The sequence below is a fragment of the Telmatherina bonti genome (assembly GCF_933228915.1).
Source record: "Telmatherina bonti genome assembly, chromosome: 14".
Lineage (NCBI taxonomy): Eukaryota > Metazoa > Chordata > Actinopteri > Atheriniformes > Telmatherinidae > Telmatherina > Telmatherina bonti.
In genome coordinates this window covers 31,411,671-31,525,223 of record NC_136612.1, presented here as the reverse complement: position 1 = coordinate 31,525,223, position 113,553 = coordinate 31,411,671, and the positions used below count along the sequence as shown (strand labels likewise).

The following is a 113,553-nucleotide window of genomic DNA, read 5'->3' as shown; positions in this document are numbered from 1 at the left end:
CCAAAGAACGTGCGTTTTTCCACGAGGTCTTACCAACCAACACTAAAAGCATTTTCCCAACTCTTAAATAAATCTATACCTGTGCAGACCGGACACATGGTAAAAAACAATATCTTCAGTTTAGATTAGATTAACCCGTCGTTTGCAGTCTAAAAGTAAAAAACAAACAAACAAACAAAAAAACCACATCAACACCCCCCCCCCCCCCCCCCCTAAAACGCACATACACTCCAGTGTTGGTACACTCCGTTCTTTTTCAGTATTAGCATGCTAGCTCAGCTTTTTTTTTTTTTTTTTTTTTTTTTTACAAAATCAATATATTTCAGGCGACACAGAGGTGAGCAGGATATTTAATTTTTAGGCAAGCTTGTTATTAAATAAAATGCATCTAACTGAACAGCATACAATTTGCTCTTTTTTTTTTAGCTGCAATGATTGGAAGCCAGATTAGCTGAGTAGCTAGCTGGTTGTTTTCATGCTACATTAACCCCCGTTTTAAAATAACAAGCTAAAGTCACTCACCTCTACTTTGGCTGCCAGATTCTCTTTAAAACACAGGTATCTTCACCCATGTTAGTTGAAAATTAGTCTGCTGTGATTCAGCGTTTTCGGGCGTTTCAACAGCCCGTCAAAGTGTTAGTGAAGTCGAGCTTAGCTTCCAACCAAGGCTGTTAGAGCAGAGCCAGTCACGAAACGCTCCACAGACAGCACACGTAGATTTGATAAACACATGCGCTCTGTGATTGGTGGGAAGAGGCTTGTCCGAATGGTTTGGAGATCAGCGCTATGATTTGATTGGCTCCAGCGCTGGCGCCGCCTAGTGGACATGAAGCCGCATTGCGCTGTGGTCCATGTAAACAAGTTTGTCCTACAGTCAAACGCAGCCCGTAAAATGAAGCATGCAAACGCTCGATTGTCACTTAATAAAGCGTTGTTTGATCATTAAATATGTCAATTTATAGATGAGATCAAGAGGGGCTAAAAGACTGTTTTTTCGTTTGAAACCACTTCTGCATTCGGTCTCTCTTACTTCGGGGGCGTGTTCAAGCAGAGGCAGGTTTATTACTCAGCGAAGTTGAGGTGAGACTCTTGTGAATCACCTTGCAGCTCACAACAGCCCTTTCGTCTTTCACAAAGGTAAGATCCATTGAACTAAATCTTTTTTAAATTAAAAAAAAAAAAAAAAAGTCCGTCGAACTGTTTCGCGTCACTAGATTGTAAAGGTTTTTGATACAATACATATTAAAAACAGCTTTTAATAAGTTTTTTCAGACTAGGAATTGAATCTTAAAGCAGTTTGATCAATGATCTTTTTGCGTTTAATAGTCACAGTTTATTGTGAAGTGATTAAATTGGAATTTAAACGAAACTGAAATAGGTTTTTTTTTCTTCATTTATGTCTTTTCACGCCTTCTTGACATGTAGATGCGTGGTCATTAAAAGAAGGAAGTTACTCTGTCAGAAATTAATAAAAGTTGTTGATTCTCACGCAATAATTGTTTTGATTTTTTCCCACTAAGAATGATAAAGGAATATGTTTATCTAGGGTTTTACTTACAGGCACGGGTCAAGAGAAATGCATGTGTAAACAAAGCACAATCACTTTCCTTAAGAAAACACATTTTTTGTGGCTTCTTTTTATATTGGAACATTAAAAAAATGACATTATGAGAGGTGGAAACGGGTTCACTCCTTCACAAGTTTCACTTTCCTTTTTTAACACTCTTTGTCTGTGTGTGATTCCCCCATGTCTATAGATGCAGAAGTGGGTCGTGATCTGTTGGGCTCTCCTGGCCCTGGTTGGTGCTGATGAGTGTCCAGATGGAGGGAGATGTGAAGATGGTCAAACCTGCTGCAAAAGCCCAGCTAATGGCTATGGATGTTGCCCATTAGATCAGGTAGATGTAGCAGTCCAAATCCTAATTTTCGGAAGCATTTTCTACAAACTGTACATAATTACCTACTTTAATGTTCCACTCTCAGCACTTTTAACGTGGAGCTCTTGTGTTATCATTTAAATAACAAGTCTGACTCTAAATGTCACATAATTATCAACACATTTGAAAAGTAAAAATCCATACTCTGTAAAAACAGCGTAAAGAGTTGAGGTTGAGGGTTCGCATGTTCAGCAGTATTCTGACTCTTCTTCGGCTCAGTAATAATTACAATATTATAAGCAAATGGGAAAATCTTTTTTTCTTACACTAAATTGCTGCTATTATAAAAAAGATTAGTTGATTTTATTTTCCAAACATAGACTTCCTCAAGATAACGCTTCACTTTAAGGTTTAGTTTCAATGGATTAATTGTTCCTTTGCTATTTCACAGTGAAATGGGCATTCAAGATAATATTTCTCTTTTACTCAAAGTTAAACACTGTTATACAGTCGTGCTATTCATCTGTGATGTTTTACTACTTCACAACTCAGATAAAAGTGCCAGTGTCTGTATGCCTGTGTGATAGCCGTTCGGTAACTTTGGTAGTCAAAGTGTCTCTACTACTGCTGTCTCTACAGGCTGAGTGCTGTGGCGATCACATCCACTGCTGTCCTGCTGGGACACTCTGCGATGCAGCCACATCCAGCTGTGTGAACGCCACTGTGTCCGTCCCATGGGTGAAAAGAGTTTCTGCTGATCAACCCACAATCTTCAAAGTAGGAGTAAAACATATTGCTTGTTTTTCTGTCATGAATCCAGAGAACATAGTCCAACATTCCTTGTCCTTGCAGTCATTCCGGATGATAAAATCGTATGTGGGTGAGGACGATGATAACATCTGTCCTGATCTGTCGCGGTGTCCGGCTGAGTTTTCCTGCCTGAAGGCTTTGACCAGGTTCGGTTGTTGCCCGCTAGCTCAGGTAATTTGTAACTCTGATAAAACATAAACATATTCAATAAGACCATGCAAGAGCTGAATAAAGACCAAATCTTCCTCCTGAGATAATGATCACACAAACATGTTCTAATCATACCTTCTGACCACCATTTTTATTCTGTTCTGATTTTTTCATTCTTTTTTTTTCTAACTCTATAGATCTTTTAATGTCTTTTATTCTGATTCCTGTAACAATTCATTCAAAAAGTTATATTTTCTGTCATATTTAAAAAGTTTCCTTCAACACATCTGCAGTTATTTGAAATAGCAGCTGCAGCTGCTTTGCAACCCTGCAGAGGAAGAAGCTGGTTTAGACAAATGGCGGCTATTTCAAATTAGACTTTGAACGCTGATTGCCTCAAAAATGAATTTATAATCTTGAAGTTTGAAAGTCTTGTTGAATTACAACTGTATACCAAAGGTTGAAGCTGTGCAGCTCAAGAGTTTTCTTGAAGCTTGGCAGGTCCTGACTTGCATTTTCTTTGTGGAGTGAAAGGATTATATCTTTAAGTTTCAGCTTTTTTTGAAAGATATCAAAGATATTCCCACTGTCTGCGGGTATGAGCAACACCAGTGAAACAAATAAGCAACAATTGGAAGTTCATGCTTAGCAGCAACATCTAAGGCTGAAACATGAAGCCAACATTGTGCTCCGGTTCTTTAAATTGCTGTATTATTTTTTTTAGTATTTATCTTTTTAGATGAATACAAATATTTAAAAACTAAACTTAGCAGAACTGAATAAGTTTACAGTCTGGCCAGAGACGTATCAAGCTGGTTTCTAAGGGTTGATTTATTTGGCTTATTCACTATTGTACTAAAGTTTTCCACAAACCCATATTTCTTTATATATGACTTTCAAGAAGCCAGGCATCCTGATATCAGGTGGTTTTTCATTTACCTAAAGTCCAGTCCTTCTAGCCAACCATTTTCATAGGAATGTGTTTTTAGACTTGTGAATCATTCAATCTAAAAATAAAAACAAATTAAAGACAACTTCGTAAAAACCAGTTTAAATCTTTTTTTTTTTTTTTTTTTTTTACCACCAAGACATGAGGGCGAGTGCATTTGAAGATAGAAGCAGCTGGCCTTAAACATCTTTGTAAATTGAGGTATTTAACCATTAAAAAATATGAACAGAAGATCCCAGTGTTGTTCACTGAAACCTCGAGAAAGGGGTCTCCGTATAGAAGCCCCTCTAAAATTCTGAAACAGCTACAAAAGGCTAATGTGTGACAAGCAACACAAACACACAGCTGGAAACCAGTGGCCGCAGGAATAAATTTAGACTTTAAAGTCTATTGTCTTTGTACTGGATTTGCAGTTATGCTTGCATATTCATAAGTATTAACTGCATATATTTCCCAATTTTTGGCAAAATGTCAATAGTAAACTTCCACCTGGAACTTCTGCAGGTGTAAAGTAACATAATTATGGGTGTGACAGGTATGTTATTAGGTGAAAACAACCTCTCGATGCAAAACCCAGAAAAATTCACATCCCAATTAAATTTTATTGAACTTTGCTAGTTTTTGTTGTTGTTTTTGTGCTTATGAAGATGAATACAACCATAAGTTTGCAGTTAGAACTCCTACTGTGGGAAAGATAAAGAACTCAGCTCTGTTTGCACTTACAGGTGTGGTGATAGTTGCTGTAAACTGATACACGGGTTGTTTTACAGCCAAACAATGACTTCTGATTGCTTCTTCGTGGAAGTTTTAACAGATTTTTCTTGTCTTCACCGCCACCAGGGAGTCCCCTGCTCTGACGGCAAACACTGCTGTCCTGAGGGCCACCAGTGCAGCAACGACTGCCGCTCCTGCATCAAAAAAGGTTCAAACACCTATATGTATTGCCATTTTAAACTCCAATACAATTATTCTTTCTCCCGTTTTAAAATGTTGGCGTTCCTGTTGTCTTGCGACAGAGACCATGAGCACAGTTTTGTGCAACGACGGAGTGTCAGAGTGTCCAGATGAAACAACTTGCTGTGAAACTCCTGAAGGCAAGTGGGCATGCTGTCCAATGCCAAAGGTAAACAATGGTTCATCTTTTTTAAGCAAATTTTTTTATCACAGACAGTCGTTGCAGGCTCATACGCCTTCACACCATAAATAAGCCACAAGTGAGATTAAGAATGAGGTAAAAGTCAAATGATAAATTTGCATGTTCCGTCTCTACTGTGTCTTTATTGTTTCTTATCCTGCTTGGCTCTGAAATGATACTTCATGTGACTTTATTGTCTAAACAGGCTGTGTGCTGTGATGATAAGACACACTGCTGCCCAGAGGGGACTACATGTGACACTGCACAAATGAAATGCATTTCCCCAACTAGTAAAAAAGTGATGCCGATGTGGGCCAAGTTTCCTGCTAGGATCAGAGCCGACTGGGAGAACCAGAAAGGTCAGCCTGTACTCAAAATACTTCCTCGTTTTTTGAATAACCGTTGTCTAAAACTGGCTGTTTGTTATTCCAGATGGTGAGAAAGTGACTTCTAAGGAAGCTGATGATACTGAGAAAGAAAAAATCCCCGAAGCGACCACAGCCAATGAGGTTCCTCCAAAAGTGGAGGAAGTGACTGAGTCATCTGTTACTACGGCAGCTGCAGGTGAGAACGCAGTCATGCGAGTATTAACAAGAACATACAAAATAAAGTAGACAGTGTAGTTTAAAATGACACAGTGACACTAGATGTACATGTTTTTGTCTACCCACGTGATGTCTCGCTGCATGACAGTGAGCATGTTTAACACTACAGATTTAACCACAAACATTTATGAAGAGGAACAGATGGTTTTCTCTACAAAAGTACTTGATGGTGTAAAATTATGGAACCAGACTCCATTTTTCTCTAAACTGGTTGCACAGCGAGTGCGTGGACCTCTGCCAAGCCAGTGTCATTTTTTTGGCAATGATTGAAGACATTATTTTAAATTAAAACTCAACTAAACTTTATTTATAAAGCCCTTTAAAACAACCACAGCTGAAAGACAGTGCTGAACATAATCAGCCAAAACAACACAAGCAAATAAGATAATTAAAATTAAAATAAATAATACAATAAAATATTTGCTCATTGCTTCCCAAACAGTTTACAAGCAGTAAACATTTCTAAAGAATAAGAGATTATAAACAATAAAAACAAAATAAATAAACCAATAAATAAGACCAAACTATAACCAGAAACAGTTTCTCACTGGGCTGAAAGTCGAGGATTAAAAATGGGCTTCAAGATGAGTTTTAAAAATGGACAGTGAGGAAGTTTGTCTGATGTGGAGGGCGAGCTCATTCCACAGTGTTGGACAAACAAGTGAAAAAGCTCTCACCCTCCTGAGCTTCTGGTTGGGCCTCGGTACTTCCAGAAAGGTCGGCTGACCCGAAGCACCGTGCAGGAGTGCAGGGCAGGAGAATCTCAGAGAAGCTCTAATGGCAAAATGATCCCTGTCTCCTCTTGGTGAAGAATCCTTTAAAAAATCCCTGGAACCAAAATCTAATCACTTTTTCCTTTTTCCATTACTGAGATTTCCTGAACATTTAATCAGAATCTCCCCTTCAGACAGACAAACCGAGGCCACTGAATACATAATAATAACTAGAAAAGCCCTCAGAAAGTGCAGACGTTTGCCAAGCAGCCCATTTCCAGCCACATTGTGATTTCCAGCCGATGTTTTAGTCCTGCATTTGTTTTATATAGATACACTATTAGATTTCAGATACACTGATAATGAATCTACAGTGTCTTGGCTATAATATGTTGTTTGTTGCATGTTTAATTCGTTCTCTTGCTGTGATGAAAAGTTGTTCCTCTTCTGGATGGTAGGATCCAGAATGTTACTGGAATCCAGATTTATCTTTGAAATTTTGTAAAACCTGTTGGGAACTTCTCCTGGATTTTCTGATAATTTAGTGTGGTGTTATATACATATAAACTGGCAATGAGAAAAAATCCTTCAAAATAAAATCCTAGATCCAGGTGGTGATCTGGATCACTCCTAAAATTTAATGGAATCTAAGTTAGACCATGACCCGTTCTCAGAAAATAATCATGAAATCTGTCCAGCAATGCTTGCATGAAGTTGCTAACAGACAAACAAAACATAACCTCCGCCAGCTTCTTGGTGGAGATAATAATCAACAAGAAAAACAGGAAGTGGTTTGTCCAGTTCTGCTGAGACTTCAGGAATAGTTCTGACTTTCCAAAGCTCGTCTTCTTCTGCCGTTTGCGCCGTAATGTGGATGTCCAGGATTCATCGCTTCTTATTATTTAGCATACATCAGCCCTTTCCTCTTGTTTTTCTTCATTAAAAACTGTTTCCTGACAGTCATCCTTCAACTGGCAACCAGTAAACCGATCAGCTGAAGTGTCAGATGCAGATGTTTTGTTCAGAACATCACTTTCAGATACCTTCAACATGCAATAGATGTTTTTTTAATCCTGACACTTTGACTTTTGTCCTCTACTTGTCTAGTTTCCTCAACTGTTTCAGGGACAACCTCAACACCATGCAGTGCAAAAAATTACAATTAAAAACAGGCTTTTTACTAAGGTCTGTATTATGTGAAGGAGCATTTTTCACAATTGAATGATTCATAGGTCAGTGTTAAGTTGCTTGAAAAGAAAAACAACTGAAGCAGGTGCAAATACTGGAACTGAATAATTACTGAAAAAACACTCAATATTGATAAAACACCTCTGATATACCTTCTAAAACCTCTGGATAACTATCAGCTGAGATCACTGTGGGATTACAAAGATGATCTAGCCCACTGAAAGTGAAATATAAAGAAAAGAGATGTGGGTCAAGACCTTTGAGTAGTACTGACTGCATATGCAAAAAAACATAAATTAAAATTTCCAACTCAGCACAATGCAGTCCTATCATTTTGTCCTTCCTCTCACTCATGCATAGTTGAAGTCAGAAAGAACATGGTTACGTCTGGATGTGAGAAAGCCAAAGTCTCGAGCTTAAATATTCTGCTGGATCATCTTTGTCACGTGGACGCTGCTTTTTTTCGTTCTGCCTCACATGATTGAGCAACTCTCCTCAATGTGAAATATGTCCTGCCATAACAAGATAAAAAAAAAAAAAAAAGGACAAACAAACAAAAAATACTGTGATGAGGTATGTTGAAGCCAAATTAACAACAGCAGCGTACAAATGTAATAGTTAACCAACGAACAATGACTATGAGCATTGCAGCTACTTGGGGAAAAACAGCTGTGTACAAGTGTGGTCCTCGGAAACCTCCATTTTGACACGACGTAACTCAGACTTTTGATCATACTGGGTGTATTAAAACTACACGGACGCGTTCAGACATGTGAAGTGCTGGTAATCTGTTGTGAGACAGATTTCATACCAGATGTGTCAGAATCCTGTGGCCTCTTAACTAAAGCTACTTTGATGCAAAGCTGCCCAGTTAATGGGTAGAAATACACATCTTGAAAATCCTTATAGGAGTCAAACTGAATCATTTTGCTATTTAGCGAGAAGGAGAATTAGTGGGCTTCGCCACCACTTCACAGCCCCTCTGACACGCTGAATAGGGTGGACCGTCAATATGTAGTTTTCCTAAAATGACTGCATATTTCAAACAAAGAGGAAATGTGTTGAATTATTTCCCATCATAAATCTGATTTGTGTTTTTTCAATAGTCAACAATGTCCCTTGCAATGACACGGCGGCCTGTGAGGATGGCACCACCTGCTGTGAAACCAAGACGGGTGACTGGGCATGCTGTCCTCTACCTGAGGTGCTTATTTCTTTCTTTCTATATAAAAGGTTCTTGTTTTAGTGTGTAAAGCTTTATAGGTCTCCCACCTAATCTTCTGCATCATTCCCAGGCTGTCTGTTGTAAAGACATGATCCACTGCTGTCCAAAAGGTAAGACGTGTAACCTGGCTGAGGGGACCTGTGATGACAGAACATACAGTGTTCCCTGGCTGGAGAAAAAACCAACAAAACCAAGGAAGAACGTCCAGGTAGAAGTAAAGAACGTTCCATGTGACGATTACTCATTTTGTCCTGACAACTCCACCTGCTGTAAGACCAAAGAGGGCAGCTGGGCCTGCTGTCCTCTGCCAGAGGTAATATAACGAATGCTGTTTTCTTAATAAAAACATATTAAAAGTTTGGCCTTCAGATGTTTTTTATGTACTAATGGTTGCCCATCTGTCCAATGTCATTGTCTCCAGGCTGTTTGTTGTGAAGACTTTATACACTGCTGTCCAAAAGCTAAGAAATGCAACATGGCTGCACAGAAATGTGAAGACAGCTTGACGTCCATACCCTGGCTGGAGAAGATAGCCTCAAAGCCCACGCTTGGAGTACGGATGCAGAATGTAACATGTGACCAGACCTATGCTTGTCCTGATGGTACCACCTGCTGCAAGACCAAAGAGGGCACCTGGGCCTGCTGTCCGATGCCAGACGTGAGATATTGAACACTGTTTTCTTTAAAAAATGATTTAAAACTTAAAACTTTACTGTTAAAGAACCGTCAGGCGCCAGATTTTTGTAGCTTTCACAACCCGTGTTAAATATGTTCTCAACCCACAGGTTTCATTTCATGTTTAGAGATAACTCCTGCTGTTATGTTTTCATAAAAGGCGGTCTGCTGCGACGACCACGAACACTGCTGCCCCTCTGGCACCACCTGTGACCTGGCAACGTTGACCTGTCAGGGCGGTTCAAGCTCATCGCCCATGAAACAGAAGATTCCTGCCTTGTCGTCTGCTGAAACCAGTACAGTGGAGACGGCGACTGACAGCCAGGTAACAAGCACCATGGAGACCAGTGAGGATGGAGAGATGATGCTACAGGAGGATGAGGAGAGTGTAAAAGTAGAGGGCATGATTCAGTGTGATGACCACCAGACCCGCTGCCCTCAGCACACCACCTGCTGCTTCATGGGCTCTTCCAAAAAATGGGGCTGTTGTCCGCTGCCGGAGGTGAGCTCTTCTTCCTCACAAGCTTACAAAGAAAGATCAAATGTACAAAACAGAGAGGACAAAAACAGAGAGATAACTTAGAAAAACTATCAGCCAAGGCTTATTTCTGGTTTCTAAAGTGTGTTTTGGTGCTGTTTAAAGGTTAAGGGGACTGCCCATCTACCATACAGTCACACACTCATGTGTTTTGTTTTCCAAGCCTCAGAGAATACATTCATGATGAGTTTTACCTAATTTGCATAATATATATATATATTTTTTAATATTTTGACTCTTATTTCTCCAGTAAACATAACTGTTTATCAATAGCAGGCCATAGTATTGGAAAACGTCATTTCTTGTCATCACTTGGGAGATTTTCGATCGATAAATGAAGTTTAAACTTTAAGTCTGGCACTTCAGTTTTTCCTTGTTTCAAACTGCAGCATCTCTTTTCAAATGAAAGCAGAACTGAAACAGGATGCGCGATGTGAAAATCATGCTTTGTTTCTCACTTCTCCTCAGGCGGTGTGCTGCAAAGATGGAGCCCATTGCTGTCCCCAAAACTACACATGCGAAGAGAAAAGGACGTCGTGCGTCAAAGGAGAAGTAGTGATCCCGTGGTACACGAAGATTGCAGCCACCACGAGTGCTGAGCTTGATACCCGCTCGGTGGAATGTGACGGTGTGAATCACTGTCCTGAAGACACAACCTGCTGTCGACTGTTTACTGGCGAATTTGGCTGCTGCCCGCTGAAGAATGTGAGCACTGTGTGTGTGTGTGTGTGTGTGTGTGTGTGTGTGTGTGTATTAGTGAAAGAAGTTTGACATGAAACTTTGACATGCTCTGTCTGTACACATTAGCTTGGTTAGTGTGTAAAACAGGAGGTGTTTTATTGTGCGCAGGCCGTGTGCTGCTCTGATAAGGAGCACTGCTGCCCGCAGGGTTACACCTGCGACATCGCCTCCATGTCCTGTCACAAGCTCATCATGCTGCAGCTGGAGACGGTTCCACTGACACCAGTCTATCTACCAGAGCCCGAGTCCATTGCTCCAGTAAATCAGAGAGACGTCAAGTGTGATGACCAGCACAGTTGCAAAGATGACGAGACCTGCTGCAGGACATCTGCCACCAGCTGGGGCTGCTGCCCATCTCCTAATGTATGACATACGACTCTTTATATAGTGATCACACAACTTAATCTCCTTCCTGATTCATTTAGCAGATCAGGCAGCGCTGGAGATAGAAGAACACCTGAAGAAAAATGTTTTTTATTAGCTCAAGAGAACAGGCTCAATTAAAACCTGATTTATTTTTAATTAATCTTTCAACAGATTAAATTAGTTTATTGTGGTGATTGATTAAATGACAGCTACAAACTAATCTATAATCTTTATTTTTATGCACAGTTCATGCAGAAAGTTTAACACACTTCCTGCTGAGGCAGCGCATCCTTCCTCAAAGCCAGTTTTAGTTTTAATAATATCAGAATCTTGGGATATTTTTTACACTCCATGCATCTATTTGCATAACTTTCCATAGGAATAAATAACACTGAAAACTTACATCCGTTTAGGCTCCACTTTACCTCAGATGGAAAAACAGTAGAACGAAACAGATCAGGACTAATAGAGTAACTGTGGTTTGGCTAAAATAATAAAAATAGTTACAACAGCAAAAGAAATAACATTTATTTTGTATTAACCCTTTGATGCATCGTGTCCACTACAGTGGACACCTACTTAAAATCCGTTTTCTCGTATTTTCATAAGTGAGGATGGTATATTTGCCATTTTGTCACTTCAGTGGAAATTAGGAGTCACTCAACACACTGCTGCTCCCTGAAGAATAAACAAAAATAAAATTTATTACATACACGTACATGTCTCACTAACTATATCTCAGTGATAAACAGACAAGAAAATGACACTATTCAATGTTTTTGAATGTTTATATTATATAAATATGACAGTATATTATTTTGTAAATATTTCTATAGAATAAATTAAATAAACTAAACAAAAAGTCAAATAATATTAAAGACAAGAAAAGTGTCTGTAAATGTCTGTAGAAGTTAAATATCACATGTAAAAAAATGGGGCATTGTTTTTCAATAATTCATCCAATAATACGTTAAGATATATTATATTTTCCATAAATTAAGTTATTCCTGTTGTAGATTGCTATATTATCCTAAATATTTTAAGAGGAGTAAAATAGTTGTAGAGATGTTTTCTCAAATGCACACTTATAGCATCACCAGCCAGAGACGTCGACCTCAGCTTGAAGGTTGGACTGGTTTCTTTTCTTAGATGTGTTACAGATGAAACTCTTCCAGTTTAAATCTTTAAATAGGGGGTCTCATTGCGTCACTGCAGCTGAAAGATGAACTACTGAACTTTAGCAGATGTTTTGGACTTTGGCGCCCCCTAATGAAGGCTTTGCGTCTTGTCTCTTCTCTGAGCTCTCTCCAGCCAGTTGATGTCAGTTTGGTACTTTGTCACTTTTTCTTTTCCTCATCGTCTCCGATAATGACTTTTTCATTAACTTAATCATCCTTGGTGCATTTTTGAACCATCTAGTTGATATCTAGTTGCTGGCATGTGACATGGCATCATAAAGCAAAACGCACCTGTCATGCCCTGGAGTGGAAAAAGGTTGTCATCTGCTTCAGGTAATAATGGCTCCAGGAATGTCCATAATAAAATATGCTAAAATAAAATATGTTAGAAGCACAGTTTTATGACTAGAGGCTTATTTCATATTGCTGTTAAGATAAGTTATTAATGCTTAACTAATGCTTAGTCAGCTTGTTTCTCTCTAAATGCATAGTCCTGAAGTCTCAGAGGACCTGCTGATTCGGATGTTCTGGGTAAAAATGAGGAGAAAGTGGATGTCACATTGTGCTGTGGATGGCAGCAGGTGAAAGTAATTTTACCTACTAGAGGTGGTAGGATTTCTATGTCATTCAGCTATATACAGCAGCACATATATGTGTGTAAACACTCCAGAAAAGGAAAATAAAGCGCCTCTATATATGAAGTAATATACTATCGCTGTAAGTTTCTGATAACATTTTACTCCAGTTGCATCTCAAAGGCTTTCAAATGATGGATCAGAGAGCGCTGATGAATTGCAGGAGGTTAACTAAAGCTTTCTTTGTCCTTTCTGCAGGCGGTGTGCTGCAGCGACATGAAACACTGCTGTCCTACTGGCTACACCTGCACCGAAGCTGGGTCCTGCACCCAGAACACTGGTCTTCACTGGTACAACTGGCATGTTTTCCTTGCCAACAAGAAGCGAGCTCTAATTGTGTGAAAACATCTCTCTGCACTGTAATATATATATGCATGCAATGCACTAATGGATGTTGACATAAAGGGATTTTTAATGATTTTAAAATGCTTGTTCTTTGATAAGTGAAGTAAAAGGTACAGGAGACACTGTAAAACTGACCTGCACTAAAGGAATAATGATGTTTTGTGTGCTTGGAGCTACTGGTTTCTATCTGCATGAATGCAATTTACATCAGATACTTATGAAAATGAAGTTGAACCATTTAAAAAAAGAAGAAAAAAGGTAGATCCTTGATAGTCGAAGCACACACTGCTTGTTACTTTAAAGCCGTAATCCATCAAGAAAACAACTTAAACACTCCACAGCAATATGATTTTACCCTGTTTGTCATGGTTGCTTCTGTATGTCCTGCTGCAGCAGCTTACACTTTACAAAGTCCTTTTCTCTTATTAGTAATCACTCAGAGATTGAGGCTTAATTTATATACAAATCCGACTGCTGTCCATTTCCAACGAGTGTTGAATGAGGAGTGCTGTTGATCACTGTTACATTTTTACTAATAAAATTATAGAACTTGTTTTGAGCGTGTAAATCAGTTGGAGGTATAATAGATAATGGCTTCATTGATCATCTACTTGTACTCTGTGTTTACTTTTTGCTGTTTCCTGCTTTTCTGAAGCAAAGTAAATAGTTTTACACTCTGTACCTTTTGAGGACTTGAGAGGTCTCTACATTGTCCGGTTAACCAATAAAGAAGTAATGTCAACATTAAAATTACACGGAGACGTCACTCATTGTGGTGTGAGGGTTTCTGTCTCTGAAAAAAGTCTGAATAAAGGTTAAAGAAAACTCATACAAGTGTTACCACTATGTGACGTTGCAGATGTTAGAAACTGAAATGTCTTAATTCAAATTACCTTGAATCTTTAATTAAGTGGAAAACCAGGGGAGCATGAAAGCAGTATTTTCCACTTTTTAAATTTTTATTTATTTATTTATTACCAACTAAGCTTTAAAATCAACATTGTTAAAACAACCATTATTTTATCATTCAAATATAACTGTTTTCTATTCTCTGGTCATACAATGTGATGGACTGTATTAGATAAATGTTTTCTGTGCCTTAGTTCGATAAGAAACTGGACCTCCGTTTATTTATTTTTTTTAATCAGACATACTATACTAAAAATACTCCCTCTATCCTAAACCTTTTAAAGAAGTTAAAGAATAAACATATCTCTTTCTTTTCTAGTTACAGAACAATTATAGAATAAAAACCTATTGGTGTTACAGTTTTATTCTTAATATAAGCATCAAGATAAGAGAAGAAAGGGTTTTAAAACCAAGACCTCATATAAAAAAATTGACCACGTATGCAAATTATCTGTGAGATTTGCAAGCTCAAGTGATGAAACTATCTAAATAAAGATTTGCAGGTTTCTTTGCATGTGTTAAATTTAATTCTGCATCAACCGAAATGGTTGATGCAGAATTAAATACCCATGCATGCAAAAGCTGAAATTCCCATAAGGTTTAAACTTTGCATACAAGTTTAATGATCGCAAACCTTAAAAAATATGAAATCTTTTTAATTTTGTTGGCAAACTGACAAAATATATAGCAATAGTTGTTAACAATTACCGAAATAAGTGATGGTTCATAATTTCAGTTTAAGTGCGTTCAGTTTTAATTTTTTTTTTTCTTTTTTTTTTTTTTTTAAGACCGAAGTAACTACAACTTCTACACAGTGTCTTTTAGTTCGACCCGGTTAGACCGGGTTAGACCAAGGTTAGACCCACAGACTGTACATAAAAGTTAGACTCGTTACGCTTTTATTTGGAAGGTAAACGTGACACACTTCCGGTGTTTACTCATTACGCTCTAGTTAACTTTACGTGCTTACGTTTTGACGTATGAATCACCCTTCCCAAGATGGCGATGCACCTGTAACTCTGGCGATGATCCTCGTTATCTGCGCAGCTTAAGAGACTTAACAAATTGAAATACACCGTTAGTAACAAGGAGGCGCTAAAAAAAAAAAGAGCTGGAGTGAACCTGGTGATCCAAAATGTCCACCGAGGAGCTGTCAGCTTCGGACAGCGAGGCTGTGCTCGCCAGCGCAGGGGAGCGATGGGCACCGGTTGGCGCTGTCGCCTCTCCCGAAGAGGAGAACATGACCGGCGGTCATCCGAAACAGAGGAGCTTGTCGTCGGCCTGCGGCGATGAGATGGCCTCCAAGCTGAAGAAGCTCGAGGAGGAACAGGACCTGCTGAACTCCTCTCTACTCGCCCTCACCTCGCACTTTGCTCAGGTCCAGTTCCGTCTGAAGCAGATCGTTCACGCGCAGAGCGAGGAGAAGGAGAAGATGCTCGCGGAGCTGGAGGAGTTCGCCTTCAAGGGTTGCCCGCACGTCGTGGGCTGCAGAGCTCAGGATACCAAGCAGCTGGAGAACTCGGTGAGCTTTCTGGTTGTGCTGACCCGAACTGTAAACACCAACGCGCCTAAAGACCAGGGCCGGATTAAAAGTGCGCAGACCCCCTGGGCTCAGCGTGTTCCAGGGGCCCCCCTTCCCCACGCCAACAATCCTTAATTTACATGGGAGTTTTAATTCTTGTTTAATTCCGAATAAAAGTTAATTCCGCTTCAAACTGATGAAAAACGACCATGTAAACACTTAATTCCTAATGCTAATTTTTATTTGGAATTAAACTTAATTTCGATGTAAGTAGCTCGTTTATTCGCGTTTTTATTCTGAACTATTTAATTCCTCTGTCATGTAAACCTTAATTCCACTCTGAGTTAATTCCGGTCGTTCTGTGCATGCTAGTTACCGTGTCCTGTCCAGATGACGCGCATTGTTTTGCCTCCCGTGTTCGGTGGTCTATCTTTCTCCTTCTTCTCAGTTGCTGCAAAAAGTGAAGTAGTATGCTTGTGTTGAGCTGGTACTTCAAAATGATATTAAAAAATAGCAGTGAAACTGGTACTTTATTATGTAGTTTTTACAAGTTACAATTGAAAAGACGAGAAGCAGGGAGCCAACTTTGTTTATTTTCGGTATACGTCATACGTCACGTGCACCCTCTGTCCAATCAGAACCCTTCTCAACCCGCCGCTCTAAAAAGGAATTACGTGAGGACGGGTTTCATATAAACGTTTATTCAGAATTATTATCTTCATGTCAACTAGAGAATTAAGTCATTTCCGAATTATTTAATTCCAAGTTATTTAATTCCGAATTAAAAAACACCATGTAACTGCACCATTGTAAAATTTTGAAAGATACACTGTGAAACAACATTTCTATCATCTCTCAGCCAGTGATACCAATAGCAACATACATACTAGAGACTGTGGTGTAAGTATCTTTTATGTACATTTTGTTTCATGATCAAACTGCTGGTTTTTGCCCTAAGTGGGCCCTAAGTGGGTGTGGGCTCCTGGGCTTGTGCCCATAATGCCCATTGGATAATCCGGCCTTGCTCCAGACTTCACATACATGCAGGTTAAAGCGAATTAATGGTCAGTAATATCATGTGCAGGCGTAGAACTGCTGTGTTTGTAGCTGTGTCTGACTCTTCCACACAACTAGAAAGTTATGGTTCATATATGTAAAAGGGTGCATTTAATACTTTAATGCATTACATTTTAATTTTAAAAAAAGCCTTTGACAAGCAACATCCTTTTAAGCTTTAAGTTTTCCTTCAATCAACCTAAATTAATAGCAAAAGTCTGCATCTAAAACCCAATATTCATGTAATAACGTAAACAGTGAAAACAACACGCTTGATTTATGTCTACATTACTAAAAAGGCTTAGTTTACACTCAAACACACACACCAGCTGTGATTGTTGAACACAAGCAGATTGAGATGTTTCAGTTTGCAGTGAGTGGTCCTATTAAAAGTGTCTGAGCTAGCTGCGTCACTCCCTGGGCTGCTGCACCCACCTGTTCTTTGTTCCCACAGTTTTCTTATCACTGATGGAAAATGTTGCTTTTGTGTGTGACTCTCAGCAGCACAGCGTCAATAAAAAAAAAAAAAAAAACCTCCAGCAGATGTCTATCTGTGTAATGAAAGCTTCTGTGTGCACAGTGATGTGGAAACAACCTGCTTTGTTTCAACTGAAGTAAAGTCTCAGCCTCATGCATCATGACATTAGCGCTCACCGTTGTCCTTATTTTTCCCTTCGCATGCTTCACTTGCAGGGTGATTTGGTGAGTATGATGTATTCAGCCCTCCCTCATTTAGATTTGGAAACATCTCTGCTGCAACAATCAATTAAAAAACACTTATAATGCAAATAACTAGTCCACCCCTGCAGTCTTTGTGGCCACTTATCTCAGTCTGTCTGAATAAATTACCATCACTGTCTGTGTTTCCTGTCAGAGTGAGAGGGAGAAGAGGGAGCGTCTGGAGGCTCAGAGGGAAAAACAAAAGGATCTCATTTTCCAGCTGAAGACACAGCTGGACGATCTCGAGCGATTTGCCTATCAGGAGGGCAGCTACGACTCGCTGCCGCAGTCTGTTGTCATGGAGAGACAGAAGGTGGGATGCAGAGATGCTACACTTCCATCCCATCGCATGTAAATGCACAATATGGTTGTCATAAGTTACATTCAGCTCTGGGTTTTCTCAGTTGATTATTTTTTGTTATGTACAGTAAATATTGTGGCTTTTGCCTCTTTCAGATCAGATACAACTATAATTATCATTATTACAGTTGTGCTCATATGTATTCATCCCCTTTTATTAAAGAAAAGGCCGAATTTACAACAGTCACTCAAATAACTGGAGACTTAAAAAAGGAACAATAACTAAAAATTTGCAAAAATATAATTTAGGAATATAAGACAATGTTTTTTTTTTCATTTCATTGAGTTGAAGAAAGAAAAAAAAAAACTAATTGGCCCTGGACAAATTAGAGCCCTTTTCTGTTGAACAGTGGGACAAAATACCTGTCAACAGGTGCAGAAGTCTGACTGAGAGGAACAGAAAACACCTGACTGGAGCGGAAACATCAAAGGATTGTTCAACAAAAATATTAGTTTATGAATGATGTAATATGTTATAAATTATCTTATTTGTTTGCTTTTTTTAAAAAAAATATTTATATTGAACCAGAATTAGAAAATAATGTCATGATTTTCATAAAATTTTTATTTATTATTACTTTAGTCAATTTCAGCTTATTTTACAGGCAGCTGTGTTTTTTTCCTTCTTTAATGAAAGGGTATGAATACATATGAGCACAACTGTAGATACACTTACTTTTGTAATATTTACAAGTTCCCCATGTTTGCTTTCCTCAAACTGCACACATATTTCTTTTTGTTTATTCTTCCAAACACTAAGAGACACTTCCTTGTTTGCATACCAGACGGCTCCATTTGAGGAAGTCTGAGTTAATCAGGTACTGGAATTGCTGGCTTGCGAGGTGACTCGTATATTTAACCGTAATCTGTAACAAGCACAGCTCACTGAGGATCAGGAAACGGTGTGCTTAATCAAAACCGCTCAACAAAATAAATCAGAATTTAATCTTTAAAAACGTAGCATTTTGTTTTGGCAACGAGGAATCGCTACAGTTATTTAAAAGCAGCTTTTCGCTTTGTCTCTTTTGGAATCAGATTACTTTATTAATCTTCAGAGGGAAATAGAGTTGTCACAGCAGCAGCAACACACTGAAGGTGCTTTAAAAAAACTTTGACTAAAAATATAAGTAAATAAAATCAAAACTAAAATGAAAAGATAAAATATAGACTGAGTGAAAATGAGTCATGTGTAGGAAATGCAGCAGCTGGTTGTTGTACGTGAGCTCTGTACATATATATACACTTTTTTTCCCCACAAAATCGGTCTAGTCAGTCCAATCCTGTCAGGATGTGTCTGTCAGTCCAGAGCTTCGGTCAGCTTTGCAGTGAGTTTCAGCTCAGTGTTTACTACTGTGGTTTAATCTCGCTAATCTCATCAGGCCTGTTTCTGTCACATCCCATTTAGAAGAAACGAATAAGAAATAAAAAAACAGAAAAACCTCTACTGGCTTACTTTAGGTTGACTGTTTTCCAAAACCAGGTTGAAGCTGAACAACTGAAGCAGCTTTGCAGATCTGACCTGCAGGAATGTGAACATGACCGACCAACTGTTTCCAGCCCGAGCAAGCGAACATTAAACTCAGGTGGCTGAGAGACGTGCTCCTAAATATCATGTAATGTCCCAAATAGTCCCAGAGATACAAGTAATTCCTGATCAAGAGTTTTACTGCAACAAATGTTTGCTACCGAGTTCCAAATAATCAGTGTATATTCAAGAGATTTGTTGTCATATTGACTATAGCGTTGTGACGACATGCTTTTGTCCCGATTCAATTTGGTTCCGATTTTTTTGGGTGCCGATTTGATTTAAATAGTGATTCTCACATTTCTTTGATATTGCTCATTTTTGTGGATTAAAAACAAAAACTATGTATAAAACTTTTTTTTCTCGTCATTTTTCTTGATTTTGATGAGGAAAAAACAACACAGTAGCCAGATAATTATTCTGCTGCTATAATGCCCAAGAAGACAAGTAAAAAGATCAATAAAAACAATAAAAATGACAAAAATTTTATAATGGATTATTTTAGTTTATTTGGGAAAAAATATTATTTTTGAACAAAAAAATCAATTTTAAAATTGTGAAACAATTTATTTTTTTGGTCCGATTTTCCCACCCCTAATATTGACAGTATAAAACAGTGGTGTGACAGTATAAAGATTTTTTTCCTCTTCATATGCAATGATATAAAACAGGGGTGTCCAGCCGCGGTCCTGGAGGGCCACAGTCTTGCAGGTTTTCCAACACACCAACTCAAATGAATCGGTCACCGTGCAAAACTTCATTGGCTGTTGGATCCAATTAATGTGAGGCAGGTGTGTCAAAAAAGCGATGCATGAAAACCTGCAGGACACTGGCCCTCGAGGACCACTTTTGGCCATCCCTGATGTACAATGTGATCATCAATTAGACTTTAAAAAAAGAGTTAAAAGTGAACTTGAGTGAACTTTAAAGTGCAATTTGCTGTCATACAACAGTGAACTGATCTCAGATTTTCCAGGCTGCTCTTCTTCATGTCTGTTTATTTATTCTTCTATTGGCTGCACTTACGTCTGATCGATGCATCAGCTGCTACATACATCCAAAATAATCTAATAAAAGCTGAAACAATAATCTTCTTTTTGAAATGTAAGAAGCAAAAAGTACATTAAGATTTCAAATGTAAAAGGGGAAAGCTAAAAATCAATCAGTTCCCAGGTTCAGACACCAGAGAATTCAGCTAAAGTTCAGATCAGTTCTTGTAGAAGTAAATGCCTGAATGTTGACGTTCACCTTTGGCTTGCATCATATTTTCCAGGTCATCATTGACGAGTTGATCAAAAAGTTGGATGTGAATCTGAACGAGGACATCGGGAACTTGTCGTCCGAGGAGCTGAGGCAGAGAGTGGATTCCGCCATCGCTCAGATAGTGAACCCAGCCAGAGTCAAAGAGCAGCTGGTGGAGCAGCTGAAAACCCAGATCAGGGACCTGGAGATGTTCATCAACTTCATCCAGGGTGCGTAGGCCTCTCAGGTATTCCCAAAGACGTTTAACTCTTCATTGTTCAGAATCTTTTCTGATCTTTTCTTTTGTCCCTGAAAAGATGAGGTCGGGAACCCGCTCCTGTCAGACGGTGGACTCAGTCAGCAGCCACAAGCTGCAGGGACCAATGCCAGAACTCCAGGTGTGAAAAAGAAAGGTCAGGCCCTTTTTAGCATCTGTTTGTTGGAATTAAACTGCCAACTTTTCATTGTGGCATCAGTATAATCTGAAGTATAATCTGAAGTGATCCATGTGGATTAAAAACCGCTCTGTCTGGCTTTCCTCCTCGCCCTCCAGTGGACCCAGAGCAGGCCCAGAGGATGCGGGAGACCGGTCTCCAGCTGATCCAGAAGGCCCTCGCTGTGCTGCAAATCTTTGCTGCAAGCCAGTTTGGCTGCGCAACCGGGCATGTCCCTCAGAGCATGTGGCCTCAGGAGTCCACCATGCAGGACTACGGGCCCCTGCTGCAGCGTCTGGAGGCAGCCGTAGAGAAAGTGAAAGTGTTGGGCTCGCGCAGACATCCCTCTGTGGACCATGTGGTCAGCTACGCCAGCACGTCCACGCTCAGCGCCCGAGATGAGCTGACAACAGCGGTGAGGAAGGAGCTAGCCATCGCGCTGAAGGACCTGATGGCTCACGGCCTCTTTTCCCCCTCGCAGACCATGAGCCTGGTGCTGGCTCCCATCTCCTGCCTTCTGCCTTACAGACCAGCCCCACAAACCATGCACCCATGGGAACTCTTCGTCAAGTACTACCACTCTAAAAACGGGAAAGCCTTTGTGGAGTCACCAGCGCGCCAGCTGTCGCAGTCTTTCAGTCTGCAAGTAGGCAGCGGCCCGGCGACCATCACCCCAAAGCAGTCGCTGCTGTGGGCCGTTCACAGCGTGCTTAAGGAGCACGGACGCTACAAACGAGGCCCGGACACGGAGTTCAAAGCTCTGGTGTGCATGGCGCTGAATGAGCAGCGGCTGGTGTCGTGGCTCAACCTGCTGTGCAAGTCCGGGACTCTCATACACCCACACTACCAGGCCTGGAGCTACATGGCCCAGACGGGCTTCGAAGGAGCCCTGCGCATCCTGGGCCGCATCAGCCACCTTAGATTCAACCTCCCCGTGGACCTGGCTGTTCGGCAGCTAAAAAACATCAAGGATGCTTTCTGAGGGAAAGAAAAAAAAAAAACAATCCTAAAATATACAAGTGCGAAGTATTTTAATCAGCCAAACGTCTGCTCTTACGAAGGACCAAAAGCATGACTTTCTATCAAGTATGTAGCCTTTTAAAGGTTATTACAGCGTCTACCCATTAAAGTGCAAGTATGTGATGTTAACAGTGCATGCATGGGTATTGTGTCAATCTGCAAATCCCACTGTGTTTAAGATGCCAAAATGTCAAGAAAACAGCGCTACTTGTACTGTAAATATGCCTTAGAGTGGAGACTGAGATTACCTCACCTTTAGCGACGCCTTCCTGATCTTTGTGACCTGTGCTCGGCTTACAGCGCCATCCGCTCTCGTACCTGACAGTGCTCTGACCTATGCAGCAAATGTATTGTGTTCCTTATATGTTTCCTTTCCAGAAAGGAAGTAAATGAGCGGAAACTTGGAGCTCCGTTGTTACAGAATTATTTATTCAGCAGGTGAATCATGTAGCAGATTAGTTGATAGCAGCGTTACACATAAGCACTCAGGTCAAGATGAAGACATCTTAGAGTTTCTATCAGAAAGCACTGAGGGGGGGAAATGAAACTTGAAGGTGTTGCGTAATGTTTGCCATAAATATGCAGCTCTCAGCTTCTTTCTTTACTCAGTTTTAAACTGAAGCCGTCGTCGTGTTTCAGGTGTGTAAGCATTTCGACCCTGTATGATCTGCTGCTTTTCTCCTCTTCGTGGAGGAATCCAATGTGATATGAATTTATCTCATATTTAACACGATTGTAGGGTGTAAAAGTTTTATTCCTTTTTATCTTCCAGAAACAGCGTCGTAACATGATAACTGAATGTAAAAACCATGGATGCTGGTAAACTGGGCTCTGTTTATGTCTGCTGTATGTTTGGTGACTGTTTATGGTGTTGAACCCTCATCTGTGACCACATCTGTGTCAAACCTTCATTTGTATTGCTTGATGTACCAGACCTGATTTCTTTGTTTCGCATTTATGTCAAGCTTCTCTGTTTGGGCTAAATTTAGTACAGTTAGTGCTATATTTTCCTGATTCTTTTTGTCATCTTTTGTTCTGTTCTTTATTTATTAGTGAAGTTGTAAAAACAAAAAACATTTGAAGTAGCTGCTGTTCTGTTGCTGTTGTGGTTAATTTAAGGGAACAAGACACACTACGCAATTTAAAATGAGATATTTATGTTACTTTTATTTAATCACTAATTACAGATTATATATTGGGAGACACGAGTCGTGTGTGTGTTTTTGTTTTTATTATTGGTACATTTAATGTGTACCTGCAGCTGTAAACAAATTAAACATACCAAATGAAAACATGTTCATTCATTCATTCATTTTCCGAACCGCTTATTTCAATTCAGGGTCGCGGGGATGCTGGAGCCTATCCCAGCTGGCTTTGGGCGACAGGCAGGGTACACCCTGGACAGCTCGCCAGTCCATCGCAGGGCATGAAAACATGTTGTTTATGCTTATTTTTTTCTTCAGTTTTTAAGTGTGTAGCAAGCGAGACATTTAAAGTTAATCTTTATAGACTGGTAGTGTGATAATAGTCTGATGGCAAACTGACTTATGAAATAACTATACAATAAACACATTAATCCTGTTATTCCTAATATAAAAACAGTCTCAAATGCCCAGTTAAATGACATTAATAAATGTAGCAACATAGTGTAAAAAATTTTTTTTTTTTTTTTTTTTTAAAATAAAAAATTGGAATATGGGAGAGATCATAGCATGATTTTATCCAATATAGTTAATAACTTTAGTTTACATTTAGTTTACATAGTTTTTTTTTTTTTTTAACAAATAATTGTAAATATTTTATTTCATACTTTATTTTAGGAGAAAATGTATTTGCATCATAGACTTGTCTAAGTCATTTGTCAAGTCCCACCCTTCCCCCCCCCCAAAAAAAAAACAAACAACATAGTTCAAATGTGATTTGCACATTAACCTGTTTGTGATGTATGTCATAACTGAAATACACTATTGTAAACAAAGGTCATTGCATTTAATTCTTTGTGAATATTCTTTCTAAAACACTGATATCTTTAAGACAAACTATTTTCATGCACTGGCAATTTAACAAATAAGCATATTTTCCAACCGGAAAAGTGGAAACAAGGGCGAAGTACGAAATTAAAATGGATATTGTGTTTAATTATATAAGAGGTCTTTTGTTTTTTTAAGAAAAATAATCAAATTTATTTTAATAGCGAATGGTTATATTGATTGATAACAGTAACACAGATTAAAATGAATGAGAAAAAATATTGATTCGAAAAGAATCGATTCGGAATCCTTTCCGGAAGTGACGTATAGATAGCTACGGGTCAAAGTTGACAAAAAGCCTTTCAACTTCCTTTCCTGTTAGCGGTGGCCATAGAGCAGCATCAGTGAGTCCGATTTTCATTCAGAAAATCCTTCACCATCGCTCTTAATGTAGCCTATTCTGTTGCTTTTTCACTAAATATCAAACATCAACATTCTGGTTGTCACGATGTGCCTTTTATTTTTTTAAGTCTACTCTTGATGAGTAGAGGAAATAAGCATTAAATTCAGCTCTTAGCTCCTGCTAGGCTCATTTCAACATGGCAGCCCCACTCTGAACTTCCTATGAAGGCACCTTTAGTTTACACCTATTAAATGTGCATTGATTTGTTTTAAATTGCTATTAAGGAACATTTAAGTTACGTCTCAAGTACATGAAGTCGGAATATACGCTATGTCCTTCATGGCTTTTTATATAATCGGTCTTTAAATTGAAGCTAATGCTAACCAAGCAACAGAGAAGAACTCTAAACATGTTGATAATTTTGAGTGTTTTGATTAAAATTTAGCCACAGTTGTTAGTGTTATTGCTTAGTCTATAACAGTGTGTTTTGTATTGCAGAAATGGGCAAGTTTATGAAGCCTGGGAAGGTGGTGATGGTCCTAGCTGGACGCTATGCCGGCCGCAAAGCTGTCATCGTCAAGGTAAAACTTACACCGAGTGGATTTTAGATGTTTATAAGAGGTATTGTGATGGATCTGTGAAAAACACTGCACCCATTCCTAAATATCTCTAAGCTTTGATCTGATCTCTAAGCTCTGATCTGATTTTTTTTAACAGTAGTAACACTTATAAGTAATGAATAATAGGTTCATGTATTAGACACAACCACCTGGTTAAGCTTCACAGCAGTCCAAAGCTGTTTTCGTCAAAGACTTAAATATTAAGTATTATTAATGCACACTTGCGTACAGTTTCACTTGAATTCCTACTGGACTCGTGTTCAAGGGAATCTTGTGGTGAAAAGGTAGAGTTGTTGTGTCCAAGGTCGGTCCTTGACGGCGTCTGTCCTGTAGATTTTTATATATACCTGTTTCAACTCACCTGGTTTACTTTAACTTGAGTAACCTTTAACTCCTGCAACCTATGAAGTTCTGCATAATGACTGATTCATTAGAGTCAGGTGTGTTGGAGCAGGGATACATGATGAACATGCAGGATTTTGGTTGGTATCTAAGAGAGAGGGAAGTAAAACTCCTGCATCAGTTACTCTGCCTGTTGTAACGGTCTGTTGTTCGTCTGTCTTCAGAACATTGACGATGGCACCACGGACCGTCCTTACAGCCACGCTCTGGTCGCAGGGATCGACCGCTATCCCCGTAAAGTCACCACCAGCATGGGCAAGAAGAAGATTGCCAAGAGGTCCAAAATCAAGGCCTTTGTTAAGGTTTTCAACTACAACCACCTAATGCCCACCAGGTCAGTGTCACAAAACATTTACTTACTTTGTATAAAGCTAAAAATCCATAGTAGCAGCTGGGTTTTAAAGATGCCAGGTCAGGAGTCGCTTTCATGAATGAAAATCCGACCAGTAGTGGTCTGCACACTTTATACATTACATTCCTGTAACCACAAACCAGGAGGAGTTGTCAGGCTGGGCTTAGTAGGTGCTGCCATAAAAGCAGTAAATGTTTTTTTAATGCAGAACTTTTGTCCACTGGGGGTTTCTTACTATATTTTATGAAAGCTGTTGTTTCCTGGTAACAGCTGTAGCTAGAGCTTGGTGATAAAATATCAAATTGAGCCGGATGCAATTAAAGTTTATGTGAAGCAGCAGTATAACCCTTAAGTTCCAGGCAAGTCATTGGTGGTAATGTACCTCTACGCATGTTGCTCATTAGCAAGAAACCCAAAAACGTAAAAACAAAACTGAATAGAAATGTAGGAGAGAGCGAGTGTCGTCAGAGCCACAGAAGCAGATAATAGGCTGACACTTGAACTCGGATTTATCTTACTAAACCGCAAGCTGGATTTGTCAGTGTTTGGAAGTGTTCTGGAGTCAGTAAAAGTCAGATTTATATAAAAGGCAAACTTTGTTGTTGGGTCAGTCTGATGAAAATTGGAACACGACTAATTTGCAGCTCTTGCAGAACAGAAAAGCATCTTGTGTGGATGTACCACGTACGAAAAAGTTCATGAAAGCTATTTCATCTTTTTGCAAATACATGATGCTACTTGCATCATTTTAGGAACTGACAGCATCAACTAAATTGTGACAGCTGTAAGCATAGAGCCAGCATGTGTTTTTACTGCTCTTCATGTTGGGTTCTCAAGCTAATATCGCCATGTATGTCCATTGTGTGGATAGGATACCACATCTTATTAAATGACCGTGGATACATACTCAGACACCAAAATGAAGCAAATGGCTATAAAAGTCTTAAAGTTATTGAAGAAATAAACATTTTCTCTAATGGCAGCAATCTGGATGAGATTTGTGTAATGAGTCCGGTCAACTACAGAATCTAATCACTTTGCTCCAAAATCCGAAGATTATATTTCTTGAAAATTAAATCAAATGTCTTTTTGAGCGATATTGCTGAGAGACAGACAAACCATCGCTGCTGAACACACAACCTCACCAAGGCAGAGGTTATACGTCATTATGCGCCAGACAACTGCAGGGTCAGTTTCTATTTTTTCGATTAGATTTTCCCATACCTAGAGATTATTCTGTTTGGTAGCAAAGAGAAGAGGGTCATCATCGGTAAATACCTGGAGACTCTGGCTCGTAAGGTCACCAAACAAGCCAACTTTATTTACAAAGAACTTTCCGACTGCTACGGCTGAACATAAAATGATTAAAATATTAATAAAATAAAACCAGTAAAAACAATACAAGCAATAAAAGCAAAGTCATGCTGGGTAAAATGCCTAGAAGGGATTTAAAACCAAGTTTGTAACCTTGAATGTGGACAGACTCAGATCTGACTTTCAGCAGCCACATCAAAGCTTCATTAAAAAGCTTTTTCCCAAATCAGAACCATCAACAGAATTAAGTTTCATCTCCCAGAAAGACCAGTAGAAACTCCCCTCATGCAGACTGGACTACTGGAATGGTCTATAACAGGACTTCCTAAAAGCAAAAAGCATGTTGCGTTCATGTTTGGCTCGCTGTGATTCAAGCTTATGGGATCAAATTTTAGTGAATGCACAGAGCTTTTTCACCAAACTGTGCTGCTCAGAGCAGAAACGCTTCGGTCAAGCTGTAGGGTTTTTTACGTGAAGTGGTTTGCATGTTGCCAGTATGAACCCAGATGTCACTGAAATCTTAAAATGTTTCCTTGTGGTGTAAAGTAAAACTCATCTGGTGTTGGAAAACATTTTCATTGCTCTGCTGATTCACCTGCAGATACTCTGTGGATATTCCTCTGGACAAAACTGTTGTCAACAAGGACGTCTTCAGGGACCCTGCTCTCAAACGCAAAGCCAGGCGGGAGGCAAAGATCAAGTTTGAGGAGAGGTGAGTCTCTGGACTTTTAAACCCAGATTGACTGTGGTTGGAATAAAGATGTGCTGATCTCCTGTTTCTTCTGTTTTCAGGTACAAGACGGGCAAGAACAAGTGGTTTTTCCAGAAGCTCAGATTCTAACTTCATCTTTAAACATTAGTTTCACAAATAAATGTTTAAAAATGGATTTTTGACTGTTGATTCTTTGATTTTGAATTTCATGCAAGTGATTAAATGTTTAACTTTTATCCAGCGAGGAAAACCTTTACACTCCTGAGTTCCGTTTAAGAAAACTTCAGGCTACAAAAAAATAAAGGAATATCACACTAAACTGTTTTTTCTTTGACATGTTTAAGTGGTGAATCTTTAGAGAACATCTTTTCTGGGAAATTTAAAGTAATGGTGAAAGAATATTGTGTGGTCATTTAAACTTAACAGTGTGACAGATGAGACCTGAGTCATGATGAAAAGTCAACTTAGTCACTTGTTTCACTGTTTTTTCTGCTAGATTTTCAATTTCACAGCATTTCAACTTTTAAACGGACAACAATTTTTTATAGTTGAGCTTTAATTAAATTCCAGTTCTGTAAAGTTTGTGCAGAAGGTTTCGAGGTCTGTTCTGGGATTTATGACTGCTCTTCCAGAAGCATAATTGTGAAGTCAGGAATCTGCAGGCATACCAAGGTCGCCCACAACAATCTATCATCCATATCTTCATTGGACGTTGCCTGAAAGACCTTGACTCAACAAACTGGAGGACTGTCCCTGTAGTTTTAGTGTTATTGTCCATATTCTGTGAAGATTTGTCTTCCTGGTTAACATTTATTCTGAATAATGCTTATGCTAACTAAACCCTTTTAATCTTATCCGAGCAAGCAGTGGTTTAATCTGATATTTGAGCAAAATTAGTTTGAAAGCAACAGCTTCAGGAAAATTTTAGCAATTATTTTGTATTAGAAAAGAAAATCCCCTGATACTGTATCAGAGCTGCGACCCTGGAAAGTTTTTAATTAAGTCCTGCTCCAACAGACATGACTCAAGTCTACAGAGTGTGTAGAGCTTGATAGGCTGCTTGATCCATTTTACATCCATCTGCTGACCATTTTATATAAGCCAGATGTGTTGCATCAGGGATACATTGAAATCCTGCTAAACAGAACCAATATCTTCATTTAATAATCATTGCAAAATGCGTTTAAATTGATGTAATAACTATTTGCGTTCACTTGTAAATGGAAACTAGTTCATTCCAATACATCAGCAAAACAACCTGAGATTAGATAACACACAAAATACAAATAAATTTGACGTGAGTCAGTTTATGCCACAAAAAATATAAATCATAATAAAACAAATAAAAATCGTTATTTAATGTGGTAATTTAAAGTGAATGAAACATCGGCTTCTTAAGTCGCACAAAAAAGTACCAGAAAACTGCTGGTGAGTTTAAATAAATCATGAATTTATGTTGAAATGAGGACAAGCGCTTAATACCTTTAACAAAAACAAAACAGGTTACTAAAATTAATTTAAGCCAGTGGGAAATGTTAAAAAAAAAAAAAAAAAAAAAAGTCCTCGTTATTATTCTTGTATCGGGGGAAAACGCAAATTTCCCACAGTTTTAAACGCAGCGTCACGGTCTCATGTCCGCTGATCGTGACGCGTTCAAGTGCTGTCACATCTACAGCTGGGAAACAGAAAGTGAAAGAAGACTTCATCTGAGGGAAAACCTCGACATAGGTAAGTTTACGCCGAGCTTCTTTCATCCAAATAACCCAAATAAATAACCAGATAAACGCTTTTAGGTAAAGTAAAACATGTCGTTCGTTTAAATAATCATAAATTTGTTTCTGGGAAATTTAAGTTTGAAATGTTGTGTTGTGAATCTGAAAAATGGCCTTCGGCAAATGTCTTCTTATAAAGTTAATTTCCGCGGCATTTAGTCTGTGAACATCGCTTATCTTGTGTTATTCTCACTTGTTACTTACATTAAATACGCTTATGTTGAGTAAATACGTGTAAAACTTGTTATATTGTCCGATATTTCAGGTTACTTTCACCATCATGTCATCAGACGAGGTGAGACGTACCTTCCTGTTGTTTACTGGGGTGTTACACAACTTTCTCTAAAGTTGAAACCAGTATTTTACATATTCCAATAAAAGAAAATGCTTGGAAGGCAAATGTATTCTTCTAAATGTGACTTTTTCTTGACCTTTGTCAGGATTTCTCTCTGGTGACTGACCCAGAGCCCTCAGAACACAGCTTGAAAGGAGTTAAGGCTTCAATTAAGGAGTACAAGGTGCACAAAAACACATAAATTCACACTGATGGCTGCAGTCTAATGTAGCTGCCCTTCTTTTGACAACACGTTTTAAATATGAACGCTTAAAAACTGCTCAAAGATATATTGAATATTCACAGAAAACACATAATTTTTATCATTTAATTGAAAGCTTTAGTCTGAGCTTTCTGTGCAAAACAGAACAATGTTTTTATTGTTTTTGACTAAAAACGCAAACCTTTCTCTTGTTGGAAATAATGTTTCCAAATGTAGTACAGCAAAATGTGTCAAGTTCAACGTATGACAGTATAGTTACATAGATAAATCTTCATGGTTTAACCAGCAAGCTTTACTCTTTAAAAGATCTCTAAAGAAAAGCTACAAGAATACTTCCACCACAACTGTACATAAAACCAGTAAATTATTGTGCACACTGATTAAAGAAATCCTCAGACAAAACTCTCCTTTTACACCTACAGAAAAAGTACGATGAGCTGGTGCAGGAGCAGAAGGAGCTGGTTGATGCCGCAAAAGACCACCAAGTCCTGACTGAGCAGTTCAAGAAAAGAATTGAGAAACTGACCCGGGATCTGGAAGATGACAAGTGCTCCTACAGCATTCAGCTTGCAGATGAGAAGGTGTGTCATTTGCAGGTGTTGCTGCTGTGCCGAATGACGTGAGCAAAGAGTCTGAAGTCATCAACAGGAAATGTCTTTGACTTTTTAGGAGAAGCTGTGCGTGCTAAAGCAGGAGGAGCACGACCTGAAGATAGAGATCCAGAAAATGCAGGCTGCGCTTGAAGAACAGGAGGCCCAGAACGCCAGCCTGAGAGAGCAGACAGATGTACGTAGATCTAACAGCTCGCACATGCTCCACCCGTCACACACCTCCAGTCATCCTGTACGTCTTGATTTCAGGTGTTTTCTAGCATGCCAGAGAGGAACTTCATCTTTGCAGGGTCAACTGGAGACTCAGACAAGTGGAGGAGTTTTGAGATGAAGCCTCACATAATTTACCCGATGGAGGGAGGAACGGCACTGATCACGTTTGAAGAAGAGGACGGTGAGTTTGTGTCCAGATGTGGATGAAGTCCACCTCTTTGCCTGGTTTGTTATGAGAAGTGAAGGATTAAATCCTTATTTCTGAAATAGCTTTCAAAATCAGACAAAAAAAGGACTACAAACCAGTATAACTGCTGGAAACCATCTAAAATTAAATATCTAAGATGGTACAATTTAGATTTTTTTCCACATATTTTGGACATTTTAACAATTAAACTAGAAAAAGACCACGTTAAAAGGTTATCACTGGTATTTTACAGGGAATAAAAAAGCTGGTGAGAAGGTTACTGCCCTGAAAAACTACAATTTCTCAAAATTAAACAGCAAAGAATCTGAAAAAGATCATTTACAATTAATAGTATCATCAGTGTGAGAGAAATCAGGCAAAACTGCATTAAAAAGCACAGAAATCGTTGAGTGAAGTCAGGAAGTCTTTCATCACTTTATCCAGAAATATAAGTTCAGATCCAACCATTTAAAGATAAAGGGATAAAATAAACAGCACATTTACGTGAGTTTGTTGAACACAGGTTGAGTTCATAAGATCAATGAAAATATTAAGTTCTTGGAAACTGCTTTTTGTTTTATCAACACAGTTTAAAATCTGCAGCGGTGATGGTGTGGGGTTGCATTAACCCACATGACACCAAGGACTCGCGTGACTCCTAGAATTGGTTACACAAGCAACCTACCGCCAGACAGTCGTCACTCTTGTGTTTTGATAAGTGCAATTTATCATGTTCTTCCTTTAGAAGCATTGACATGATGTTTGGAAAACAAAGCCTGTATTCTGTACTTTTGATTGACATTTCATAGAAAACTGAAAGACTTCCTGTGTTCTGTCCACAAACCTCAATAACCACCTGGAGCTTTATACATAACTTTATAAAAAGTTGTGAAATATTCAGTGTTTTTGTGCTTTTATTAAATTTAGATGCGCACATATTATGTTTAGTAGCTGGTAGGTCACACATACAGTTGTCAGTATTCAGAAAGACATTTTATTAAACATGTAAAGTATTTACTTTGTGTGGTTAAACATTTCTCAGCGAACGTTCGGTAAGCCCGTGCTTGGAGTTTTAGGGTGATCTTTGTGGAGCAGGAAAGGCCCTCAGGGTTGTTGCTCATGTAAAGGTATGAAAACTGCGACTGTAACCAGGTAAATGAACAAACAGTTTTAGTTGCAGTGTCTAAATCCGCCACCAGGGGGCAAAAAGGAGCAACAGATTTCTGCAGCACACGACCACGCTGATATCTTTGCTAAAATGTGCATGTCTGTATGTTATGGAGGTGTTTTAAGGTATCAGCATGGGGTTAACTGGAAATAATGCTTTTATTTCATCATCAGTTGCTCGTAATATTCTGACCAAGAAGAAGCACAAAGTGGATCTGGGAGGAGAATGCAGCGTCACAGTGGAGGCCAGGCCGGTTCACCTGATGCTGCCCAGTACAGTGGAGGTAAAGCTCAACCTAATAAGTCAAATAAAGCGTTCAGCTGCAGCCTGTAGGTGATTTTTTGCTGCCTCTTGTCCTGCAGATCGACTCAGACGTGTGTCCTTGCCGCATTTTGATCTCCAACCTGCCAAAGATGGAAACCGACCCCCTGATGAACAAGCTGGAGATCCACTTCTCCAAGAAGAAACACGGAGGCGGGGAAGTGGACGACTGTGAATTCCTGCCCGACTCGGGGAATGTGGTCATCACGTTTATGAAGAGCAACAGTGAGTGTGTAATACTAGAGGAATACTACTTTAACACATTAAATGTACGAGTGTAAAACGTTTGATGGAATTTCTCCCATCAGTTGCCAGAGGTTTGGTAGAGAAGGAGTTTCATGAAGTAAAGCTACAAAAAAACTACCACACAGTGAGAGTGACTCCTTTTCTGAATGGAAAGATTACCAACTTAGAGGTGAGAACATTTTGTCAGGAGAAAAACACCAAGTTTTTTTAGGATCTGTAATGTTTTCTGATTTCTGTCGTTGCGTCCCCTCCCCCTCACCCAGACTAAGTTCACGATGTGCCCTCGGACCGTGCTGCTGACAGGAATACCGGACATCATGGAGCCGGAAACTTTGCAGGATATGCTGGAAATCCACTTCCAGAAAAACGGCAACGGTGGGGGAGAGATCGAAGCCTTCCTCTACAACCCGCCGGGTCACCACAGCGAGGCCATATTCGGCAGCGGCTCCACAGAGAACGAGGAGTAGCTGAAGATTTGCTGCTGCTGCTCATAAAATAAATGACTAAAAGTGGTGCAACATCCGCACTGTGAAGCTCTTCTGCTCTTGCAGTTTTACTGCAAAGCTCTGCACAAAGTTTAGTTACCTTTCTCTTTTAGGCATCAGTAGAAATGGTGGAGGATATTTTTTTTGTCTGTATTAATAAACGAGGATGTGGAAATTATTTAACCTCAATGACAAACGTCCAACTTTCGCAATGCCTTCACCTGAATCAGTTTGTTTATTAAACATGTAAATCTTTGGTGAAAATTGTAATAAACAATTATTTGACAAGATGAAGACACTTCACGCTGTTTTCTGACATTGAGGAAGGATTTAGAAAGACAGTAGGTAGAAATTTACTGGGCTTATTACTGGATGTCAGATCAAATCAGATGTATTTGTATAACTGGTTTAAGAACAACCAGGCAGACCGAAGTGCAAAACCATTTTCATAAGCAAAGAATAATCAAACTGATACAGACAGATAGTAATAGTCATAGTAATTAAACTTGCACTCAAGCTAATATCACCATATGTCCATTATGTGGATAGAATGCTACATCTTATGAAATGACCCTGGAAACATCCTGTCAGACACAGAAATGAAGCAAATGGCTATAAAAGTCTTAAAGTTATTGAAGAAATGAACATTTTCTCTCATGGCAGCAATCTGGATGAGATTCATGTAATGAGTCGGATCAACTACAAAATCCAATCACTTTGCTCCAAAATCCAATGATTATATTTCTTGAAAATGAAATCAAATGTCTTTCTAAGCGATATTGCTGAGAGACAGACAAACCATCGCTGCTGAACACACAACCTCACCAAGGCAGAGGTTATGTGTCATTATGCACCAGACAGCTGCAGGGTCAGATTCTGGACCAATTAAAACACCTAGATGAGAGAAATTTTTCTACAAAGAAAAAAGAATAAAAACGTGAAATTATTAAGGCTGTAACGATAAGCTTTTGTCCGGGTTTGATTCAGATTTTTTTGGGGGCCGATTTGATTTAAATTGCGATTCTCACGATTGTTTGATATTGCTGATTTTTGTCGATTAAATATTTTTAAAAAAGTACAAAACTTTTTTGTTGCTCGTCATTTTTCTTGATTTCATTTTTGAAAAAACAACAACACAGTAGCCAGATCATCATTCTGTTGCTATGAAGCCCAAGAAGAAAAGTAAAATGATCAATAAAAACAATAAAAATGACAAAAAAATTTTGATGGATTATTTTTATTTATTTGGGGAAAAAAATAGATTTTTTATTTAAAAAAAATTATTTTAAAATTGTGAAGCAAAAAAATCTCAATATTTGATTTTTCCATTCAATTTTCCCACATCTAGAGATTATTCTGTTTGGTAGCAAAGAGAAGAGGGTCATCGTCGGTAAACACCTCGAGACTCTGGCTCGTAAAATCACCAAACAAGCCAACTTTATAAAGAACTTTCCGACAGCTACGGCTGAACAAAGTGCTGATCATAAAATTATTAAAATATTAATAAATGATAATACAATAAAACCAGTAAAAACAATACAAGCAATAAAAGCAAAGTCATGCTGGGTAAAATGCCTAGAAGGGATTTAAAACCAAGTTTGTAACCTTGAATGTGGACAGACTCAGATCTGACTTTCAGCAGCCACATCAAAGCTTCATTAAAAAGCTTTTTCCCAAATCAGAAACATCAACAGAATTAAAAGTTTCATCTCCCAGAAAGACCAGTAGAAACTCCCCTCATGCAGACTGGACTACTGGAATGGTCTTTAACAGGACTTCCTAAAAGCAAAAAGCATTAAACATCAGCAGCTCATCCAGATGCTGCTGCAGGAGCTTTAACCAGAACTACGAGATTTGAAGACAAAGATTTTAAAGCCCAGTTGATGGTTAAGTGGACTGGTCCAGACAAGAGTCCAGAATAACATTCTTATGCACCTATGAATGAAATCTGTAACGTTTAACTAATTCTGCTTTTAATCATTAAAATGTGTGATGTTATTGTGATTTTTGCTATTTGTTGCTGCCTTTTACTACTTTTAATGCTTTCTTTGCACCATCTGCAATGCCTATGTTTACATTTTAAATTATATTGTACAAAAACTGTGATTTTCAAATAAACAAGCAACTACTACTACTACCAACCCAGCCAGTCACCTTCATCATCACTAGTTACAAGTATACATGTAGATTCACAGCAAAACAGCTACAGTATGCACAGGTATACATGCATGTTTTATGTGCACATACACACACATAAACAGAAGATAGATATGTCCACATACACAAAGATGCAGAAACATTTCAACTTGTCAAAGGTAAAATGGACCAAATGATCAGTGCTCAGTGAAGAGCAGCTAATGCTTTGGATAAGCTATCTATAATTCACTTTAAACTGTTTCATAGTTATAAATTGCTCATCTTCTTTAGTTTAATTTCACAAACTGAATCACACTAACTTAGTTTTGAAAGCACCAACACATTGTTCGTGTTCACATCATCATGTTGCGCTTTTTTGCCCAATAAGAGAGAGATCTGGAAGAACTACTGGTCAGTAGAGACTATAGAGGACTTTGTGATCCCAAACCAGTATTTTCCTGTTTAGTGCAGCAAAACCTTTAAGATTTCCAACTATCTTGGTGGTCCATTATCACCCCCAAAATTTTGATTTTATTCATTGTATCCTACATCTATGCATCAAAGGTTTGTCTCCTCAGGAGAGCTTCAGTTTGTATGTCGCCCCTCCAGCTTCATGGGAATAATTTCAGATATTTTACTTTTATGAAATTTTATAAAATTTTAAAAATTACATTTTTCTTTTTTTGTTTTTGAAGGACAAATATTTTTAATGTGGGGTCACTTTTTTCTTTTTTAAAAATCTGACACCTTTCTGCATCCACGGCTTAACCTCAACTATGAGCTCAACCCAACTGAGTACGGCTTTGTGAGCACCAGGAGGAGCGCTTTTCCCAGAATCTCCAAGTTTAATGTGGATTTTACTTTCATAAGAATGTTTTAGTATTTGTTTTATTACGTCCTTATCAACTTTCAATTTTCTATTCTATTCTGCAGTCATTTAGTGGACACTTTTCTCCTAAATGACTTATATCTGAGAATGAGAACACAAGCACACATCTAACAGAAGGGGACACCATAGATAAGTGTGACTGTTGTGAGTCCAGTTGGACGCAGGTGTTGCAATGTCATGTTAGAAGCAGTGCATTTTTTCCTTTTTTATCTGTTAGTTTGGTCTTTTACCGTGTAAAAATAGAAACAAACTGTTGGGGATTGTCAGAGCGTGCAGTAAAATAGCTGGCACAGCCTTGAATAACCTCACTGGTGTGCACAAGGCGAGGTCAGTGAGGAAAGCCAGACTTATCCTGTCAGATTAAGACCACCGACTACACAACCAGTTAAGATTGCTTTCTTCCAGAAGACGAAGCCTGCTGTCGAGGTGCATCACTAACAGACTGAAATAAACATTTATTCATGCAGAAATTACGTTGTTAAATAATTGGTTGTGATATGTGTTTGTTGTTATTATACATGTTAGTGGCTGTAAAACTAATTGTCCCCACGGGAAAATAAAGAAAGCAGTGAGGAGTGGTCTGCCTGACCCTGATCACAACTACAACAACACAAAAACCATGTGCAGTAGATAACAATTAGATACATTTGTGTATATTCCTAAACATTGTATGCATGTATGTAGGAATAAATGAATGGACTTTATTGTCAATGTACACAAGTTAGAATCATACTGCCCTTAGTCCCATTCTGCACCATGAATAAAAAGGAAAAATATAGCAACAAATTAGTTTAAAAACAATGAGATTATAGACATTAAAAGGGTTTTAAAAAATTGAAAATGTAGCTTAATTAAACTAGCCTGTGTATATATAAATATATTATGTGTATATATATATATATATATATATACACACATATGTGTGTGTATATATATTTACTGACTACTAACTAAAAGTTAGGAATAATCAACTTTCGGGGGAGGATTAGAGAAAGTTGATGCTACACTAAAATATCACGAATGGTGGACAATTCAGTAGAATCGCGTGATGCTAATTCCTTCCTTCATCTCAGTTTACTGAAACAGCCGCGATGAGTCCGTCTCCACACAAAATGTCAATGTATCATTAACTTGTGTTAGAAGTCACATCTAAATGTGGAGAGGAGGATGAATACCAAGCTTTAGTCTTACATCTGCAAATAAACAAAGCATGGCATCATTGTGTCATTATATTGCCAAGTTAACTTTATTTATAAAGCAGGTACTGACCAAAGTGCTGAACAGTAAGAATACATAAAACATTTACATACATAAAATAATCTATACACATGTAATGTACTATGCTCTATCAAATGATTTCTAAAAGATGTAAACAAAAATTCGACATAAGATGAAAAATAAAAAAGTTCTGGAGCTACTTTTCTGTAGTTTAATAGAGAGGAATCCTGCATATTTTTGTCTTTAATTAGCAGTCAGGCTTCTGTATTTGAACAGTGCTGTATTTCAAACTCATTTTGAATTTTTGAACAACACCTCTGAACATTGGCAGAGTTTCACACTTCAGCAACCCCCAACAACTACTTCAGCTTCCATCTTGCATCCGGTCTCTTCTCTGAGACCTCTTCAGCCAGTAAAAGTCAGTCCGATGTTGATTCATCCCAGCTTGTACTCCGTCACCCTTTTCCTCGCATCAATCGATGACGTCCTCTGATGTTTCTTTGCTGAATTCGCCGCAGTCCGCTTTTAGTTGCTGATATGCAGTTGCTTGCATATGAAATAGTTTAAAAAGCTGCCATTAAGTGACAGCATCAGGTGTGAAGTGCGATTTTTCAGCTTCGGTAATATAAACGATAAATGTTACCGTGCCATTAAACAGAGTCATAAACACACCTTTAAGATCAAGACGTTCCACTGAGCTACTTTAAATCGCTACCACTGGACACTGACAGACTAATTGCCGTCTCATAGTGGTTATTTCAGCATCCATCTTGCGTCTCGTCTCTTCTCTGAACTCCCTCTCCAGCCAGTAAACCAGTCCGACGTAGATTCTTGCTCTGTCACTTTTTTCTCCTATTCCTCCCATTATGTCCTCTTCCTTTCATTCACTGAACCAGTCATGGTCCAAAATGGCCAATGTTCATATTCAGTAGCTGGTATGTAAAACTATGCCGCAAAGCAAAAAACACAAATGATGTTGTGGGTAGGGGAAAACAAAAGTTGCAGTTTAGCAGCCTGGGTGTGCAGTGTGGAAACTTACATAATTAAAGCCAGTGTGCCGTCAAAACCAGTCAGAAGCACAGAGTTTGAAAGTCAGAAACTTGTGCAGCAGCTTTAAGGCAACATTACTGAACTTTGCCAGCTTTTCTCACTAGGATGCCCTCTAATGGAAGCTAATTTAGCAACTGTCTTCATCCTGTCTCTTCTCTGAGCTCTCAGCCACACAGATAGTCAAATGTTGACTGTTGCCTGATATCTTTCCCTACTAAAATATGAAATTCTACTAAAGTCCAGATGTGTTGCTAGAATACTGAATCGAATTAATAGAACAGATAAATATGAAAGCAACATCTCCCCTGCAGGCCACACTTCACCACACTCGCATTAAAAGCATAAAAAAACACAGAGGCACTGAACTCAAATCAGATTTATTGTAAAAACACAGGAGATGAATAAAAGTAACAGCACATGTAAAATAATGAAACCAAACCGACTTTTACATCCGGCTACATCCGCTAGTGCACAAACAGGAACAAACAAATCAGCAGTTGTTTCTCCACCGAAGGACGTGCTAACAGACAAGTCAGGCACTTGGAGAAGGGGGACAAGTGTACAAACAGGTGTGTGTTTGTGTGGAAATAAAATACATTCAAAGAAAGAAGGGGGGGGGGGGGGGGGGGCAGAGGGAGTGAAGCGAGGATACAGCAAGACGATGGTTAACAGAAGCACTTTGGAAGACAGTTGGCCAAATTCCACATCAATACAAGGATAAATTAATTTAAAAACCTCTAAAATAATCTTTTTGTTTCTATACATTGTTCTCATGGAAAACACACAAACATCGCAGGGGCATCTGCCAGCTTCTAACAGTCTACAGCGGGCAGACTTTGTCAGACCATTTGTGCTCATCGACACTCGACTTTTCACCTCCATCTTTATGTTTTTTTCTGTTTGTCACAAACAGGAAAAGGAAAGCCGGTCACGTTTCTTTTCCGACAAAGCTCGCCTGACGTTAACAGAGGTCAATGCAAACTCTGGTGTCAAGTGACTTCTAGTGGTCCTCGCTCGGGTCCGTATGTACAAAACAGTAACCAAACATCCTCCCAGGTTTTCCTCTTCATCATCTACTTACATGTAACAGTTACAAGTTGGAGAAAACACCATATCTTCTTCTACAGACTGTTATTATTCCTGATTGGAAATACATTTTCATACGTGATTTGACGAGAAACGGTATTTGTAGTGCATGCTGCTGAGAGGCTAGCTGTCTAACATCACAGTTCTACATATCAAATATTGAGCTGCTTTGTAAATGTCTCACAACACCAGAGATACGTCAACTTGTGCCGACTTTAATGTCGAAGAGATGATGATGAATGTTTGTGCTGTTAATGGACGCCTTCCTGAGAAGGAGATCCTCATCGCTAATAACACTTGAATTCCTTAATAACGTATTTTATATCTGGATAAATTTTAATCATCTAGTTTCTGGATTTTCTCTCCTGCTTCTTTGTTAGAAGGTTGCATATAGTCGTTAATATTGCTTTCCAAAGCAAGCCGCTACATTCAAACCACCAGCTGGTTTCCAGTGAGTGTCCTTAGAGAGAGGGGGACGTCTATAAAAGCCGCCCCGAGCAGAACGATGGATGGGAGGATTACCATCCGTCTCTTCGGGCCGGTGAGTTAAGCAGGAGTGCATTAGTGGGCTGAGGGGGGAGAAAAGGGTGGTGCTGCTGGTTGTCTGGACTGGAATTACGGGACTAACTGTTGATACAACCGGCATGTGCAAAAAATGGCTGTTTTAACAATGCTGATATTAATGGCTGTTTAAACAACCAGTGGTGCCCAATCGCTGGGTGTTCGTCCGTACTGGGTGAAGCAAGAGAAGAAGAACAACAGAGAGGATAGGTCAGCTCACGAGTGGAAAAACGTGCAAAAGGTAAAGTGAAATCTAAAAAAAAAATTCAGTTAGCCATGTGAGGAACTTTTCATTATAATAACTCATTACTTTGAGACATATAAGGGTAATAATATCCAAAAGTATTGTTCCTTAACAGTTACTGAGATCACAAGTTAATCATCTTATTAACTTGAGAAAGCCAGCACTGATTAACATTTTAAAGTAAAGCTAACTACAAGGTTGCTATGGACAGACTGTGTGCATGTCAGAAAAAAGGTCTCAAATCCTGACTTCATGATGCGGCAGAGTTACTTCCTTAAGATCTAGCATCACACGTCAATGTTCAGTAGTTTCAGAAGTAGGTACGGAGTTGAGGATCACCACCAACGCCTGCCTCATTTTTCACCTGATAATTTGACCAACTTTTTGCTGGTATCTACAGATGATACTCTGCTGAGACAGTGTAGCAACACTAACTCTCCTCTGCTGGCACCCTCAAATTACAACAACCTGCCATGTGAAAGTTACACGTTGGTAACTGTGAAAACCTAATTAAACATGTGCGTTACCCGTTTGAGACAGAAGAATATAAAGTAAAATCCTGCCATCTGATCAGATAATCCCTCCAACACTCATACCTGCCACCTGTGTTTAACTTTTATTTTGTTCTTTAAAGAATATTTATTCTGATCCAAATCTGGTGGGAGGAAAAGAAGATGGAAAAGGATGAAAAATTAACTGTTGCATTAAAAAGTGACATAATTTTAGAAGTGAAAACTACCGTGCACACAAGCATGATCCTGCAGGTGAGTAAATCATTTTAACCCTCTGATGCATCGTGTCCACCACAGTGGAACCCATTTAAAGGCTGTTTCTAGTATATTCACAAATGAAGATAGTATTTATTTGTAACTTTGCCACTTCAGTGGACATTAGGAGAATCACCCAACACACTGCCACTCACTGAAGAATAAACTAATTTGGTATAAAATTTCATTTATACAAAAACACATAATACCAACTTCACCTCAGTGATAAACAGGAAACAAAATGATACTCATCAATTATTATAAAAATATGACATTATTTTATGCATATTTCTATAGAATAGAATAAAATAAACTAAATAAAAAGTCAAATAATATTAAAGACAAAGAAAAGCGCCTCTGTACATCTCTGTAGAAGTAAAATATTGTGTGTATAAAAATGTCTCATGTTTAATTCTTACATCAGAGAGTTAAGCAACAACAACGTGATGTGTAAACTATGTTGCACAAATCACCCAAATTTAGCAGCATGACCTCAAACTCCTTCTTCTCAATAAGTTATGAAAGCAGATAAACAAAAAAAACAGGACTACATCTAACTCCTCCACCTTTTATCAGATTATAAATCCTCAATGAAATCTGAGATCAGGTTTGGTAAAAAAAAGAAACCAAAGCTCAGTCTTCAGTTCTTCATTATTTTCCTGTTCGGCTTGTTCAGCAAACAGCCTTTAGTGTTCATTTCAAAGCAGCGGTCTGTTATCTTATTATAACTGACTTTCTCCAATATTGTTGGAAATTCATGCATGAACTCAAAACCTGCAATAAATATACTTTGAACGGTAATTTAAAAGTTTTTGGCTTTCCTTTGATCACAAAGCACCAACATTTCACACAAACTAACTTTGTTTTTTCTCAGTCTAAAGTTTCTGGTCTCTAAAAGTGACATGACGTGGAGGATGTAGAAGGCTGCAGACCGGACGGTGCTCTCACCTGAATATCAGTAAGCTCTTTGTAGAACCTCTTTGCCAGATCTGGACCGTTCTGCATAGTCGGGATCTGGTATGTCTGAGAAAAGAGAAACAAAGCAGAACATTCAGCCAACAATACTCAAGTTATGAAAGCAATAAGAAAAATCTGTGACTTAAGTAGTTCTTCTTCATAGTTATTAGAATAAATGATATTTCTCCAGACAGGTTAGGCTTCTCTTTTAGGAGGAAAGGTTTCTGCAAGCACTTCCAGGTCTGGGTTACAGAGACATGGAAAGCAAAGAGCAGCAGGGTGAAATGATCAACTCATCCTGTCAACAACATTCATGAGCCTGTTCAGAGCTTCTACATCTTGCAAACCTGCTTTTCTCTATGTTTGTAAGTTTCCATTCAATGCAAAGAGACTTTGTCACTTCCACAAACTCTGTTGTTTGACTCTTCCATTTTTCAGTCTTGGTTTTTTGCAAGCCAAATCCTGTGAATGTGTCTTTATGCAGCATGTGTGCAATGAGGCTCCCTAACACCTGCTGATGAGGTCACATGTCACGCAGCTCTTTCATTTTTATTAATCTCATTCATCAGGGTAATCCAGCTCGGTCAGGGATCACAAATCCATAAACAAATCCCTTCTGGTGACTGGTTACACTTAGTTTCCTTCACTTTTACAAAACAGAATTAAAAACCTTGAATTTAAGTTTGTTGTTGTTTATTGTTTATTTCCAACAGTAATTAGATTATAACTCAAACATGAATATAAAACGACAAAGCAAACAAAATTAAGAGATCACACATGTGACATAAAAAAACAGAATGTACAAGGGAAGAATATGTAGGAAGAAGTGTAAAACTTATTAAATTCTACCCTTTTTTCAAGTTATTAAGCAGCTTCTCAGACTCAGAAACATGAACTAAAGACAGAGTTCTGACCTTTCCTCTGTAGAGGAGGCTGCCGACTGGACAGACGACGCAGGCCGTCCCTGCTCCGAACACCTCCAGCACTCTTCCAGCATCCAGTGCCTTGAGCAGCTCCTTCATGCCCATTGTGCGCTCCGTCACTTTAAACTCGCCCTGATGAAACACAGACACGTTGATGTCAATGAGAAATGCTTTGGACTCGTATGAGCCCTACAACTGTTAGTTATTCCTCTGTTTGTGGAAAATGACAAGAAATTCAAGAAGTGGAGAGATGAATACATAAAACTTAAGCAGATGAATGCAGTAAATCGACTAAAGACGGTTTAAAACATCCTGTCCTGCGACTCCTGTCAGAAGTTGCACTGAAGAGGAACAGCGAGATCGCTTTAATCCAAACATGCATTAAAGAACATGGATAAATAAATGTGTGTTGCTTGTGGGACGGTTTGTTTGGTTAGTTTACCCAGGTTCTTCCCAGGTCCAGCAGGGACTGCCTGGTCACCCCTGGCAGAATGATGCCATCCAGAGGAGGGGTCATCAACTCTTTCTCTGCAAACAGAACCATGAATACTAATATTTCCTACAGGGAGAAATCTTCAAAAAAAAAAAAAAAAAGTCCAAGGAAAAGACAACAGAAAAAGACTAAACAAAAAGACTGACCTCCTTTGTCATTGGTCCAGTAGATGAAGAGGTTCATAGTGCCAACCTCTGTGATCTCCTCTTCGTCTCCATAAAGCCACAGGACCTGCTGGCAGCCCTTCTTCAACGCTTCATTCTGCACCGCTATTGTAGGCCCGTAGTTTCTGGAGACAGATGAAACTTTATTAGATTATCTATCCTTTCATCCAGACGAACAGACTCACAACTCTCAGAAGTATTTCTGCTCTCCAGCTGCCATATTTCAGGATTTTTACAGTGTGCAACTTACAGAAAGGGAAAGTTGACACTGGCTGGAATTTTACTTGGTATCACATCACAAAGAAAAGTTAATGGTCTTGCACATCACCACTGAAGGGTGAGTTTTTTAGAGACCAGTATAACCTTGAGTTTATCTTCCCCAGTTCATCATATTTAATGCATCAACCATGTTGTCAAATATGCGGTTGTTCAGATCAGTGTTTGAGGTCTTTACTTGGTAAAAACCAGCTCACAGCTATTCTGAAGTTCTAGTTTTTAATTTTCTTTTCTGAAACAAAAGAGCAGGTGAAGACCAAGACACACACAAAGCTAAATATACATTACTATTTAAAGCAAACTACAACACAGGAATCCTATAAAACCAGTAATAGCCGCAGTCAGTGGGCAGATGTTTCTGAAACTGGTTACTGTTAAACGTCTTTGTGACAGAGTCTCCACGTGGTGGACCAGGGTTACAACATTCATAGAGCACTTCAGGGTGAAATGTTTCGACTGAAGCCAGTATTTGGTAATTGCCTTTTTCCTTCCCTACTGCCAATATTTTTTATTAATGTGTCCCTCTTAGTGTTTTACAGAGTTTTTTTGTGATGCAGGGAGATTAAAAATAAATGCAATGCTATGTCCACGGTATGAAAGATTACTGCTTTGGCTTCTTTCCAGAAAGTATTGAAATTTAAACTAAAACAAACACACACACACACACACACACACACACACACACACACACACACACACACACACACACACACACACACACACACACACACACACACACACACACACAAGAAATATGAAAATGGTCAACAACTTTCACCCTGCATGCCCCCTCACCCCCCAGCAAGACAACTGCAGACCACTTAATCCTGATTTCTGCTTTGTATATATAAAAAAAATCTGTTTAAATTGTCACAGCGAAGACTTTGTAGTGGAAGGATGTATTTTCCAAAGTCGTAGCCATACTTCTGAAGTTGTTTTAGCTTCTTTTCATCCATCTCTGTCTAATATAGCCTATCAAATCTTTTTTATACTGATATAAAACTTTACTAAAGTTTGGCAAAGTTAGAGATACAAGCATCCATAAATATTTGCATTATCCCTAAATGAAATCTCCATCAGGGTTCTTTATTTCTAGAAGATTTAGAGATCTTGTGGCTTCGGTTTTCACATTTTTTTCAAACCTTTCTCTTTAAACAGATTCTCATAAATTTACAGACTTACTAAATCAAACTAGTCAAACTCCAAAACTTACCCAACTACAAAAAGTCATAGTAACCTAAGTTGTTCAAGGGCACTGTAATTGAAGTTTTTCTTATATATAGCACATTTTTAGCCACAGCAGCTGCTGAACAATGAGGCAACAAACAACAACACTGCACATTTCAAAATTAAACGCTGCAGAGAGATAAATAAATTAAATCTAGAATAAAAAAAATCTAGAATAAAAGTAAAATTAAAACAAATAAAGGACAAGCTCAGGTTTGATCAAACGCCAGTGCAAAAAAAGTGGATTTTAAGTAGAAAACTAAAACCAGAGACAGACTGGGCGGCTCTGATATGACGGGGAAGGCTATTCCACAGCAACAGAGGAGCCTCTGTCACCCCTGGATTTAAGTCTGGCAAATAGGACCCTGAGTAACCTTGTAGTGATCAAGTGGTTTTCTGCTTCATCCAGCAAGAACAGAGAAACATAAAGAACCCAGAGAAAAGTGTGTGCAGCCAGAAGGATCCTGCAGATAAATCTAATCAGTGTTAACAGCATGTCACTGTGGTCAGATGGAAACTATTTGCAAACTTCTTTAGCATCCAGAGAAATGTGCAGAGTTTCCATGGCAACAAGAAATGGCATAAGACTGAATACAGTAACACACAAAACATGACGATACAAACTACATTGTTTATTCACCTTCAGGAGATTTAAGACAAATATTAGGGGTGGGAAAATTGCATAAAAAAAAAAAATCAAATATAGGGATTTTTTGATTTACAATTTTAAAACTGATTTATTTGGTAAACATTTTTTTTATTTTATTTTCAATTAATAAAAATAACCCATAATTTTTTGTTGTTTTAAATCATTTTTATTGTTTTTATTTATTTTTTTTTACTTACGTCACCTTGAGAATTATAACAGCAGAATGATGGTCTGACTATTGTGTTGTTTTTTTTATAATTGAAACCAGGAAAAATAACGAGCCAAAAAATATTTTGTACATTTTTTTGTTTTTAATCTACAAAAATCAGCAATATCGAAGAATTGTGAGAATCGCAATTTAAATTAAATCGGCAACCAAAAATTCTGAATCGAATCGGGACAAAAGCATATCAATACAGCCCTAACAAATATGCTGGGTTATATTAATAATGCTGCCTTTAATTAGAGATAAATGTGTCAGACTGTAAACCAGCTGACCAGAAGAGCCGAAGAAGAAACTTCTGCTTCATGTCCTGATCACATGACTCGTTCTGCTGCTTGTCTCAAAACTAAAACATTTCAGCAACATCAGATCAAGACTTATTTTTCACAACTACAATTCATGCAAACAGAACAACGATGAGATAAACGAAGGGGGAAAAACTACACGTTCAGAAGGAGCATCCTCTCATACAGGCTAAATAAACAATGTGGTGCCTACAAACAACCCGAGTGGATGTCCTGCATAACTCTGCTCCCCAGCAGCCTCCTGATGGCTGCTGCTAAATCAGGCTCCATAGCTGAAGTGTTTCCTCATCTTTTGGTGGGTGGAGAGCAGATTATTGTTGGCTTAGTTACGAGTGGGTGTTCGGTGCAGTTATGCAATCGCACAGGAGGTGAGCGGAGTCTGCTTGTGAACAAGTAGAGTCATGTGAAAACAGGGCTGAGTGGAACAGGCAGATTACAGCAGCGAGTCTCCGCTGCTGCTGTTCCTTCACCGTCTCTACACCCAACAAGCTGAAGCGAGACGGTCCTTACTGCTCATAGCTTTGATGCATTTTTATATCTGTGTTAGGCTGTTTAGAAACAGGCTGTCTAAATGGATCACATCTGCTTTAACTGCATCTAACAACTTTCCCCACATGCTGAGAAGTCACATCAGCTGTCCCTGGTTTTAATGGATTCTGGACATAAACCTTTACTTCTGCCCTGACTTCACCCTGACACTAAGGCCCTCCAGAAGCTCGTCTTTCTGGGCTTCATGCAGATAACCATGCACTGTCCAGACCAGCTGTTGGGTGAACCCACAACCATGACAGAACTCCAAAGAAATGATCAATTTTCATGTTGATGTGTCCTGGACCCAAAAGCTTTTCTGATGACCTGCCACTGATTAAGAGGATATTGAAAGGATAACCAGAGGAGAGTAGGTTCTCCACGTTGACCAGATGAGGAGCATAATACTGAACCATGATCCATGTTGTTGGAAATAAAGGATATTTGGAGACCTCATCAGTACAAAGACTGTTTGGCAATGTGTTATAGGTAATTTGATGTTGTAACCCTTGAATATGACAATCTGACTGATCTCATTTACATGTAGCCTCCTTCTTCTGGTGTAGCCCTGCATTCTGCATAGGCCTGCCTTTGCATGAAGCAGATAACAGCAAACGCTGGTTTGTTTTTCAATCTTAGTGACTAAATGTCATTTCCAGCTAGCTGACATCTTTCCAGGGAAAAAATAAAAGTCAAACACCCCAAAGAAACTCTACAGATCTGACCCATTTTCTCTTTTAAGTTACCTCCTGATGTTGTACCTGCTGACTGAGATGGATGAGTGACAACGTGTCTTAGTCGCAGGTAAGCTACATCCCCATAACGCTCTATCTTTGATCTAAAATATCCTAACAACTACTGAGGAGTTTATTTCCTTAAATAATAAAAAGAAAAATAAAATGAATATATAATAAATAATAATAAACATATATAAATAATAAAATATAATAAAATAAAAAACAATATATAATAAATATATAAATAATTAATATTAAAAAATAAAATAAAATTAAAAACATTTTTAATAATTCAGAATTGGATATTTAGAATTATTGCTTAAGATCACATAACGTTGATGGCACATGTCCCAGAACTCAACATGGGCCAAATTTAACCCCTAGCATAAAGGCAACACAGATAATTTGGTATCAGTCGGCTGGACATTGGGACTCAACTTGATATATTAAACATAAAATACAGGAGACTGTATGAAGAGGCCGAGACAAACGGATTAGACCTCAGAGATCCAGAGTTCTTCGTCATGTTTATGGATGATGTGTTCAATCAGGAGTTGAGGTAAGACACAAACTCACCCTCCCATCTTGTAGGCCCCAACACCTCCTTTCCAAGCTCTCACAAACGACGGATCTGCCAGCAGAGAAACTGGGTTGAAGGATCCCGTAGCGAAGTAGGGCCCGACTGGGCCGATGATGACAAATATCATCGCTTTTCCGGCCCGGGAAACACCGAGAGAAGGCTGGAAGAAAGGCAAGGAGCGAGAAATCAGTGCATCCATCCTTTAATCTGCTGAGCTGAGAGGGAAAGTCGGACAGAACCGTCCAGTTCTCACCTCAATTCCTATGAAGGTCGGTCTGATGTAGAGGCTGGCATCCTGTGAGTACGGGACCCACTCTTGGTCAACCTCCACCAGCTGCCTGATGCATTCCAGCAGCTCAACTTTATCAAACAGCTGCAAAATACATCCAGAAATTTTAAACAGAGTAGGTATCTCGCATGGTGAAAACTGAGATTTTTACATTTTATCACAAGTGAAACTTTTAGATGTCATTTTAACCTAAATATGTCTGCATTAAAACCCACCATCCTAATCTGCATGATGGAGCGATTGCACTGGCATTTAACCTGCCTTAAGTAAAGGTTACACCGTTTTTATTAAGTATGAACTAGCTTGCACATAACTGATTTAGGACTTTAAAATTTTCATCTGACAGATCTAAAGAAAACAGTCATTTTGTAAAAATCAAGACGGAACACAAAAAAAAGCATTTATTATTTCCATGCAGCTGAAGAAAATTAAACTTCAGATGTAGACAGCTAAGGTAACTGCAGCTCCAACTTCACCGTCAGCGTAACGGGGTGTTGCCTGTCCGGTGAGGATCTGTTGCTTTGTGCTTGGAGTGAAACCTGAACCAGGAAGTCGTGTTTTAGCGAAGCATTTATGTGAGTTAAGAGGCTGTAAACAGCTTGGTGATGTGACAAAGCTGACTGTTTAAAAACACATGTATGTAACAGACTCTGCTGGCAGATCCATCTGCAGCAAGAGCAGACTCCAGATCAGCTTTTTTGCCAGACGACGGTGCAGTTTTTGTCTGTGCTCTGGGTATCCATGGCAGCACCGCTGCAGCGATGGGTGTCAGACCAATGGGCCGGATGCATTTGCTCATGCTGAACAGGGTTGTAGTGTTTTTAACTAAAAACCTTCTTTGAGAGGCGACATCACCCTGATCACAATGACTCATTGACTCAAAACTCACAGGAAGGCAGCTTCTGTCTGCACTTCGATGCATCCTCTCCATGTTCAGCATGGGTCTGAATAGACGGATGTGGTTGTCAACTCCACGGAAAGCCTTCATCCCCTCAAACAGCTGTTGAAAAGGGAGCATGCAATTTATTTTACACTTTAAAGCAAGAATAAAGGGTTGTCTGTAAAGAAAAGACCTGTTGCATTTGCTGAAAACACCAGATGTGCAACATGTGATCTGTGTGTTGCATGATGGCATAATGCTTCTCCTTTACCTCTATGGAGTAGTGCAGGGCGGAGCTGGCTGGATGCAGCGACAGGTTCTGGAAAGGTTTGATCTGCGGAGCCTCCCAGCCGCCCTTCTCCGACCAGCTGATGGTCAGCATGTGGTCAGAGAACTGTTTGCCAAACAGCAACGTGGAGGGGTCGGGCTTCGGCTTGCATGTCGGGTTGCGTTCAATGGTGAGATCTGCAGCCTGAGGTGGAGACGGACAAGCGAGCCGGAGAGGAAGCAGTGGACGGAAACGAGAGAACAGTGGACCACGGATACAGTGATTGGTTTTAAATCATAATTAAAGACGCAGCATGCTTCAGCACATTTGCTGGAGTGTTATGCACAGACAGTTAAGACGCTGACTTGTCTGGTCAATTAATCAGGTGCAATTAAAACAGAATTACATGATTACAACAGAAAGATAGCAAGGGGAAGACAGGAGGAGGGGAAAAAAACTTTAAAATACAAGGCAATATGTCCAAATGTTACTTCCTTCTTTCCATGATGCTTTATAAACATCCTGTGCACTAGAAAACAAGGTACAGTCACATCAGTGTAAATTAAAATGGTTAAAATGCAGTTCTCACTTAGAGGGACAAAAGCAATTAAAAATCTTTCCTCATTACCTTAAAGGAGCTAGCGAACCGCAGTGAGCCATAGGAAAAGGGGAGGGCCTGAACAAGTCGTGCATGCAGTGCCTGCAAATGAATGACAACAGAGCTCTTTGCAAAAGCTGTTGCAGACATCAGGATCAAAGTTTTACCAGGCAGCTTGCAACAATACCTTCTTTCCATGACAATATATCAACATATACATGTAAAAGACTGACTGTGTGATATGCGAGACCCAGTGCCAATCATTTTGTCTTTACATCGTGGTATGCATCACTGACCATGAATATGTAGGAGGCAACTGGTGCCAAGTGCTGTACTGTAAATAGAATCAAGGGTGTTATTCTGTAAAATGACAAATGCAAGGTGAGAGACTGGTGGACAAAGGCGTTTAAATTTAGACATGACCAACAAGCAAGCAATTACAGCTTGTTTTGGAAAAAAAAAAGTCATGAATCTGGTTCTGCAAGCCACCAGGTTGACATAAACAGGACTTTTCTTTCAAGTTTCGATGTTTGAAAAGGGATTAAAACAGGTTGTTTGGAGTCTTCAAGTTCTAAACATTAATAAAATTTGTCCCCATCCTGAAATATGATCATGAGGTAATTCAGAGGACGTGCAACGTCAGGGACAAAATGACCATTTTGTTTAATGGATGGATGATGCAAGATTTGTCTTGATTGCCATCATCGCTGGGTGTAGTTACGCACACATTAACTGCAACCTATATGAAAAAACTAATGTAATTAAAAAATAAAGCAGATGACTAACCTGCTATTCTGTTTTTCTCTCATTTAAGAACAACGTGGAATTGGAGCAGAATTGCATCAGCTAAAGCTAGTAGTCGCTGCTAAGGTCTGATCCGACAGAGACGGAGTTGACCTTATTTACACTTTATACACATGTAAAACACTAATAATACAAACATATGCACACATGTCAACACTAATACATACATGTACAGTCCACGTGTTCAACCAGCAGAAAGTCCACGTGAAGGACAGCTGTTTTCTGCGTAGCCATAGAAACGGTCATAACCCCACGGTGGAGGAAATTTTCCACCCAGGTTTATTAACTAGCCACTTAAAAAAAAAAACAAAAAAACAAAAAAAAAAACAACCTGAATATAGAAGTTAGTGTGGTCTTTTTTGTATAAATACATGCATATAAAGTGTATTTAAATAAACGTATATCCATATATTTACACGACATAACTACTAAAAATGTTAAAAGCCTTTCCGGATTGTGTTTTGACTTTATGTAGGGAAAGAAATTTATAATTAACTCATAACTCAGAAACTGGTTGTTCTCCGTCCTTCCCATGCTGTCGTGTTTTTTCTCCGTCCGTGAAGGCGGGACCGAGTCCGTGCGCGTGAACCCGCACACACGCAGGAAACGTTATCTTCTTTTCTCATTAGCAGATGATTTATCGATGATGTACGTGAATCATTAACTCGGACAATCAGTATAAACAGATAAGACAGTGAATGAACTCACCGTCCGGAGGGCTGCCATCTCCTCTACGTACCGCAGATAAACAGATTATACGTTCGTGTAGAAACAAACGGGCAGTAAACTTGGGTTCCGCTGAGCTGCAGTAACACCACAAACTACAAGGACAAAAAGTGCCCTCAGGACAAATAATATAATTACTTAGCCTGTTTATTTACAAATGTTTAACTGTTTTTACTTTATGCATTTTAGAGGTTTTGGGCGACTTATTAAAAAATAAAAATCGCGGACTGTTCGGTGGAAAGACAGGAATGTAAATAGTTGAGTACAGCCACAGAATAAACCGGAATAAAATAGATTGACCGGTTTTTATTAACCAGTATTGTTAGTCTGGATGTCACTGGAGGCGTGTCAAAAGTCTTGCATCTGACTGGCTAGGAGAGAGAGAGGTTAGTAGGGCAAAGAGGCTCGTGCTGATTGGTCGATCAGTGGGGAGGGGTGCAGGTCACGTTACTTTTCCTTGAACGCCAATTTTTACCCCAACCAGGCAATACATATTTAAATGTCACTTTATTTTACAACATGACAAACCTTCTGGGTTGTAAAGACATTTAGTTTTTGATTTAGTCACGTAACCAGCACATGTGTCTGTGTGAGATGTGTTAACATGTTAAAGCAGCTGCTCCACCGCAGGAAGGAAACTCTGAAGGGCAGCACAGTCAGGCTGGGATCTGGTTCTTGAAGCCATAGTTGAGTTCAGCTCCTCCGCTGAGCAGGAGGTCGATGCCAGTGCAGAAAGTGGCATCAGCAGCCAGATACAGGGCAGCCAGTCCACACTCAGCCTCTGTACCCATTCGACCTATCAGCTGGGTTTGAGGAAAAAACAGTACATGTGAGTGGTTATACTGGGTAGCCTCCTTGTGGTTGTGTGTTTTTATATTCCTGCAGCTGTTTCCACAGCTGCTGCTGAGCTGGGAAAAAAAAAACAAAAACAGCTTGACTGCCATGTGTCTCAACCCCAAACTTGCTTAGGTAGGAAGAACCCCCGCCCACTTAAAACATCTACAGTCTGGCAAAAAAGTAGAAATCCTCCATGCCAGAACCATTAGAAACAACAACCCTTTAAGCTCCAAGAGCTTAGACACTTCTAATTGGCCTCAATCCTTCCACTATAAATAATGCAGTGTAAACAAAGACCAGTGAGTTTCTCCTGTTTTTCCACTTCAGCAGCTCCAAATGGGATCCTAACAGAGATCATCTGCTGGCAGATAAAAGCTCTTTCTACTGAGACCAAACAAAGTGTTGATGTTCACAACTCAACAGAAAGTTGACAAAGAGCAGTTTGTCTCAACACAACAGAAGTCGCTCATAACGAGTTGCTTCTACTGGTCCAGTTCAGCTGAATCTGCTGAGCAAAAACCAAGACCTGATCCAAAATTTACCTGCTGGAATAAATACTTTAATCTACGCCATCCATGTTTAATCAGTTCCAACACTCCACACTCATTCAGGATCAACCAGGATGCCGCCATGTTACAAATATCCTGACTTCATGTAACAGTTTCATATTTTTTTATAAACATTTGTAAACTTTCCAGCAGCTCACCTGAGCGTTTTCTCCCTTTCTGATGGCGTCTGCAGCATCTGGGGTCTGTCTGGCTAATTCTTCCCACAGAGGGGTCATCACGTTACCGGGAGAGATGCTGCAACATGGCAATGAAACACTAAAAAAAAAAGTTCAGCATTTGTAGACGCTTCATACTATTTAGTGGCAGTTTTTGTGGATCTGCGCTTTAAATGGTGATTAACAAATGGCCACATGACCCTGCTCAAGGCACCTTAACGCAATGTTTTTCTGTATTAGTTCAATACTGAGTATATCTTGTTTATTAATTTTATTGTTAAAAGTATTTTTTCAACAGTTTGTCTACATCAGCACTTGTGCAAACTTCCAATAATAAATACAAATCAGCTGTACTGGAGTGTGGCTGAGGTACTTTTGCACACATTCAAAGAGAAGTAGCACTTTAAAGTGGGGAGATCCAGTCTTTCCAGATTTTTTTTTTTACTCAGTCTCAACAATTCTTGCGTCATGTTTAAAACAACCATTTCGTATTAACACTTGAAAGGCTGACTGATTTACGGAAAAATGTGAAAAGAAAATCCTGACACATTTGGTGTTTTTCTTCCTGTTCAGCTATTGCAAAAGTACTCAAACTTACTATTAAAGTAGGTGTAAAAAAATAATATCTTTGCACAAGGAGAAAACGGCTTCTGTAATGTACGTTAAAGTTATAAAAAGTAACTAAATGATACTTCAACCAGCTGTTTGGATGCAAGCTCACTGATCCTTCACCTTATAAGTCCTAGGGACCTTTTTAATGCCTAAAAATATCAAAATCGTTTCCATTGACATTGTGACAGCTTCAAACAGTGTTTAGATAAGGACACAGATGAGGAAATAAACGGGAGTTTATTGGCTAACACACACACACACACACACACACACACTTTCTACCTTGTCCAGCCGTTGCAGATAAGAAATTACATGTTGGTTAATTCTGATTTGCTGTAATGTTTAATTTAAAAATGTCCCTTTAAAATAAACCAATAATAAACCCAAGTCTGCTTTTTTTCTCTTTAGCTGTTACATCATATCTGTCATGTGAATAGAAATACTAAGAGAAGTTGATTTCTCTAAATCGCTCCCATTCATGGAAATCCATACTGAACTTGATGTTGGAAAACGCAAAAAATACACAGTAACAAGTCTCTGGTGTAAATAAATTAAATAAATTTATATACAGTGACAAAGTCTTGATCCAGACCTCATTTATTCATAAATTATTACCATAACATGAAAAAGCTGCAGCGGTTTAAACACGCAAACAGAAAAATCCAGGCTTTAAGACACAAACAGATTGAAGCTGTTGAGACCAACAGGCCCAGTCATTCATACAGCTTGAACCTGCAGAGACAAGCTTGTAATTTCTTTCCAAGCCTCCAGGAATTCTTCTCCAGACTTCTTGAAGAACTTTTCAAAGATTTTCTGTATATGTTGGCTGCATTTTGTTCCATTTTGTCAAGACGATCCCACACCGCTACAGTCCCGGCTGTGGGGAGGATTCATCCCTCCATCAGACCTGCTGCCACCAATTTTCAGTCCAGGTTAAAGTATGTGGTTTGGCGGACTTTAACCTGTTCTCCCAGGATGGCTTCTTGAAAACCACACTTTCACAGAGACCATGTTGACCAGCTTGCAGTGTTTGTACAGCACTGCTTCATCCCCACATGTGGGTCTTTTTGAAAAACTTGAATCATCAATGAATTAGTGTGAAGTGGCTTAAAAAAAAAAAAAAGCATCCCAGCAGAAAGGGTCAGGTTCAAGGACTGGACTGAAAATGAGTAAAATAGCAGCTGACTGGAAAGAATGGAGAATCACTTTGACTAAATAATTAGAGCAGGGATCTCCAATCCTGGTCCCTGAGGACCAGTCTCCTGCAGGTTTTCCAAGTGACCCTGCTGGAAAACTCCTGTCTCAGACTAGCTCTGCTCATGTTTACTAAATACAAATTAATTTGAATCAGTTGTGTTGTAGCTGGGACACTTGGAAACCCTGCAGGATTCCAGCCCTTGAGGACCAGGACTGGTGATCCCTGAATTAGAGTAAAGTGACTCTTTTGGGGGGGGGGGGGAAGGTCCTAAAAATGATGCATGGATCAAGTCTTTCGCACAGTTCTGGATTTGTCCAGTCATATCAATCCTCTGCTGTACAGTCAGACATCTGAGGAAATATATGCATGTATTTATACTAAAAATAACCTGCACATGTAGTGGAAGTAAAATCAGTACTGCGAGTTTTGTGTCCATTGTTTTTGGGGTTTTTTTCCCCTTGCGAGGGATGTGAAACCAAAGAGCAGTTCCTCTCACCAGTTCACTCTCACGTTGTACCGACTCTCATCCACAGCCATCGCCTTTGTCATGGAAATGATCGCCCCCTGGTGGAGAAAACACCGCATTACAGGACCCTCTGGTCTGACTTTTAGTATCAAGAAAAATACATGCAGTGACTTTTTGACTTACTTTAGTAGCAACATATGGCGCTGCATCTTTCTGACCAATGGTGCCCACAAGACTGGAAACATTTATGATGTTTCCCTGACGCTGCCGCAGGTACGGTAACGCAAACTGCAGAGAATTCAGTTTAACAAGCTTTAGTGGCGTGACCAGATATGCACACACAATAAAAGTGAGTGCAGTGTCACATGATTTGAAGCTACATTCCTGACAGTTCAGGTCACATGTGCGTCTCACCATCAGGCTTGACTGTGGTAGTTCTGGTTTACAACAAACATGGGAACTTTCTGATCCTGCTACAGTTCTGTGATGGTTTTTTTTTTTTTTATTTAAAAAAAAAAACAAAAACAAAAAAAAAAAACTGCAAATATTAAGCAGTATCTTTTTTTTTTTTTTTTTAAAAGAGGATTCCCATTTTCAATCTGTTAATGGTACTCTTCACGTTCTGTCCTTCCTGGTTTCTAATTCTTATTTTAGCCTAAATCTTTTTTTTTTCCTTTTAAACCATCATGTTTGTGTTTTGTTTTTGTTCCCAATTCCTGTTATACTTTACCCTGTTTGTGCATCCAATAAATTCAAACTGAGAACTTCTGCACAACTGGGCATTTTCTTATAAACTGTTCAGGTATTGTGGTTGTTGGAGGTTTGTAGTTATTCTACGGTATTTCTTAATGTTTTACTTCAGGATACAGTCTGTTTAGAACACCATATGTTTATTATAATGCAGTGCATCCAAATAAGTGTCACTGCACTACTGCTGCAACACACTAATCTGAATTCATGTTTAAATTATTCTTTTAAAAACACATTCAAAATTTCTATTTTTCTAAGAGATTTAGTTTTTTTTTTTTAACCCTTGTTTCAAATTCTGCAGTCCTTTGAGCTAATTATTCCGTTGCAGATCAGTTCAGTCTGAAAATTTCTTCAGGTTTTCATTCATTATATTCATCCATATTTGATCTGTCATCTGATATTAGTGTAAATTGTTTATGAAATTGAGAAAAAAAAAAAAGGGACTTTATTTATATTGATAATTGCTTACAGTTATGTTGAAAACGGTTGGATTCAAGAGTCTGTTTCCAAAGCTGCACATTTTACAAATAAGTTGTACAGAAGTGTGAAAACTTTACTTTAGATGCCAAGAAGTAGCTGATGACGTTGAGATTCAGCAGCTCTCTGAAGTCCTCTGCTGTGGTGTCATCTGTGGGTTTATGAGGAGGGTCTGCAGAGGAGGAAGCCAGAAACAAGCACAAATTAAGCAGCATTTGCATCTTTGTGAACCTACATCTGTAGAGAGGAAGGAAGAAATGCCAGACTCACGCCAGCCTGCATTGTTGACCAGACAGTCGATGTGTCCGTAATGCTCCACGGTGACTGCGATCAGTCTCTGGAGAGACAACCAGAACCACAGGAGACAGAAATGCACACGTCATACAATTTAGATGTCTGATAATGTCAAGGCCGGATTATCCAATGGGCATTATGAGCACGGACCCACACCCATTGGAGGTCCACGTAGGGTATACACCAGCAGTTTGGAAATGAAACAAAATGCCATATAGTTACACCACAACATCTAGTGTATTGCTACTGGTAGAACTGGCTGAGAGATGTTAGAAATGTTGTTCCACAGTAAATCATTCGCAATTTTTACAATGTTATGGTGTGGAACGGGGCCCCTGGGGCACTCCGGGCCCAGGGGCCTGTGCACTTTTAATCCGGCCCTGGTTTCTGTCGTGTCTAACCTCTAACTAGCATGAGGTCCAGATTTAGAGTCTACCTTGAGGTCTTCTTCCTTGGAGACATCACACGTGACAAATCTGCATGAACCTGGTCCCGTTATGTTCAGTTCCGCCTCCAGAGATTCACCTGCTGCACCTGGGAGACATGCACGACTTCACTGACATATAAAAGTCTTTAAATGTGCTGCAACGTTTGTAGTCAGAGTTAAACAATAAAAAGGGGGTTTGCTCTACCACTGACCTCTCGCGCAAAACACCACTTTGGCACCATTTTCCACTAAAACGATAAAACATGCAACAACATTTAGAGCGCCACTTCCTCAAACGACAATATGCAAACCCACAGCGTAAATATGGACAATTTTCATACCAAACGCTTTGACAATCCCTCTGCCAATTCCCTTGGATCCTCCAGTGACAACAACAACTTTGTTGTGGTATCGGAGGGACATTTTGGCTGCACTGTGCGGATCTTTCCGGGAAAACGCCGCAAAAAGCTGCGCTGCTGTCAAACAGCACGACCTATTAGACTGCAGAAGATTTCTTCAATGTTGAAGTCTCAGTTTCCTCAGTTTCCGACAGTCAACACAGCCCTTTGTGTGTGTGTGTGTGTGTGTGTGTGTGTGTGTGAGGTTCAAAGTTCAACAAATAGGGGGTTTGCTCTGCTGCGTTCAAGCGCCCCCGGGAGGTTTGGACATCGCAATTTCACTGAAAACTTCCAGAAAGTTGGAAATAATCGAATGAAAAGCGAATATTTGCGGTATGGTGGTGTATACAACTGCTTTTGGGGCTCAGAAACCTTGTTGAGAAAGAAAAAGAACTTTATATTTCAGGCAAAGTTACAAAGTGTTAAACAAAGACAAAGACGAAGCATAAAAATATGGTTATATGATTAAAATCTTTGGAGAGAAAATAGACTTCAAATTGTGTTCTCAAACAGTGAGTTTAGTTCATATGACAAGGAATGCAGAGCTGACAGATGCAAGAAGCAGCAGGTTTAGTGGGCATTAAGAGGCAATACACACCTCTGATGGGAAAAGAGGTCAGTAAAAGCTTATTTTCAGCTACTGTTAGTAGATACAAATGCACAGGTAGCAGAAAAATAACTTTAGCAACATAACTACATATAAACGAGAAAATAAAACTTAAATTCAATCCTGCCCGATTCAGTTTCATGGTTCAGACTTCTTTCAGTAATATAAAGTCAGGGTCATGGACTTCCAGCAGCTTCACACCAAGACAGATTTTATGCACACTTTGTAGACTGAAACTTTACAGTATCAGACATTGTGCCATTAAGTTGCAAGTATCTTTTACATCTAATAGGTGTTTTTTGTCCAGAAAGGGAATTAAAACAATATCATGACAATTATGATTTTAATTTGACTAAAAACTACAAGTACAAACAGGAGACGCTGCCGTCACAAGCAGTGAAACCTGGAGTGTTTTAAAACTTACAGCTCAGAGATGCTCATCTCTCAGCTTGGTTGCATCGTTTTATAAATGTTTTCCCACTTTGAAGGTTTCACCTGCTGGTATCAGAGAAGGGGGGGTGTAGAAGTGTTAATATGGAAGAAACAAAAAGCATTCAACACCATTTTTAGTTTCCAGTGAGGAAAGAAATTGATGGTAGTTTGAAAAGAAGAAAAATCACCAATTTAGCCTCCTTGTTATGGGTTGCATGACCAGAGCAGCTAAAAGACAGAAGAAGAGGAAATAATTAACTATTTTGCATTGTGCAATGGTGACACCTTACCTACTTTGTCACACACCTGAACATCAAATGGCAATAAAAATGTTTAAAAATCTTTAGACTTTCCACAACGCATGCATACTGAATATGAGATCATTCATGTTTGTGTAGTAATTCAAGTAAAAAGCTGATTAAGATTTATTGCTGACCTCTTTTACACTCAAATTACAAAATAAAAATCAAACATATTTTCACATAATTGTGTGAGAAGCTGCTATAAACTAAAAAATAAACAAGAAAGGAACATTTGAGAACTTTACCAAGAAGGAGTTCATTGTCCAAATCATGCAGGCAGAAGACAGGAAGGTGTAACATCACATGACTTACTAGAACAGATTTATCAGGGGAACAAAAGGAGCAGCTGGATTACTGACAGGTCTGAACAAAACTGAATGCATAAAGAGACATTTGGACATAATCCCAGGGGGGGAAAACCAGGAAAACCAGATAAAGCTCAACAGACTGACAGACAGACAAACAAAGGAAAGGAAGCAACGAGACACAGCTGGAAAGGATCAACACGATTACAGGAACCTGAGTGGGACAAACACAAGAAAAATATACATCTATCTATCTATCTATCTATCTATCTATATATATATATATATATGCATATATGTTTCATCATACTGTTCACATTTAGACATCATTGGACCAAGGCGACACCTAACACATGAATTTTTTTAACGTTGACATTTTCATGTTGTGGTTTTATTTGTGTCACACATTTTATGTACAAATACAATTGAAAGTGCTTTATATAAAACATTAAAAGCGCAGTCAGGATGGAGAAGAAAAGTACATTTAAGACAAACTTTATTTTCTTTAAAAAATGGTTTAAAGACAGAAAAAGGTCAAATATGATAAAATGCAAGGATTAACAGTTACAAAGTGAAGAATAAAAACGAGAGTTATTAATCTTAAACAGCTGAGAATATCAGCAGATCTGCAGTTTTCTAAAGGTTTGTTCCACATGTGGGAAGCGATAAAACTGAACGCTGCCTCTTGGTGTAAGGTTTTATCTTCTCTGTATAACACCACATTATTAGCTAAACATAGAAATCTGCAACATAGATAACAGAAAATGAAGCCAGCGTTTATAAAACAGCACAAGAGCCTTTTCTGGGAATTGTATTCTTAATTCTCATGATGACGTTTCACTGCCTCACCAGAATTACCAGACATTTATATTTCTTTATATTCACCACATAACTTATGAATTTTAATTTCGTCCATCAGTCTGCAAAAGCCAACACCGAGATTTCAGCTTTGATTTATTGCTGAGTTATGAAAGAGACTTTGAGCCAAAAATAACAACAAGCCACAAGTTATTGACAGTAAATCAGGATTACACACACCAGTCTGCTCTATTTATTTTCTGTTATAATCTTTTATACTGTTTGTTCTGCTTATTTTGCTACATGAAAGTGCAAGCCGAAGCGCACCCACGTGTGACGCACACAAAGCATGTGGTCCCAATTTTTTCTTTCAGTTTTTTCCACTGCATGGGGTAACAATATGTGTTCCAGTTTAAGCTTAGGATTTATCAGGGGTTTAGTGAATCCCATGTCAGTCCCTGTGGATTTGGGGTTATTTAGGTCGTAGTACCCATTTACGCCAGTAGGCGTAAATGGGTACTACGACACCTCTCAGCTCACCGAAACTCGGCTTTTTGGCTGTTGTTCTTTTGTCACTCCGTGATTCAAGAGTTGATGCAGCAATAGCGTGACGATGTCCTGTCTGCTCATTTAACCTTTATTTCTCAGACACTGCTGTATGGTCGCGTGCTCGGGACCTGCAACAGATTAATGGGGGCTCGTGCGGGATTGACGACATCAGGAAGCCAGAGTTCGTCAGTCCAGTGATCACTGAACCTGTGGACCGCCATCATCACTGTCAAACCGGAGGGTGCCGTGGAACCAAGACGTCTGTCTTCAGCCAGAGTAAGGGGCCTCTACGTTTACAGAGGGTGCGACAAGTGTGAACCATGGCAGCCAACACTAGAAAAGAACTGGTTTGGTCAATAAAAAAGGCGCTGCTTCACCTTTCAGCTGAGCAGCTCTTCCAAGTTGCAGTGAACATTCTGCCACCATCTGAAAAGGATTCTGCAGAAGTGGATCGGCAAGATGAAGGAGAGTGTTTTGACCTTATCTGCTCATATATGTCCTCCAAAGATTTACTTGACTTAGAAGATCAGGGTTTGTCACAGTTACTTTGTTTGAAAGATGTTATTGATGAGATGAACACAAGTCATACTTACCCTGGTGAAACAACAGAAGAAGAGGCAGATATTCCAGTTCCTGGTACAGAGTCAGGATTAACCACCAAACATATGTTCAATGTTAACATTCAGGGTGCAACTGATACAGAGAATACACTATCTCATGGGGCCACTTCTAAGGTGGGGGCTCATCATTCACACCTTAGCGCTAAGCAAAGTGCCCCACTGAACCCACAAGAGGTAAATGCAGGTAACTGTAGCCCCTCAACCACCACCCATGTTACTCAGCCCGTATCTTCTGTTGCACAACATTCTCCCCATAGTAGTGAGAGTCTGGTAGCGCTTAGAGATTGAGCCCTATTCCACAGAAAAGAATTCAAAATCCATGGTGGGCAAATAGGTGATAATGCAGCAGACATAAGTTATAGCAATCTCTGCAAACAAATAGATGAAGGGTTAAGAGAGCAGCACCCAGAAAGTGAAGTAATCCGAGCAGTTCTGCGGATTACAAAGCCAGGCCACTTCAAGGACATGTTAATCAGCAAAGATGAGATGACAATAAATGAACTGAAGAGCTTCCTAAGGTCTCACATGGGGGAGAAAAGCACAACAGAACTTTTTCAGGAGCTAATTACAGCCAGACAGCAGGATCAGGCGACACCACAACAGTTTTTGTATAGGATGGTGGGATTGAAACAGAAAGTTATCCACACGTCAAAGCAAACTGACACAGAAATCAAGTATGAGGCACAAACTGTACAGAACGTATTTATGCACACAGTTTATCAGGGTTTAAGTGAGAAACATGATGACATTAGGCGAGAGTTGAAACCCCTTCTTTCAGACCCATCTGTGTCAGATGATGCCCTCCTAAGACAAGTCATCAAGACAACCAGTGAGGAGAGTGAAAGGAGACGGCGCCTGGGACGAAACATAAGGACCAAAGCTGTCTATGCACAGAGTGGCCAGGTAAATTCAGAAAAGCTGGAAGGGGGCAAAGGGGACTCTTATATTAAAGGTAAAGATGAAGAAGTACAAAAGCTGAGTGCACAAGTGCAAGCATTAACACAAATAGTGGAGTCACTTCAACATTCAAAACAAGCTGTTGCACAATCCCAGCCTCCTGCACAACAGCTCTGCCATTGTGGAAGTAGTCAAACAAGATACCAGTCCCAGAGAAAAGAGAGAATAAATGTCTGCCCTTCCTGCAGTGAAAAAAAACTGTTAGACTGTAAACACTGTTTTTTGTGTGGCGAAGAAGGACACCGTGCACTGGGTTGTCGAAAGAGATGGAAGCCGACGGGAAACCAGCAGTGGTCACAGAAGAGGGACGATCTGTGACCAACAACACCACCCAGTCCCAACCAAAATGTAGCGACATGACAAAAGCACCACACAATGATAAGCATGCTGCTGCCTTTCCTGTCTCATATGCCAATGATAAACCCACATCAGAGAGAGTTGCACAGCTATCGGACAAAAATGCTTACTCGTATGTAATATGAATGGATATGCAGTAACTGCTCTGTTGGACACAGGGGCTCAGATAAGTCTGATTGACCGGCCATGGAGGCAAAAATATCTGCCACATCAAGAAATCCACCCCCTAAGTGAGCTGATCGGAGATTGTGATCTGAATGTCGTTGCAGTAAATGGTGAAACTATTCCGTATGATGGGTGGGTGGAAATCATTGTCAACTTGCCAGGTAATGCTGACCCCAACTTTTCCATAAAAGTCCCTTTTCTTGTTAGCCAAGTTGAGATCATGAGACCACTGCTTGGTTTTAATGTCATCCAGGAAATAATTCTTGGTCATGGAGAGGGAGCAGATGCTTTTCCCGCAATATGCAGCCTCCTGAAAGGAGCCATGCAAATTGAGACTGAGAAAGCTGAGGCAGTAGTAAATTTCATTCAAACAGAAAGAAAAGCCAACACAAATGACATTGTGCCCATGAAAACAGGTTGTTGTGATATTGTTGTCCATCCAGGCCAGATAGCTCACATTAAGTTCCCAGTACCAGCAAGTTTCCGCCAATCTGTTGCCTTATTTGAGCTCTCTGCTGATGATCCTCGCCTTGAACAGTTGGATGTGGGGGATGGTCTAGTTGAGGTGCACCACACAGAAAGGCCATTTGTTGAGATTCCTGTGGGTAACACAACCATGCATGAGGTAGTGCTAGCTAGCCGAACAACACTGGGCAGTATCCAGCCAATTGACAGGATAATTGAGACAGACCAGGGACAAAATATCCAAACAAACAAACCTGACTTATCTACCACTGCCAAAGAGGATCACACCAGTTCAGAAATAAGGTGGCATCCACCTGTTGATATAAGTCATCTGGGGGAGCAGGAACAGATTGTTGTCAAACAGCTGCTGTATGAAGAGTCCAATGCATTTGCCCAGGATGATGCAGACATTGGCTGCATTCCAAATCTTCAAATGACCATCACTTTGAAGGATGATATACCTGTGCAGCGCTCTTATTCAGCCATCCCCAAGCCTCTTTATAAGGAGGTTAAAGAATATATTCAGGATCTGCTGGCCAGAAAGTGGATAGTGAAGTCAAAGTCACCTTATTCGGCCCCGGTGGTTTGTGTTCGGAAAAGGGACGGGACTCTGAGGCTCTGTATTGACTACCGGCTCCTGAATCGCAAGACCATTCCAGACAGACACCCACTCCCGCGCATCCAGGACCTAATGAACACGCTCGGAGGGTATCACTGGTTCTCTATATTGGACCAGGGAAAGGCATATCACCAGGGTTACATCTCAGAGGGTTCCAGGCATCTCACTGCATTCATCACTCCATGGGGCCTTTATGAATGGGTCCGCATTCCGTTTGGTCTCTCAAATGCCCCAGCTGCCTTTCAGAGATGTATGGAGGAGGTGTTGGACTCCCTGCGTGATGAATGTTGCATCCCTTATCTGGATGATGTGCTTTGCTATGCCAGGACCTTTGAAGACCATGTTGAAGGACTAAGGAGAGTTCTGAGAGCCCTTCAGCATCACGGCATTAAGCTTAGGCCCACCAAGTGTGAGTTATTTAAGAATGAGGTGCGTTATGTTGGAAGGCTGGTCTCAGCTGAGGGAGTTCGGGTTGACCCCAAAGACATAGCAGCAGTTCAAACCTTGAGGGAGAAAACACCAAGTACTGTTGGAGATGTCCGAAAGCTACTAGGGTTTTTAAGCTACTATAGAGCTTATGTGCAGGACTTTGCCAGGGTAGCTAAGCCATTGTATGACCTTCTGCAAATGAAGGAAAAACATACAGCCCAGCCTCAGCTTAAGACATGTAAGGGGAAGGGTGGCCAGCTGTGCTCGAAGGTTCCTGTTCAGTGGACCCAAAAACATCAGGAAGTTCTTGACCAACTAGTCCACATGCTGTCCAGTCCACCTGTGTTAGCCTACCCCAACTTCAGTCTGCCCTTTGTGTTACACACTGATGCATCAGCAGAAGGTCTTGGGGCTGTGTTATACCAACGTCATGAAGGCAAGTTGAGGGTGATTGCATATGGGTCGAGAACACTATCCCCTGCAGAGAAGAGGTACCACATGCACTCAGGCAAACTTGAGTTTCTTGCGTTAAAGTGGCCAGTATGTGAGAAATTTCATGACTACCTCTTCTATGCCCCCTTCTTTACCGTATACACAGACAACAACCCCCTGACTTATGTCATGAGCACTGCAAAGTTGAATGCTGTGGGTCATAGGTGGGTTGGAGAGCTGGCAGACTTTCATTTTGAAATCAAATATAGGCCTGGTAAAGTCAATACTGATGCTGACACCCTCTCCAGGTTGCCACTTGATATCTCTGAGTATGTTGAAGCATGCACAGAGGAACTTTCAAAAGACACCATCCAAGCAACCTGGGAAGGGAGTCGAGCTGCTAAGGAAAATGATGTGGCCTATGTTGCTGTTTTAAACTTGTCACAGGAAAGCCTAGATTCCTTCACACTGGGTAGCCAATCTGCAATAAGTCACCAGGAGCTTAGGCAAGCTCAGAAAGATGACACAGTAATAGGTGAGGTTATCAGATTAAAGGAAGCACACACCCATCTTACAAGTCGTATCAGGGAAGCCACAACAGGTCCAGTTAGGAGGCTTCTGCATGAGTGGGAAAGGCTTCAGATTGAAAATGGACTGCTGTACAGAAAGACAATACAGAGGCGCCAACTGGTTCTGCCTGAAAAATATAAATCTGTCGCTCTGAAATACCTTCATGATGAGATGGGTCATGTGGGCACCGAAAGAGTCATCAGTTTGGCGAGAGACAGATTCTACTGGCCATACATGTAGAAAGAAATCAGGGCCTATGTGACAAGGAAGTGTCCATGTATAAAACGAAAGAAACCAGTTTCTCACATCAGGGCACCCATGGGTTCTATTGCTACAACTTGTCCCCTTGAACTGGTATCCATCGATTACTTGCACCTTGAGCCAAGTGCAGGGGGCTTTGAATACATTCTGGTGGTGGTCGATCATTTTACCCGGTTTGCCCAGGCTTATCCCACCCGTAATAAATCTGGAAAGACAGCTGCAGAAAAGTTATTTGATGACTTCATTCCACGGTTTGGTTTCCCCAAGAAACTGCATCATGACCAGGGCCGTGAATTTGAAAATAACTTATTTAAGACCCTGCAGCAGCTTTCAGGCGTTGGGCATTCCAGGACCACGCCTTATCATCCTCAAGCTAACCCAGCCGAGAGATTCAACAGAACTCTCCTCCAACTACTTCGTACCCTAACAGACGAAGAGAAAAGCAGGTGGAAAGAGCATTTGCCACAAATGGTCCATGCCTATAATTGCACAAAGCATGAGGCAACTGGGTACTCTCCATTTTATTTACTCTATGGTCGTCATCCCCGTTTACCTGTAGACCTTTTATTTGGTCTAGCAGCAGATGAAGAAGCCACCTCCCCAAGGGGTTATGCAGAAAGGTGGGCAGCAAGGATGAAGCAGGCATACAGGCTAGCCTCTGAAAATAGCCACCACTCAAGTGCCAGGGCAAAACAGTACTATGATCGTCATCAGAAAGGAGTTACCCTTCAGCCAGGCGACCGTGTTCTAGTCCGCAACCTGAGTGAGCGGGGGGGGGGGGGGGGGGGGGGGGCGCAGGAAAATTAAGAGCATACTGGGAGGACACAGTTTACATTGTCAAAGAACAGATGAATGATGGCCCTGTGTATAAGGTGTGTCCAGAGAGGGGTAACACTAAAGTCCGCATCTTGCACCGGAACTTATTACATCTGGTTAATGACTTACCTGTTGACTATCCATCTCCTCAGGGACAGGAAATTGGGACTAGAAAAAAGACTCCCCCTCGACCAAAAGACAGACAAGTGAGAAACAGACAGTTACAGAAGGGGCAAACACAATTGCCAGCAAGCAGCGAAATGTCAGATTCGGATGAAGACACCATTTGCTGGGTTCAAGTACCTATGAGGGGAAAAGCTGTCAGTGAACCCAAGAGAATATGTGAAGTGCCCAAGGAAAAACCACTCCCCTCCCCATGTGATCTGCAGGAGAGAGCATGGGACGTTCCAGTGCATGATATTCAAAATGACACGGCATCTGGTCCAGAGTTACTACATGAGGAGAGGGCAGAAGGGATGGCACAATTCCCAGGGTTGGACACTACACAATCAAAGTCTGGTCTTGCATCTGGTCAGACTGAATACATCCCACCTGATCATCAGACTAGTTTTCCAGAGGTGGTAATTAATCAGTCAGCAGATTACAGCACCACAATCAGAAAATCCAGACGTAAGAGAAAGCCTGCTCAGATGCTAACATATGAGTCCTTAGGTGAACCATCTTACCAGGCAAAATGTGATGTTAATAGTACAAGGGTGTTTCAGGTGGTTCCCACTCCGGTTAGTGAAGCAGGGCTACAATGTGTTCAGGCACATTATATCCCTTGTCACGCACCTCAGTTTGCTGTACCGTATCAGGTACTGCCATTTACAACTTATGTGCCTTTTGTCATCCCTACTCAAGCGTATTTAAAAAAAAAAACAAAACATTTTTGTTAACCGAGTTCCTCTGATGTGTGATCGATGTTTTATGAGCAATGTTGGTTGTTGTGCAATGGCAGGAGCCATCTTTTCTTTGTGAGGGAGTGTGTGACGCACACAAAGCATGTGGTCCCAATTTTTTCTTTCAGTTTTTTCCACTGCATGGGGTAACAATATGTGTTCCAGTTTAAGCTTAGGATTTATCAGGGGTTTAGTGAATCCCATGTCAGTCCCTGTGGATTTGGGGTTATTTAGGTCGTAGTACCCATTTACGCCAGTAGGCAGCAGGACACCTCTCAGCTCACCGAAACTCGGCTTTTTGGCTGTTGTTCTTTTGTCACTCCGTGATAAAAGAGTTGATGCAGCAATAGCGTGACGATGTCCTGTCTGCTCATTTAACCTTTATTTCTCAGACACTGCTGTATGGTCGCGTGCTCGGGACCTGCAACACACGCATGCAAGCATGTACAGTATGTTTAAGAAAGAGTGAGGAGGTTAAAAGGTCAACATTTAGGGCAGGAAGAGTTGTTGGGACAGGAAAAAAAAAAAAGTGCAGGGAGCAGAAGCAGTGGCCTTCTTGGAGCTGGAGAGGAGTCAAAGATTAAATTTCTTCCCTGCAGCATTCCCCAAGTGGCGCGCTGAGCGTGAGAGAGCGAGCAAGGGTGCAAGTCAAGACAGTGAGTGACCTACAAACAAGCTTAACTTCTCCCGGGGCTGCAGATTAACACCACAGCGGCCCCTGAAGGAGCCCTCTGCCTCCCCCCGGCTGCTCATGAAGGAGGGACAATTGGGAGGGCTTTCCTGGCCATCGCGATGAAGGACCTGGTACAGAGGCTGCTGCAGACGGAGGGAAGGGTCAGCACAAGAGACACCTGGAGGTGGAGGTCCAGCCGGAGAGTCATGGTCCCTCTCTGGAGGTGTGATTAGTGGGAATCAGTGGAGCGGGCAGGCAAACAGGTGAGAAGTCCGGTCTGAGGTGGACTTTTACTCCCTGTGTGTAATGAAACTTCTGTGTGGCTCATTTGACAGAAGTTATAGATGATATTTAAAAGAAAGGGTTAAAATTGTGCAGTTTTTGCTTCTGTTAAACAGTATAGTCTTTTGTTTGTCATGTATGTTGTTTATAAGGTGTACAGGACTTAAAGGTGGAGTATGTAAGATTTTCAATATTTTCTAAATAAATTAACTAAAAAAATAACTACAATCATAATTAGATAGTTTTTTTTTAAACATGTAGGTTCCAGTCTGTCCATATTTGATGTGTTATTAAATTACAAGTTTCATTAATGACAAAGATCCTTCTTAAATGTTTGTCTACCAGTAAAAAAAAAGTGCTTTTTGTCATTTGTCATTAATTAAACTTGTAATTTAATAACGCATCAAATATGGACAGACTGGGACTTACATGTCTAAAAAAACTATCTAATTATGATTGTAGTTATTTTATTAGTTAATTTATTTTGAAAATATTGAAAATCTTACATACTCCACCTTTAAACTAATCCAAAATAATGCGACAGGCCCTCATTTTATCTTTATTTTAGATGTCATATTGGCTTTTCAAGTATTTTACGGTTTTGTTTCGCCTGACAAGTCCATCTTCTTTGGGGTGAATTTGTCATGCAATCCTTTTTTTTCCTGATAAATTACTAACTTTGCTAAATACTTGCTTTACTTCTCAGCTTAGCAATGATTTTCTTAACTTTTCCATCCAAATCTATGCCTGAGTTTGCATCCTGTTGTGTCTTCACTGCTGGAGTAACCTTGCTTTTCCCCCTCCAGAACGAAAACAACCAAAGAAGCAGGAAAGCCAAACATCCAACACCGGGACATGCATAATCAAGCCAAAGGGCCGGGAATGGACGACGGAGGAGATACAAATGAAAAGGCAGAAGATGTCAGTGAAGAACAGAAGCAGAGCAAAGACAAGCTCAACAAGCTGGAGAGGGAGAGCGGCGAGAAGGAGCCGAGGAGCGTGGTCAGGAAGGAGAACCGGCGGCCTAGTCACTGGAAGAGCGGCTGGGCTCTGACTGAACGCCTGGCCATCAATGTGTCAGGGATGCGGTACGAGACCCAGCTCAGAACCCTCGCTCAGTTCCCCGACTCCCTCCTCGGAGATCCCCGTCGACGCCTTCGTTACTTCGACCCCCTGCGTAACGAACTCTTCCTGGACAGAAACCGCATCTGCTTTGACGCCATTCTCTACTTCTACCAGTCGGGTGGGAGGTTGCGGAGGCCTGCCAACGTTCCCCTCGACATGTTCCTGGAGGAGCTGCACTTCTACGAACTCGGCGAGGAGATCATCGACCGCTTCAAAGAAGACGAGGGTTTCCCCAAAGAGGAGGAGAGACCTTTGCCCTCCAAAAAGTGGCAGCAGCACATCTGGATGCTGTTTGAGTATCCGGAGTCCTCCGGCGGAGCCAGAATCATCGCCATCGTCAGCGTCATGGTCATCATCATCTCCATCCTCATCTTTTGCTTGGAGACACTGCCTGAGTTCAGGAATGAGAAGGAGCGGAGGGAGGTGAGGACGGGTTGCAGGGTGACACTTACCACTTATGTGATTAGGCCAGCTTGTGGAAAGAGGAAGACAATTAGATGAGGGAAGGAGCAGGCAGGCCACTGACAGGGAGCAATGACAACAGAGGTTAACGCTGTCAAGTGATAAGGTGAGCACGGGAGGACAACAAGCGCTGACAGGTGTCGCCTTGCCTAACATCAACCAGCTCCTACGGGACAACATCTTTATCTCCTCTATCAACACTAAGCTTTAAAAAAAAAAAAAAAAAAAAAGACGTCCAAAGTACAGCTCAGAGTCAAGGCCGAAGGAGGAGGAAGCAAAGGCAGCAGGGAGAGGAAGCAAGAGCGAGTTTTTCCTGAGATTATTTTGGACTTGTCATTAAATCTGATCCACTCAGGCTGAGGGGAAGGAATGGAGGGGATGAAGAGAGCAGTAAAACCACGGGTGGAAAAAAAAACAAGGGTGAGGAGAGAGGAGAGCGGTCCCAACAGGTTGGATGGAGGTTTAATTTTGGAGGAGGGAGGCGGTGAGAAGATGCTACGCCTCTTCAACCAATCGTGAGACTCCAGCCAGACCAATCAGTGCATTTAGATGAAGTGATACTTTTAAAATTAGTGAGAAATGAGACGGAGTGAAGGAGCTTAGAAGTGGAGAAGCAAATGTGGAGGCAAGTAACGAGAGCTAGTCTCACATTACCCCTTGGAGACCTAGTGGGCTATATATAGATGAAGGACAACCCTTAGAGTGCATCAACACATAAACCTAAGTCCATATTAATAAACGCTGTGAGTCACAGGCGCTGAGAACGGCATGGAAAACGGCGGCAGATCAACTTTTCTGATGACTGCTGCAGAATGAAATTAGCCTCATGTAGCGAGATAGATTCTGGCAGTTCGGGAAGCAGAAAAGATCCCTGCAGGCGCTCACGGGATTCATGCAGCATCTCACACTCCGATAGGATCAGCGAACACCACACAAACAGCCACAAACCTGCACCCAAAGCATCATCAGACATTCACTGGGTGGAAAAGCTTAAAACCTGCATCTGATTAGTCAGAACTTGCAAATGACTTTGTGGTCTTTTACTTTGGAAAAAAAAAGAAAAAAAAAGGACCCAGCCAGTGTTTGAGCTATTTGAGCGATTATGTCCAAATAAAAGAGATCAAAAGTTGGATAGCTCAGAGATCAAATCCATGTCCTTTCTTTGCACGTATAAAAACTTCCAGATGATGCACAAAGTAACAGACAGAAAACTGACACTAAAAGCATGTGCTCAGTTTCCAGTTTATTAGGTCCATCCAGCGGAAACCAGTGTAATCCAATCCACAAGTCCTGCTATAAATCCTCCTTTCATGAAGGTTGTAATGTTCAGCCTCAGCTGGACATACAAGCATTTTTCAGCTGTACAGTCATTTCAGAACATATAGTTCTCATCATCTTTAAAAATACACATTTTAAGATGGTCACATTGATGACTCAGCAGTTTTCAACCAGAACAGTCTCCAGTTATATTAGCCAGCATTACTTTTAACAGCCTCTACTTGTAAACGTGAGGCTGAGTGTACAAATAAGTGTTAGGGACAATATGTGCTGAAAAGCCATGAAATGCTCATAGTAACTTTATCTAACTTGTTAAGACACTAATGCCCAGTTATTTCAAACCTGCAGCTTCAGCCCAGAAAAACAGCAAACAGCTGGTTTGGACGAAGTGTCAGATGCCTGTAACACAAGCCAGCATCACAAGGACTTAATGTTTATTTGTGTGTAAATATAGAGAAAGTGATTCATATAAAAGTCTGTGGAAAAAATTAAAGCTGGGAGGGTGAAAAAGGAGAGGAGAGAAAAGTTAGCACAGTATCACAGATCTCACAGGATCCCGTCGACAGATGTCATACCTCAGAGGAGCAGAGGACAAACTTTGATTGCAATCTCACTTGTCCCCCTCCTTCTTTTCTCTGTTTACACTCCTGTAAACATCGTTGCTATGGTGCTGCTCGCTATATCTCCGCCGCTCCTTGTTATTCTCATATTTCTCCTAATAGCTCGTGTTTGACAAGCAGAAAATGGAGGGAAATGAGTTGTATCTGTGTGACCACCTGTGCTTCATTATTTGTCTTCCAGCAGTTCACCACCACACCTCACCCCACCCTTCCCAACGAAACCATCGTGGTCCCACCCACGTTCTCTCCCTTCCAGGATCCTTTCTTCATAGTAGAGTCGATTTGCATCTGCTGGTTCTCCTTCGAACTCGTCATGCGCTTCATCAGCGCTCCGAACAAGATGCACTTCTTCAAAGACATCATGAACATCATCGACTTCTTGGCCATTATGCCTTATTTCGTCACACTGGGCACAGAGCTCGCAAAGGACAAAGGCACGCAGCCCTCCGTGTCCCTGGCCCTCATCAGGGTCATCAGGCTGGTGAGAGTCTTCAGGATCTTTAAGCTTTCCCGCCACTCTAAAGGTCTCCAGATCCTGGGCCAGACGCTGAAGGCCAGCCTGCGGGAGCTCGCCCTGCTCATCTTCTTCCTCTTCATCGGGGTCATACTCTTCTCCAGTGCTGTCTACTTTGCCGAGGTGGACAGTCCCGGCACACTCTTCACCAGCATACCTGAGGCTTTCTGGTGGGCGGTGGTGTCCATGACGACGGTGGGTTATGGGGACATGTGTCCAGGGACGGTTGGAGGGAAATTGGTGGGCTCCATGTGCGCCATCGCCGGCGTGCTCACCATCTCTTTGCCGGTGCCTGTCATCGTGTCCAACTTCAGCTACTTCTACCACAGAGAGATGGAGTGTGAGGACACCAGGGAATACCACCATGTCTCCACATCGCTCTGGGAGAAGGACAAAGCGGACAATGAAGAGGACGATGACGAGGAAGGATTGGATGAAGATCCTGACTTCATGCGGGATTACTCTCCACTTTACGAGAATAGTCCCGCGTGTCCTCAGTTCAATGGGACTCTTCTGTCTGGGCTTTGTGCAGAACAGGTCCCGGGAGATCAGAGGGGGACACAGTTTTATCTTAAGGAACCTTTGGTCACTCAGGTCTGACGGACAGGAAACACAGTTACACACAAACACGTCACCCATCAGGAAAAACGATGCTGCTGAGACGATGACAAGGGGCAGGAGAAAGCCCCACCGTGACGTGCACCGACACAAACTAGATGAAAATGTTCTCAGATCCCTCAGAGCTTCTTCTGTTGTTGCTTTTAGGACAGAAAATCCACAGCAGTTTCTGTTAGGCAGGAGGATGAATGATTTCCTCATAACCAAGAGTTTCTTCAAATGTTTTATGAGTCTTAAAAGTGAGAAATGAAACCTTCCTATACATTGAAGTGGAGATTATTTTACTATCATTCTGCTTTGTAGTCCATAAATTACATCTCGAACAGTTTTAATCGCATAAAAAAGAACGTAATCCAAAAATTGGTAAACAACACATCAAGATATTCTTAGAAATCTGTGACGACATGTTTTTTTTAGTCCATTGGCTTTTATAATTTATTTAACCTAACCCTAACCCTTATTTACTGCAAGAATATCATTTCACGTGCGTTTCAAGGCATTACTGGCACTATATAACTTCAACCTGCAACCAGCAGATTTCCAAACTATCGACAACATTCATTGGCCACAATATATGTGAAAGGCCTGTTTAGGAGCCAGTGTTTGGTTTGTCCCTTCTGAGCTACTGTAGTTTCACAGTTATTATTTTACCTTAATTCTGTGACAGTGAAAAAATACTTTTGAATATTCTTATTGGATTTATGGCCAATAGATCACCCCAAACTTTACACACAAGAACATCAGGATACTTAAAGCAAAAAGCCGAAATAATTACGCACATAAACTTTGCATAAAAAGTAATTAAATTATGTTTAGTGGATTATTTTTCCCCTTTAAAAAGGTCAGATAGTGTTGTAATATTCATCATTGGAAAGCCTGATTAGTGCCATTTACAACGTGCTTCAATGGGATGAGCAACACAACGAACATGTTGGAAAAACAAAGCATATCAAAGTCCCTGTTTTATGTTTTCCTGTTGGTATTTACTCTTATACTTAAATGCAAGTGTAGCCAGGCGTGTGTCAGTGTATGACTGGCACCTGTTTGACACCCAATTGATAGACAGACATATTAGACATAGGCGACCCCATTACATCCTCCATCCTCCCGGAGGGCAACGCTCTCCCCCTCAGAGCCTGGATCATCACAGTTTCTCCAGAGTTTGAGAGTGAAGAGAATGAAATGACCAGCTGGGAGTCCAGACCTCAGCTCAACTGAACACTTCTGGGATTAACTTGATAGTACCGTATGTGTTAGCATGACCAACACAAACATGCTGGTTGACCTTCAACAACTCCTGGTTGAGGAATGACACGTCACAGCAAAATGAGACCAGGAGGCACCGAGCTGCTGAGGCTGCATTTGGATCCTCCACATGCTGCTGAGGTCTGTAAAATAAAGTCTAAGAAAGGGCTAGATGTGTTGGTGTTTTGCTTGTAACTGTAGGAGAGTGAAATCTTCTAATCCTTCAAGAAACTTGAAACATGAGTGAATACCAACAGGAGAATTTATGAGGAATTCCAAATAGCTTAATGTAACTGTGACTAATCAGGCTTTCCAGCCATGTATAACGCAACACCTTGGTCTTTTATTAGAAGGCAGAAATAACTACAGAGCATGTTTATATTTTTTATTTTCTTTAAGTCAAGCTATTCTCTTAAAAAATGATAGTTTCAGCTTTATGCAGTGGTTTTATACATCATCATGGGTAAAACAGCAGATGTTTGTCCCGTCTTTGTAGACTTTTATGCACTAAAATGTTGTAAAACACTGATAAACATTTGCTTTTGATGAAGGAGAATGGATTTGATGTAAACATGTTAAATATTTCTCAAGAGTTTTATCTAAAAATACAGCCTTCCCAAAAACAAAGACAAAAATACAACCTGGTATTATAAGCTTCACAGTTGTTTGCATATAGTTTTTACAAAAACTGCTTATGTATACAGAGTAGAAGGCAGATAAAGCATTTCACAAGAAAGTTTTGTTTTTGGAGGGTGTGTGTATTGTGTGTGTGTGTGTGTGTGTGTGTGTGTGTGTGTGTGTGTGTGTGTGTGTGTGTGTGTGTGTGAGGGGTGGGGAGTGAAAAATGATGAAGCACAGAGGGTGGAACGGATTTTTCTCCTGCAGAACAGAAGAACATCTGAGGTTTCTGGTCATGACTTTCTGTTTTCATTCCCTCATTGTGGGAAATCCTGCTGCTTTCTGCAAAGTTTGACAAACTTTTGTTTTTTTTATTTCATTTGCTCCCTGATGGATGCAAAAGTCTTATTTGTAGTCTCATACATGGCACTGCTATGGAACAGCTGCGTGTTTATCTGGATGTTTGGGATCCAACTAGATCAAACCAGTGTTTGCCCCCCTGCTTGAGCAGCAGCTTCATTTGCAGGGGGTGTTGATGTTGCACTTGTCCCAGACATGGCAGAAATGTGGCACTGTAATCTCAGGCTGAGCAGAACAACTAAGACATCGCTCATCGGCTGGCGGTACAGCAGATTCGGCCGATGCGGTTGGTCCACAGCCAGTTTGTGTGGGACACACTCACACGCTGTAACTGATACAGCTGAGAGAGACGGAGTGCAAAAGCTGATATCAGCTCTGAGCTGGTTGATATTTCTGACACGAAGGTGAGGACGAAACTACCTCAGACTGAAGCATAATCTGAGGCTCAACTAGTTACTGCTGAGAGTGAAGATGAACTTAATCCCTGGACGTTTTCTGCCTTCATGTGTGTGATTTAAGAGACGCCTGGATCTGTTTTCTGAGTCTTAAACACTCAATGTCTTCAGGACTAAACTTAATGAAACAAAACTCTGGATCTGTCATACATTCAGCAATAATACAGTGAAACGTGGACAATAATCCTCTCTCTTACCAAAGATCTGACTGATTTACTGATCAAAAAAACCCAAAGTGTAGCTGCTGCCAAAAAAAAAGCTAAACACTATGTATATAGTTCCTATCAAAATAAAAATCACAAACTGCTTGACAAAGGAATAAAATAAACAAGAAAATGTGGAACACAACAACAAAAACTGAGCAAACGCGAGTGGTTTTTAGATGCTTTTTAAAAGAGATCACCATCCTCGGATCTTTAAAGGCTCCATGTCCTTTAGTCTTTAATCATGTTTGCTGCACAATCAGCAGGCGCTGATCACATGACCTCAGGGACCCGCTGGAGACCTGCTGGTGCTTCACCATGTAAAGCTGCATATCAAACTGATATTTGAAGTGAACGCTGTAGTGGATGGAGAGAAAGTGTGGCTAATTGAACAAAGGGGTGACATGGGAACAGAATTGTTGTTGGGCACCTTGCAGCAACCTTCTGAACGACTTGCAGATGATCCTGAGATTTCACACACGAGTTAACAATGCATTGCTAAAATGTAGGTGTGATCAAATAAAAGCATCCAGGATAATGCAACTCCACTTGGTAAAAAAAAAACAAAAACAAACTAACATAAACCAGTGAAATACACAAAAATAATCATATTACCTAATTTATTAGCTGTTAATCCAACTTGATTCAATAAATTTTCATACAGATGTTTATACAGCTTTACAACACGTTTCTGTACCCTGTAAAAATGTATTATCATCGCTTTGCAAATGTAATAATTATCAAAAAATAATAAAGTACATGTCATTACCACATTTTTGTTAATTTATAACAGCATAGTTCTATCAGTTTTTATTATAATAAATGTGCTTGAACCTACAGGGAATCTTCATTTAAATATGTAAAGAATGCTACTGTGGTGATGCCATCATTACAACTACAATTATTGATATTAATAATGATAATAATTGTTGAGAATAAGACATCCATACATGCATGTGCTGCTTTAGCCATGTCAGAAAAACCCCAGCTGTCCTAAACTGAAATAAAACTAATTCAAGCTGCAAAATATAATATTTTAAAAAAATAAAACACTTTTTTTTTTTTTAACCTTTCCTCAACGTCGAGCTGTTTACGGTCTACATGAGTCTCTTACATGTCGCTGTTTACAGTCTGAGTAAAGGTACAGCAGACTTATTATTCATGTTTCAGAGTTTCCAGGAGTTTTACAGTGTATGTCTCTGATTAAAGTTTCTGTCACAAGGAGTTCCAGTGACATGATTTCACCGAAGAGTTATTCTGAGACCAGTCCTGCAACGTAATCCGCCTCAGTGTTCTTCATCTCTGTGCTTGTTGTGCTGTGAACAAGCACAATCCAGCAAAATCAATATTTCTTTCACTATTTTTACTGTATTATGACACAAACTGTTACGTGATCTATTTCTATTGGTTTTAACGCTTTGAGCACTTTAAGAGCTCAGCTGCATGAGATGGGAATCATATTTTCATTCTGATTTAGTCCAAAACGTCCCTTTTAAGCAAGACATGAAGATTATGCTTTTAAACAAAAAGTTGTTTATTTCACTTCATGTTTTTTTTAATGGTGACTGTTGTGATATTTGTCACTACGTCTTTAAATTTAAGATGACTGCTGCCATTAAGAGACTATTTTCAGCCTTAAGGAAGTGACTGTTTAGCCTTAAAATAGAAGAGAACCTTATGAAGTAGTGTCAGTGAAGATACCTTTGAAAGATATATGTTTGACTGTGTGGATGTAGTGTTGCCTGCACACTGAGGACAACATACATGTATACGTCTTTCTTAATAAAGATCATGTTTTACCACTCCTGTCATGGATTTCTGAAGTCCTGCCACATGACACGCTGCATCGTGATGCTGGAATGTGATGATGTGCCATCTGCTGATAAATCTCAGGGATTTTTGAGAGGTAGCGTGTTGCTCCGTTGCTCTCCACTGCATGCGATGGGAAATCCTGCCTCTAGATGTCAGACTGAGTTGTGAAACAGTGACACCAGGCAGGACGCCTTCTTACTCCTTCTGCCAGTGAGTTTGATTTACAATAATATGACATAAAAAACTTCAGAGCATCTAAATGTAACAGCTTGCATCTTGAAATGATGTTGCTAATTCATACATATGACTAAGAGGATTTATGCTTTCACTGAGCATAAACAAATGAAAGTTTAGTTTCTGACGGAACACATTCATCATGTATGAAGTCATTACACTTCTTTAGAAGTTGCGGTTGTGCTTGCTGAAGCTTGAAACCAGCACATAAAACAATCAATCACATGAATAAACACAAGGAAAGCAAAGCGTCTGGAAACTCTTTAATCACTTTAAATGAAATTTATCTGCAGTATCATTTGCTGATCAGGATATTTCATTTTTCTCATCAGCTCTGGGAAACTGTTTACATAATTGATCAAATGATAAATATAACTAATTACAAACTGAAATGTAAATTCTTCATTTTTATTAAGTATGTTTTTAAAACTAATGAACTGAATCCACCTGGTTCTATTTTAGGTTAAGTAATTTCACATCTATTGTCTTTGAAGTTTTTCATATTAATTATTAGACATATTTCTTCAGTTGATTGATGTCATGTTTTCCTATTGATTAATTTGTGTTTTTGATGGATGATTTTGCAGCCATTTGGATGATGAATTTTAGGTTTTCTTCTCTTTTTTTCTCTTCTATTTAATCAAAAAGAAAGGACTTATTGTTGACTTTTTCAAGACAGCTTGGTTGATCATTTTAAGTAGTTAAATCAGATTAAGATATGTTTTCCTTTCACTGAACGAGAGGTTTGATGTCACACAAAAGTCACATTTTACATAAAAATACGTGTCATTATGGTAAGATTTGATGATTTGTTTTGGAAAAACACTTGTACTTTGGTATTTAAACAGGAGCATTCAAACAGCATGAGGAGCAGAAAAGTTGTTGAGCCGTGGCAGAATTTACACAAAGATTATTCATTTAGCTGATATGAAGAATGAAGTTGTTTATATGTTTTTTTTTTCTAAAAATCTATTTAAAAAAAAAAAAAAGTGAAAACGTGTAACATCCAAATTCAGAAATACTACAGAGAAACACATTTTGGCCTCATAACTGAAAATACACCACCTTGCAAAAGAGGAAAAAAAAGATTTGTTTATTAATTTTTCTAATTGTTTAGTTCATTTCAGGGCTGCAGGGAAACTGGTGCCTATCCCAGTATTCCCAGCAATCATTAGGCGAGAGGCAGGGTATACCGTGGATGGGTCACTAGTACATTACAAGGCAGGATAGATGTCATTTTGTTTTAGTAGACCAACACTGGTAAGTGCAAAGCAATTTTACAAATAAACAATTAATGAATTAACCCTTTCATTACCACATTGTGAGCCTAACCCCGAACATATGGACTACAAGCTTTTTTCTTGCATATTCATGAATGAGGATGGTATTTTTGTAAATAACCCACTTCAGTGGATGTAAGTAAGTCATTCAATACGTTTCCAGTCACTGGAGAATAAATATATATACATTATAATTGTACACGATGTAATTACGCAAATTTTCCTTTCCGATAAATAGGAAATATTTCAGCTATATTTAATAGAAGATTTACATAATATAAATATGATCGTATATTTTTAATCAATATTTTATTGAATACATAAAAACAAATAATAAATTATGGTAAATTCTAAATATCACTGACAAACAAAAAAGTATTATTGCATATGTCTGGAGAGGTCTGTTTTTTCTTTTATTAATTTATGCATGAAAGGGTTAAATGCTTCTCTTCCATTCTGCCACCCTGACGTAACCCTACTGGTCATTCAGTCGAGTGTGTTCCCTGATTTAGAATAAACAGCCGCATAATGTCAGTAAGTAAAGAAACAAAATACAAGAAAAAAAAAACTGTCTTTCTAAACAAAAATGAATCAGAAATACCATACATGGAATTACTGATCAATAGCATTGATCCAAACTGAAAATATCAATCCAACATTGATCCAACATTATTTGTAAGATAAGGATCAAGCAAAGCAGACAGAACTTGTGTCTGTCAATCCAAATATCTTCTTGTTATTCAACATTACAGACATTATTTTCTATTACTTATGTTGGTGTTCCTTATAGACTATTATTGATTATTAATCGGCTGTCGCAAATAATGGTTTGGTTTAAACTGGTTTGTACGTAAAGATAATGAGTTGATGATGTTGTGAGTTGGAGCTACAGTAAAAAAGTTTGGTGTGTAACTAAAAATAAAGTCAGACTCTACTACTTTTGTTTCCATAACTGACCTATAAAGATTTTCTATTTCAGGCTCTAAATTGCAGAAAAAAATTCCCTCCATCCTTCTTTGAAGTAAACAAATAAGAATTTTTCCTGTCAGTTTTCTTTTATTTGATGTGAACATCGTAGCGTTTAATGTTTTCTTATTGTTTAAAGAAGAATAGATCATTTTTACACTTAAATACCAGACTGAGCTCATAAATAAAATTTTATTTTAGCATTTCAGTGTTAGGGCTAAATCATGAAATCAGTTATCTCGTATTGATCACAGACTCCTGAATCGAACTGAATCAAACTTGTATTGTGGAAGAATTTGATACATTGGCAAACAGTCTTCATAAACCAAGTTAATATAACAGATACTAGATTATCAGATACCATGAAGCACAAAACACTTCAGTTGACTTTACAAGGCTTAATTAATAAAGGTTAATAAATACAATTGCGACTATTATTTATAAATTATCCCAATTATTTCAAGTACTTGTGATTACACAAGGACCGTTAAGTGTGTAAGAAAGTATACATGTAAGAAAAGTATATATATGTAAGAAAGTAGTAAGATACCAGTTTGCTTGATGTGAAACTGGTGCAAAACTTTAACATGTTTAAAAACATCTTTGAGGAGGTTGCAGGTGTGGAAAAGGATGTTTCGGGCCAGATAACTCCAAGGACTTCTTCTCTATGTCTCTGTAAGTTGGTATTTGTTTGGGTTTGGTGTAAAACAAAAACACTGGATGGCTTGGACATGAATAAATACATGGAAAAGCATCGTCATACAAAACACCAACATCGCCACCTCGCACTGACACAACAAGGTTTTGGACAAATTTGTCTGGGCAGCGTTAGACTCCAGGGTGCAGAAATGCCACACGTCTTTGCTGTTTTATCAGTTATTCTCAAGATATTCTGCTTATATGTGAGTTTTTATCTGTAACATTGTTAGATCAGCGAGAGCAGGCATTAATTCTGAACTGAACACTCTGGCAAATCTTTTATTTTATTTTATTTTTTATATAATTGACAGGGACTTAGCACATTAAAACAAGAACCAACTTCTAAATATGCCAAATTTAGCCAAAAGGCTGGTTACCCCTGGTCAACAAGGGCTCCCTGGAATACAAATAAATACAAATCAACAATCTGAAAGATATGTATCAGTTAATAAAACAAACAATTCTTAGTAACATTATTAAATTCTTCCCACCTGAAGACTAAAACCTCATAAATACACATGAAAACAGTGCTAACATTGACTACAGCTGACAAAATTATCAATGTTGAAGTGTGATTGCTAACTAGCCACTGTTTTACACAGGACTTAATGTGCAGATCCTCCTCATGTTTGTTAGGAAGTTATTCCTCTCTCATGAAGCTGGATCTGAAAAAGCTGACTTTCCATGGACACTTTTCCTTAGTGGAATAATACAATCATGTCTTGGGAGACCCCGTGTGTTTCTGTTTGCACTCTTAAGTCAACAAAATGTAAGATTTTACTCAAATTTGACAAGAACTAAGCTGTTTTTTGTTTATTTTTATTCAGTTTTGTTAAACTATAAAATATCTGAAAAAAAGCTTTTCTCCCTTCTAAAAGTTGGTTTGCAGCAATGACACGCGAGAAGATCTTCCAGAATTAAAGAACCATGATGGCTGGAAATTACTTTTTTCTTTAAGCTTCACTAAAAGAAGCTGACGCAACCAAACCATCCCGTTATTTAAGTGTAGCTTGTGTATTTAGGTATTTCACTTTTGCAATAAAAACAGCTGAAGACTTGAGAAAATGCTTGAATGAGCCGGAATGAAGGGTTTTGGAACAGATGATGCTCACGCACACACACGCTCCTCTCAGTGGTGATGCCTGCAATGATTAAATTCCTGACCCCCCCTGTCGGCTCAGATATCCCCGCGTCATGTGTTGGGAGTAGCAGCTCATGCTGCAGAGCAGATTACAGCTTTATTGTGTTTCATGGCAGAAAATTTAGAATTTCATCAACATCGGTGCAACTTTAGATTTGCACACAAACCTGCAGCCTTTCTCATTTCTCTTCACGCTCTTTGACGCGCAGGAAGTTAATGTCAGTCATGCTTGCAATTGCCCACAGTGCCCTTATGCTGTCTGGGAAGAATGAAAAGGATTGACGTCTTTCTGGCCATCTGCTGCCCTACGATTCCTCTCCCATCCATCACTCTCCCCTGCCTCGCCCATCTCTGACTCTTATTTGAGAGGATTAAGAGCGTTGGCATCTCTGTGTTTCTTTGTCTCATCAAAGTACAGCCTAGTGTGTAATGCGTGCATTTAGTCAGTGTCTGTTGCAAATTCTCCATCCAGTAATATCTTTGTCTGCAGGATTTTTCAGCTGTCTTTAGTCACCAAATACTGACGCATGACCCCCTTTGACAGCAAATCCTTGCACAGATTACACAAGTTACTTAATCAGCAGAGAAAACGGACAAATTGCAGTAACTTTAAATAAATCTGTAAGATTTTATTACATACAATATACACACAACCTGGACCTGTGAATCTGAATTAAGACTTGAGGATGTGGGGAGGCGTTTGATGAACTTCAGTTTGAGATGAAAGGCAATTCAGTGGGACAGAGGAGACCAATAAAATTATTTTACAGTCATTAATAAGTTAGAATTGCAAATTAAAGTAAAATAGCTAACAAATTTTAACACAACAAAATTAAAAACAGCATATTGCGTAGTATTCATCATTTCACACACCAGACCACAACAAGAAAATACAATGGTATAGATGGATGGTATAGACAATATTAACATAAACAGTGAGTGCTGCCAGGGCGAAATGAGGAAGAACACAAGGATAAAAGTAAAATAATAAAAAAGGGTAATGTGCTGTGTAAAAGCAGTGTTTGTTGGCTGTATCTTTCTGTCTTGTTTCTTTCATTTAAATTTTCAATGTGTTGGCATTGTTAAGCTCATCTAAAGGACTAGTTTGACCTTGAGGAAATGTGTAATCACTGGTTTTTCCAGTATTTCTGTAATACTTTCTACAGAATTTCTGCAACAACAAGCTAGTTAGCTTAGCTTAGCACAAACACTTGCAACAAATGGAAACTAAATTTCCCCTTTAGCAAATTCAGAATTACCTCTTCAGCCTAATAAGAACACCAAAGCTAGCATTGTGCCATTTGCTTTTACAGTAGAGTAGCTAAAGTTATGCTTAATTTAGACACATTTTGATTAGAAAATTTAATGCTACGTGAAATTCCTGTAAATGTTTTTACGTCTCTCTTATTCCTGTTGCTTACAGATAAACACAGTGAAGATGATGTCATTCACATATTTTCTGTTTCTACTTATTGCTGTTGAAAAGCATCATAATAAATAAGCACAAAGTCGGCATCAGAAACATTTCACTGTTGCTCCTCCTCATAAAATAATATGAATGTAATCATCCATGTCAGTAAAAGACAGCAGCTTTGCTGTGGCTTTATCTATATTTACATGATTGATGATCATCAAGGGAGAACGTTAGAAGCAACAAAGTGTCTCAAACACTTCATAACACAGTCGTAAACATCCTAAAGCATCACAACAGTGACGCTGCACATGTACAAGCAGCTGAAAGGAGCCGCTTCTGCTCCTCTTGAGCAATAACTGAGCATAGTGAAAGCAGACAGAGGTATTCCTGCAGCTGGAATAATCTCCCTTAAACAGGGCAGATTTTTGGAGTCACTTCTTTGATAAAGAGTTACTGAAGGGGTCTGAAAATCTGATCAAACTAGTACCAAAGTCACAAAGTTTGCATCACAAGGGTGCTCCATTCAGAAAATTCACCTCTTCTCTGATTGGCCTGAGAATGAACCAACTTATTTACATACTTCTGTACAGGCTGAGTCATTAACATTTCATCTTGTTGTTAAGTTGATTCAAACCTTCAAATTTACATTGCAAATATCAACAAATGTTTTGTTTTTACGTCAGAAACTTTTCATATAACATATGTTTAGTGGAAGACATACCACTAAATCCATCACATTTTACTTCATGGGACTTAAACCTCTAAGTTTTAGAATAGCTAGAAAGTCGATTTAGCAACGTTTGGACAAAAACAGGCTAGCTTTGTGCTAAGCTAAGCTAACCAGCTACTGGTTCCAGCAAGACGTACTTCGAAGACATGAACTGAATCAGTGAGAAAATACTTTTCATAGAGGAAAACTTTTCTTTCCAAGGTAATATAATTTTATTCCTCTATAAAGTAAAAGAACAGACTGACTGCAGGAAAAGTTCTGGATTAAAGACTAACACAGACAAACAAACATAACAGCTTTTGTTATCAACAGCAGATAAATTGCAGTTTTCTGGCACAGAGCAAAAGCCTTGTGACGGGTTTTAAAGGACCCCTCTCAGAGGTGTTTCACGATGTCATCGCATTATTTAACATCTATGCATGTTGAGCTCCGTGCGAGCTCACTGGTCAGTCAGATTTCAGCAGTTCAATCAGCTGGAAATCCGCTCCAGACCTCTTCTGAAATCTTGGTAAACTGTGAGGCTGAAAGTGGGAGGAGCTGTCATGAAACGGAAATAAATTGACTAAAGCTTTTAGCTGGCGCAGCGTAGTTACGGCAGGTCGCAGGGAGGGATGGCATGTCTCCGATCGTAAGCAGTATCATCACTCTCCTCGCCATCGCTCACTTCACACAGAATCCTCTCTCTCTCATCCTCTTCCTCTGTTTCGCTTTCTCGCCTCAGTCGCTCTCTTTCCCTCTCTCGTTCTCTGTCTCGCTCTCGCTCTCTATCCCGTTCTCTGTCTCGCTCTCTGTCCCGCTCCCTGTGGGTGCGTGGCAGTGTGGAAATCTGAAAGCAAAGAGATATGAGACCATGCACCCGAAATTCACTAAATTGCATGGCAGCATCTATAAAGAATAAAACAAGAGTTCATGACGATGCAACACCCAAAAATCATGCAAATATCAGGCTTTCTAGGTGATTTATAGAATCACAACTTTTTCATTTTCATACTGTAAATGCTTACTTTTTCAGACAGAATTTACATCTACTACTCTAAATTTACCTCACATTATCTAAAAATTGTACATTTATCTCTGATTTTCGTGCATATTTTACTACTTTGTAATGCAATAAAGTAAAAAAGTTATTGTTATAAAAGAGAAAAATGTGCCAATTCAACTTTATCATAAGGAGATAAAAAAGCTAAGAGGTGGCTACCTGATTATCGTGGCTGGGCAGGATGCAGTAGCCCGGGTCTGTCCGGTGAAGAATGCATGGCGAATGAGTACGGAAAGGCCGAGGAGAATGGGAGCAAACAGAGCGCGGAGAGGGAGACTGGATGGAGCGAGGGGATGGAGATCGGACTGAGCGGGACGGCGAGTGAGTGGCAGAATGGGAGGAAATGTGACTGTGGTGGTTTAGTTTTGGTGGACGGGGGGAGCGAGGTGGCAGCTCAGGTGGTTTAAGAGGATCGACTAGGTCCATCTCTGTGAGGATTGGAGGAGGGGGAATAAAATCCAGCTCCTCCTCTGGTTGGAGCATTTCTGCTGCGTCAAGTTCTGCAAGCTCGTCTTTTGACAAGTGATCCACGATCCCGGCGCCGAATGAGTCGCCTACCACATTGATGGAGGTACGCATTCGGTCACTGAGCGGACAAACAAAATGAGTATCAGGAAGTAAAAGAATGAGACCCCAAACACCAGAACTGCACAGAGCAGCGACTGCTCATCAGACAGCTGACTTACAGCAGCCAGTCGACAGCGATCAGCAAACTGATGTCCTGGGTTGGCAGGCCCACAGCCGTCAGGATCAGCAGCATGGTCACCAGTCCAGCACTGGGAATACTGGCAGCTCCAACACTGGCTAGGGTGGCAGTCATACTAAGGAGAAACAAAAAGGCTTTTTTTTTTATCACTGCAATGACTTCATGTTTTATTGTGGAACTCAACTTGCACAAAAGCAAAGTGGTGGAGCATCATCACCCAACGTGGCTTTCAATTAAAAGACCAAAGTTTGCTCATTTCCTGTCATCATACCAACTGATGTTTGCTCTTGAATTTAGCATTTAAAAGCCAAAAATGCATAAAAACAAAAAACAGTTTAAAATATCTTACTGACATATAAGCAAACTGAAGTATCACCAGGGAAGGCATTGGTGAATTCAAACTCAGAGAAAGTGAGAGTTTTAAATGTCCACAGTCATGTTCAAGTGGCAGCAAAAAAAAGCCTCATTAGCTCAAAGAATAAGGCCTAAATGCTTATAACAGTAGGAGTATGCTAAATATTTCTGCAATGTGCTTATTTATAAAAAGTTAAATAACTATTGAATTGGTCCAAATTAAAAAATGAAATTTGAAAAAAATAAAGGAAAAATGTAATGCTAGTGTTCAGCCTTGTCAGTTTGTTTGGGCTGAAAACGAATCATTCAGCAATCTGCTCAGATCTGCAGCTATATTATGTCACAAACCAGCTCTAACCTGGACGATGTGGCCGTTGTGTGTTATTGGTGGGACCAAAAACAAATTTCCTGCCTTTGTGGGGCAATAAAGTATTTCCAATCTAATTATCCAGCCTCAGCATCTTTTTTATTGTCCACAACTTCAAATCATGCTGCATTCGCAGCACCCTGCAAGTGGCAGGACTCCTGTTTTGGCCTTTCTATCAGAGTTGATAAAGTTTACTCCCGTTCCCGAACAACAAATCTGAAGTCCTGTTGCTCTTTTCCTTGATGTTTGATGCCAGTTCATGCTTTTATAATTCCCCAGTTGTTATCAAATTCATCATGAACATCGAAAACCCCCAAAGAAAGATTCAGGAACACCTCTTAAATATTTCAAATAAAAGCAACAAATGTAAAGTATAGGAATAGGAAAAGAAAAAGGAATAAATCATCATATTATCATTAGGTATAGACCAATATTAGGAATAAATCATCATAAGGAATTGATCATCATTAGAAATCGACCATCATTCGGAATAGATTATCATGAGGAATAGACTATGATTTGGGAATAGATCATCATAAGGAATAAACCATAATTAGTAATAGCCCATCATTTGGAATAAACCATCAAGAGAAATAAACCATCACGAGGAATAAGCCATCATTAGGAATAAACCATCAAGAGAAATAAACCATCACAAGGAATAAGCCATCATTAGGAATAAACCATCAAGAGAAATAAACCATCACAAGGAATAAGCCATCATTAGGAATAGACCATGATTAGGAATCGACTATTATCAGGAATAGACCATCATAAGGAAGTGACCATCATTGGGAATAGACCATCATTAAAGCCCAGGATATTTTGCAAAAAGATGCCATCTTGGAACCTGTGTGTGGATTACCTAGGCCTATTTATGAATGATCTGAACCACGAAACACATGATCTGGATTTTCTAGCCTTTTAAAATCAGAGGTGATTCAAATGAGCAAATCTGAAAAGAGATGGTGCAAAACTGTGCCAAAATTGCCATTTTGAGGGCAGACCAGGACTGTCTGCAATAAAACCTCTCTAACTTTGTTTTTTTCAGTTGTTCAGGGTGAGATTTGCAGAGACCTTGCTCATCTTATGATGTGATAGAGGTTCAGAGTAACAGCAGCATTATTCCAAATGGATGCTCATAAAACATCCTGAAAGATAAGTTATACTTATCTTTTTTTCTTTTAACATTTTTCATTCGTGCTATGTGTCATTTTCTTTTGCTCTTTACCAGTAACACATATACTGATATGCATACACATCTTAACAAATCTCACAAGTGTTTCCTTTACTATGACGCTAACAGTATTCAAACAGACCTTGGGGTTGCAGAGATACTCATTTCCTTACTGGAAATCATCTTCTTTTAACTGTTATAGGGCTAATAGGGCATGGGTGAGGGTGGGTGAAAGGGGATGTGTATGTGTGTTAGTGTTTTATCTATTTTGATGTAAATTGTTTTATAATGTAAAGCACTTTCTATTGTTTTTAAGCAGGAAAAGGGCTATACAAATAAAGTTTGATTTGATTTGATTTGAATGCCATTTCTCAACAGGAGTCTAAAAACAGACAGAAGGCTTAAAGGGGTATCCAGAACTTTCTTTTCTTATTGTTTTAATTTAACTAACATTGTGGTCTGAATAATATGATGCACTGAGCACTTCCTTTTCATCTCTCTGCTCCTTATCTTCCAAGTAAAAACATATGCCAGTTTTGACATATTAGCATATTTCTCTTCTTCCTGCAGGTCTCCCTTGTATAATATGCACTGCATGTTGGTCTCTCTTTCCTGTCCTCTCTACCCCAACCCGTCCAGGCAAATGGCTCCTCACCCTAAGCCACATTTGTCTGGAGGTTATTCCTTCCTGTTTAAAGGGTGTTATTTCCTTCCCACTGTCGCCAAATGCACCGGAGGCAGCAGTCCAACAGGGGATTGGACTGAAGTCAAGATTCGATGCAATCTGTTGGTTTTCCTTAACTAGGCTATTTATTATGAATGGACTTAAACTGATGTGTTTGCAAAGTGCCCTGAGATTACATTGTTGTAAAGTGGCACTGTACAAATAAAGCTGAATTAAATATTACAAATCAGATTTTTTTTCTGGTGTCATATAGATGTGCTTCATGATGCAATTCTAACTCTAAACCAGTCACACAGACATGGCTGAGTATGGAGCTGCTGTGCTACCTCCCTGTGCTAAACATGCCATAGGTATCTCATTAAGGCCTCAGGAAATTACATCAATTGGTGAAAAATGTTCATTAAAAAGACCCACAATATGATAGTTTTATGTGTTTGTTCTCCTTCTTTAAACATCCAACAGATACACTGTGGTTGTTCTACCCACAACAAAACATGGAGGAATGCTGCTTGCAAAGACTTGTCTGCAATTAAACTAATTATCAGTTCATTTCGGTCCCACATGACACTGTTGGAAACTGATATTTTCCCCATCGCGTTCTCCATCTGATCTCAGGACTCCATGAAGCATCTCTCAATTGTCTCTGACAGTCTGCAACTTTAATTATGACCTTCTTTACGACTGTGATATAAATGGGAAAGCCAAAAGATTTACACACCACATATGGATTGTATTTTAGAAAACACGGATCACAGATGATACAATAGATCATACAGCACGTTTTAAAAATTAGATTTTGGAATTTGGTGGTTAGCGGCCACTGATGAAAGACACACAATAAACAATTTCAGAGTGCTGAGTATCATTTGTAACCCGCAGCCATAACAAGCTGAATCTGATCCAAGTAGGCTGGTTCCAATTAGACTTAAATGGTTTGCTGAAACCTCAGACATAAGGAAAAACATCTGATTACCTCTTTATTGCATTCATTTAGGACTTTATTTCTGTAAATCATTTCTACATATCACAACAAGCTGCCTTAGTCATGCAAGTCTTGAAAATGAAATGGTTTAATGTTGTTTCTGGTTAGGGTAATGTTACATGTGGATAATTTTATATGTGAAAACAACACAATTTCAGTGAATATGAGCAGTTAAAAGTTGCAACAGTGCTATTATCTTTACAGTGCATATATTATGCTGTGCAATATTATAGTTTAATTAAATTAAATTTTCTCTTCTGAATGATCTTCGATGCAAAATAAAGGGAATCTTAAACATCTGGCCATTTTGAGAAAGTTTGACTGACCTCCCAAATGAACGGATGCTGTCTGGCTGCAGGGGGGATGAGGGCAGTGAGCAAAATGTTTAATGAAACTGCGTAATTTGTATAATTTACAACCTTGTGCATTGCTGTTGGTAGTCTGCAAGTCATGCTAGCTCCAGCTGTTTGTGTTTACAGTCTCTACCCACACAGCTTATGGTCATAGCATGCAAGTAAATTTCATCAGGGCTAATTTTCATCTGACTCCCTTGTAAGACCTCTGCATACAGTTAAGGGATGTTGTAAACAACAACAACTGGCAATAAATAGCTTGTCACATGGACTCAAAAAACACACTAACCAGGAGGTCTGGTTCTTGCCAGATAATTAGAGTATTTATTTACAAGCTTATACTGTTTAATTTAGAGAAATTTGTTACACTGAAACATACCAGCTATCAGCAGAATGAAAACTTTGTGTACAATGGACTGAATCAGAGTACACTCTCAAGAAATGAATTAAGAACAACAGAAAAAAACAAATTTAATCACATCAACGGATCTCAGTGCCTACTCTAAGCAGGAGACTGGTCATCTGTGCTTTTGCGGCAATCAACCTGTAAACCTCAAACATGGCGATAAGTTAAAACTGATGTGGCTTTTGTTGCTCCCCCTGCAGGTAACTTTCAAAACCAACTCGAGCGCTTCTTTGTAGACTGTCTCTAACCTTCGTGACCCAAAGTCCTTTTCTTCGCCTTACTTTCTGTTTTTCAAAGGTAAGGTATCCCCTTTGTTTACAGAGTATTCATCCATCCAGCCCTGCAGGGAGGGTGCTAGGAGTCATTTGGATGATTAAATAATTAGTACTGTTTATTTTCCTCAATAAAAAAAAGTTACTCTTCACCCTCCTCTGAACAGAAGGGTGCTGCTCTCTGCTTCAGGCAATCTCCAAATTTAACATGTTAATTGCCACTTTCATTGCAGATGGTAAGAATAATTTGTATTGAATTACAATGTAATGTTCAAATTAGGAAATAATTGTGGACATTGTCAGGCTGTCATTCCTCTTTTTGACCCTGTTGAACCCTGGAGATGTCTAAAAGTAAACGAAACAGCTGAATAAAGAATGAAAAAAAAAAAGAGATCTGGCTCCTTTCTTGCATCAGCACAGCTGGCTAAACATGGTGTTAATTTGGTGTAAAAGCTGGATTGTTGTTTTCTGAAAGCTAGAGAAACTGGACAGTCCAAACAGATCCATTCTTGGAATGATGTGGAGGGAAGGAACACACTGGCGCCTTATTATCTGGAAACATGAAGCTCACTAATTCTCCACAAGAAGAGCCCCAGATGGAGATAAAAGAGGATCATTAACTGTTTGTATACATACCTGACCGTTACGATCTGTCCGGCATCAAGGGTGATGTCATTCATCTGGGCGATAAAGATAGCTGCCACCGCCTCATACAGGGCGGTGCCATCCATGTTGATGGTGGCACCTATTGGCAGCACGAAACGAGTCACTCGTTTATCAATCTTCAGGTTTTCTTCCAGACAGCGGAAGGTGACTGGCAATGTCCCTGCACTGTGAAAATAAAAAATAAAAAATAAAAATAAGAAGGCCACACAAGATGACAGTTAGAGGAAAAAGATGCAGATGTCCAAAAAGAAGGGCAAAGGGTGCATTTGAGGATATAAAATAGGCAGACAGGTGGTGAGAGACATACGTGCAGAGGTGGGGAGGAAGGTGAAGGGGTAAAGGAGGCGCAGAGGCAAATAAAAGGCAGCAGAAATCCGAGTCGGCTGACAGCCTCCTCCCAACAGCTGGTGGAGGCCACTGTTTCTATCCGCCAATATGTGAATTAAAGGAATTTGATTCCCAGTCCTGTTAAGCTCAGGTCATAATATAATTAGAGAAAATGTTGATGGGATTACCCAGTTTCACTAAAGCCTCAATGATGTGCCAAAATGACAGTTGGTTTCAGCAGACAGGCCAGGCCAAGCCAGGCAGGATACAGTTTGGTTGGTGGTAACTAATCCAAAGGCTTAGACATTTACAACTCGCGATCTGTCTGACAGGGACAAGCCCATGACACCCTGATCTCACACACATTTGGCACTTTTGTTCTGATTTGTCACCACGGCTGCATAAAAACTGAATGTTGCCGACGGGGGTTTTCAGTTTTAGCTCAAATAGCTGACGGCAAGTAACACACTTCACCAGTCAATCATTGTAATGAAAAATACATGCTGTAAAAACTGACACTCGCAGTAACTTGCACACACGCATATACATATAGATGTACACACTTTAGGATGTTATACCTGCTGGCAGTGCCTAAAGCCGTAATCCAAGCCTGGAAAATTCCAGAGTAGAAAGCAAAGGGACTTTTTCTGGTCACAGCAAAGAATATGGCGGGTAGGATCAAGCCGCCATGGATCACTAGGCCCACTATGACGGTCACCATGTACATGCCGAGCTGTCTGGCCACCACCTCCAGGTCACCGATAGCTGCGATCTTCCCCGCAATCAGAGAGGCAATTCCAACTGGAGAGTACCTGCACACACAAGGAAGAGTCAATGATGTAATAATCCCATAACAAAACCCCATGTGTGACATCAACCTGCTCCAATTTTTTTTATGTTAGATACCAAAAAGATTCCTGCATTTCTTTGTATTTGTTAAAACAGACCAATATCATGCCTTAAAATAATTTTGCATAATATTAGGACACCAAATCAAACCTTGTTAGATACTCCAAGAAAAGCGAGAACTTTGTTCTTGCTCTCAAGGCCACAAGAGCAAGAAACTTCTTGTTGTTCTGGTCCAGATTCCACGTGAAAACTGCTCTACAACAAGGCAGGAACTGGCTGTTATGGCTGTTAATGAACCTGGTTGTTTCAGATTTGACGAGCAACTTTGTTCGCTGCACGGCAGGTTGTGCGTGCGTGTTTAAAGGTCACATGTTGTGAATGTTCGAACGTTCCCACGCCCTTGATCAGCTGTTTTCTTAAAGCAATCTGTTTAACCTGCATCAGTAAAAATGCAGAAGTGGTAACAGTTTCCATGTTAACCACGCCCACTTCCAATGTCCGATCAATCACACAATACCTCTTGGGTCCCTACAACAAGAAAGTTCTGCCAATCCGATATGTCGAGAGCTGTCTTCAAACACGTCCTTGACAACAAAATGATTTCAATTTCTTTCCGGGTGCCTTGAGAACAAGAAAAATTTCTCACTTCTCATTAGGGCTGTGACGATATGCTTTTGTCCTGATTTGTTTCCCATTTTTTGGGTGCCGATTCGATTTAAATTGCGATTCTCACAATTCTTCGATTTTTGTAGATTAAAAACAAAATAAATGTATAAAACTTAAGTTTTTGCTCGTCATTTTTCTTGATTTCAATTTAGAGAAAAGAACACAGTAGTCAGATCATCATTTTCCTGCTATAATGCCCAAGAAGAAAATTAAAAAGATAAATAAAAACAATAAAAATGACAAAAATTTTATAAGGGATTTTTATTTGTTTGAAAAAGAATAGATTTTAAAAAAAAAAAAAAAAAAAAAAAAGATTTTAAAATTGTGAAGCAAAAAAATTCAGATTTTTGATTTTTCGATTTGATTTTCCCACCCCTACTTCTCATTAAGTTTGTAGCAGACTTAACGTTCCACTAGCAAGGAAAACACTGCAAGAATATGTGTCTTTGGGTTTAATGAAAGTATGGATGAAAAGAGGAAAAGTTCTCTGATTGGTTCATCGGGGATGTCACATGATTCAACTATTAGAGGAGTCTCATGATGAAGATGGAGGAAGTGATGAGGAAAGATGAAAGATGAATAGATATAAATGTGATTGAATTGGAGGAGAATGAAAGGATGAATGAATAAAAAACTGGTGAATGTGAAAATGAAAAGAGGAATGGTTGGGTTAGAGGTGTGGAGTGACGATAGACGGATCAATGGATGAGGAGGGGGAGGTTTTAAAGCTGGGGTAGGTAATGTTGGGAAGCAAGCAAGATCTGCAAGTAGCACCCTGTGTTGCTCCTCCTCCGCTAAGGAAGTTATGTTTTTACCAATGTTTGTCTGTTTGTGTTCAAGATAACTCAGAAAGTTATAAATGGATGGAAAGGTGAGGAGGAAAGAGGGAACATCAATGGATGAGAAGGGAGAATGGATAGATGAATGAATGAGGAACTGGAGAAGGAGGACAAAAGAGGGAAGAATGGTGGTTGGGGTGGGTGGAGTCAGGATGGAAAGATGAATGGGTGAGGAATGAATGATGTATAAACAATGAGGGAAGTATAGATGAGTGGGAGATAAATGAGGACAGGGATAGAGAGAGTGGTGTGGAAAAACAAGATGAGTGGGCGAGCAGGTGATCAGAGGGGTAGTGTCATGATTTGGGTTTTTCCCTTTGCTTTGTTTTCAGGGTTCCTGTTTTATTTTGTAGTTTTCCTGTTTAGTTCCCTCGGTTCTTGTTTAGCTTCATTGATTTCCTGTTATTGAGGTCACCTGGTTTCATTTTGTTAATTACTTCACCTGTCTCATTGTGTTCTGTGTATTTATACCCCTCACTTTTTGTCTTGTGTTGCTGGTTCATTTGTTGGTTTTGGCCCTCACTTTGTCTTGGATTAAAGTGATGTCTGATGTCTGCATACCGGCTTCCCGACTCCTGCATTTGGGTCCACATCCCTACAGCCACCGTGACAGGTAGATGAGGTGTGGCCTTGCTCCTGAACCTTTATCATTTTAGTGTACCGTTAAATGAGTCATCAGATCTTTGTTTTCCAGCTTTGACTGCTTTTTTTCCCCCATTCTGAATACAGACAGCTGAGTTAAGATAACACCCTTTCAGGTCCCTGCAGGTCAGCTGTCTGCTGAACTCAGAGGTTGGCATGTACTGACAGTTGTTTGGCTGAGTGTGCAGTGTATAAGATCTGAAGGATGTCCTCCTTGTATGATATGTGTGTCTGTATACACAGGACTCTGTGTTTGGCTAACTCCATAGGCCTTAGAGAATTATGTTTACATCTCGTGAGGGATGCAAACAGGACATAATTCCTTTGGTGTCCAGCTGCACATGTAAATGACCTAGAAAAAGCAATGAGACAAACATCTTGCTGTTTCTCTTTTACCGCCTGCCCTGCTCCCACGTTCCTATCCCTACTCTCAGCGCCGCAACACTCTTTCTCTGCGCGACTATCCTGAGTCCTGTGAAACTTCAAGACGTGCTCTGCTATCTGAAAGGCATGCTTTTGCACGCATCTCTCCACTTCGCTCCTGTGTGCATCTGCTTTTGGCTGCTGCCAAGCGGCTCCTCTGCCATCAGCGGATCCATTACATTTTGGAGATCTTCCACTCTGGCTCCCCTGGGAGCCTGCAACATTGTTGTGGGCCCCAGCTCCCGCTACTCCCTAGCATACCACAGACTCCAGCATGTCCCAGGGAAACCCTCTCTCTTCCCATCTGTCTGTGTCCTTCACTCGCACTTTCTCCCTCTTCCTCCTCCTTTCTGTGCATTTAAGTTTCCTTTTCAGGGTGCTGTTGAACCTCGTTGTCCGTTCCCACAATTAGTTTCAAGTACACAGGCTGCGCCTTATCCATCACTGTCGCTGACCTCTGTGTGAGGTATCTCCAGAATGTCTAAGCAATGTGGCCGTTGACGACAGAGAGCAAAAACAGAGACACACGTTGTCCATGCTTTAAAATACACAGACACACAAACCCAAAATACAAGACACTGACCACATGATCATGGAAACCATTGTCATGATGATTTCATTCAGGACGTTGAAAAAGTCGCACATGACCTTTCCCCGCTCGCCCATTCTGCTCATGCAGATTCCAAAGGTGATGAAAAAGCCAATCAAGCCTGGATGAGGACACAAAGCAGCATGTCAGCAGTCACTCCAACATGCAGTGGAGTCAAATATAAACAAAAGGCACGAACAGACATGAAACTCATTCCACTCACCGAGGACGTTCATGCCCCATTTGTATTCCAGTCTTTTTCTGTTAACTAATATGGGCTCGGTCTGGTTTGGCGCTGCCACCGGCACCTTTTTCAGCACTGTTTGAACCTAAAAAGCAAACAGACTAACTCAGAGAACAACGCATTCTCACAAAAGACAACAAAGAGGCAGAAAAGAAACAAAAAGGTTGAGATGGGAAGTACAACTTCTTCCTGTTAAAACAGTATTTTAAGAGTTACAAATGAATCCCTGGTGGGCGCCGACAAAAGAGGCAGTAAAACGGAGATGTGAGGCAAAGCATCAAGAGAAAAGGAAAAAAAAACCACTGAGGGGTCTGTCAGGTCAGGTTCAGCAGTGTTCCCAGTTCACCAGCACATCTGTTCATGGGGTAAGTAACGGATGAAGCGGTACAGATGTAAAGAGATTAGCAGTAGCTGAAAGGTTGACCCTCACCCAGTTAAACACAAACAACTACTTTTAATCATCCAGACACACATGTCAAGAAACGGAGGGAAAAGCAAGACATGGCGAAACAACAAGCAACTGTTAAATCAGGTTGAGACTTGGAAAAAAATGACTATTAAGAAATACCATCTGAAGACTGCTTTTGTATTTAAAGCTAAGTTTAGTTAAACTGTCCAAAAGCCTTTAAATCAAACCAGGCTGTCACGCCGAGTGGTGTGGAGGTTAGAGGAGACCAGTTGTTGCTCAGCAGTTGTTAGCAACTGTCAAACTGTTCAGCGACGCCTTACAGGGAAAATAATCATCATTTCAACAAAGACTGAGAACTCAAACACAGGTTTTAAATGTTTTACAGTGATACACGGTCCAACGTCGAGCTGCATTTAGAGATAAAGATCTGTGGTGATGAACCTTTTGTTTCTCTTGTAAATCAGCAAACAGGAACATCTGCCTCCTAACTGCTATAAGTGAATAGCTGGACCAGTAAAAACAGCTCTGCAGATGGAGCTTAGATGTGGCGGGTACCTGCTGGAAGCATGCCTGCACCAGGTTCTCAGGGAAGAGATTCCTGATCAGGTCGAGGAAGGCGTCCAGGCTGCTGACCTCCTGGTTCTTTGGCCCAGAGGACACTGAGCTTCCCCTCAGTTTGGGGTTTCCCGGGTGGATTCCCAGAACCAGGATGACCCCCAGGATGGCAGCGATTACAGTGGTGGACATGTAATATACCATGGCTCTACTCCCCATCCTGCCACTGGAGCGGGCATCAAGACCGGCGAGCCCTGAGAGAGAAGGAGCAAAAGCTTTAAAACGATGCCTGGACACGCTCACACAATACTAAGAGTGGCTTTTGTAAAAAAAAAAAACCAAAAAACCTCCACAATTACAAACATTACATGTTAGGTTGAGAGAAATCCATGTTGTCCTAAATCCAGTGCAACTGGAATCAACTTAGATTATGGTATTTGCCGTTCAGACTTCCTTTTTATAATGCCTACACTGGGAACGCCATTATTGTGTCTCTAATTTGGCAGACAAATGATATAATACAACTCCCTGTTTATAACTAAAAACAAAGTATGCATGTTGCTTAATCTTCATTCTTCTAACTTGTCTTATCTATTTGAACAGTTAATGAAGTTAAAGCAAATTTAAACGACATGATTTCTACAGAAGGATCAGGAAATTGTTTAGGAATAGAATAATTTTATATGCTAAATAAAGCTTTTCTATTAATATTCCTATTACATAATTTACACATGTAAGCTCTTTATGAAGGGATACATGTGTTATTTTAAGATTGAATTACAGCAATTCTTGATTATTTTTCTGTCCTGAAAATGTAGATTAGCCTCCAATGAGGGATGGGGTGGAGGTTAGGAGGAGAGATCATATTTTCCATAAATTTAGCTTTACTTTATTGGCTCCCAGTTAAATCCAAAATAAATTTTGAAGTTCTCAAGATCTAGATTTTTGAAATTCTTCTTGTATCTTAGTAATGGTATTTTTCCACATTTCATTTTAGCAGAGCACCTCGCTAAAAGCTGCAGGTTTACTTTTGGTCCATTGGGTTTCTGAATGTAGAATAAGAGACAGAACCTTCAGATATCAGGTCTCTTTCTGTAAAACCAGCTCCCAGTTGGAGTTCAGGAAGCAGACCTGGCTTGGCGACCCATAGCCATCCCTGCAGTGATGCTGTCATGGGCTGAGACTGCGATGATACACAAAGCACCTCCCTCTACTCTCTGTTCTCCATGCATAATACATGACTTTGCTGTTGCCATTAATCTGTGCCTCTCTTTTTCTTTCTCAGCAGGTAACCCCGGTTTAGTGTTATGGTGCTGGTTGACCCCTCTATCCTCTTCCACCCCCCTAACCACTCCAGGTAGATGACAGCCCTTCTTGAGTCTGGTTTTGCTGGAGTTTTTCCCTCCTGTTAAAAAGAGTTTTTCTTCACTGTCACCCGCTACCCAATCCATGCTCAGGAAAGGAGGCTGAATTGAAATAAAAGGGTTAGGGTTAACTGGCGACCTGTCCAGGGTGTGCCCTGCCTTTTGCCCAGTGACTTCTAGGATGGGCTCCAGCTCCCAGCAACCCTGACTTGGACTAGGCAGATGGATGGGTTAGGTTAAGGGTTATGATTATTTTTATATGAGTTGACTTATTTCAACCAGAAACCATGAATGATTGAAGAAGTCAAGGTCCTTCTGAGGCAACGTAACATTTCTTTCAGCTCTGGTGATGCAGCACAGTTCAGTGCAGCTAGAGCTGGTCTGAAGAGGGGCACATTAGCAACCGAAAAACAGAGCAGGTATGGCAGAATCCAGCTACTCACCTACTACAAGACTGGCAACACCCCAGTAATTGAGGGAGGTGCTGTGGCTGCAGATGACCCAAGCCACTTTTTTGCAGGCTTCAACGTGAAACGTGAAAGGTCTGTCTGTAAAGTGTCTTGAGATGGCATTGCCGTGATTTGATGCTAAATAAATAAAGTTGAATTGAATTGAATTGAAGTCCAGGAAGGCTGTAAGACCAGATGGGTTGACTGGAAGGGTCCTTGGAGAGTGTGCAAACCTTCTGGACTTCTTTTCACCTAGATCTTTAACATATCATTAGTCAAGTACATTGTCCCACTATGCCTGATATGGGCATCATTTGTCCCGCTACCCTAATAGACCACCATCAGCAGCCTCAATGATTGCTGACCAATCTCTCTGACACCTGCTCCGACGTCCCATCATGTCCTGCCTCCCACTCATATTCCATCCATTCCAACAGACTGACAGAGAAAGAAACTTCCACACTGCTCGACACCTCTCATTTTCTTCAGTCAGAGACCACCTCTCTGAGTACATAGACAGAGTCAAGATGGGTTCAGGATCTTTCCACAACCCTCTGTTTGAACACCAGACCTCCACAGGGCTATGTGCTGAGACCTCTCCTGTATACTCTGTGTTTAGCACCCACCCCCATCATTAAAAATGCTGACAAAACCATCTTTCTTCTCTTGTGATGCTGAGACAGCATACAAGGATGAGATCCAGAGGCTGGTGGGGTCCGCAACAAAAGACTTAAAGCTGACTTCAGGAGGAAAGAATTCAACCTGGAGCTATCTGCATTAATGGGATGGAGGTGGAGAAGAGGACCAGCTTCATATTCCTGGGTGTGCACATGGAAGCAGACCTCCAGTGGGGCCCACTAACTTGGTGTTTGTGAAAAAAGCTTAGTAGCATCTCTTCCATTTGAGAAGGAGGATCAATTGGAAGAGGGAGTTTCTGACCACCTTCCACCATTGCTCCAATGAGAATCTACTGAGTTATTGCTTCCCAATGTGGTTCTCAAGCTGCACAAGACCACACTGTGAAAAGTCATCGACACTGCCCAGACAGACATTTGTCACCATTTCCACTCCTTGGAGAATCTGTGCAGCACCCACTGACTCAGGAGGAAACACAGCACCCTGATAAACTGCACACACACACACACACACACACACACACACACACACACACACACACACACACACACACACACACACACACACACACACACACACACACACACACACACACACACACAGCTTATAGCCAGACAGTGAAATGGACTGAACTGGACTATTCTAAAGTACCTTGAGATTAGGCTACTTTATTTGTTAGTTTGTGCTACACAAATAAATCTGAGCTAAACTGGACGGAATTCATTTTATGTGAGCAGTGACTCAGAGAACTACAAAGACTACACAAGAAATGCAAGAAATATAGAAAATATCTTCCCTAAACTTTCCACAGAGTGTATATTCACAAAATAAGGGATGTGGTCAAGGACTTATTCCCGAGATAATTCTACTTTCAGTTGCGATAATATAGTCTCTAACTGGCCATTAGATAATATACAAGTTCAAGGTATTTCTACAATGGTTTTTGTAAAAAGTAAATAGGCTTTTAAATTAGCTTGTTAGCCAAAATACACAACATGTACTGATAATTAAATGCAGATTTTAGTATTCTCAGCATTTGTGAATGTCGAGTTGTACGTAGGTGGTCAAATGAAGGTTTTAAAAGTTTTTTTTCTTTCAATCACATCTTCTTTTGTAGGTTTTCCATTTGTTTTTTAAGAAATACTTGCTGAGCTGATCTGTTTTCATGGTTTTTAGTCATATATGCTGTTTGGTGGCAAAGAAAACTCCCCTCTAGGAGATGTATTTAAGCTAATCTAATTATTTTATTCAAATCGTTACGTACAATACAAAGATTAGAACATTTTCCATTGAAAACATCCTTAATAAAAGTGACGTTTTTAAGATTCATTTACAGCAAATCACGAGCCTTTTAATGTCAATTTGATTCAAAATTCCTGCCATTGATCACTAACTTTTCTCTTTTTTTCTTTTTCTAGCCTTGTATTTCTCTGACTGAGGCAGATGAATGGCCCTTCTTGGACCCAGTTCGGCCAGAAGTTTCAGGAAACTGAGAGTAACTTGGAATTACATTGACTGTATTTTTCCATATTAATTTATTTATTGTTCTAGTTACAACTATGATGAAACCAACAACATTTCAAGGAGTAATCTTTGCTTTCCGTAACATAAACATTCTCCAGAGTTAAAACTAAAGCACATGAACATGGCTAGCAGTAGATTGTTTGCATCTGTTCCAGGCACCATTAACTGCAGAGTAAATACTGTCAAAATCAGGATTTTCCTTCTTGATCATGGGAAGGACTTTGCTTTGGGCCACGCTATAGCAAACGCTAGACTTGTATTAACTTGTTTCCTTTCAGTGCAAAGCTCAATTGAATCAAATCTAAAACTGCATTAAAAATGCAACAGTAACAAAAAACATGACAGTTAATTGACGTCAAAGATGTTGTCAGTTACTATATGCAGCAGTCTACATCCTAACATGCTACACAAGTAACTCTAACAAGCAGTCTTTGTTGCACCAATGATATAAAAAGTTATTCACTTCTGTCTGAAAATTAGGACTGAAAGCAAATGATTAGATTTGTATTATACTCTTATTTACACAGATATCTGTACAGCTAAATCTTAAGAGGCTGAACCAATGAAAACAAATTAAATTTCTCATTATTACAGAATCAAATGCTGAAACATCCAGAAGATATGCAGCTTGTGCAGAAGTCTCAGACTTGCAGAAGGAAATGATCTGAATCAATTCACATTTTTTCCCACTAAAACAAATGCAGGCATGTCAATAAACTATAGAAAAAATAAGTGACAGGAAAACATAACATAACACAGGAAATACCGCTTAAGCATGCAATCTCTGAAAATATGTTAATAAATGCTGTGTAATTCTCACAGATAATCAACTATCTGCTATTAGTAATATCAACATAAATGAGCTCACTGCACTATATACCATAAGAGACCTGACTGCAACGCCTTAGTAAACAAGGCCAACCTGTGATAAGGCTGGAGATGATTAGAGGCAGGATAAGCATCTTCAGCATCCTCATGAGGATATCTCCAGGAAAGGAAACCATCGTGAGGATGGAGCTGTCTGTCACCTTCATGTACCGCAGCATCATCCCAAACACTGCTCCCATGACAACACCTGAGGATGAGACAAACAGCACTGATCACACACCCAGCCGTAGTAGCATAAAGTGAATGATGCCATAATTTAAGCTGATATTTTGTTTTTTTGTATAGCAGTCGTTCAGTAAATTACTGAATGTGGATGTTGTTTTTGACTCCTGACAAGTTACAAAGACATTTGTAACTACAGTTGTTTGACATGGGAGAAAAGGCAAAAGAAAACACAACCTTGGTTCATAATTTTCTGACTAAGTTTACAGTGTGTGAGTGGACTGTTGTCTTACATCTGACAGGTAAGGGGTCTCTGACTAATGAGGACCATCTTCGCTAATGTAAACGGCTTTATATCTGAGTGTAAATCTTAGTGACAAATTATAGACAAAATAACCCACTTCTCAAATTTGCAGAGCTGTTTTTTCTCTGGTCTTGAACAAAGAACACAGCTATGGGGAAACATAGCAAAATGTTTACAGAAGCAGACTAAAGACAACAACAAGCCGACGATGTTTCCTGGAAATATCATTGTGGAGTTTGTACATCTGGGTTTGCTACATTATTTTCCTGTTTTAAACAATATCTCAAATTCAACTCTAACAAGTAGAAACAAATTGCAGAAGTTAAGACTAGTCTCATGGTCGCAGATCAAACGGAGAGCATACCGAGAACAGTGAGACCCAGCAGCAGGTTGTGGGTGTTGCGGCTGCAGTGGCCAGCATCTTTATACGCAATGTCCGTGTTGTCATCTTGCGGGATTTCTTCTTTCTCCTGCTCCTTTTTGGTGTTGGATTGGTTGGCTGTCGGCTTGTTTGTCATCCTGCCTGTGAACGTGGAGGAAGAGATGGATTTACTGCTAATGAAGACATGCAAACCAACTCAACAACTTAATGTTGTGGTATGTGCTATCAGCTTGTACAATATATTAAACATAGTAAACTTTATACTTTTTAATAAGATACCAGTCCCTTATTTAGTGGTTTGCTAAGTCATGCGGGTCGTTGAGAACTGTGGCTGGCTGACTGTGTTTTTTAAGAGAGAGATTAGCAGCCGAAAACAGCTATGGCTCACACAGCATGAATGTGTTTTGTGTATTTGGTTTAACATCCTGAGGGTGGTAAGGATGCATCACTGCAGGCAACCCAAACACAGCAGGTAACGGCTAAACAGGACATGAAGAAACAACTCAAGAGATGTAATCTGTGCATTATCCATTTAAATGGAAGCAACTGCCAGGAGGTAAATACAACGTGATTGGCTGAGAGGCAAAGGAGGAAATGTTTTAGAAGAATAATGTCATGAAGATGAGACGGCTACAAAATATTTGGCTGTGTGACTCACTCCGTCTTTTCAAGGCCTGGATATAGATTTGAGCAGGTGATGCTAACTATGGTATGGAAGACTGAACACATTCAGAGAATTTAAAAATGTTTCTATAATTAAACTGATGCTAAGAATGGGTGAAAGCATCAAAGAAAATGTTCAACATCCATCATGGAAACTTAAAGTACAAAAAAGATTAGCAAACAATTTCAGAATTTGCTTATTTACTTATGAGTTATACAAGCTGAGTTTTCATATTGAACTAAAGTGTCTGAAAGATTATCAGAGGGGTTCAAATATTCAACAGTTTCAAACGTTTCTGTTTTTTTTTAGAAATTTCCAAATCATCAAATTATCACCAAAAATTGATTGTATCAAGATGTTTGACTTGTATGGCATCTTAAAAGGAACTTGGCACGAGGACATGTGTCCTTGCATTGGGGTTGGTGGTATTGTTAGACAGCCTGAATGCACAAATAAAAAACCTTCTTCAATAATAAAAGAAACTAAAAAATAATGTGTGTTGACGAATAATTAATTATGATGGAATGCTGCTTTTTTTTTAAAAAAAAACAAAAAAACAAAAAACAAAAACCAATGTTACCAGTAAAAGATATATCAGTAAAAATTAAGCGTTAAAATACTTTTTGGTAGTGACAACCCTATCAACAGGCAAGGATGGTGTATTCTCATCACTGCCAAATACCATGATGCCATTATCAAAAAGAAACCATCAATGTGTTTACTGGTTTTAAATCAACAGTGTATAATAATTCTGACAAATGTAGCTGCTACCATGTGAGTGATAAACATTTATGTCATCATAAGGCAGTGGGTTCGGGAGGCAGGCTCCCTCCACACCTTTAAGATTGAGCTGAAAACCTTCCTTTTTCATGATTCTTAAAGTTACTCTATGAGCATCTCCTGAGTTGGAGTCTGCATGTACGGGACCCAACTGTCCCAGTTATGCTCTTTGCTCTTTTGTAATGCTGATCAGAAGAAATAAAACATAGAATACAACAAAAAATTGGGTGTTTTCCAATATATTCTAGTTTTATATAGCATGTCGGAGCATATTGAGAAGTATTTCTGAGTTTCAGCACGTCAAACTGGGCTTTTTCAGAAGAATGTTGGCTATCTAACTTCAGTGTTAACAAGAAGTTTATCTCCCTGTGTAAGGAAAAATTGTTTTTGCTGTTCCACTTTAGTTTTTTTTAAAGGGAAGGTAAAATGATCAACATATAGTCACACAGGAAACAACTGCATCCAGAACTACTAGAAGTAGAAAACTGCATTCAAGTAAAGTGAAACCAACAGGAGAAGTATTTAATTCTCACTCTCAAACCTTCAAATCACATACATGTGATTCACATGGAGTTAATTCTTGAGTTGGGCTCCCTGTGAGTGGTCCAGCTTCACTGCCCTCCCAACCACGCTGCTACAGTTCCTGCTTCCATCAAGACTAAACACAGCCGGGTGTGCAGGAGTACCATCAGTCCTGCAAGTATTATCTAATGACCAAAAATGCTGGTTAAATTACAATTAAAATGATTCAAGCAATCTTGGGACACGTTCATGCTGATATGCACAGTTTTATTCTCAGTTTGACTGATGAACTGTATTCAATTAAAAAAAATGCACAATGATCCCTGTTTAAACAGCAGGGATGAAATATTTTGTAGAATGAGTCAAAGTTCAAGCTGTTCTTGAGAAAGTCAGCATCTGATTTAAAGTTAATCCTCAATTTGTGCTTTCTGTTAGATACTGATGATCACAAATGAAAAGTTGGGAATTTGCCTGAACAAAAAGGCTCATCTTTTGTATGTTTAACCATGATAATCCATCCAGAAGTGGCAAATTGACAAGGTGACAAAACACTGACAGAGCTGCTCAAGAGGGGTGACCTGATAAAATCCCATCATAATGTTTTTTTCTAAATGCTAACAAATGGTTTGAATCATCAGCTAAATGTGACAATTATATACAAAGTCCACATGCAACACCTGCCCTAAAGCCACATCACTATTTTGATTGAGCAAACCCTCCATAAACACCTGTCGAACAATCATTTTTACCTCCTGAGCATCAACAGGGAATGGAAATTTCCCTCCAAGGCTAAATTCTCCCTGTAAACTCAGAGAAAGGTCACTAAGAATGTGCGTGCTCTTTAATAACACTCCAGAGGTCCTCTCAGCTGGGAAATGTCAGAAACCCCATAACCCACATCTCTCACATCAATCATATATAAACACAACTGGGGAGCAGAGCAGTCATGCCAAATCCTTGCCACAAGTCCGAATGTCACATTTACTAACAGTTGAACTCGCAATCAAAAGTGATTATAATCCATCAGTTTAGAGAAGAGCATTGTCTGAAGTAGAACAGCCGTACCATACAGACGTGCACTTTCAATTCGAAAGCACAGTAAAGCAGAAGAGCACGAAAAAATATCACCTACTGGTTTTATTTGCTTTCACCGATTCATCTCCACTTTACCGTCTCCTGCAGCCTGCAGCCGTGCAGTCGTCAGTCCAGGCACATGAAGTCAGACTGTGATCACAAACGCTACGTTTGAGGGGCAGAGAATGCCCTGCCAAGTTTCAATCGCAGAGATATAATCCTCAGTGAATGGAGTGCCGAGGGGGGGAGGGGGAGGGGTTCCACTGTTATAGTCTTCTCAAATCCTCTTTCCAATCTTTGTATCGTTCTTAGCAATAACGCTGTTGATAATGTCAGTTGGCCACATGGTTATGTTGACACAAGTCTAAAGGGAAACTCATTTCAGGTGGTCAGATGAGGGATTCTGCTCGTTTCTGTGGCCTGCTAAGATCATGTTGTGCAGATAAAAAAGCCAAAGATAGAAAGGTGATAAAGCTGTTTTAGTTTAGGGATATTCCACTGTGTCATGTTCCTCAGAAAAATGCAAGAGAAAAGTCATAAAAATTGTTTTTTTGTTTTTTTTTGTTTTTTTTAGCTAAAATCAGAAATAGGACGTGTGGCTTTTTATTCCCCCCCCCCCCCCCCCGACACTAAAAGCTGCTTGTTAAACTCTGAGTCGGCCCTGACAAAATGAGGCAGCAGCAAACATCCTGCAAAGAGAGCGAGCCGAGGACAAACTGAATGACTTGGAGCTGTTCTGCAAATCCGTCCTCCTCTTCCAACAAGCAGATTATTTTTCTGTTCCAGGAAATGTCAGCGCTGCCTCAAGACATAACATAGCTGGCCTCGAGGAATCCCTTCTTACTCTGCTCAACTCAAGGACACTATTTGACCTCTGAAGTTCCAAATGTCTGGCCTGAAAACAGGAGGAAGATCCAGGACTGGGACTAAATGCCTGTTTTATCTTACTATTACTATGCAGCAGGTTTACACGGGTTGGGCAGATTACCTTCAATCCTGGATTTTGTCCAGACATGACACAGGTATTACAACTCTGCCAAGTAGGTTCTTTTCCTCTGAAGGGGGGAATACCTTTGATTCCTTACGAGAGTCTCATTGGGAGGGTGGCCTTGTCAGCCACAAGACACACATGCCCCCATATGAGCTTTAAAATAATGGCAACAGGGTAAACATGCGTGTATAAACTGCAGCAGTGGATCAGATGAGTGATAAATAACAAAAGCTCTCACAATCAGACCCCACATGCCATGCTCTTTGGTTACATCCTCAAGACGATGGGTTGCAGTCACAGTAACTTAATCTCCCATAAGAGTTGGCTTTGATTACTGTACATGAGCCAAAGCTGCATGGAGCATCAGAGCTGGACCCCCCCCCCCCCCTTCACTGACTCATCAAAGTCTTATCTTCAACATCATAGATCCAACCAGCTCTCCGACAAAGACTCAATACAACTTATTTGATCTGAAAATCAATATTTCAGCTCAACTATAGGCATGATTGACAAAGTTTATGTGAACTTGTCCACACGATGTTACATTTAAATCCTTTCCAGTCGTTTTCCATCCATGTGCACTGTTTAAAGCTTGTCACATTAGTTTAGGTAAGTTTTCACATTTACATGGTTGTACATTGCATTGATGCTTAAATGTAGGTAAAGTTTAGTATTACTGAACACTTTTATCAAGATGTTGGTTCTTTATGATCCCAAACACGGCATCAAGAGGACAGAGAACAGATTCTGTCTGAACATTTCAGTGTGTGTTCCATACCATGAGTTGTTTTATATTGTTTCAGAGACATCTGTATGCGTGTGTGTTTGTAAGTATGGTGTGTATGGGTGTGTATGGGTGTCTGTGTGTCTCAGAGGATTATTTCCAGAGGTTGATTGTTTGGTGTGAGCTTTGCAAAGGGATCGAGATATAATCCTCACCCCGCCCCTCCACCACCCTCGTTCAACAGAGGGAGAGGAGGATGGTCAGTAATGCTGCACTGCAACTCTACACACAACTACTGAGGAGTGACAAGATATGGAAACTAGTTTTATTCTTGATTTCCAGTATAAGTGATAAGTCATGTGCTTTTTCAAAACTTGACTTTTTTGACCATTATTAATCATTCATTCATTCATCATCCTAACCGCTTAGTCCAATTAAGGGTTGCGGGGAAGCTGGAGCCTATCCCAGCAGTCTGTGGGTGAAAGGCAGGGCACACCCTGGACAGCTCGCCAGTCCATCGCAGTTATTAATCATTCGCGATACCAAAAAGCAGAAAAACTGTCCTGGAATGAATGAACAGCTTCTTCAGCTGGTGAATAATGATCACTTCCCAGATATGTTAATTGGCTCAGTCCTAATTTAATCAAATCTTATAAATCTAACATTTTTCAAGAGTAAAGTCATGTATTAAAACATTCAAGTGGTATTTAATATTAACAATATACCATCTGTCTGGCTAAACGTGACCTATACGTCTCATATATTCATACTTTTCAAAGATTATGGTAGTTAAACTTGTAAAATCAGCTAAATCTGACAGTGATTTAGATTTGTTTTGTTATTGTCAAACCCTTACCATTGTGACATGGATAATGCCTATGCCACACACACACACAAACACACACATCTGCACTTCAAAGCACAGCAGCAACTAATTCCCTCAACATATGCACAACTGGCTTCAGACACGTGTCCGGCATATGGCTTCAGCAGATCACTGCAGACGCTGGGTTAAACGGTGTATATTAACTCTGTCAGTGCCAATCAGACGAGGGCTGCTTAGATCAGTTGGGACCACTCATAGGTCACAATACCTCTGCACTCTTTTTAACCCCTTGTTGGATAAATGGGATTTAATTTTCCCTGTAGAGTCTGTCCCACTCTGATTAGGGATTACTTTGATAATTTCATAGATTACAGTAAGGGGCATTGTCAGTGTAAACAGCAGTGTTGGCTGGGTTTTCTGCTCTAAAGACATGCACATCAGGTTAATTTGCTGCTTCTACGTGTTATCCCTGTAATGGGCTGCTGACCAGCCCGGGGTGTACACCGCCTGTCACCAAATCTCTGCTGGGAACGACTCCAGTCTCCTGCAAGTCTCTGCAGGTTAAGCTGTTAATGGATCCCGAACTCATTTGGCACGGAAAGAACCGACTAACTGGCTGCTTTAACAACATGTAAGCACTCGAGCTGCAGATTACGCCTCAGAACTGACAACAAAAAGCAGAATTACTGTCATTCACTCTTCATTTCTTCTGCCATACATGGAATAACTTCATTGCTTATGAAAATCACAGCTGATGAGCACATCTGGGGTAAACGTGGTGCTCTAATGGTCCAATCACACTTTGACATCTGGACTGGAGAAATTTCTGATTGGCTGAGAACTGCAGCCGCCGCGGCTGCAACTTCTAAGCAAACTTAAAATACATGTGAGGCTATAATTATTGTTTTATTTTCTTACACTGTCAAGTACTGAGTTAGGATTTAAAAAAAAAAAAAACACACAATGCAACATTCAGGAGATCTATCTGACATCTTCAAACTCCGCATTAAAGTAGATTAACTGTCTAGAGATAAGAAGATCAATTTCAAGAAAATCCAAACAGCTGACAAGCTGAAACTTACCTGACTTCAACCTTTTAATACGTTTTTTCTAAAATGTCTCTCTTTTATATTTTTGCCTAACATCTCTGACATTTTTTAAAATGGTTTTTGTCCAAAATTCAAAGACAGCTTTTTGTATTTGTGTTTGAGAAATGACATTGAGCCATTGAAAATGATCAAACATGTCAACGCTGATGACTAAATGAGTGATATGCCTTTACCTGTAGGATTAAATTAAATGGACGAGAATCAGAGCGGAAGATGCAGCCAGAAACCTTCAGGAATAAAAACTGTGAGATGCACGTGTTGTTGGGCTTTTCTAGTATTTCTTTTTTTTTTTTTTTTAACTCAAAAGCAACATAATATGCCATCATTTTAACCATTTATTTTCTTTTATTCTTCATGAACTAATTGTTTCATCACCTTAACTTCTCTGGATTTTGGACGTTTAGACTGAAATATGAGGATGTTGCCTTCAGAAGCCTTCAGGAAAAACATTTGTTTCTGTGTGTGTGTGTGTGTGTGTTCTCTCTGGATGGGCATCCATCGAGTGTGAGGAAACTGTTCGGATTGTCTGTGTATGATTCAGGCTGCATGTGTGTGAATGTGAACACATGTCGAACAGACACACACCCCTCCCCGCCTCTCCCTCAGATGATAATCTCAGTGTATTAATCTGTTGTTTGAACTCCTTAAGCACAGACTGTCTATCACATCTGCTCTCTTCACCCTTCTAAAGCCCTGCTATTTATAAACTCCTGCTTTCTCTTTTCTGATCAGCTGCAGTTTCCCAGTTGCTCCTTGGTCCAGCAGGACTGAATTTCACACAGCTTATTCTCTCTGTACAGTAAATCCATTTTCCCGTTTAGGCAGCAGACGTTCTACAAACTTCATGACCCTTTTTTCCAATAAAATTACGCTGAAAACTGATAAGAGACTGCATGTTTGCAAGACTTGCATCTTTAACTCTGACTCAAAATCACCACAGATCAGCCACAAATAACATTTCCAAGCATCAATAAGTCCCTTTAGATGAATAAAACAAAATAAACTCTTGATCTTACATCACTGAGTCATAATCGAACTCATGATTGACATGAAACAAATGAAGTCAACCCTGTCAGAGGGGATAAATGGTGTAAACCCACAGCAGGCATCAGCGGTGAATGAATGGAGGCACTGAGGAGCGAAACAAATGATGAAAGAGGCAAAGCTTACCTGCTGTGTGTCGCTGTCTCCCATCCAGCAAGACCGCGGCATCGGGAGAGACCCGGAGAGGAGGGATGTGGAGATGAAAAGGGGAGAGGGGACAGGAGGCAAAGCCACAATCCTCGCGTCATCTGAGAAAATTTGCAGATTAATACAACAGCTTGGTGTTCTGAGCCCCTCCACCCTCCACCTCACCCTACTGCATCTCACTCCCCTCCCCTCTCTCATTCACTCCCTTCCTTCCATCCCAGGTCATTTTTTCCATGCTTTACTGACCTGGTTTTGGACAAAATATACGACCAAGGAAAGGTAGCAGATGATAGAAGACTTGGCTTCAGGTGAAAACTTACCACTTATGTTTGATGAGTGAGTTTAATAGAGGAGGGTGGGAGGGTCAGAAGTATCCTCCGTTCCACCGGAGGGTGCTGTGACTCTATAGTGAAAAGAAAAAACAGTACTTTGACAGATATCAGTGTCAGTCATGAGGCCTCAAAGAGCTCGGAGGCTCCGAGGCGGAGCTGCTGCATACTGCACATAGAAGGTTCTCACATTTTACTTTAACTATGACTCAGTTAGAAATGAGCTCACCAAGAAGCTGAGGAATGTCAGGTGGGTGCTACATCATCAAGTGTGCCAAATTCAGGGTTTTATGAGGTTTATGACAGCACAAGGACTGATTTATGAGCCTAACATCTCAGCTGTCAGACAAGATGTAGCTACGCGGCTTTGCTGGTTTAATAAGCAAATACATGCAAATGGAGTTTTGTTGCTGGTGCGGAACTGGAAACTAAAGCTGCACTAAAAAGTAATACATTCCAGATGATATTATAAATACTTTGTCTTATTTGTCTATTTAAAGTCAGTTTTATATGTGCTGTGAATGGCTCAGCTAAAAAAGATGGACATCAATTTGTTTAAATTACAACAACAGATACAATTTCACACAAACATATGCAAACAGGAGCTCAAACATATATTTCCATGCACACACAGCTTCACACAGTCCCACAGGAGTGACAGATGGAGAGGGGGCAAAACTGGGATCAGGGGCTCGTACAACTGGGCCGGTGCCTCCATTGTGCAGTAGGTGGACTGTAAGTCTATCCTCTACTAATTGCCAGAGCAGTTCAAACACAAAGTCTGCCTCTGAAATCCAATCCTGCGGGTGTTGTACAGTGAGTAAAGTTTACAATGTGTAACATTTTCCCCCCTTTGGCAAGAAAAGGGGCAAAACGTGGCCCGTGGAAGAGGAGGTGAGGAGACAGAGGGGTGCAAAAATGCTGAGAAATGCAGGAAGCCGGACACGGAAGACGTAACTGTAAATAGATCATTCACTATTTAGGCTGCATGTCTAATGCAGAGGGTGTGTGTGTGTGTGTGTGTGTGTGGACTGCGACAAATCTCCAGCGAGTGAATGAAAGTGTAGCCGCTGTAGGTGGACCGAGCCCTGTAACGGGAAACTGGGGAGCGACAGATAAGGAGACGAGGGGGGAGTGATTGAGAAGTAATCCGGGGAGAGGAAAAGTGAGGGTGCTGTAAGAAGAGATGCAACAGCAGTGCAGACGATGTAAACAAGACGTGCAGAGTGTGTGCACGCTGAAGCCGCTTCATAACCTGACAGTGCCACGGCTTCTGCATAAGAAAAATCTCACGGAGTGGGGCAGGACGGCACCACCTTCCTATCTGGTTCTGTTTAGGCATTTAACAGCGTTACCTAACCGAGTCCTCCCTTCCACTAATGAGGCTCTGCGGCGCATGCTCCCCTCTCCCTCGTGAGCCACTTAACCCGAAGGTGAACATTCCACGTGCTAATTTCAGTTTCATGCGAGGAAGACGTGTAGACACGTGTTGTTTGTTTGTCAGAGCAGAGGTGTGTTTGCAGGAGCGTGTGGATTTTCGTGCATTCTTTCTCCAGTGTGCATGTGTGCAGCTTGGGAGTTTACGTGCGGTCTGGCTCCACATCCCGTCCTTCCACTCGTCGTCTTTGACATTTAGTAAGCTGTGAAATTTAATTTCAGGCTTGGGTTCCTCTTTTTTTTTTTTTTTTTTGCACAGTCCTACACCTGTGCCAAACATGTCTGTGGGCATGTTGGACCACAACTTAAGTGTGGCAGCCAGACAGACTCGAAGCCAGACAGACGGACAGGAGGTGATGCATTCATCAGTAAATCTGAGCCCCCTCTACTTCAATGAGCAGCATCACCTTTGACCCTTTGCCTCTTCGCCACCAAGGCTGGTGACTGGGGCATTTCCAGGAGGCTCGGGGTAATTGGGTCAGATTGTGCGGATGGAGGCATTACGCCTGAAATTGGAAGCATATGCCAGAGTTTGCGTGCAGTCATGGTGGCGGTGCAGATTTCACTGAAACCTGGAAGTGAAACGATGGAAGAAACAGAGTTTCGTGAGTGAGGAAGGTGATGCTGGAAACAGTAAAAAGAGTTGAAGCTGAAAGCAACTCCAGTGGAAACGGTAAAGAAGAAAAAAGATGGAAGACATAGCAGATGATGAAAGTTTGACGGCGCATGCCTTGGAGATGAGGATCTGTAATAGAGGTCTGACTTTTTGGCTCTGTTGTGGACACAGTATTAGCCTCACCCCGACAGCTCAGCTCAGCTATTTGCAATAATTACCATAATAGCTACCTTCCAATTACACTCAGATCCAGGTTTCAAATGAAGGAGGATGTCCAGCGCAAAAAGCAACAAGCTGACAGCTGATGGCGCGCCGTGTGGGAAAGATTTCATCAGAGGGGGCCGATGGGAGTAAAAATGACATCAGGAAATCTCTGATTGCTTGTGTGTTTGTTCTTATCGAGAAATCAGATATTTGGAAAGTAACCAAAAGGTGGATCAGTGAGGTTATCCAGTGAGGACGCAGATCCTCGTGTACAAGGCAGCGTTGTGCCATAAAAACCAGAAACGTTGAAAGTTTAACTTCTCTCTGTTAGATCTGGAGAGGAATTTGGACGTCTAATCCTGTACAGAGCAGATGTTCCTTATTGATAGGAATTTATCAGAAGTGGCAGAATATCTGTGCACTCTCAAAAATAGAGGTACAAGATAAGGACATTTCTGTACCTATAGGTACATTTTAAAGAAATGTTCTCTCAAAAGTAC

General features: G+C 40.0%; 8 protein-coding genes across 10 annotated transcripts in view; 5 read left to right on the top strand and 3 right to left on the bottom strand.

The window, feature by feature from the left end:
* The window catches only part of slc25a39 (solute carrier family 25 member 39), an 8,672-nt gene extending 8,014 nt beyond the window's left edge, over nucleotides 1–658 (bottom strand). The window contains exon 1 of the mRNA XM_079253642.1: nucleotides 523–658. The gene's annotated coding sequence lies outside the window, so the exon portion shown is untranslated. The remainder of the gene's footprint in view (nucleotides 1–522) is intronic.
* A 230-nt stretch (nucleotides 659–888) lies between these two features.
* Nucleotides 889–13,875, top strand: grna (granulin a). The gene is made up of 15 exons (XM_079253506.1): nucleotides 889–1,137; nucleotides 1,758–1,898; nucleotides 2,517–2,654; nucleotides 2,730–2,858; nucleotides 4,627–4,708; nucleotides 4,803–4,909; nucleotides 5,127–5,280; nucleotides 5,354–5,485; nucleotides 8,534–8,631; nucleotides 8,723–8,965; nucleotides 9,074–9,310; nucleotides 9,488–9,829; nucleotides 10,334–10,570; nucleotides 10,715–10,969; nucleotides 12,984–13,875. The coding sequence occupies exons 2-15, from the start codon at nucleotides 1,758–1,760 to the stop codon at nucleotides 13,125–13,127; spliced, it is 2,439 nt and encodes an 812-aa protein (XP_079109632.1). The 5' UTR covers nucleotides 889–1,137; the 3' UTR covers nucleotides 13,128–13,875.
* Nucleotides 13,876–15,174: 1,299 nt separating this feature from the next.
* rundc1 (RUN domain containing 1) lies at nucleotides 15,175–21,880 on the top strand (the record flags this gene model as incomplete). The annotated part of the gene is made up of 5 exons (XM_079253251.1): nucleotides 15,175–15,561; nucleotides 17,492–17,650; nucleotides 20,496–20,694; nucleotides 20,782–20,877; nucleotides 21,018–21,880. The coding sequence occupies 5 exons, from the start codon at nucleotides 15,175–15,177 to the stop codon at nucleotides 21,878–21,880; spliced, it is 1,704 nt and encodes a 567-aa protein (XP_079109377.1).
* A 2,341-nt stretch (nucleotides 21,881–24,221) lies between these two features.
* Nucleotides 24,222–28,010, top strand: rpl27 (ribosomal protein L27). Its single transcript, XM_079252194.1, has 5 exons — nucleotides 24,222–24,292; nucleotides 24,790–24,872; nucleotides 25,478–25,647; nucleotides 27,581–27,691; nucleotides 27,772–28,010. The coding sequence occupies exons 2-5, from the start codon at nucleotides 24,792–24,794 to the stop codon at nucleotides 27,818–27,820; spliced, it is 411 nt and encodes a 136-aa protein (XP_079108320.1). The 5' UTR covers nucleotides 24,222–24,292; nucleotides 24,790–24,791; the 3' UTR covers nucleotides 27,821–28,010.
* Nucleotides 28,011–29,358: 1,348 nt separating this feature from the next.
* On the top strand, nucleotides 29,359–33,541 carry ifi35 (interferon-induced protein 35). The gene is made up of 10 exons (XM_079252535.1): nucleotides 29,359–29,419; nucleotides 29,729–29,758; nucleotides 29,904–29,981; nucleotides 30,443–30,601; nucleotides 30,690–30,806; nucleotides 30,881–31,025; nucleotides 32,373–32,482; nucleotides 32,562–32,745; nucleotides 32,829–32,935; nucleotides 33,030–33,541. The coding sequence occupies exons 2-10, from the start codon at nucleotides 29,744–29,746 to the stop codon at nucleotides 33,231–33,233; spliced, it is 1,119 nt and encodes a 372-aa protein (XP_079108661.1). The 5' UTR covers nucleotides 29,359–29,419; nucleotides 29,729–29,743; the 3' UTR covers nucleotides 33,234–33,541.
* Nucleotides 33,542–38,905: 5,364 nt separating this feature from the next.
* LOC306765478 (branched-chain-amino-acid aminotransferase, cytosolic-like) lies at nucleotides 38,906–58,195 on the bottom strand. 2 transcript variants are annotated; one of them, XM_079252947.1, is made up of 18 exons: nucleotides 57,956–58,195; nucleotides 57,827–57,862; nucleotides 57,624–57,721; nucleotides 57,164–57,230; nucleotides 56,974–57,065; nucleotides 55,850–55,954; nucleotides 55,697–55,764; nucleotides 53,373–53,469; nucleotides 50,330–50,401; nucleotides 49,705–49,905; nucleotides 49,443–49,553; nucleotides 48,518–48,637; nucleotides 48,261–48,424; nucleotides 43,722–43,864; nucleotides 43,525–43,610; nucleotides 43,074–43,214; nucleotides 42,151–42,225; nucleotides 38,906–40,362 (listed from the first exon to the last, which is right to left on the bottom strand). In XM_079252947.1, exons 1-18 carry the CDS (start codon nucleotides 58,035–58,037, stop codon nucleotides 40,321–40,323), a joined length of 1,800 nt encoding a protein of 599 aa, XP_079109073.1. In that variant the 5' UTR covers nucleotides 58,038–58,195; the 3' UTR covers nucleotides 38,906–40,320. The 2 variants fall into 2 exon arrangements, with proteins under 2 accessions (XP_079109073.1, XP_079109072.1); XM_079252946.1 differs by lacking the exons at nucleotides 53,373–53,469; nucleotides 55,697–55,764; nucleotides 55,850–55,954; ... (3 more) ...; nucleotides 57,827–57,862; nucleotides 57,956–58,195 and adding an exon at nucleotides 51,812–52,479.
* Nucleotides 58,196–68,268: 10,073 nt separating this feature from the next.
* kcna7 (potassium voltage-gated channel, shaker-related subfamily, member 7) lies at nucleotides 68,269–77,855 on the top strand. 2 transcript variants are annotated; one of them, XM_079252530.1, is made up of 3 exons: nucleotides 68,269–68,534; nucleotides 69,360–70,101; nucleotides 72,223–77,855. In XM_079252530.1, the coding sequence occupies exons 2-3, from the start codon at nucleotides 69,409–69,411 to the stop codon at nucleotides 73,150–73,152; spliced, it is 1,623 nt and encodes a 540-aa protein (XP_079108656.1). In that variant the 5' UTR covers nucleotides 68,269–68,534; nucleotides 69,360–69,408; the 3' UTR covers nucleotides 73,153–77,855. The 2 variants fall into 2 exon arrangements, with proteins under 2 accessions (XP_079108656.1, XP_079108655.1); XM_079252529.1 differs by having other exon boundaries at nucleotides 72,220–77,855.
* A 7,061-nt stretch (nucleotides 77,856–84,916) lies between these two features.
* Nucleotides 84,917–102,722, bottom strand: slc1a9 (solute carrier family 1 member 9; the record flags this gene model as incomplete). The annotated part of the gene is made up of 10 exons (XM_079252363.1): nucleotides 84,917–85,153; nucleotides 85,526–85,952; nucleotides 86,053–86,187; nucleotides 91,305–91,499; nucleotides 92,240–92,473; nucleotides 95,664–95,790; nucleotides 95,893–95,998; nucleotides 96,878–97,131; nucleotides 101,773–101,925; nucleotides 102,569–102,722. The coding sequence occupies 10 exons, from the start codon at nucleotides 102,720–102,722 to the stop codon at nucleotides 84,917–84,919; spliced, it is 2,022 nt and encodes a 673-aa protein (XP_079108489.1).
* Nucleotides 102,723–113,553: the final 10,831 nt, after the last annotated feature.

Coding starts and splice junctions, on each gene's coding strand:
- grna (XM_079253506.1), top strand. CDS start 1,758: ATGCAGAAGTGGGTCGTGATCTGTTGGGCTCTCCTGGCCCTGGTTGGT. Junction 5,281..5,353: donor CGACTGGGAGAACCAGAAAG/GTCAGCCTGTAC, acceptor TTGTTATTCCAG/ATGGTGAGAAAGTGACTTCT. Junction 9,830..10,333: donor GCTGTTGTCCGCTGCCGGAG/GTGAGCTCTTCT, acceptor ACTTCTCCTCAG/GCGGTGTGCTGCAAAGATGG.
- rpl27 (XM_079252194.1), top strand. CDS start 24,792: ATGGGCAAGTTTATGAAGCCTGGGAAGGTGGTGATGGTCCTAGCTGGA. Junction 25,648..27,580: donor AACCACCTAATGCCCACCAG/GTCAGTGTCACA, acceptor ATTCACCTGCAG/ATACTCTGTGGATATTCCTC. Junction 27,692..27,771: donor AAGATCAAGTTTGAGGAGAG/GTGAGTCTCTGG, acceptor TTCTGTTTTCAG/GTACAAGACGGGCAAGAACA.
- ifi35 (XM_079252535.1), top strand. Junction 30,602..30,689: donor TTCAGCTTGCAGATGAGAAG/GTGTGTCATTTG, acceptor TTGACTTTTTAG/GAGAAGCTGTGCGTGCTAAA. Junction 31,026..32,372: donor CACGTTTGAAGAAGAGGACG/GTGAGTTTGTGT, acceptor TTTCATCATCAG/TTGCTCGTAATATTCTGACC.
- LOC306765478 (XM_079252947.1), bottom strand. CDS start 58,037: ATGTCCCTCCGATACCACAACAAAGTTGTTGTTGTCACTGGAGGATCC. Junction 57,231..57,623: donor CCAAGGAAGAAGACCTCAAG/GTAGACTCTAAA, acceptor TTGTCTCTCCAG/AGACTGATCGCAGTCACCGT. Junction 43,865..48,260: donor GGGGCCTACAAGATGGGAGG/GTGAGTTTGTGT, acceptor ATCTGTCTCCAG/AAACTACGGGCCTACAATAG.
- kcna7 (XM_079252529.1), top strand. CDS start 69,409: ATGCATAATCAAGCCAAAGGGCCGGGAATGGACGACGGAGGAGATACA. Junction 70,102..72,219: donor ATGAGAAGGAGCGGAGGGAG/GTGAGGACGGGT, acceptor TTTGTCTTCCAG/CAGTTCACCACCACACCTCA.